Here is a 121,896-nt window from a genome sequence, read left to right as displayed (position 1 = left end):
AAACAGTACGACCACGGACAATGACTAAAGACACAAAAAGTCTGCTAAGGAACACTGAAATAGAAATTACGTCGGCAAGGACTTGTGAGATAAGGAAAAGCATCCCACCTTGTGCGAAGTATGGATGTGCGCACAAATTTTTGTGCTTATGTTTGTTAAAGAGTGACGTATATAAGGTAAAGAAAATATCGTCAAACACATCTCTATTTGTCCTTTATATTGATGCGATTTGTTTTAAATGTGTTAATAACGCCTGCAAATGAGGATATCGTATAGGTGACTATGTCACATGATTGGCGAGCAGCTCTCCTTGCCGTTGCATGTTCTTGCGAGTGATTTGGCTTGTTTAAATGGAAAGCTTGTGTCCAAGAGGAAACCATATTGCTTGTGTTAAATGCTTGTAAAAGTTAGCAGAACCTAGAACTTGGACTGCGGAAAACAAAACCACCAATTCGTCCCCAGCTTTCATGCCAGACACAAAAGGCTGATTTATTTTCGGCTTTACAAATAACGGCCGACTTTTACTCCCCCCCACCCCTCCTCCCCGAATTCCTAAAAATATAGAAAACCAGAAAACGAAGTACCCTATATAATATGTACTCGATGTTGCCTAAAAATTGGCACGAAATTGGCTTCGGCATTTGGGACGAGCTTTGTGCCTTTGGAACCTCAGTGAACTGACTCGAGTGCCAACTTTCACTCAGAAATATACACAGCACAAGCACTCTTCGAGACAATTAAAAAAATTGTTCCACTTGATTAACGAAACGTACATCAGCAATAACAACTAGGTATCATTTATTTAAATAAGTGCTTCTTCAAAGAAGTATTTTTTCTCTTTTACTGACTGCTTCGCTAAGTCACAGTAGACGAGTTGTGTGCTAATATATATATATATATATATATATATATATATATATATATATATATATATATATATATATATATTTCGGTGTTTTATGTTAACGTTAGCAGAACTTTTAGAAATATCATGTGGTATTATTTATTTGCTTGCTTGCTTATTTACTTTACATACTTTCAAGGTCCATAGGCGCTCCAGAATTAAGTGGTACATGCACAAAAAAGAATACACAGCAATGAATAAATGATTTGTTAGATGGCATGGAGAACAGTAGTCTTGAATCTCGATGCGTCTGTAATAGTGGCGACCGATGCGGGAAGGTGGTTCCAGTCATTGCACGTACGAGGAAAAAAACGAGTAATGGTACGCGTTTTTTTTAAGATGGCACGAAAACTATGTGAAGGTGATCGCTGCGGCATGAAAAGTAAGAAGCAGGCGTTAAGGTTTCCCTTTTAATAACGGGTTGGGGTGAATCTTGTGGAAAAGGCAGAGACGACTGTATGCGCGACGTACTGAGAGATCCCGTATGCTAAGGGTTTCCTTCATGAGAGTTACGTTACAATGACGAGAGTGACTAGATAGAATTACGCGGGTCGCGCGATTCTGAATGACTTCGAAGGAGAGGGTAAGTGATGCTTGAGGGGGATCCCAGATGGCCGAGGCATATTCTAATTTTGAGCGACCAAGTCTTTTGTAGAGTGTCAGCTTTAAAGATGCAGGAAGAGCGTAAAAAGTTTCTGCGCAGATAGCCTAGCGTGCGACTAGCGCTAGAGGTTATATATTCAACATGCTTGTGCCATGATAGATCGTGAGTCATACAAAGGCCGGGATACTTGCAGAAATTAACTTGACAGAGCATGGTGTTATTCAGAAAATACATGCGTGCGTCAGTGTTGTTAGTGCGACGTGAAGTGCGCATATATTTACATTTATTCACGTTTAATTTCATGTTGCATGCCTTACACCATATGAATAAATTGTTCCGGTCTTGTAGTTTAGTCGAATCGACGGGGTCACTAATCTGATGATATATCACGCAGTCATGAGCAAATAAGTTAATTGAAGACGAGTTCACGCAGTCAGGTAGGTCGTTAATATAAATTACGAAGAGCAAAGGCCCCAGGACAGATCGCTGCGGGACCCCTGATGTAACCGATGAAAAAGCAGAGGAAGCAATATTAGAAGTCACGTACTGGGTTCGATTAGAAAGAAAGTCCTTAATGCAAGCTAATACTACAGGAACAATGTTAAGCTGACCAAGTTTGAGGTTTAGTAGATCGTGCGTTACGGTATCGAAGGCCTTAGCATAGTCCAAGAAGATGCAGTCAACGTCAAATTTATTGTCAGTTGCAGCAAAAGAATCATTAGTAAAGCAAGCTAGTTGAGTTTCGCACGAGAACAATTTTCTGAAGCCATGTTTACAGGAATGAAAGAATGGATTGGGCCCCAAAAGGTCAATAAGGTGAGACTAAATGATATGTTCCAAAAGTTTGCATGGGATACTTGTCAATGAAATGAGACGGTAGTTTTCGGGAGCATGCGCATTACCTGACTTTGGGACTGGCACCACCTTTCCTTTCTTCCTTTATTCCACGCGGGAGCGAGGAATACTGCAACGACAGAGCAAAAATTTTAGAAAGAATAACAGATGAAAACGCTTCAGTGCATTTTAATATTTTGGAATTAATACTGTCTGGCCCACTGCAAACGAAATCTTTACGTTATTGATTAGCCGGCTAATACCAATCCAGTCAATTATCATGGGATCAATTACAGGGAAGTTTAAACTTGGCGCATTCGGGGAATCGGCGATTATATTAGTATTGAGGAAAGAGACAAACGCCTCATTCAAAACACTGCAATATTTATTAGGTGGAATACACATGCCATCAGGGTAAGTTAAATTTATAATGTTTGTTTTAGCGACATTAACAACACTCCAAAACTTGCGCGGGCTCGTTTGAAGAAACGAGGGCAATGTAGCACTCAAGTAGGTATTTGTAGTGTTTCTAGTCATTTGGATGTACTCTTTTTCCACTTGGCGGTACGATGACCAATGATCGGGGAAATTCGTTTGCTTGGCCCGACGGAATAACCGTTATTTTGTTGCGCAGGCGTTAAAGAGAGTTGTTGAACCGTGGCGATCGTGTGTTTGAGGGTATATTTCTTTGAGACACATAGCTGGCAACGACAAATAATAGCCTATTTTTTGAAAAGTTGCCAGTTTTCCTAACTGAGCGCTCGTCAAAACCGGCGGTGTAAGCATCTGTGAATGATTCTATTTCTGCCGTGATAGAAGCCGTATCGGCGCGCTTGTAATCACGAACTACCTTAAAGCTCTTTTTAGTAGAAACATGCGCACACAAAGTCAAATGAATAAGCAAGTGATCACTTAAACCAGGGATGTAAGTAAGTTTGGAAACTAAGTCAAGTGTAGTAGTAAAAATGAGGTCAAGAATATTAGCGGAAACTGCAGTAGTACGAGTGGGCTCGTCAACAAGTTGTGCGAGGTTGAAATCGGAACAAACATCAAGAAACTGTGCGCATTCCGAAGAACTTTTTGTAATAGTGCCATAGTGCCATTGTGACATGAGATGTTTGGAAAGTTGACATCTCCCGACAAAAAAAAAGGCAATGTGGGGCATCGCGTAACAACATTATTTAAGACGTCATGAAGTTCATCACAGAAAGAACGGGGTGCAGTTGTGGGTCTGTAACCTGCGCAAAAATTACAATCCCTATTGTCAATGGCAACACGCACGCACTTCTAAAGCTGACACGACTGGGACACTTGAGGAAGGAAATTTTTCATTCACAGCGATCCAGACACCCCCGTCGAGACGAATGTCGCGGTCATATCGATAAATAACGCATTTCTTTTCACAGTCGAAATTTCACTGCTTTGAACTTTTGCAGAAAGCCAAGTTTCGGATGAAATAACAATGTCTGCATAACATGAATCAATAATAGCTGAGAGTGCCGTTCGCCTCTTGAGCACAATGCGTGCATTGCTAAATAGAATAGGCATCATTTGCATGGCGGGCAGATAACTACGCTGACGGATTGCCAGTGGTGCTTGAAGCCGCGTTGCGATTACTAGGTAGGCGTGCCTCACGAGGGGAGTCAACTTCACAAACGGTATCAGTGGCTGCGTAGAAGATGCAGCATTTTTTCGCGATGATAAGATTGTTAAAGCGCAGTGAAAAGGGCTGGCCGCTAGGTTTTCAGTATTCAATTACTTTTTTTTTTCGTGACAACCGTGTTGATCTGCAGAAGCCTTGGCCCACAGAAATGCCAGCTGTTTTCAGCTTAGCTTTCAGAAAGAGAACTTTCTGAAAGTTTTAAAAGACGAAAACTTGATGATAGCTGGTTGTGTCGTTAGTTGCTCAAACGAACCCAGCCTGTGCACTCTGTCGATCATACCTTCGGTAACATTCAATCTTAGATGGCGCGACAGCCAATCTATAACACAGTATTCAGACTGTGCCCACGTCTCGTTAGCACTGTCACATATGCTTTAAAATAATAAGTTATCCCTTCGGGACCGATATTCCAAATAGCCTTGAGCTGAGTGCGGCACCTTCAGTTGTAACAGTTTCATGAACAAGGCGGTTAGTTTGAGCTGGGAGGCTGACGCATCTTCAATAGATCCAACAATAGATTTCAAAGTTAAAAATCTTTCTGTAAGATCTGTGACCTTTTGCGTAAGTACCTCTTGGTTTTCCTTTAACTCGGTGGAAATTTCCGTTACTTCCGTATGACGCTTGTCAAATTTAGTTGACAAGGCAGTAACGACATCAAGCAGTTCCTTGTGCAATTTGCTAGGGTCAACACTTCACATCAGGAGTGTAACAACAAATATACAGTCGTTCAAGGTATCGCAAACAACATTTGGGCGTGGGAAGAGCAAGAGACATCTCTTGCTTGAACGTTTACAATAAAGAGACGGGGCTGCATCAGTCTGCATGTGAAAGCAGAAGAGGATTTTGAGCAACATCGCCGCTACTCTCCCGTGAGAATCTACTCATTGAGCTAGTTTACTCAAAGACGTGTGCATTACTTATACTGGAAACCAATGCGTACAATGGACCAATTAACAAAATCTAACTAAGTAACTGTTGAACTTATTAATTTAGCGGACATATTGCAATGCACAAATTGAAGCCAGTGATTTCACAAGGCATATCCACTTGGAACGAATTTTGAAACAAGCGCCAATGTTGAGATGCGCTTAGTCGAACTTGCCGTAAAAATGGACGGTTGTTCGACTTGCTTTTTCTAACAAAACTCATTTGATGTATTCAAGCTCAAAAGTTACTGGAACACCAATGCATTTCGTTGAACATTTTGAGAAAGCATATCTCGAAACTGGTGTCATCCTTAGAGTTCGTTCTAAGTGGATACGACTTTAACAGTCACCGCTTACAATACGCAAATTGCGACCTGTGGCGTAAAGTAATCAGTTTAAATGTTAAGTAGCAAGCTTTGTTAATTAGTCAAATATTCACTTTCATTTCTCGTGCGAATAGTGTATATCTCTGAGAGTAACCCGACTCAAGAACTTTGCAGAATTTTGCTACATGTCACGGGTGATTTTTAAAATTTCTGTTAACAATAATATTCGGCATAGACACTTAAGACTGCTTAGGTGTACGAATGCGGAGGCATTATTCCGTTTGTAGACCTCCGAACGTTATGAACGCGCTCGTTTTATACACTCCTGACGTGGCGCCGCCTGCGCCATCACGTGTCCAATGACGCATGCACTAAGTCACACCTTCAGTCAGCCAGAACCCTGGAGCCGCGGTGGCGTCGGAGAAGCTTGCTCGTCTCGCAGCCGGGGACCCGGATTTGATTTCCACCCAGACCGAAATGTACCAAAAATGTTTTTTCAAAGCCGTTATTTACGTCGTTTACATGAACTTCCCTGATAGATTTGACGTCAGTCCGAGCATTTTCGACGTGTATTTTCTCACTGCGCTGTCGGCCATTTTTGGTACCATCTTTCGGTCACGCCGACTACGACCGATTTTCTCGTAACGGGACCATGTAACGCATAATCCTGTTAAAAATAAAACACCCCGTATATGACCTATTGGTCATATAAATGGTTGCTGTAAAATAAGCAGTACAACGACTGCGTCTCCTTATAACAATGGCCTGATCTGTGCGCATACTCGTTATCTTGATGTTGGCGCTCATGTAACTAAGAGCAGTGCTAAAGTCGCCGTCCATTAAATTTTAATCAAACACTCGGGTTTCACGCGCCGTTGTGGGACACACCGGACTGATTTTGACCACCTGTGGTTCTTTGACGTGCACCAGAATCTAAGTAAACGAGTCTTCTAGCATTCCGCCCCCACCGGAATGCGGCTGCCGCAGCAGGGATCAAACCCTCGACTTTGAGCTCCGCAGCTCAGCGCCATCGACTAAGCATTCACTGCAAATAAGCCGTAGTCGATATAACATTCTCCAATAAGGCGCGGTCTCATTTAGACTACCGTGAACTGATTTCAAATGGCGTATCCGCGGCCTTCTTCCATGTGTTTTCAGTCAGGAGAAACTCAGTAACGTTTATGCTATACAGAGAAGCGGTTGCGTCATTGCTCTTCTTGAGTGCCCAGTAAAGTGATCAGTGATACATCGTCCCCGTGCACGGAATGTCTTAGCCATTGTGGTTGAAGAATAGACATCGGCGCTTGGGCCCTATTAGAACGTTGCCGCATACCGCTAACGCGAATTCCTTTGGGTGTTAACTGTTGAAGCCTCGAGAGATTTTATTACTAGCGCTCGCAGCTGCGAATCAGCCGAGTCTTATACAGTAAAACGGCAGTGGTATGCTTTAAAGCGTTCTGTTCGTTACTAAAGGTTGTTATAGTCCAAGCTGTTTGTTCTCATGAACCCACTTCTGCTATCATCATACCTTGCTGGTGGCACTGACACGGACAGTGAAGACACACAAGAACAGACGACACTCGCTGCACTTGCAACTGCGAGTATCGTCTTTTCTTCTGTGTCTTCACTGTGTCCCTGTCAGAGCGCTGCTTCACCAGCAAGGTATGATGATTAATCACCAACTAGCCCAACTTTCCACATTGTCACTTCTGCTAGTACACAAAGAGCGGCCCTTTCAGATCATTTAGAATCTTGACCCACGCAGAAACTTATTTTGTTAATTAACTGTTGCTGCAATAGCCAATGGGAATGTTGGCAGGCTTACATAAATGGCAGCCAAACCATACAAGAGAATACTGTTTAATGGGATAAACGGACAAGTTCGGTATTGACAGTAGTAACACAAAGTCGTTAGTAAGCGCGTCCCAGTCTAGTACGGCCCAGCGGAAAAAAAGTATTTTGAGAGGATATTTTTTTATCATGGTAAAGGAAGAGATAGTTAAATTAATCCACTGACGTGTAGCATATCCGCTGGAAAAGAATATGGTATCAGGAATGTTCATTAAATATTGTCGTTTAATTAGTTGAAACAGGAATTTCAAGTGAATAATTCGATTAATTTTTTCTGTACTTTCTTTAAGCCAGCTTTGAATAAAGGAGAAGTTACAGAGGTGCATTCAGAGCAACTGAAGAAAGTACAGAGCTGCCCATACGTTGTATTATTTCAATCGTACCCATTTTATGTTGCATTGTATTTCATTTCATTTACATACCATAAGGGGCCGGTGGAGGGCCTTACATAAGATGGGGGGGGGGGCACAATCTAACTACAAGGGAATGAAAGGTAACAACACAACTACAAATGTATAGAACAAGCCAGATTATAAAGTACATAAAAAGAAAAAAGTGAGCAAAACTCAAAATAGCAAGGCATGTACGTACAAATACGATTATAGCATGCGTGTGTGTGTGCGTGTGTTCTTCAGCGCATTTTGCGGACACAGAGTAGCTGTTTCGGGTAGGGATGAAGATGGTGCAGGGCAACAAACGGCTTGTTAACTTCATTAAGGGCGTAATCGCACGAATTCATAGTATTGCTTTTTCACCTTAAGCACCGAAGTAGCGGTCTCGGTTCTTTTGGTTTTGTTACTTATACTGAAGCATGCGTTGACTCAAGGCGCTTGCTTAAAAAAAGTAGTAGTAGTAGCAGTAGTAGTAGTAGTAGTAGTAGTAGTAGTAGTAGTAGTAGTAGTAGTAGTAGTAGCAGCAGCAGCAGCAGCAGCAGCAGCAGTAGTAATAGTAGTAGTAGCAGTAGTTGTAGTGTCTCGTTTTAATGGTACAACTCTACACTGGATGATTATCCAAGAATCTAGTCGCACAAATAAATTAATTAGATCATTTTTAAATGTAAAATGAATTTAAACAGAAGTTCAATAGCCAATACAGTCGTCGTTCTTCGGGTTTGCAGTGGGACGTATCCTCTGTGAAGGATTTGCCAGGAATTAAGTGGCGTCGGAAATGTTTGAGGGGGCTTTAAAGCAACATTAAGATATCAGAAAAATTAAGCGAAAAAAATATGTTAACGTATTATTTTAACTTTCATCTTCGCTTTCCTGCCACTTTCCCGCATCCATAATGTTGCCATGTGTGCAGACCGAACAATAATTAGTAATTATGGATCGCAGAAGCATCAAAAGCCTGCAAGTCAAACACGGTCGTCCTAAAAAATAAGTCATACAATAAATATCGCGTACATAATTTCTAGGGGGGCCTAGCACGTGTCGAAACTCACTCAGTTGCCCATCGCTCCCCAACTAGATAATTAGGTAAAAGACATGTTTTCTTTTTGCCGCAAGTTAAAACGCACACAAAAGGAAGCCACATAGAAGACAACTTGCGGCAAAAAACATGTATTTTAGCAAGCACCAACTTGGCCAACAAGCAGTTCTGTTGCAAGATAACTGGGAAAGATAAACAAAATGAGCGCAATAATTTTATTCATAAAAGCGATTTTGCGACTATTTTTGCGCAGATTCAAAACACATGCTGCTCCTACACAAACGTACACAGAATATTCATGAGCCCCGAATGTCAGACACCTATGTCCTTCTTTTCTTTTTTCCTGTCGCGGAAGTCGATAAAGGCCACTAGTGCTGCACATGAGCGGAAGCTATTGCGACGTAAAAGCAGAACATCATTTATCGAAGCACGAACGCACGCGTTCTTTTGTTGAGCTCTGAGAGAGCAAAACGAGCCAAGTTTCGTCTTGGTGCTTCCAATGACAACGAGGTTGACTGATGACAACATTGTTGTATACTTTTCCGTGGGGGCCGGGTGACCTGTCACCGAGTCTCTCGCAAAGCCATCCGAGGCGCCTTCGCCGAATGCAACACGCCGGTCTCGAATCTCGCCACATGTGTTTATAGAGAGAGAGAGCTCCCTCGGCCACAGAGGCGCTCCCGGCGCACCCAGCGCGAGCAGCTCGCAACATGTGGCTTGTTTAGAAACGGAGCTTCGTCCCGGCGACGACGCAATCTCGTAAGACCGGTTTCCGCGCCGCGTTCCTCTGAGTATAACAGTGCCCCCAGTGGCAGCAGCCACAGCAGCGGGCGGTGGCTGGACGAGTCGCGGGCGCACGCAGCCGCCTCGTCTCCTCCAACTGTTGCATCTTGCCGGAGACTCGAGGAAGGCCGCTGCGAAGCGCCGGATGAAGCTGTCACCGAAGGCACGTTCCACTCGGCTGTTTTATACGGGATTCCCGGTGACAAAAGCGAGCCGACTCGGCCGCGCACGCCGCCAGAGGCACCTGTGCGCTGTCCGCAGGAGCGTGCCTGTTATCGCCGGCGGCCGTGGCGGACGGATTGTAGCGCCTGCTGCCGCTGCACAGAACGTCGCGCGCGGCGAACCGCGCGTCGACCAAGATGTCCTTGCGGTGGCGTAGCCTGGCCTCGCGCTCGCGCCTGGGATCCGGGCCGGGCGACGGGCCATGGGAGCCCGACGAGTGCGTCAAGCTGCTCGCGAGCGCGGACCTGCCGCGGCTCACCATCATCAAGCGCGAGCTGGGCCGCGCCGATTCGTCGTGGATGAAGCGCTTCTTGGAGCTGGACGGCCTGGACGCCCTGTTCGGCGCGCTGGACGCGTTCAGCGGTCACCACGAGGCGTCCTTCCAGGACGCCGTGCTGCAGCTGCACTGCGTCGAGTGCTTGCGCGCCCTGATGAACGCGCGCACGGGACTGGACCACATTGTGAGGCAGCCGCGTTACACGCGCAAGCTGGCCGAAGGTGAGTTCCTCCACCGTGCTGCGTCCTGCTGCTCGACCGCGCGAGCCTGCGGCGCGAAGCGACGGAGTGCACCCTTTAGTTTCTTTTTTTTTTTTAGAGTGCGGAGCCACGATTCATGTTCAATGGAACCATCGGTGCTCGATGACTTGCGAAACAAAACTAGGGAACCGACGCTATACGGTCCCGAAACGGTGTAGATTTCTCCGTTATCATTTTAGCACGCAGTCGACGGACGCGACCGCTGCCACGCTTTCTCGGTGCAGACTGCCCGTCCTTCGCACTCCAGCGTTTCCCACCCTGCAGCTACGGCGCTCATTACGGCTCATCAGAGACGGCGGAAGCAGCGGAACGCCCTCGCACGTGGCCAGAGCGCGGCCCCACTGTCAAGTTTCTTTGCCTACATTGCACAGCTAAACTCGCTAGATAAGTGGATATAGCGTCGCGAAAACGACGTCTCGTGCCACAATTAGACGCCAGCTCGCCGAGCGGGCAACGGCCGTGCGCGACCGGCCTCATCAGCTGATAGCGGCCTCGCCGAGCGAGCTGCGTCGCGCGCTGGCCCTCAGTGACAGCTCGGCCGCGCGCACGTCTCTTTCGCGGTCGCCGAGGGAGCCGAGCGATTTACGGCGACGCGCAGCTGCGCTCTCTCCTCTCCGAAACGCGTCGAGGCTGCGGCCAGCTGCCACAGCTGGCGGTCCACGCAGTCCGGCCCGGAGACCTTTATTTCGCGCGCGCATTCGAGCACGCGCAAGGTAGCGCGTGATGCAGTCGCGAGCTCGGTTACGCGCGGCGTCGCCTCGCAATATACGCTGCTTTGAGACGCGCCGCGCCGCGGTTCGCCCGACGAGAGCGAAGTTGCGCGCTGTGGGAATAGCGAAACGGGGACGGTGTAATTGAGCGTTTTTGTATCCTCTTAACAGAGAAGCTCCTTTCAGTACGAGGGTCATCGCTGGAGTCTCTACATGACTGCGTTACGACGTGGCAACTGCACTTCGTTTATCCGTCTCGTTGGCTCAAATCGGGGCGTTTCGCGGCAGAATACGAGGTCGCGGGAGCGAATAACACGGCCGCGACCGGACACATTGCGGTGAGAGTTGTATGCAAAGGCCAAAACTGCGACTGTCTTTGGCGCAATTAATCGGCAGACCTTCAATGCACACGTCGTTCATATATAGCGACAGTAAAGCCTTGATTTTCAATAATTTTCCTGATATTTCATGTGATGGATGTTGGAGGTATAGTTTCCAGGTTAGATTCCAACAATTAATGAAATGTTTCCTTATTTCTCCTGAGCGCTCGAGAGATGGGCTGGAGAAAGCGGTATTTGGGCGTGGCCGCTGGGACGACAAGCAACATTTGTGCGCAGGAACAACAGCAACACAAGCACGCCAGCCACATTTTATTTAACCGAATACCTTCCGTCACTGTCAGGTTACGATTACCTTGCTCAGGTAGGCACCGCGAATGCGCTCTGTTAAAGCCGTGGCTGCCTCCACCGTGAAGTGGTTCGTTTTGCAGCCTCTATAGCTGCTTATGAGGAGGCTTTAGCTCGGGGTCAGCTCCGATTCCGCCTATTGAAGCACACGCAAAAATGCTTGCTCTAGGGAACAGCTAGAGCGATTTAATTAAATTTGATGTTTCAGAGTATAAGATATAAGTGAAATTATAGCCACTGTAGCAAGCTGGATATTAACTTGGGACCTCAAAAAATTTTTTTATGGAAATTATGAAAATTCAAGGATTCAGCTAAAAAATAAAGCAGAAGCAAGAAGTTCACAAACGTATCTGCTATAAATACAGATGACGCAGTTTCGTAAACTGCATCAGTTAGAGCATCTGAAGCTGACAGATTTAATGTATGCTTTTAGAGCTCTAGTGATATGGAGAAATGGGTACAATGTTTACGAGCGTCTTGCAAATTCCTGCTTCCATAGTAGTGATATATATACACACGGACTTGTTACATCGTTCTGAATTGCCGAGAATTGTGCACTTGATGAAAACTGCTTCTAAGCATGCATATATATATATATATATATATATATATATATATATATATATATATATATATATATATATATATATATATATATATATATATATATATATATATATAGCTGGTATTTGCCGCAAACTACACACACACAACAAAGGAACGCGGTGCTCGTAGGAATTCCGAAACGGAATTTTTGCTTTTTTTTTTACATGGTGAGCGACTGCATTTTATTCTGTCAAACGTGCTTCCCGACCACACAAATTTCCGTCGAACACTTAAAAAGAAATGCACGTAGATGACTACACAGGGATTTTTTTTTTTCGTGTGTCATTGCGGCAAACAGGTCTGACAGTGAATTGGATAATTGAGTTCTTGAAATAATTGCAATTTTCAGGATCGTTAATGAAAATAAACATATCGTTTAAATTGAAGACCCATTTCCCTACAGTTAATACACTTTAACTTTTCCTTTTTAGTACAACAAACCTCATCAAAATCTGCACAGCGGCCACCGAGAAAAACGATTTATCCTTCCTCACTCATTTAGATCGGGGCTCCCGTGCTAAAGTGCAACACCAACTAGACTAGTTGGTCTCGGCTAAAGCTTGCTCCTATACTAGCTTCGCAATCCTTCTGTGCTGCTAACCAAAGTGAGGAACACAAACTTTTCCATTGTTAATGTAGAAACTCTTTCGGCCTCCTTCGTGTACGCTGCCGTTAAAGCTTATCACATCCAACTTTAACGAACGCTCACGCGTCCTCTGCACAAATGTGCAAAAGATTGGAAGTTTGTATCTGCTACGAAATTTGTTCTACAGGCTGATTCGGCACCACGTCAGTTTGTTCATAACACGTACTCCCAAAATTTGTCTGTTTTCTTATTGCGGTGTCGCCATTCTATCGACACCTGCGCCTTTGAAGGCGGGTTCGTGATGAGACATACTTAAAGTCCTTCGTTTTCGGGTAAAACCAGATAATACCCGATTTTTGCACCCCGAACGAAATTCAGTAAAATCGGGTTAAACCCGATTGCTTCTCGAATTTCGCCCTTTTGTAAAGGATAATAATAAATGGAGTTGTTACAAAACTAGTGAATGCGGCACATTTTTTTATGAGCGGATGGTGAGCGTGTCATACTATTATTCGTGGAAAGGGAAAGACGGATAAATGAAAGGCAGAGAGCTCGTTAACCACGACTGATACCGTTTGGCGCTATTAGTATATGAGTTGGGTAAACGCCTCGTTCTAGGCGTATACCCAACTCATATATATATATATACACAATTCCAGGAAAAGTTCAGTAGGTCCGGTGCATAGGTAGTTGATGAAACGAAGGGGCATACTTACGAAAATTGCATGTTTAATGTTTTAACGTTTCGGCCGTGCCACAGCCGAAACGTTAAATCATTAAACATGCAATTTTCATAAGTGTGCCCCCTTCGTTTCTTCAACAATATATATATATATATATATATATATATATATATATATATATATATATATATATATATATATATATATATATATTTCGATGTAATGCGCGATTGTCGTATTCATCTAAACGCGGCTATCAAAGAGAAAAAAAAAGCAACAAGTATTCGTTCACGCCCGCACACACTGAATATATTCTTTCACACGCACGCACGCACACACAGTGTGTGTGTGTGTGTGTGTGTGTGTGTGTGTGTGAAAGAATATATTCAGTGTGTGCGGGCGTGAACGAATACTTGTTGCTTTTTTTTTCTTTTTGATAGCCGCGTTTAGATGAATACGACAATTGCGCATTACATCACAATTCCCGCACGTCGCCTCATGCAAACAACGGTATGTGCTAGGAAGCAGATTAACGCATCGCTGACGTTGCTGCTCATTGCGAACGGTAGCTGTGACATTGAGACGATGTTTACCTAGATACTTTGCGCTCAGGTAAGTGTGACCGATTTGTATAGTTGACATTCTATTCATTCCTTTGCAAGCGAATGCATTGGGACCCAGTAAAACAGGACGACAATTGACAATGACGGCACGCCCGACCGGTCTGATATGGACACACAAATGCTCCCAATGCATATATCTGCGTTAACAAGCACTTGTAATATAAAGAAAAGCATCACACCTCTTGCGAATCATGACCTTGTGCACTACTCCTTGTATGTTTTTGTTTACTGTATTAAAGAAATGCAGAAAACAATGTAAATAACAGATCGCTAAACTCGCGTCTATTTGTTGTTTTTGTTAATGGTGGTTTCTTTAAAATGTGATAATAATGCCTGACAACAAGCAGATGTTCAGATGAGTTTGTCACATAACTTGTGCGCAGGCCTCCTGGCCATCACATGTTCGTGTGATCCATTTCTCTTGTTCATATCGAACATTTCTGTCCAAAAGAAGACGACTGCTTGCGTTAGTTGCTTTTCAAGCGTAACCAGGAAAATTTCGAGCTTTGGATTGCCGGGCAACAAAATCCCAACTTCGCTCCGGTTTCCATTTTTAAAAATAGCACCAGAGTATAACCATACATAGGATACACAAAGATACATAAAAATCTAGAAACCATAAATATACATAAAACCCGAAAACGAAGGACCCTAGACATATTCCAACGAAGTTTCTTTAGCGATGGCAGCTACAATACACGTTATAACTATGCAGGCATGATGGTTCTCGGCTCAGCTAGTTGGTTCACACTTTTCGGGAAATCAGCAGACCCTGACATCTACAGCACGGAAAGAAGACGGTACATTTCTGAACTACCAGCTGAATCTCTAACGACGTTCAAAGGTTATATATCAGGACTCTCGACGAAAACGCATGCACAAGATGCTGAAATGTATCCACGTTCGCTGTTATCCAATCTTGCTGCCAAGATATTGGCATTCCTTTGTCTGGGGGGTGATGGACGGAGCGCTGACACATATTTGACCGTTTCCACCATCTCTCGTGTCACTTAATCGCGGTTCTTAAGTATGACGCGGGCACGGCTGTCTGTAGCGTCCCTCTTTTACACAATGACCCCGCTCAGCATTCCCCACTGTAATCGTCCAAGAGGGCCCCGGTATCGTATACCAGTGCCGTCCTGAAGCCATAACGCAGCGTATACTAGCCGTTAAAGCAAGGATGCTTCTTTTACACATCTCCGAGACGAAAATTTTACTGTTGACTGGCGACAGATAGGGGCATGTTTACGGCTTCCACCACGGTTGCTCGGAGACCGTGGCGTTGTGACGCTAAGACCGAGGTCACGGTTTAGACTGCCATATGTGGACGAAGTGCAAGAGGGCCAGCGCGTTAATATAGGTTTTTTGTGTTAACGAGAGAGATAAAAACATGAAAAAAGCGACTCCTATGAGGTTTGGGGTGGTGTGCATAGGTTAAATATATTGCCCAACGTTTCAGCAGGCAAGTTGTCGTCAGTGGCCTCTCAGGGGAGTTCCTCTGACAGACATCCAATCGCAGCGGTCAATAATAATCCTGCGGTCGAACTTTATGCTCCCGCTGCAGTGTTTTAAGGCGAAAGACTTTCTAGGCTCATGGCGAAAGGCGTTATAGGCTCATGGTGAAGTTCGTGTCAGCAGACCTGACCACCGGAGTGTCCGCCGAAGCGTCACCACGCCATATGAAGACAGATTAAGTAATGAAAAATAATTGATAGTGACAGTTAGTGAATGATAATATTATAATAGAGATTGGCAGAGGTTAATAATGACTAGTAATGACTAAAATTGTTTACTAATGACTCATAATGACTACTAATGACTCCGAAACGACCAATATGTCCAACGACTGCTTGTAATGACCACAATTGATAAGAAATGGTTAGAAATGTCTAGTAATGAGTATTACTGACTAATAATGACTGAACTGACTTGTAATGACGAACGAACGTACGTACGTTATTGATCGAACGGTTAGCCTGCGTTCACAGCACTGACGGCAGCGTTTGGTCTGATAATGCCCATCTTCGTCTTCCGTGGTGAAGTTGATTGACATCTCCGCATGTAAGCCATTTGCCATACATAGCCGATGTCAGCAAACATATACCACATGTAATCCGGGCATTTACTTGTTATGCTCTCTTATGTCGCGTAAAAGGCGTAAGGGGAGGACTCTATGGGTTAGTTTTGTAAAGTGCAGTAGCGCCACGACGTTCGTGAAGAGTTCTTCTTCCACGACACGTACTTGTTCGCATTCACTTCAGTTTCGTGTCCTCGTTTTCTGGCTATTTCACGGTCTAATAAATTACATGGGCAAATGGAAAAATAAAATAAAAAAAGCGGAATGTGCAAATGACCACAGGCGCGTGCGAGACCACACGAAAGAGAAAATTCACGCATAGCGCCGAGTTAGACACAAAGCGCTGGCAGCAACGACATACGTATATTATCGCCTTGAATAGGGGCACATGTACAACTCATTGTTTACGCTATATAGTGCCCTTGAAAACAAGTTGCATTGCAGTAGCTCCAACTCCCGCTGTTTGCGCGTGCGCTCAAAAAGGCTTCAAAGGCAGCAGCAGCAGCGCTGCGTCACTTGAACGAGGCGCGGATGTTCTGGACCCGTCTGTGGCATCCGGAAATCCTTCAGTGGTACGCAATCCCGAGGAGAACGCCCCACCAATTTCCTCTCGCACGGGTCTGCGCGGACACACATTTATACGCGACGCGACCGTAATTCCACCCCGATGTCGAGTTGCATCCGCTTGCTTGCAGCGCAGCTCACGAGCGTACCACCGCTTACCTGTTTGTATACGAAAGCGGGTGAAATCGTGACCGTGGTGAATGTTAGGACAGTGATCAACCCATCTCTGCATCTCTGCTGACAGCTTAAAACAACGTTGCGCCACGGGTAAGACGATTTGATCGGTGCGCGCGTTGGTTACTTGAAGGTAACGGAAACTAAGGTTCTAAGGAAACGTAGGTGTATGAGGAGGCACGCGATGACGTATGCCTTCCTTTCACGAACTGTAGGGTCTGTACTTGGGCTATAGTTCTTGTATGGCGACATCGAAAAAGCGCCAAGGGGAAGTAACTATGATGAAATAAGGGACAAATACAAGCGTTTGTGTTTGTGTCTGGCGTTCTGTGTTTTAAGGAAAGCCAGACCTGCGTCACGTACGTACGTTTTCTTGCGAGTCCATTCACACCCCCCGAGTGCCCTGTAAAAAAAAAAAATAAAATAAGCGGTATGTTCAGGTGGTAAGCAGGCGACAACGCCGAATATGCGAGAAAAAAAAAAAAGCCTCCGATTCCCGGACGGCGCCAATTATTGCGTGTTATAAACCTTCAGCTTCGGTTAGCAGCTTAACCGACGTGCGTACATATCTCTCTCCGTGACCAAAGTAGGGCACGCCTACCATTCTTCGTTTACTTTTGTTCGTTGTTTCGCGCGGACAAAGCCTTCAGTGCAAAAGCGCGTTGACAAGGCACTCAACAATGCCCCGAAACCAAGTGCGTACAATAGACGGCTCGTCTTGCTGGACAAGCAATGAGTGCGCACGCCATCCCTTTCCCGTCCCTTTCCTTTGCTCATTCGTTGCCATGCATGCACTGCGGAATCAATGAGCAGCCAAGAGAAGGTGGGAGCGCATTTACGCTGCATTAAAGTATGTGAAGCGATGAAATACCCGCTTGTTGATCGGAAAGCAAAACTGTGTTGCTCGCTGTTGTCACCAAATGGCTGTGAGGAAATGGGAAAGTTGACAACTAAATGGGCTCATTGGCTATCATAAAGTTGTAACTAACACAGGTCGCAGCTCAAAAAAGTGATGCACAGAAAAATAAATGAACTAATAAGCAAGCATTTACACAATGCTTTAGAAAAACGGTGACGAAATCACCGTTCATTCTCATCACCGTTAAATTTATGCCGACCAGTAGAGTATATACTTCGGGCCTAGGGGTACAGCAGGGAAGTGAACGAGGCAGATAGTTATTATTAGAGTTCAGAACTAGAAAGGAAGCAGCAGCAATCGCCTTTGCAGCATTAAGGCGTAACACTGCAACACAGGCACGCACACGCTCACGCACGCAGGCCCACATTAAGTGTTTCCTGCCAGTATTTGACTCAAAAAACAAATATTCCGCAGAAGCGAAACTAAACGGCGCCGAGGTACGCTGTTTAGTCCTATGACCAGCAGCAGCATGATTCACTCGAAGTGACCGAACGGGCCAGATAAGATTTCTAGGCTCCTTAGAGATAGCTTGACATGTATAGCACAAAATCAGTTCTGTCCCCTTGCGGAGGCCTATCTTTAGAACGTGTGTGTTTTGCACGCCACACTGACACGTGATCGCGCATTCCCACAAACTGGAGTATCTGGACACTTGTTGCAGAATTGGACTAACCCTCGCCGATAGAGAACCGCGCGATCCTTTGGAAAATTTCCATTAAGTATCGAGAAAAAAATACTAATGTTGTATTTTCATGCTCTAAGTGAGAAGGCGTGAACGAATGAAATGCCCTAACGGAAAGTGGAACATTCTCAATTTCTCACCAATGCTCCTAGATTGCCTTTGCGTACTGTCCGATTTGATTTAGGTCAGATTAGCCAGGGCGTTATTCGTAACCATGCCACCACCGTAGTTAAAGAGTGACGCTGGTTAATCCTTCCAGGGGCATAGGGCCAGATTATGTGCTGTCGCCATCAGACTTGACCCGAACAATGAAGACACTTCTACAGCTTAGCAAACTCGGGCTGTAAGTAGCAAACATTGAATCCTATGGAGGGAAGAGGCGTTAAGCAACAGCACATTCAATCAGGCACCCTAACCAGAACAATTCAGCTCTTTCCGCAGATGTAGATAGATGAACTTTATTAAAAGAATAATCAGAAAAACCGCAATTGGTCGGGGCCCCTAGGCCAGCGATACGCTGACTCTTGCCATCTTCTCGGCTCTCTTTAACAGCTTGAGCTGGCCGTCGAGGGCCGAGCTGGACAGCAGTGCCTCCCACTGCTGTCTCGTGGTGTTCGTGTCTGGGTGTTCTATGTTGTGTAGTGTGCACTCCCACGTAATGTGGTGTAGGGTTGGTGTGGCCCCACACCACGGGCATTCGTCCCTGTAGGCTGTGGGGTGTATCCGATGTAATATGTGTAGGTTCGTGTAAGTGCCTGTCTGGAGCCTACGCCAGGCAGCGGCATCCTCTTTAGATTTCGATGGAGGGATGCTTTGGGTGTTTGTGTGCGAGTGTGTTCTTGCTATTATACCAAGAAGGGTTAAGTATGATGGTGACTGTACAATATATATATATATATATATATATATATATATATATATATATCCTACAAACAAGACGGAGGTACAGCCGCCACCATACCTGAATTTCTGTAGCTCATCGCGCGTGTCGTGCGTAAGTTGTGGGTTCGGTTCCCACCGGTGGCACGTTGTCTTTTCTCCCGCTTTCGTTTCCGTTTTTTTTCTTAAGAACATGAAACTTATCGCAAATTCAACCCTACTCTATACTGAATTCTACATCATATTCTACAAAAGTATCTGCAACTAAACGTTACTCGGTTTTCCTCAACTTTCCCATGTACAGTAGGGAACAAAAAATGTTCTTTTTTTTTCATTCTGAGTGGCGTAGCTCAGAGCCCAGAATGTTCCTGGTGCGTTATGTCAGGCCGCTAGCCTAGGGCAATACTCTCTTGGATATGTACTGCCATGTTATATTACTTGCAGACCGCCCATCCACCGTGTACTCAAATTGCGTATCCCAAGAATGTATCACAAGGAAACCGTATGCGTAACAAGTATGTCAAAGCGCAAGTGTGCGCTGATGAGATAAGTTTTAATGGTAGGTGGAGAGGTTAGCCGAACGACAGCGTTGGCATGCTACTGCATGTTTAATATATAACAAGATGTCAAAGGAAGACGGAAAATAAACAAATAATAAAAGCACACTCATCGCTCTCGTACAGAAACTAGAAAAAATAAAGCAGAGCCGTGAACACCATGAAATGAACGAAGTGTGAAGCGTAGTTTGTGGCAGCGTAGACAAACAGAATGTTGTCCATCTCTGATCCTTTGGCTACACCACCGAGACGGATAAAATTTTGTTGATGTAGGGTGCATTAAAGCTCCACTTTCCACTTTGTTCATCTACATTTCGTGTTCGCAAGTGGTTTTCCTCCTAATGACTCGTCAAGCACAATGCTGCTTAGCTTCCATTATCTGATGAGATACGGCAGCAGTTATGACAGGACTCTCTGGCAAGAAAATTTTAAAAGATTGAATGAATGAATGAATGAATTTAAGGTCTCGAAGCAACACAAGGGGTACGAGAAATGCAGTAGCGTGGTGCCCCAGGTTAATTTTGATCTGCCAAGAGTCCTTAAACCTAAGCCTAAAGTTCCATGCCCGACCGTTTTCGCATCCCGTTCCTTTCTGTGTGCAGTCGTCGCGACTGAGCACCGAACCCGTGACTTCGGGCTCAGCAATATATCGTCACAGCCACTAAGTCACAGCAGAAGGTGCTGTTAAGTGAACATATAGACAACGAACAGCGGTTCATCGTGGGGCTGCGCATGAAGAAATGGTCTCGAAATCGAACCCTGCTGGCCATAATTTCTTGTGATCTTTGTTCTTGTTTTCTCGTTCCTTGTTTCAAGTTTTGTCGCGTCCGAGGGATGAAAACCCCCGAAACGAGCGCGTAAAAGTGCGCTTTCCCTCTTCTTCCTGCTCCAGCTTTGGCCAGCCCCAACCGCGTGGTGCGCAAGCAGGTGCTCGAGCTCCTGTCGGCCGTGTGCGTGTACGCGCCGGGAGGCCAAGTTCTGGCGCTGGACGCTCTCGACCACCTGCGCGCCTCCACGGGCAGGCAGCACCGGTTCAGCGTGCTCGTCGACGAGCTGTCGCACCCCGAGGTGCTGCCTTACGCCGCCACTGTGCTCGCCTTCATCAACTGCGTGCTCATCAGCACCGACGAGTTCCGCGAGCGGCTGCGCCTGCGCAACCAGCTTCTCGGTGAGTACACGCTCTCAACAGGCAAAGGGTTATCTCTGACTGAGCACTTTCTTCGACACTGCGATCTCAATCTGACATAACGCGCACCAGTGTAGCGACAACCGTTGTAGCTCACTCCGAGCAGGTTTCGTTAATGGAAAGCAATTATAGTATTCTACGGTATATGCGAAAAGAACGCCGTTTTGTTGCGCCTGCAGAGAACCGGTTACGAGATGGCCGGGCAAGCGCAGTGGCCACGTGCCCGTTCAGTGTATTGCGCTGGTGCAACGTTTCTCACTTTCTACGACTCCTCATTACGGGGTCGAGCGACTGCGTCGGGCTTACCAGAGTGCCAAGGAGAGAAAGAGGGAGAGATAGAATATGGTAAAAAAGCTAAGAGGTCAGCATGAGTCGAAGTTCTGAACTGCTTCTCAACATTAGGGAAGGGAGACGGGAATGAAGAGAGAGAGAGAGATAGAGAGAGAGAGAGAGAGTGGTGTTGATGAGGCTGAAGATGACGGTGAGTGAAGAACAGCGAAGACTCTTCAAATTCACAAATTTAGGCTGCTCTCATGCAATAATTTGATTAGAGATGTTACAACGTCACGCCGAGAAGAATCCGGCCAAGGTCCCATCAGGACCTCTTCAGAAGAAGGTTCACTCATATACTTGAACAAATGTTGCACCAGTGATTGTCTTTGCGCAGCATTTGGCGGGAGAATGCACAAGACCTGTTCAATTCTCTCGAGTACCTCGCAGTCCGGACTGTCTGCACGATCAATAAAGTGTAGGTGTCGCCGAGTTTATGCCACACCTAGCCAAAATCTGTGAAGCAAGCTTGCATAACTTATTTTGATCTTGGGCGGCAATTTCATTCGTATCTATGAGTCTAGTCCGGGAAGGCGTCGATGACGGCGAGTCGGCATGCAGCGGCCAGTGTATTCTAGTAGTTTCGTACCATAGTGTGTACACTAGCATGTTAGTGTCCTGTCGAGAAAACGAGATGGACACTTGCGCGTCATCACTGTGGGCCAAATAGTTTTCGCAGTGATACACTGACAAAACCACTATATCAGTGAGGCGTTCAGCGATACCAAAGCCGTACAATGCAACATGACCTGTAACGTATTGATTTTCAAAGCGTCCTAAGAGACATCACTAGCGCAGTTTTTCCCGCCGACGCAGCCTATAGAAGTTTTACTTGAACTTGGCTTGCCTCTAGCTTCCGCATACAAGCGACTCTGCTTTCTATCGCACTATAATAAACGTAGTACAGCCATCTTTGTTCACTGTCGACGTACTCAGAAGTACGTTGCTGAAAAACCCAAGCCTGAGGTGCTAGCGAAGAAAAAAAAAAAAAAAAAACGAGATAATTGCTTTTTATAGGCGCCACACTTTGGTGCCACGTCGGCGCAATTTCTTTCCGATTCTTTTTGATCACGACGTTACCTGCTTATCTTTTATAAAATCACTGCAGCCTATGGGTCACTTTCCGCTGTTCTATACCCTGTTACTGAAAGACAGGCACTGCTCGGTATATATAGCGTCGCATATCCACGCAAGCTGTCGTACTATAGCGTCAGCGCATGCCGCGCGGAATTGTCTGTCACATGTTGGTGATACGAAAGTATATAATGGTCGTAACGCGTCCCTTTCGAAACTCGGGTTTGCCTGTGCCTCTGTGTATTGCCTTCCCAATCCAGTTTTTGCGGCGCCACTTCGTATTTTTTTTTCTTTCTTTTATGACATGGTGTCAAATGCCGGCCAAAGCAGCGCATGTCGTGGCTCTGCGAACACTGACGCACATCGAGTGTCCCTGTTTACAAGCTGTGCTCGAGATAGCGCACTTCTGGAATGCTGTGTGCGCGGCGCTCGAAGGCCTCGTGAGGCCGCTCGCTTGAGCCATGGCGGCGCCCGCTTCTGTCACAGCCGACGAACTGGACGCGCCATATGTCTTTCTATCCGAGCCCCGGCGGCACGTCTAATAGCAAAAGAAAGAAGAAAGAAGCTAAAGGAAGGGAGAAACGTATAGCAGTCATCCCAGGGACCATGCGCATCCGCGACCAAGCGCATACGTTTAAGCATTCTGTGTTACCTAGCCCGCCTGTAGCAGCCAGGTGCTGTGGCGTAAAGACTTTTCGAAAACGCGATGCGATTGTTTCGTTTATGGGAAGGCTGTATACGACTGTCGGGTGAAAAGTGTTGCGGAAACGTGATGAGAATATCGTAGCCAGTCTATGGGCCCCCCTCTCTCGCGCTCAGGGCTGGGCTTCCTGGAGCTGGTGGAACCGCTGCGTCGATCCGGCGACGACGAGTTGTTCATCCAGTGTCACGTGTTCGAGACGACCCGCGAGGCGGATGACGAGCACGCGCTAAGCCTAGGACTCACGGCCTCGGGAAACCACTACGAGGCCTTCGCTGCCGTCATGAACAAGGTGAGATCATGTTCTTTCTTAGAGTTCTCTTGTGGGAGTCCGACAAGTTTGTTACGTTACTGAGGGGCGTGTTAAATCATGACGACAATTTGGCTGAGTTGTTTACTTTGGACGATCGATACAACCGATCACAGAGATGAAAGGGTTGCAGGGTGAAGCGAGAAAGGAGAGAAGGGTAAGGGGGGCGCATTGCGCTGTGCTTTTTCTTTCTTTTTCCTTCTGTGTTCGGTTGCATTCTTTTGATGGTTTGTAAGAAGGAGCGCTGAGTTGCGGGCACGTGACCATGTTCCTGCATATATTTTATTTTTTTGAGTGAGAAAATGTTTTGCTTCTACAGGCGAGGCTAACCTTGTAACTTCCATATGCCTGATGTGGCTAGTTGATTGGCCGAGTCGCTTATAAGAGTTATAGTAAAAATAAATCTGTGTCTCCCAGAAACGGAAACAAAAAGTGTCTCGGTGCTTTAATGGGCACAGTAAGTTGTTTGAATCGCCTGTGATTTCATTCTGTGCCATGTTTGATTTCGCACTTTCGTTTGAGCACACTTTCGGCCATTTTTTCCCGTGGATCGCCTTATCTGGTCACGTGACAGTATTGCAGACGCTATGATTGTGTAGTAGGTTTAGACTGTAAGCAGTGCGCAAAGGCAAGAAGACGACCAGTGAAAAATCCCCAAGGCGGACGCTGTCTATCAACTGAAAGTTTACACCCCTTCCCCCCCTCCCCCCCTAAAAAAAGGAACGTGCTAATATTAATTTGGCCGCAAGTCAAGAAAAAGCCTTAAGGTAACATGAACAACAACAACAACACCAACAAAAAGCAATGAACTATCAATGAACACCATTTCTCGTCGTGACAGCATTATCGAAGCAAGACTGTAAATTCCAGTTGACGGACATCGCTCGCTTCTTGTGTTCTACCGTACGTACCACTCGAGTGACCGCTTTTGAGCGCTCTAGAGCACTTTGTTTACATTCGGTTGGTCGAAAGCGAACGTTTGGAACATATTCACCTTGTTCATTCAGATCGCCGTGCTACAGCTCAGAGCGCTCTGCTGCGCTCTCACCTTTGAGCTGGGAGCGCCACCTAAATCCTACAGAAACTAGATCACGTGGCTACTCCCACAGCTCTGGGAGGAGCCGAACGTTCGGCTGATGCGGGCTTTCTTCAACTTCAACCTCTAGAGGGCGTCGCGTCACTGTGAACGGAGTTAGAGCACGGTAGGAACAAGTCTAATGTACCGTTAGTCGTCCAAGTGCGTTTGCGCGTCGCTGACATTGCGTCACTTCCGACGTGCCCGTGTCATCATCTTTCCGTGAGAGTTTTGTCTCTTCAGTACATCTACCACAGCCCCGGACCTCTACAAGCCAGCGGGTTGCAAAGCTGCAGCGGGCATATTGAACTTGGACCCGCTTCCGACTCCGCGAAAGCATCCGCCTCAAAGCAGGCAGACAAGGCATACACGATGTCCTCAAAGCAACGGGTGCGTCACTCTCATAAGGGAAGCTTCAGCTCGGCAGCTTCGAAAATCGAGAGACCCGCCGTGGTTGCTCAGTGGCTATGGTGTTGGGCTGCTGAGCACGAGGTCGCGGGATCGAATCCCGGCCACGGCGGCCGCATTTCGATGGGGGCGAAATACGAAAACACCCGTGTGCTTAGATTTAGGTGCACGTTAAAGAACCCCAGGTGGTCAAAATTTCCGGAGTCCTCCACTACGGCGTGCCTCATAATCAGAAAGTGGTTTTGGCACGTAAAACCCCAAATATTATTATTATTAAAATCGAGAGCTTGATATCAAGGAAAGAGAGAAGGACAAACAAAATACGTACCATTCCTGTGCAAAGCCAATCCCAGCACCTGTCGCTCGTGGACAAGCGGAGCAGCTGGATGTCGGACGCTGCGTGTGTTTTCCGACAACTAGAAAAAAGCCTCTGTCAAGTCATTCAGTGCCGCAGCCGAAGTAGTCTCATGCATCAATCGCACGTCAATGAGGTACCCGCACGCCCAGGGAAAAGCGCGACGGAAGGTTACATCGCGAGGACAACGTCGAGGACTGCAACAGCACGGATTGACTGGGACCGAAATACTAGGATGGGGTGCGATCAATAGGGATAGGACTTAACGAGACTTCGTAAACGGCCTCTAGTTTGCGTTCTAGTGCGCCGCACTTATGTGTTTGTATTTGCGTGTGAGTTCTGTCACATTTTCTTTCCCTGTTTGTTCCGTTCCTCATCATAAATTAAGCCTGGAGTAACATTCGAAACTTGTACCTAGGCTAACTTCTTTAGTTATTGAACTACCTCTCTCAAGCCTAGAAAAGCGAGCCGTAAGCGACGCGTGGGGATACGGGCGTGTATGGAAAGCGAAGTAAAAACGCGAGGAGGGCGAAAAGCCGACGCAGGGGAGAAGTGGGCCGTGCTGTCATGTGACTGTATCGTAGCATGTGCATCCTGCAATAGCACGTGTGTGTAACACGAGAAAACAGCTTCTTCCGAGCATGTGCGCGATGACGTAATCCATTGAGCATACATCCTCAATCCTTCAGACCCATGTGGTTTGGAAGGTCGGCGGTTACACACATGTCGTGTCCGCTGACGCCCACCGGAGGAAGAGTTCTTCAAACATAATAACAGTCTGCAACTGGTTACCTGGCATGGGCCGAACGATGCCGGTACAGAAAATCAGCTAGCATTACCATACGTGCATAACCATTAGGCCCGCGCCACTCATGTGGAACTCCTCTAGCACTAAATGACAAAGCTTCTGTATAGTTATTTGTTTCGATAGTAAGCTTGTCGAGAAAAGGGACTGTATATTAACGAAGGATGAATGGACATGACTTGCACACCTTCGATCATTTCGTACAACAGTAACGTAGTTACGTGGAACTCAATTTCGGTTCTAAAAGTAACGTGATTTTGTGTGTAGTTTGCTATTAAAAACGACAGCTGGGACTCTATTACGTTAAAATCTAGTCACCGTAAGAGGGTTCAAAATATTTCCACAGCACATGCGAAACACTTCAGACTGGCGCTGAGCGAACATACTGAACGATTGTCTCATCCGTTCGCGATTATTAGGAGGGTCCCTCACCTGATTTAGGCACTGCAAACAGATAAGCGCCGTGCGCCGATCAAGCGGTGAAGGTTACACCTATTTACGCCAAAAAGGCAACTGGAAATTCCAATGAACGCTCGGCGCTCGTAACTGTAGGAAAAGAATTTCCCCAAGCTAGCATAGCAATCGTCCACCCGTACAGTTTAAAATATTTACGCCATTTGAAGCTTATTTTTCCACCTGAACAATAATCGTAATCTAGGTTGAGTGCGTTTTCTCTGCGCTCCCAATTTTCCTGTCAAGAACACTGTGTCATGCTGATACGCGTGTGCCGCTCGCGACCTGAAAGTTCCGCTTGCATAGGAAGAAAAGGCACGTAACAGAAAGAGAGGCAGAGACGAAAAGAAAGACGGTAAGCTTAGATAGAGATGAAAAGAAAGGTAGTAAATCTAACTCCCCGCCGAGAAAAAGAAATGCGACAGAGTTCATTTTACGATGGCTGTCAACGTTAATTCGGTTAGCACTGAACCAAAACACGACGTACGTGACGTGTTTCCGGCTTCCGCATTCGCTTCCACCGCATGCAACCAGTGAAAGCATAGCCTTTGAGATCTGCATTTTTATCCTGAGGGCGTCGTTGCCACCCCCTAAAGACATGTATGAGCCGTGTGCTGGAGCCGGGCTTCTCTATCGCGCTTACCTCTAGGCACGCTTCGCCATCTAGCGCCGCCGCCGCGAAGTTCGCGCGAAGTCGCCCCTTTCTGCGTGGCCTCCGAGATTTCACCGGTGGCGCTCCGGTGCACGTGAGCCGTGTACTGCAGCCAGGCTCCTCTCTCGCGCTTCTCTCTGGACACGTTCCGCCATCGAGGGGTGCGTCTGTGAAGTCCGCGTGCGGTCTCCGAAATGCGTGGCGCACCGGTGCGCCACGCATTTCAAATTTTTAAGCATTTGTTGCGCTCCTACAGATGGTTTGAAGGAAGCTAAATACAAGCTCATCCTACACTGCGAATGCAGATCGCATTAAAATTCGTAAAGCTGTAAGCAGAGCGCGGGGATGTGGGTGTGTATGGAGAATGAAGTAAAAACTAACAGGGCTGACTCTGCTCTGGGAGGGTGACGTAGAAAAATAAAGAACTAGAGAGAGAGAAACAGCATATGTACACACCGTCTCTGCCATTCACAGCGCAGGATAACAGTTAGCACTTGTCAGTGATAAAGTCGTCTGTACAGGTTTGTTGTCCGTAAGAGTCGCAACAATGCATTCGTAGCCTTTTGCTGCGATGTTTTGGGTTTGGATACGCCGGTATTTAGGAATTATGTTGTGACAATCGTCCGTCATCAACACGAGCTAGGCCAATCGCTAGCGATTGTATCTGTACGCTGTATAGAAGACGGTTATCCTACGGAGACAAGATATTCCGCAAAAAGTCAAGCGTTTACTGGAGTGTAGCGCTTCTAGCTGCGTCACGCGAGTGTCACCTACAGTGTACAATATATAGCCAGCAGAAGTGCAAACAACCTGGGGACTCGAATTAAATCGTGGAGCTCGCAGAGCTTCATCTGGATATGCGCCTCGTTGCAAGAAAATAAATGAGACGAAATAATAAAGGAGAATACCGTGACGTAAACGTTGCGCGGGCCCTCGGTTCCGATTTTTTAGAAAGGAGGATACAAATTTCGCTTCTGGTCGTTGGTCGATGCATTGCGAGAAAGCCTCTGCATCGGAGAGGGTATGGCTCGGCTCCTTCAATTAGGGCCTCGCCACATTTCGTTTGCTTCTATATTGACTACTACTGGACCTTTCATGATTTTTGCTTATGCGGTAGAACGCTTACTGAACAGCGCTTCACAGCTTTTGGTACAGACCCGCGGTGGTTGCTTATATAGTGTCGATGGTGTTGGACTGCTAAGCACGAGGTCGCGGGATCGAATATCGACCGCGGCGGCCGCATTTGGATGGGGGCGAAATGCGAAAGCACCCGTGTAGTTAGATTTATGTGCATGTTAAAGAACCCCAGGCGGTCCAAATTTCCGGAGTCCCCCATATACGGCGTGCCTTATAATCAGATCGTGACTTTGGCACGTAAAACCCCAGTATTTTGTAAAACTTTTTATGAAAGTCTCTCTGCAGAACTTAATGAATAACTCTTCAACACGCGCGCGCTCAGCTTTCGCGTGCTGACAGTGTGTCAGTGTATAAAGGATAGCACGCGCTGCGAAGTTTTCGGAGAAGAGCAAAGTAAATTTGGCTTTTTCTAACGCAAGAACTGTTGCATCTATGTAGGGCCGATCTCTAGCGGAACATTTAATTATACTTTTTTCCCCGTTTGCAAATTGAAGTGACCATGACACACGGTGCCAGGTTGAGAACGAAACGATACGGAAAACGACAGAGATGGGGACGATCTGATTGACGTGAAGCGGTAAAGGGAATCGTAAACAGCGGATTGTCACAAGAGCAGTTTGCTCGAAAAAGAGGGAAGCGCCCGAAAAGTAGCCTGCTCTATGTTGGTCCGATGTGAATTAGACGCGCCATTCGATGCTCGAAAGAAGAGAGAAAAAACTGTGCACGATGATCGCATCCGTCGTTTGTCCGCTACGCGCAATGGAATGCACCCTATACGCGATATCGTCATTCGCTATAGATTGAAAATGCTTTGGCTGTCGTATCGCTGAACTGGCGCCTCACTCTTGTTTTTCTCCCAGCTGTCTAGCTGCTAGTATAGAGGCTAAATTATGTGCAATGTCGCCGGAAAGTTGTTTTTACGAACATGGTGCCCTGAAAAAGACGGCTCTGATCTTTCAGTTCATTGGAACACTCGTCGCTGCTCACGCCTGTGATTTAAGTTTAGAGTTTTACAGGTTAGGTTTAAGTTTAGAGTTTAAATCATGTCGACCATACAAGAATATGATGGATAGCAGAGCAAATATTCCCGTCTAGAGTCGAGGTACCTAATGATAGCAAAGTTCGAAAAGTTCAACGTAATCCAAGAAGGCGGGGCGGTGTTTCTGAAGTTGCTCTTTTGCGTCATTGTCGTAGTTTTAAACTTTCGTAATGATTTCGCGGGTTGTTTAGCGAAAAATCGAGAAAGTGCATTTGAAAGAATTCAGCAATAGAGTGCGTCTAAATGTTTTGTCTGATATATGTCTGCAGCATTGCTTTGTCATGTTGCAAAGTGGTGGTAAAACAGCTCAATTTCTATTGTCAATATACAGGGTGTCTTTTTTTTTAGACAACACCTATGTTTTGTAAGAAAGCCTATGACAGTGAGACACCTGTCGTATACGAATTGTACGGCAAGGCGGAAATACTTTGCTGTTGCTTAAGTTGCTCTGAAAAAAACCTAGCTAACAAAGATTTGTTACTTAACTCTTTTATTAGTGACTTAGGGGCCGTTGTTTAAATGACGAATTGTGAAGGCAGCCACATTGGGATGCACCCACACTTTTAATGATATCAGAATCTCTTAAGAGGAAGCTTTAGCTCGGGTGCTCCTGTCTAAATACATGTAAAAGGAGAATTCATTTTTCTCGGCAACCACTGCACCCAATTTGACGAGGTTTGTTGCATTTAAAAGAAAAACTTAAAATGTAGTGACTATTGGTTGCGAATTTCCAATTTAGGTCATGAATTCTTTATTAAAAATTGGCGAAAATCTAAAATTTTCAGAAAACAAAACTATCAAGTTTAGAACTATGTAACTCATCAACAAAAATGATAATACAATTTTGTGTAATGCATCTAATAGTACATCCAAAGCGAACAAAATTGATATGTTACACATGAATCTCAAAAAATTTAATAGCATGGAAATACAGTTTTTGCAGAACCCTTATAAACAACGTAACAAATTCACGTAAGATGTAAAATGACATATCAAATTTGTCCGCTTTCAATGATCTAATGGACGCCGTTCACAGAACCGCGATATCTGTTCTTGATGCAGAGCTATCAATTTTTAAACTTCGTGCTTCTATTCCTTTCAAACTTCCGAATTTTTGAAAATTCTTCTAACAAAATTTCGGCCCTAAATCGAAATTTTCCTTCCAACAGTCACTATAATTTAACTTTCTCTCTGAAATGCAACAAATTTCATTAAAATCGGTCCAGGGGTTATCTCAGAAAAACGTCTTTGCGTTTTACACGTACTTGAATAGGCCGTGTCGGAGTTGGGCCCGAGATGAAGCTTTCTCTTAATTCGAGATATTTATCACTGACTTAGTAAATCCGCGACATGTCGAAACCGCTATCTTATCGGACCGAAACGCCCCGTGACGACAACCGCGAGGAAGTTTGAAACCGAACGTCTCGCCCAGTCACGGCAGCTATTGATACGGCGCGCATTGCTTGGCAAGCATGTGCCGCTGTGTGTCGCGCCACCGATTTGCCGCGACACGCTATCGTTCAGACTTCGCCCCACACTTCTCTGCGGGGCGTTACTGTGCGACGCGCAGCGGTATTGCCTCGTTTTGGCCTCCAACCTCCAAAAAAATGGTTATGGTATATGTGACGCCCTATAAGTTTTGCACATAAACAACTGCCCTAAAGTTAATAATAAAAAAATAATCAACACATATTTGTTCATTAGTATTTTTAGGGTAACGTAAGCAGGGGCAAATCATTTCCACCGCGCCGTAGAGCTCGTATGCGAAGACGGCACGGCAGGTGTCTTATGGTCATAGTGATTTAATAAAAAATCTGCATTGTCTAAAAATAAAAGAACACTATTCGTTTCTACCAGTAATACATTGATGCATTGACAGAAACTGCTCTTAGCTGCTCCATTATTAACCTAAGTTACGAGGAATCTGGCAACATATGTAGCAAACTTTTACCATCTTAGTTAGTACGATGAACCTTTATTTTACTTGAATGTAAAATGTTGCTTTGCAAATGGTGAACGCGTTTCAGCAACGACTGGCCTGCGATCAACGCCGTGCGAGTAATTGGTTGCGTGTGCCATGTGGCGTTGACCGCGCGCATGAACGCTGCTCAATGGCTTCTGCAGCGGATGTCAGGAGGAGAGGCTCTTATAATTGAAAATTTGAGGTACCTGCCTGGCTGAACGCCAAGCCTGCTATATGGCGTGAACGCGATGATAAGTGCAATGATATGCGCGGGAAATACACGACACTAAAGACACACATAACACAAGATACAGAATTTAAGTATCTCGTCGAGATCAGTGTGTCGCAGAAAATTTGGAGGTGCCTTCGTAGCGTGGGACGCACAAGAGCCACTATAGACCGTGTCGAAGCACGTGTTGTGATTCAAGGTGTGAACCCTGAGGTACACTTAGTGCGGGGATTAGGACGGACGTTTCAAGTGCAAAGAAGCTGCAGTTGCTGATTAAGTATGCTATGTCCTCTCGTACATTGTGCGCAAAGTACAGTGGCAGTCCTACAAGCCTAGAGCACAAGGTGCGCCAGGTATTGAATGCGCTACAACTATGGCCGCCAAGAATTAGTGAGAACGCCAGTATAACTGCACCAATTTCTGGTTTCACTGAGGTGCCATGACAGTGCTACAGAAAGGAATACAGAAAGCAAGGAAATCGGGATGTGCGCTGACTCTCAACTTATCATATTATCAGAAAGAAGCGAACATGTGCACGCACCAAAATATATAAATAAAGGAGTGAAAAACCTGACACGGGTATATTCTTTAATCATGGTCAGCAGCTTGACCCAGATCTCATGGGGGCCTTCCATATCAGAGGGTAAGGGGATAATTGCTTCAGCCAATCGCCTTTCGCTCTTACCGACAAATAACTTGACTTGCTAGTGCCCATTGAGTACCGATATTCGAATAACTGCAACGCGTAGTTGCATTCTTGATAATTTCATGGTATGCGCTTTTTCGTTTTGTTTGTATATACGCTCGCTTCTTTTCAATAAACGAAAATTCAGAGCCAGCACATGTCCCGTTTTTCTTACGCGTTGTCTTCGTTTGGGCAGCATTGCCATACCACCTCAAACATTCACCAAATGACCTACTTTTTTAATGCAGTTAATGCATAGCAACGAGAAAGTCTGAAACCAAACGGTTAGACCATGCAGACAATGCTAATTCTGCGGAGATGTTCTGTTTTGTGGGATAGAAAACCAAAATAGAAAGCAAACAGACATGCAACAGCAGACAATGCCGCTAGACGACTTCCTGTTTCACCAAACGACCTTGACAGTTGGTTTACCAATATTATTTCTTTTATCTTCGCTGCCGTCGTCTTCAAACGAGGAGGCCATAATTCAGAATGTAGGAGAACAATGAGCTGTACAATAAAGCATTGACTGAGGCAGAACAGACGTACAATGACGGGGCATAAAACAAATTGTACACAGAAACTTGCCATCTAAGGTTTGATCATACACAAGAATCTGAAGACGGTGCTCAAGAAAAAAAAAATAAAGGACTGAAGTTCTTCTAATTGCTTGCGAAAAAGATTACTACATGCTATAGAACAGATTTTCTGTGCGTAGTTCGTCCACGTGTTTTGAAAAACTCATTATACTTTGAGTTGACTGCTTACCTCAGCTGCTTTTCCTCGACAATCAAGCTTTTCCCACTTGTGCGCTTTCTCCTCCATTTCTTTCTTCAAACGGCCGGGTATGCTCGGTATGCTCAGTTCGGTCTGCACGTAAGTAAATATATATGGAGATATCTAGAGTATCGTGAGGTAGGTAGGTAGGACGCACGGACGGACGGTAGGACAGACGTGCTAACCGGGAGGTTGCCCGATTCTCTACCCTACACAGGCGAAACAGAACAGGCTATAGAAAGACGCGAGAGGGAAATAGAAAGCTTCCTCAACGCACATGCGCTATCACGCAGACAAGCAGCAGACAACCAAGACTCACCCCAGTGAAGATAGGTTCTCTTGTGTAATTGTCGGCTCCTGGCTGAGGATTCCCTTGTCCGACCACTGCTGTTTTCTTCGTCTCGGTCTTTCAGTGGCTCGTTGTCCTGTTCACATAAGTTGCTCTGTGTTTAACATCAACGGCGCTACGTAATTATTCTCGACCGCGCGACGTTTCTTTAATTTCTTTTCGCGTCTACATTAATACAGGCTTTGACTGCTCACATGAACGTTATGTGCCTATACATTGCAACGCATCATACAGGGGGTCATTATTAAGTTTTATAAAATTAAAAAAAGATATCTCCTATGACAGACATCATAATTCTTGTCGTTGAGCTGAATTATTCAATGAGGTGGATGTTACTAGCACGAGAAACGCACACACACTCAATTAAAAATGTATTAATTGCTGTTTTACGGCACATAAAGCAATTTACGAATTGTAGCCGGTGAGCTCGAAAAACGTATCCAATTGAAATGAATTTCCAGGATGACACCAGTTTCGAGATATTACTTTCCAAAGTGTGGAACGAAATACCTGCGCGTCTCAGTTACTTTTGTTCTTCAATGCATAAACGAGCGTTTTGGTAAACACGAAAGTGCAACAGTGCATTTTTAGTGTAAGTTTGATGGCGCTTATCTCCAAACTGGCGTCATCCTGGAAATTCATTCCAAGTGGATACGCCTTGCAAGCTCGCCAGCTACAACTCGCAAATTGTAATATGTGTCGTAATGTAATTGCTTCAAAAGATAATTAGTGGATTTTTGTTAAGTAGTTCAATATGTGTTTCAATTTCTCGTGCAGGTAATGTCCGCCTCTCTGAATAACCCAGCTCAGGGACTGGAATTATGTTACCTGCAACCGGATATTTTCTTAAAAATTTCATCATACTTAAGAATGATCACCCTGTATGTTATTACGATGTTGCCAGCCACGTCCAACTAAAAGCGTGAAAGCGGTTCGAAACACTGTGGGGCTCGGTGTTCGAATTCGCGCAGTTATCGCGATGCGATAGAACACTGTTCTTTTGCGTTCCGGCAATAGATGGTTTCCCAAATGGGCTTGAACAGTCCATATAGGGGAAGAAAAAACTGCAACAAAACGGCACGTTCTGCACTTTTTTGCGACAAATCACAACTTAATCGCTCAACTTAATCGCTCAACTTAATCGCTCAACTTAATCGCTCAACTTAATCGCTCAACTTAATCGCTCAACTTAATCGCTCAACTTAATCGCTCAACTTAATCGCTCAACTTAATCGCTCAACTTAATCGCTCAACTTAATCGCTCAACTTAATCGCTCAAGTTAATCGCTCAGGTCGGTCGCTCAAGTCAATCCAATAATGTAAAATAAGTAAAAAAAACATGCACACAGACACGTATACATGATTACTGCTTAAACAATCACACAGTTTCGTTTTCGTTCTACAATGTTATTAGGGGATTTTAGTCTTATGGCGCTCGCCACACAGACTGCGTCTCCTTCTAGGCAAACGTACCGCTTCAAAGCGCGCAAGAGCAATCCTCCGAGGGCCGACGAGCCAGCAATCGTGTGCCTCTGCTGACAGACGAAACGCAGACCCCGGACGCACGGATCGTGGACGTCAAGGTCAGCAGCGTTCGTGCCCTGCTCGAGAAGCTCCGCTCCGCAAACGCTACACGAGGAATGGCGAGAAGTACGAGGCGCGCCGAGGGCATTTTGACTCGGAGAAAGAAATTTTCTGCAACCTACATTGAAGCCCTGCCTAACTGAATAACCAACGGAAAAAAATTTGTTTTATTTCTTCGTCCGCTTGTGCGCTGAATTCTTGAATTAAACACACGAAGCCCAACATACCATTTTTGACACGCTGAGTTCGATGCCTGAAAATCGGGATTAAGCGCTGGAAACCGAAAGCAAAACACATAGTAGCGTATTCAATGCGCTGGACAAAGTTTTCAGTTTTGGGTTGTTCAGCGAACCAATTAATTATTAGTTATGTACTACACTAATAACTGTTGCTTGATTACCATTTAGTTAAGAGTAATCCGAATTCCCAACGTGCGTACGCTTTTTTTTTTACGTGTGCGAGCGTTGATTATGTGTCCATATTTTCGTATTTTTCTTTTTCTTCATACAGACTCACACAGGTCTCTTATACAAAAGAAGGAAGGAACATCTGTAGCAGCGTACCAGACTTTTCTATGTTGGAGCATCAATCCACTTTACCTGTAGTCTTTCTGTGTATGCCCACTTTTGTTACAACACATCACTCTTGGCGGTACAAAATGCACGACCGAGACGCAGATACAAGGCGAAATGCCACATGTCACAAATTAAAATGCATTATGCGGCTTCACGCAAACAATTGCATCTGCGATATTTTGCCGTACATTGATGTATTTTACGGGGAATCAGCGGAGTCATCTACGACAACCTAAAACGTTGTACTTGAGTGCCGTCGCATTGGTAACATGTTAGATACTGATGCATTCGTTAAAGAAAACAGGCACTCATTGACCAGAAAAATATGTGGTAGTGTCGCTAAAGCCCGCAGTCGATCCTGGGCCTCGCTGATGGCTTAAAAGTGCTTCAGCGCCGCTATAATGATGCCTGCCAAGTAGGACGTTCGTATTCATTGCCGGTTATAAGTCAGATGCTCGACAACGGAGTCTCGTTTGCACGATCCCGTCGTGAATGGGTCGATCCAGATGTCGACCTGAGCCAGCCCGACCCGACCGCGCTTAGAAGCATCTTATGAAGCGTTTTGGACGAGTCAACCCGCCTATTGCAGACCCATTGACTGCACTCGTCTCGACGCTGGCACGGTCCCGACGCGCTGGCGCTTACTTGAACCCGACGACCGGTTTTCGCTTCGGCAAGACGACTCGGCCCAACTTTATCGGGCTCATGTGAACGTAGCTTGTGAGAGGTGGGCGGGGTGCTAGAGAGATGTAGTTCATGGGAGCACACGGATGATGGTGGTGGTAGTGGTAGCGGTGGGGGTGATGAAGATGATCCAAATTTATGGCGCGTATCCATTGAGGGAGATAGGGCAAGAATCGCGCCGGCAGGAGGAGGTAGCCTAAGAGACATTTTTATTCCAAGAAGAGAAACAAAAAATCCAAAACAAAAGGAAAGAACGAGAAAACAAGAATAGTGTGCGAGCGAGCAGTCAGACTTCTGAAAGTGGCCATTATTAAATAATTTACATAACCAATTACATTTAAACGAATAGTGGACGGAGAAGTGTAAAGCTACAACAAAGAAGTTAGCGCAGTGATCGTCTTGCTTTCTAACTTATCCGTGTCCTTCACGCTGTTTTACAGCGACGATGTATATGGCTATGGCTCCGTGTATTGTTGGCACGTACCCTCCTCGTGGGTAGGTGCCGGAATTTTGAAGAAGAAACACAAGCACAGTTCAAAAGATTAGGTAAATGTTTCAGGACGCATTTCTTGTTCAATGCCTCCGTGTGGGTATGAGCCATAGTATGAGGCCATCATCACCATCACCATCATCATCATCGCAACAAACAAACCCTGGTAGCATGGCCTCTAGTGTCGAAGACCCAAATGTGCACGGCCCGCGAGGCGGCGCCAGTGGCGGGGAAGGAAGGCGAAGCGGGCCTCCGGCCGACAGCCCCTGAGCGCCGGCTTGTGTGGTCGGTGGCGGGGACGTCCCAGGTCGGCGGTTCCCGATGAGCGGCCGCCATGCACCCGGGTGATGCTGTGTCCCGGCTGTCGTCGCGCCGGGGCGTCCGCCGCGGCGGGCGACCCACCGCTGCCGCCGCGTCGCCGTACCTGTGCCAGACACGCATGCCCCGTCTTTCGTGCAGGTATATGGCAAGCCGCAGTCCATCGCCTTCCTCATGCTCCTGCGAAATCTCGAAAAGCTCGACCCCGAAGACACAGCTAGGTGAGTGACACACCACGATCCACGCAGCGTCTCGGTGTGCCGTGCCTGTGGGGTTTCGGGATGACAGATGAGCGCGCTATACAGGATAGTTTGGTGCACTCGATGCAGCACATGTGAACGGAGACGCACGTTGAAAAGGGGGAGAGCGTTTCCCCTCAGTGCTGCTTGGATTAGGTTTTCTCGTGCTGTCGCAGTAAGCATGCTTGAAATCACTCACCATGTGGCACGCGCCTTCGACAGCATGGGATTATTGGCCTTGTTTTTCGCGAGCGAAAATTGTAACGTAACGTGATTAGCCATTTGCTGCGACTACGTTTTCGTTCCTGTGCTGTGTCTGCGCCGTAGTAACAGTAAGCCTTTGATTATCACAATGTAATACGTTGAACGTCCAGATGCGGAGGCAGGACATAACGCCGCGTGCCATTTTTACTATGTAGTAGTAAAGCAGGAAAGATGTCATACTAGCCAGACGTCTTCCTCCTTCTTCAAAAACCCGCCGTGGTTGCTCAGTGGCTATGGTGTTGGGCTGCTGAGCACGAGGTCGCGGGATCGAATCCCGGCCACGGCGGCCGCATTTCGATGGGGGCGAAATGCGAAAACACCCGTGTGCTTAGATTTAGGTGCACGTTAAAGAACCCCAGGTGGTCAAAATTTCCGGAGTCCTCCACTACGGCGTGCCTCATAATCAGAAAGTGGTTTTGGCACGTAAAACCCCAAATATTATCCTTCTTCAAAACACTGCAGAAGACAGGGATGTGAGAGAGCACAATGCGAATACTTGTTTTCTGACCTATTCGTGTCCCATACGCAGTTTTACAGCGAAGCTGTATGTGGCTATGGTTCCGTATATTTTTGTTCTCCGTCAACTTAAACTATCATGATCAATGGCTTATACCCAGTAAGCAAGCAAAAAATGTAATGGCTCATATCCTCGTAAGGAAGAGGCTAAGAGAACTCAGCAAAGTGAAGGGAACAGTGCTTACATTCTTTCGGATCACGCATTAAGCATACAGAGCAGCATGTGTTTCAATAAAGAACAAAAAGAGAGGCATCCGAACCATATAATTGATGATACGGCGCTCGTTTTAGCAAATGAGTAGCACGTAGCGCTCCCCGCATATATTTCCCAGTAAAGACAACTGTTGCGCAAGCTGCCATACCGATAGCAGCTTGAGACGTGGTGAGTGAGGTCCCTAGCCGTTCGCATATAAAATTACTAGCTTTGCAACTAATTTCAATGTTGTTGCAGTAATGCTATAGGCGGCGGCGTGCTGTCAAAATTACGATTACTCCCATTCCTACCATTACTCTAAAGCCATAAACCATTGCATACCATCCTCAGCAGTTGTAGTGATGGTTTTCATCAGCTTCATTGGTCATCCACCTTCAGAGTGGAATGGCTCATGACTGTTTGGCATGAAACCTAACGAAGCAGTTCAACGCATTAAGAGCAAGTTTTAGCTCGGGAGCTCCTACTGTATATAGTAGATACACAGGAAAGAAAAAAATCGTTTTTCTCACCAAACACTGCAGCAATGTTTGTGTGATTTGTTGAATTTTAAAGTAAAATCCAGTGACTGCTGGAAACAAAACATTCTATTTATTTATTTTTTGCCAAAATTTGTAAACATTTGGAAATTCGCAAGAAGAATTCAAGTATGTAGTTTACAACCCTGTAACTCAGCAATAAACATATCACAATTATGTAAACTACCTAATAATGCATCTAAAGCGTACAAAATTTAGGTAGTTGCACCGCTCAAAAACATACCACTAATTTATGATTAGTACTTTCGCAAAACCCTCGTAAACACTATCAAATTCACGCAAGCTGTAAATCCATGTACCGTCGTTGGCCGCTTTAGATGCTCTGACAAATGAAGTTTACAGAATGGCAATATATGTTCTTGGTGCAGAACAACGGATTTCTAAACTATGTGCTTCCTTTCTTTTCTTGAAACTCGGCAATTTTCGGAATTTTTTCTTAAAGTTTCAGGTATTTTATCGAAGTTCTGCTTGCTAGAAACACTAGAATGTGACGTCCTTTCCTTTGTGCAGCGAATTTCATTTGAATAGGTTCGGCAGTTGTCTCATAAAAGCATTTCTAGATTTTACATATGTTTGAATAGGGAAACAGGAGTGTGCCCCGACCTAAATCTTCCTTCTAGAGTACTCGTTAGTCTTGTATAGAGGACATATTCCGTCGCCAGCCTGAGACTGCAGTGTCGCCTCCCTTCTGCAATGCTCACGCTCCTTATCAACAAGGCTCGCTGCTTACTTAGGCAAGTAATGCACGTCCGTAAAAATGCGCGCATGAAATGTATTGCAAGTGGAAACTAAATCCTTGCAAAAGGCAAGACTGTCACTTTGACGTCGCGTACACTGCTCAGAAGAGTGGCGCAGTTCTGTACATGATTTATACCCTTTAACCTTCTTAAACCGAATTATTTAGCATAAATTTACATCAGCGTCCGCGTTGATTTACATTAATGACAGCTGGCGAGTCGATTGGCTCACGACACGACTACGTCAGCGTTAAATTCTTTTTGACAAGAGTATTGAAAGAACCCTTCGCTAAATAGCTGTTTTTACGTGGTACGTGCAGAAAATTCCTATAGCGCGAATGTCGGGCTCCATGTTAGATATTCCAAAGTTGTGGAGGAACGAGTGCGGTGTAGAAATTTGGTCTCGCGCTGCGAGTGCCCCCAGGGCGTGGCTCATATATAGATGAGCCTGAGCGGAGGGAACGTTTTGAATGGTGTAAGTGATGCTACCTGCTATAACTTGAAAACAGCACTTGCTCTAAATTGACACAGCTTTATTTGCTCTTAGGCTCCTATTCAATTACCTTGTGCGACAGCGACATGCATGTAGTCTACTCCCTAACTATTAGCCCAGCCCAGCAGACGCAATCTTCTCATTTAGGTTCTTGATCCTAAGTGTTTATTTTGTTGCTGCAGTCGTTGCATGCTCATTGAACACACTTACACTGTAGCGTCGACATGAATGGTCTTTATCCTCCTTTCTTTTTTGAAAAGATGTCTAATCAAGCAGGAAACTGATTAAGAACGTGTGGATAGGTGGACTGCGCATGTATTCATAAACTATCGTACGTTAAAGAAGCGATATCACATTTCAACGGCTGTTTTGTCGCGAGCTTGTCAGTTGCCTTCCCAGCACACGAACATCTTCGATTAACGTGTGCGCAACGGCAAGCAATTCGAGCTGCGAACTTTTTCTCCGACAATCGTGTCATATCGCACTCTCCTCTTGTGAATCTCCGAGTTTCTCGTGCAGTCTTTGACGCTTATGATCTATTCCTCTATTTTTCCTGAAGTCCACTTGCCTTCCTTCCGCGCAGCGCAGTCTCGCCAGCATACGAAAGTAAAAGAACAAAAAAGCCGCGCACGTGCATGTGTGTGTGTGTGTGTGTGTGTGTGTGTGTGTGTGTGTGTGTGTGTGTGTGTGTGTGTGTGTGTGTGTGTGTGTGTGTGTGTGTGTGTGTGTGTGTGTGTGTGTGTGTGCGCGCGCGTGCATGTGCGTGTCCGCATGCACGCGCCACTGACGGACATAGAATGGGAACCCTGGGCATTCGCCTCTCACCTCACCCGAAACGCTAATCGGATTAACACTGATCACGGGTATATTACGGGGCTTGGTTCCCTCCTTATGAATAATTCGTATCACCGGCGCGTCGATACCGCCGATTCACGATGTAACGTTTTACCCGTCTCTGATGTCCTCCCTTGGCTTATGCGAGGCACTTTCTGCGCATTACTTGTGTCCACGTTCATCTCCCTATTCGCTCTGTTTCCTTTTTTCATACTTTTACGTTTGCTTCATTGATTGTTTGCTGCGCGAGTGGGGGCGTTACTCGCCCATGCATAAGCAACTTGGAAGGACGAAAAGCTAACCAACCAGGAAGCTCAATAGACGCGTATACTGGGAAATGTAGCATGCGCGCCGTACTTCGAGACTATTACTTCAAGGTCGTCAGAAGCGCCAGGCGAATGGAGGTTTGTGGGGGAGAAAGGAGCTGTTGAGCGAGTATTTTTTTCTTTTTTGTTGCTGGTATGTTCAACGCACTTTCACTAAGATCAGACACCTGGTGAGTCTCCAGACTGGTTAGGTAAACGCCTGTCGAGGTCAGACGGAGTTTGCACTCGGAACCTGGCGGCCGGCACACGCCATATTTGTCAAATAGAAGAAACACGGCTAAGTTCGGCTGATTGAATCCGAGAATGTTATTGCCTGAGTAAGAAGGTCACAAGACACCAGGAGTGCTTTAGGTGCCCTAAATAAGGCCTTTTAATAAATGATGCACACTTCGACAGATCGCTGTGGGAAGCATATGGACAGGCTATAAGAACAAAATAGGCGTTCATGTCATGGGCGGCAAGAAAGAGACGGCGTCTTCAAGATAACATGTTCCTGTGAATACTGCAGGAAAAATTTATGGTTGGTAGCCGGAATGAAACATTGGGCTGAATTCTGACAGGTGACAACTCTGCGAGGCTCTAAGAAAACTTTGAGCACCTGGATTGCGCTTCTTGATACGTATCAAGGTAGCACGTCTGTGAGCGGAGGTCGCGCGAAACGTTTAGACAAAAATTTGTGTGCAATGAACTCGTTACTGGATGCAATTCCGTCACTTAGTGCTCAAGTTAATGAAAGAAACATGAGTTAATGTGGGAACGATATCGGTTGGCGACCTCTTTAGTCTCTAAACCATGCGTATTTGGCAGACATTGTGCCTGTACACTTTTCAGAGGAAAGAAATCTTTGGCACCAAGTTGGAGACGCCTGAACGATGTGCGATGTTGGAAACAAATTTAGAGTGCTCAAGGGAGCGCGCAGTTAGCACCAATACTCGTCTGAATACAAACAGCTTGCACTTAGATAAGGCGGCATAATTTTTATTCAAATTGACATGTCAGAGAAGTAATGAAATGAACGTCGCAAATATAAGCGCGAGAACAAAGGGGGGCACTAGACGGAGAAGTGAAAGCATAGAAAAATGCTAAAAATTCAACGCACCTATACTTCAAAATGTGCAAGAACGCACAACTTCTTTCGTCTATTTTCAGCTGAACAAGAATGCGACGGTTTAAGCATATGACACATAACAGTAAATGAATGCAGAGAAGCTTACGATTAAAGAAAACCTTACGGAGAAGTATCATTAGGCTTTGCATGCACATAGGATCCGAATTCTGTGAGGCCGAACCAATTTTGCTATTTGTTTTACTTTAGGGAGTACTGAAGTCAGTTAAAATTTAATTCTGGGCTTTTACGTGCCTAGACCACGATCCGATTATGAGACACGCCGTGATGGTGGGGCTCCGGATAAAGTTTGATCACCTGGGATTGTTTAAGGTGCAGCTCAGTCTAAACGCACGAACTTTCTTGCGTTTCGCCTTCCAGTGAAATGAAGCCAAGATTGAACCTCCAACCTCGATCTCAGCAACTCAACGCCACAGCCACTGGGTATAGAGCAGTGGGTGCTGAATGTAGTGGTGGGTCCTGACTGCAGTGGTGGGTGTTGAATGTAGTGGTGGGTCCTGACTGCAGTGGTGGGTCCTGACTGCAGTGGTGGGTCCTGACTGCAGTGGTGGGTTCTGAATGCAGTGGTGGGTTCTGAATGCAGTGGTGGGTTCTGAATGCAGTGGTGGGTTCTGAATGCAGTGGTGGGTGCTGAAGGCACAGTGCAGTCCACTTCGTAGTGGTACGTTGAGATTCGCGCCAGTTGTGAGACTCGCGTCCCCAAACTGGTGTGAGTGCTTTAGGCAGTCGGCGTATGATTTTCTCACAGTGCATTCCGCATCCGTACCGCAGGAGACAATTATATAGAATGCGAATATATTTCATCGGAAATGTCGGGCTAGAAGCTACCAGCTAGTGTCACGATTCCTTTTAAGCGAACATGTCTTGAACACTCCAGTGCCGTGATTACAATACGTGTGCTAAAATTAATCTTCTCGTGTTGCATAAATCATATAACGCTCATTCATCGAATGACAAGATGTCAAACAAGTAACCCATTTGTCGCCATTGCACTGTTTGCCAAGAGACGTGCAGTGGTGATCACTTAAACATCTCGCGTAGTGCAATACTCGTTATGTGTATAGTAGCTAGTCGGCTTGTTCATCTCGTCTAGACTCCTTCCGTTTGTTCTGTGCCTCACTCAGTGTACGAGAAGCCGCTTACGCAAACACCAGAAAGCCGCTGTGCACGTTTATACATGGACTACCGAGCTGAGTTGCCGCGTGTATTTCCCTGCTTTTTCCAGCGCATGAGGCAACCATCTCGGGGACGCCGCTAGCTATTCCAGTCGCACGGGCACGTGCTGTCTAATACACAGTTCTTAGCTAGATTGCTGGGGATGTGCTACTGCGAACGTTTGCTGGGGCATTTATTATTTATGTAGATGTGCAGTTGCACCAGGTATACCCTCGATTGCCGAGGTATCATAGAGGGGTTTAGAAAGCCGATTAATAACTGTGAGGAACGTTGCATTAAAGGCAAAGTACTATACCGTGAGTATATACAGGCAGTGCAGCAAATAAAAGAAAGACAGTAATAAATGTACCAGAAAGAATAGCACTGTAAGAGAGACCCACAACTGTTTAACGCATAGCACACGACACACTATACAAATGTGGCCTGTAATGCCCAAAACGCGGTTCCACATCAAAGAAAATTGTGACAAAATGTTGACATTTCTGACCATGTGGAGTACACTTGTTAAAAAAAGTGCAGTGTTTTTCAGTTACGACTTATTTGCTGTACTAATTAATTACATGGTAATTGGTTCGTTAAACTATCCACAGCGAGAATTTCATTTCAGCACATCAGAAATGCAATTATGGGCTTTGCATTAGGTTTCCTACGCTTCGATCAGGCTTTTGGGGCATCAAGCTCAGCGTGGCACATATGACACATTCGGCACTACAAGGTTAAGGTTGACAGCAAGGAAAAGCTGGTACAGTGCGTTTGTGAGCTGAATAATAAATTGAATGGAATGTGCTTGACTGATTTCTTTTAAATTTATTCAATAAATGTTCATATTTAGAGTGATGGCCCGAGACATATTCCGGGAAGATGGCAGGAGCAGTAGGTCGAACTGTAGGTCTAGACATGTTCTCCGTGGGAACGAGTTCATAATTTCATTGAGTGCGATTGCGGGATTCTTCCCGACTCTTGCAACTGTTTGTTCAGGCCGCTTACTCTCTAGTGAATGCTGTACACATCATGCACGCGCGCGAAAGCTAGGTCTTAGCACAGTTTTGAAGTTTGAGCGCGAAGGTGCCGGCGGTTTAACTTGAACAAGCGAGTGATTTTACGCTCGACTTCCTCGTTTGCTCAACGTACCGCATAGAGTGTGGACCGACCGACCGACAGCCGCCCGCAATGTCGCGCTCGGCGACGGAGTCACCCGCGCCAGTCCTGGCGCAAACTATATCGCGATGGACTCGAGCCAAAAAAAAATGTGGAACGAGGAGTTGTCGCGTTCGTTGGCAGGGCGTATTGTGCACTCAGCGTAGTCACATAGCTGTCAGCGTCTGTCTTTTCGCGCCGGTCCATTAGTGGCGCCGCGGGCCATTGACAAGAGCTGCCGCGGTCGCGCGTGCGGGGAGCAACGCCTCGGGTATTCTTTTCTAACGCGTGCTCGTGTAGGAATGAAACGACAATAAAAGAAAAGATAGTTCGACTGGAGACAGTCAAACCCAAAACTTGGTTCTTCGGTGAGGTAACTTAAAGCGAGAGTGCATAGCCTGCGCGAGGTCGGAATTGTTCATTGTAGCCGATCTGCTAAATTTTGTCGCGGTGACGGCTCTTTTCCTCGTGCAACTCGAACCTCAGACACTGTATGCGAATGCAGTGACCTGCTGGTTCAAATGCTGGTGTAACACAATGCTTGACGATAGTCTTACTTGGGCATGCGGGCTGGATGTGTTAGGCACCAGCCGGGGTAGCAGTGGCTATGGCGTTGCGCTGCTGAGCTCTGCAGATCGCGGGTCCGATTGCAGCAGCGGCGGCCGCATTTCGATGGGGAGAAATGTAAGAACGATCGCGTTCGTAGACTTAGTTGCCCGTTAAAGAACCGCAGGCGGCGAAAAGGTAACCCTGAGACCTCCACTACGGCTTGCCTCACAATCAGATCGTGGTTCTGGCAAGTAAAACCTAAAACAAAATGAATTGTTTTTGACTTGTGAGGCGTACCACGAAAGCCCAAGACACACATAGAATACACGCTGGCTCCACGCTTAGGCCCATAATTATTTGAGCTTCATCAGTTTATTTAGTATGAGCAGTAATTTATTATATTTGTTAATTAACATAGGTTGTTATTTGAGGCGAGAAATAATAAGACGGGAAGAACAGAATACCGTTGGCGGCACCGTAACTGTATAATTGAGGCTGAGACCACGAAAAAAAGATTCAGCGGTGATTCAGCGGTAATGGCGGTATAAATACGTTAGCATTACGTCACACCTCTTTAAGTTCCTGCCGGCGCCTTGATTTAAACCAAGTTCACCCTGCTGGCATTACTCATGACTATTAAAGGTGGGCGTCGTGCCCATCGTTACCTCGCGGATTGTGCATGCTTGCAGTTTGTGTATCTTACATGTATAACCGTATCAATTTACTGCCGACTAATTTTTTGCGCATGTGCAAGAAAAAAAAATTAGAAATGTTTAAAAAGGCTGCCGATGTCTTGTTACACGTCACTGGCGAAGGCTGGCCCACCAGCCGATTCTCTCAACCGTTACAAAGAACGTGCTTTCACGTACGTCGTGCTTACTGTTTTGTGCTGTACCAAAGCGGTTAGTGTGCTTTTTTCGCCGCCACAATTATATATATGTGTATATATATCTGCGGCATTGTAACTGTTTCACTTTTTTAACGGACACATGCGCACCAGTACCGTGGTCTTTCGGCATTCCGAAAACGTTTGTAAGCAGGTGTACAGAAAAGCAAGCACTATTGGCATTTTTACGCGAAACGCTTGCGTGTTCATGTTATTATTATATCTGACGCATGACACCTGTCTATAGACATACAGCGGGCAAGAAATATAATAAATTGTGAATAAAGCAGGTGGCGGCCGCTATGCGACTTCAGACTGTCCCATCAGGGCATGTGGACCGGTATGTTCTCGCGGACAGGCTGCCAATGCGACACAATGCGACCCGACTGTTCATATGGTGATGTCTCGGCTATTGTCACGCAGAACAGCGTGCGCTGCGCGATGCTGCATTACATATCCTCCGGAGACTCGAAGACAGCTCAGGGACGTAATCGACCAGCCGTGGTGGTGTAGTGGCTCTTCGACAGGGCACATGCTAGGCACGAGGGCGCGGGATCGAATCGCGGCCACAGCGGCCGCATTTCGGTGGGGGCGAAATGCGTGGGCGCCCGTGTACCATGCATTGGGCGCACGTTAAAGTACCCCACGGGGTCAAAATTAATCCGGGGACCCCGCTACGGCTTGCTTCATATTCATATCGTGGCATTCGCACGTAAAACCCAATAATTTATTTTTTAAATTAAGGTACATAAACGCTTTTCAAGTCGGTTCTTATTACCTATTGATAATAAGAACCCTACCATCTGCTGGCCGCCTGGTTAGCTCAGATGCTAGAGCGGCTGCCCCGGAAAGGCGGTGGTCCCAGGTCCGAGTCCCGGACCAGGACGAATTTTTCTTAACTGCGAGGCTTTTCTTTCGAGGAACCCGTATGGCTTTCCTTTGTAGCAGTTGCTACAAACGGGTGGATGTCTGATTTTTCTCTTTATTTAATTATTTAACCTATTGGTACATTACGAACCTGAAAAGCCGACAGTACACCCTAACACAGCGGCAAAAACCGCACACCATGTGGTGGTGCCGGTCGTATATACCACTGGTACGGGTGCCAATGACAACGGTAGTAAGGGCAGCGTTCTCAAATTCTTCCCTCCTGACGGCTAGCGTTTCGAGCCGCCGACGTTGAGACGTTATGCCCCTGGTCGTACGGCGCTTCGAACTTTTCCTCGAGGAAGTGGCGCTCGAAGTATCGGTTTGCTCCCGCGTACGCGTAACGCACGGTGGTACGAGGAGCGCCACTCGCAACAAATAGTTGTTAAAAAAATAATAAAACAGCTAGAATAAAACGACCAGCGCGGCCGTTAACATACGAAACTCATTGAGACGTCTTGGCGATAGTGAACGCGGATATGCCGCAATCAACCAGTCACACTCACGATGGGTAGAAAGAGTCAACGCACACTTGCTCGTCTCGGACGGTGCCTGCGCGACGGCGCCTCACGTGCTCGAGAGAGCTGTAATACATACAACTCTGCAACGGCAATTTTACTCTCGCTGCCGTAAAGAGGAGAGTGCCAGGTAGCTTGCCGGAGAAGCTAGACCACGGGTGTGTTTGCGTAAGCGTCGAAGTGAAGAAGGGGCGGCCGGCAGTCAGTCGGCATGGGTTCGGTTGCGCGGCGTCGGCCAGGCGGCTTACCGCATCTCGGAGATTCCCGATCTCGGGGACATTTGAAACACACCTCACGGGTGCATTTCATTGGGAATGGTTCAGATAAAATTAATCAATATGCTGAATCAGCGCGACATAATGTGAACGTCTGCTGCGAAAAAAAAAGAAAAAGAAAGTCAAGGTCATTTCGCCCTGCGAAGTTCGATGACCAGTGGAGCTGTAACCGTCGTGATAAGAAAACCTGTGGTAACGACTTTATTGCACCACTTAGTGTCGCTTAGTAATAACGGTCACAATGGATGTGTGTGGTCGCTATGACGTACTCCGATCGGCATACTCGCAGCTACAGACACATTCTTTGAGAATGTCAAATTGATGCACGTACGCCGCTGGTTGGTCGGTTGGACCGGATCGGTGTGGCATAGCAAGCGAAACCTCTCCGACACGAAACGCGTAAACCAGTCCCGCTTCGGTCCTGACATATCCACACTGAAATCACCGACGAAGACCACAGGAGTATGAGGCATTGCTTACGGGTGTATGGGCCATTGATAATGAGTTTTTAACATGCTGTTCTGTATGTTGTATGCGTGATTAGAAAGTATGTAAGCACTGTTCGCTTCGCTTTGCTGCTGAGTGCTTGCATCCTCTTCCATACGGGGCTTCGAGCCATTGCATCTTTTGCTTGCTGAAAGGGGTAGGAGTGCTTACGGGGGTATGAGCCATTGATAATGATAACTTTTGTATGCGGACACAATTTATATAGTTCCCTAGTCATATACAGCTCCGCTGTAAAAATAAATCGCATTCAATCAACTTATCTGGGATGATTATTTTGTCTAATCACTTACAATTTTTATTGGAGAACTGAAGTCAATGTGTAATATAATGCACAAGAGGTCTCAGGAGGATATAAACGATGGCCACGCGAAGTTCTGAAGGTTAATGGTAACCCCCGTCGTTCATTCACGTACATCTCGCAGTCCCATACTTGTAGTTACTTTCTTCATTGGGCGCTGCCCTGCCTGGCGTTGTCGCCAGTAGGAGTTATTATCATGTAGCCTGAGAAGCTGACAATGCAATCATGGTACATTCCCTATTGATTCGAAAGCAGCACATGCCTCATTGAACGAGAAAGCCGGCGTCTGTTAAGACAAAACGGCACCTAAATTCTGATAGGCTGCGACGCACGAAGATGCGCGCCTCGACTGAGCAGAGCGGCGAAAGGGAACACTTGCTGCCTCGCCAGTTGTTGCATGAGGGGAGAGCGCATCGTCGCGACGCCACGTCATCCTCGCTCTCAGAGGCCTGTGTTATCAGCGCATTCCTTGTCCGTGGCAGCTCCTTCCTGCGTTCTAACTGCACCTCAGTAATCGCTGTAAAGAAATTAATGTATAAAAAACGGAACAAATTGGAAAGGAAAAACGTTCACGGTAGCGTGCTTCAAACCTACGACCCCACGCTCAGAAGCCGAGTGTCCTACCTACTGGGCTACGCCAGCGTCTCTTAGGTAGCAGGCCTGTGCACTCTGCTTTATGAGATAATGCTACCTGGACTGAAATTTCCATTGCCAAGCCCGGCGTGACGAAAGCGGCGATGTCAAAATCACCGCGGCTTATTCGGGAGTGTCTACATTAGATTCTATGGCAGTCGGGCAAGGACTCGGCGTGGTTGCTTAGTGGGCATGGTGCTGGGCTGCTAAGCACAAGGTTGCGGGATCGAATTCCGGCCACGGCGGCCGCTTTTCGATGTGCGCGAAATGCGAAAACACTCGTGTGCTTAGATTTAGGAGCACGTTAAAGAACCGCAGGTGGTCAAAATTTCCGGAGTCCCCCACTACGGCATGCCTCATAATCAGATCGTGGTATTGGTACGTAAGACCCCATAATTTGATTTTTTTAAAATCTGGCAAGCAAGGTAGCACGACGTCACGGATTGAACTGCACCTGTCTTGTTCTATCTAGGAGGCGTTGGTCAAGTGTCCCAACACGCTCGCTTGCCCGCAAGGAGTAGATAACTAGAAGGACCGCTCAGCGGCGTTCAATTGGACATTAATGGTTTCGCATTCACAACTCGTACGAAGCGTTTAGGTGTCCTAGGATTGTTCTTTAAAATACAAATTATCCTTAATCAAGTGTCGTCGTATCTGCCCATATCCTATATGATGAATTAATAAGTAATTACGGCACGATGCATATACGTTTTTAATAGGGTTGGGGCAAAGTCCTCTGGTTTGTATACAGGTCAGTCAACATTTACAGCAAATATTGCACTGTTGCCCGCTTTGTCAGGATATGTGGCTGAAAGGCAGTGTTACAGAAAGAATTATCTGCGCGGAACAAGACCTTCGCCACGCGTTAGCCGTTCGTTATAGTGTAGATTAGGCTGACCACAGTCTTGCTCGTTTCAAAGGGTTCACTTCATTTATTTGCGACTACGTTTATATCAGCATGTCGGTAGTAGTGACTCTTCCTTACACGCATAGTAACCGGTCGTGTTCTGAGAATCTGTTATGTAATAAAGTGTTAGAAACCTATACCTAAACTAAAAGTTAGTAAACATGAGCGAAATTTATTAAAGTAAGCTACCAACCTCGCTGAGCCTGGTCCGATTAGCGACCTACAAGTGGCAGGAATAAGTTCGAAGGTATCACCAGAGCGTGGCACCAGTGCAAACTTGGCATAACTGCTGGAATTTACACCGGAGAAGATAAACGTCGTTATTGAATATTTGAAAGACACTTCTGGTCCCGGGCGCAGTCGCCTCAAAACGTATTTTTCAAAGACTGCACGTCATTCTTTGGCATGTGCCAAATGCTTGCCTGCTCTGAGGCAAAAGAAAGGCTTCTCTGCTAATAAATAAGTGTTGTCTACCAAACTAGCTTGCCACTAACATAAACTTTAATATAGCAGCCCTACTGCGTTTTAGCAGTAGGGCTGCACCTCCGCAGATACCGTGGAGTCAGACTTCACTTGCGGAAGGGCAGATCGAATCAAATAAAATCGAATCAAGTTTTTCTTGAAATACGAGGAGGGGGGTAGTAGCAAAATGCTGCGTCAAACAGGAGTTTGTTTAGGCAATCGGCCCTTATAGTGGGTAGCAACATGAAAGGCGAAGCCCGGTAGTGACAGTAGCGGTGCGCTTGAGTGATGGCGACTCGACTTTCGCACTGCCGTGCCAGCTCGACGTTAGCGCACTAGCCGTGCAGTGCATGCGATTCGAGTGGGATGCGCGGTCGCTGAGAGCGCGCGCCGTGCGTGGCCGTGGGCAGCTGGCCGCAGCCCTCGCCATCGCAGCCACCTGGCCTGGGAGTTGCTGGAACGGTTGTCGCAGCAGCTGAGCTCCGCACCCGTGCTGCCCCTGTACAACGCGCTGGGACCCAAGCTGACCCCCACGCCGCCAGAGATTGCAGACATGGAGCGGCTGGGCAACGGCTGCCGCCACCGCAGTGGAAGCGAGGGCGACACCGAGGTCTTCGCCGAGCGCTCTCCGCCGCCACCTAAGAACAGGCTCAACATTTTCAAGTTTATCACTCAGGTAAGCACAATGAGTTTCTTATCGCTTCGCTTTGCTTTGCCGATGGGGACATGACAGTTCACGTAGAAACTGCGAGCAGTACGTCCTCGTTCTGAGCCTTCCAATGGGAGGGGGGGGGGGCATGCATGCTGCAGCTGCCGACCGTGGTATATCGCGTAGGAGTCAACGGCGAGGAAAGGAAGTGGAGGAACTGTTAAGTCGTTATCTTTAGAGCCAAGAGTACGCGGTAGCCTGCATGCGTTTTCAGGCGCCTCCACGTGCCAGCAAACCTCTCCGTTGCTGCACTGAAGACGCATGCGGTCGTCCCGAAAGTCCTGCGGGTTGTCTTCCGAGCGGTCTCCCTGTGCACGTTTCTCCTATTGGGTATCGCGTCTGGAACAGGTACAGGATGGGCGCGTAGGTGCGTGCTGGCGCTCTGCTGACGTGTGCACATGTTATGCTGCTTTTTGAAGGGTTGGAGGAAGAGCTCAGCACGTGGCGATGCGGACGCGCAGGTGTCCGGTCTCTCACGGTCCATGTCATATCGGTCCAAGTCTACTCAGCCGCGGAGGTCTTCTCAGCCGTCGCCCGTCACTCGGCAGACCGAAGAGGCGGTCGGCACCAAGCGGTCGCCCAACTCGACGCGCGTCACCAAGCGTAGCGTCGAGACCTCGTCGCCCCAGCGCTCCTCCCCGCAGCGCTCGTCACCGCGTTCGACGCAGCTAACGCGCTCCTCGGTGCTTCGCTCCTCAACCGATGGCCAGCCGCCGGTCGTCGCGGCTGCGTGCAAGACTTCGCCAGAGATCCGGCGACGGCCAGACGGCAACGAGACAGCACGCTTGCCTGCGCCTCCGGCACCCAGCGAGCCGCAGGGACTCAAGGCAGTTCAACCCGTCAATGGTGGTAAGGCCACCACCATATACTACTGTCATATACTGTCATATACTACTGTCATATATGTCATATACTACTGCTAGCTGCTGAGTGACGCGAAACGCCTCGGCAACAGCGAAGGGACCAACCACCTAGTCGCTGGAGCTTGCCTTTTCGCCGCAACGGCAAAATACGTAAACGTGTTCTGGCCTTGTGGTCTCGGTGCTGCCGGCGGTCGCGATATGTATAATCTAGAATGGCGAGAAAGAGTGTTTGAATCACTCGATATTTTTAGCATTGTACGCAATGAGGTTCAGCTGAGGAATTATCAGAACTCGTATCATCCAAGAATCAGCGTCAACTGTGTTCGTATAACAGAAATTCTACTGTATTTTCATTTTATCTCTAGCACCAACGGCAGTGAGTGGACCATCAGGTCCACCTCCTCCACCTCCGCCACCTCCACCACCACCTCCCCCGCCTCCTCCGCCGCCCCCACCACCTCCGCCGCCGCCGCCACCACCGCCACCTGCGTCACAGCCAGGAATGCAGAGCCCACACGGTGATGGTTTGACGACCACTATCACACCGTCCAAGGTGATGCAACTCAACTCAGCGCCACGTGGACCGGCCTCCCCTGGCCCTTTCCACACGCTGCCTAAACCACAGCAGAAGATGAAGACGCTCAACTGGACTAAGGTGCCGGACACCCTTGTCTGCGGTGAGCCTTTCGTTGACTGGGGTTCAGAGACCGACTCTTTCGGGGTATTCTCGGTTGCTGAACTACTGCGTCACACGTGACAACTTTCTTTTGCGTTACGCGCTCGCCTAGTTAAGGCCCTTGTGCGCGCCGCTAGGCTACTAACAACGGCTGTGAGATCAGAATAGCTGAGCGACACAGTGGGGCTAAAGTAGAGTTCACTTTATGGACCTGCAATTTCAAGGACGCCGGCGTCTTAACCGCGAGAAAAGTGCTTACAGCTTCCTTTAGACAGTGTTCTTGTCTAGGCTAATCTAAAATATTTGCTAACCACTTTGCTTGCGGGAAGACGCCGGCGACATTAAAATTTGAGGTTTGTGTTGTGCGACTGCGCAAGGTTGTCAGCTGGGAGCTAGAAATGGAGACGTACGTCAGACTGTGACGGAATGGCGGTCAGGTGACGCTTTGTCAGAGGCAGCTAAAGGGGGTCGTTTGACCACGTTGTTTCACTGGTCTGTTCCACTCGCGGAGAAAATACTACGTGTAACCAGCGTACACTTTTTTTTTGGTTTGTAACGTGGCAAGCTTGGCGGCATACGCGATAGACCTTCCCTTGGCAGATGCGGCAGCTATATCGGAAAATACTCACGATCCCGCGGCACTCCAATACGCGGCTGTTAAACTGACAAAAGAATTGCAGCCACATAAGTTTTGAAACGTAACTGCGTCTCCTGGAGCCTTGCATTGCTGTGTCATCGTTGTGCCTAGTCCTGAGCCCTGGAGTGCGCTTGAAAAGTATAACTACATGCGCATGCTGATCTATAATATACAACTCAGACAAATGTGAAATGAAGCTGATAGCTCGCATGTTGTATGTCAGTGTATTTATCCATAAGCATGGCGTGAAGAGCTATAAAAGTGAACTGAAGACATGGTAGTGTTAAGCTTTACATTTGCGCATTGTCAAGAGGCATCAGTGCAGCTTAAGTGAATGTTTTGCGTGTACGATTGATAAAAAAAAGTCATGGGTATTGGCGGATATAAAGGAGGTGATGGTGGAGGCCCGAGCCGTCATCGACATATGGCGGCACCTTAGCGCTCAACGCCCCGCCTCCCCCACCTCTCTTCTGAAGGTTGGGGATACCCTCCCCGGTCATGAGGCGGTAATTGAGAAGCCCGCTCAATCTTTGCGCTCAGAAGTGCAACAAAGGTTGCTCTGCTTGCTTTCGAATTTCAACGTCTGCGGTGCGTAGTGTTCTTTTTCATGGTAGAGACAGGTATGATTTTTGGTCCATACTGTTGCGTGCTCTGTTTTTGAGAGGACACATTCCATTTGCTTCAGGGGGCAAGAGCATCTGGAGTGATGTCACCAAGGAAGCGCAGGACGAAGACGTTGAACGGAAGCTAAACTTCAAGCAGGTGGAAGAGCTGTTCTGTCAAAAGATGGCCACCACAGCGCAGCCAAAGGTTCCACCAGACAAGAAGAAAAGGCGGGAGCCAGCGTTGGTAAGCCAGCATCGAGAATTTTAAACTATTGATTCTAAACCTGTACAATGTTTTTACATTGTGTGTTTAGTGCCCTTCCCACGTACATGATGTCTAACAACAAGATAACCAGTCCTTGTCAGCTAAATCTCGGATGAACGAAACTGGCAGAGTATGAAAATATTTCAGTATGTGAAGAAAGCAGTTTCGCACCATGTGAAATGAAGAAATTGTTGTGAGAGCAAGGGACAGTATTCTTCTGGGAATGTGCCTTAAGAGCGGGATCAAGACATGGCTAACCTAGTGCATTAAACAGTTCCGTTCGTCCTCGCATTAGATGTCTGAAACCAGAACTAGGAAGCAAAAATAAAGATTGCTTGATTATACGGACAGATAACATCATATAGAATTTAATATCACACGTGTGATCGTTAATATTATTTCTATCATTCAAGAAAATGAAAGTGCAATTCTGATGTATGTACTTTATTATCCGCGTTGCCGTTGTTTTACCAAGTGATGACAGTGTCATAATGCCTGCCCACAGCTCAGCCTTCTGGATGGGAAGAGGAGCCTCAACGTCTGCATTTTCCTCAAGCAATTCAAGTCTGGGCCTGAACAAATTGTCTCCATGATTCGCTCTTGCAAGTCTAAGGAAATCGGCTCGGAGCGCTTGCGGATGTTGCAAAAGATACTGCCAGAGCCAGACGAGGTACATAATTTTTAAATGCTGCATATACAATTGTACGCACCAATACAGCCAATATCCATTAATTCTACTCCGGGTTATCCATTTTTTTTCGCTTAATTCGATTCCCAAGGAAGGTTCCGACAGGCGCCTATAAATTTCTATTGGCCAAAGCTTTCGCTATTTCGACCCTGAAATTGGGCCTTACCGGATGGTTCGAATTGGAATGGTTGGTACGAACGCGGCCCCCGAATGGTGACCAGTCGTGACTACATCGTGGCTACAGCAGTCGTTCTTGGCAGCGCTAGGGGACAGTGAGTGCGTCGAATACAGGTCAGCTGTCGAAAAACTATTTTTGTTCTGCCATGGGAAGATTTTCATTCGACAATTCGACAACGGCAGATCAGAATTAAAGATTACCATATTTTACTCTTGTCTAACTCCCCCCCCCCTCCTCCCGCCGTCTTTGCCTGAGTGAAGATTTTCATTCGACAATTCGACAACGGCAGATCAGAATTAAAGATTACCATATTTTACTCTTGTCTAACTCCCCCCCCCCCCCCCTCCTCCCGCCGTCTTTGCCTGAGTGGTGCCGTTGGATACGAAACCACGTTTTCTGTGCTCGCGCAAAATTCTAAATGGCTACCACCATAGCCAGCGTCATTGCCATTTTCATCATAAGATGGCGACAGAAGTTCTCGCGTAGGATGGCGACGACGATACCGTGACGACGACGAACCACTGTCTGTGATCACAAAAGCTCATTCGAAAAACAAGCCGTTTTACATACTAAGCTAGCCGCAACAAATCCGTGTCAGGTGTTTTCAATAATCCCGGTGATTGCATACTTCGTAGAACGAACTAGCCGGCGTGAGCTATGATCTTGTGGGCGATTGTTGCGAAGTTGTCTTAACGCACAGTTATACATTAGAGCAATGAACCGTATGGAGGGTGACATGTTGGGGCTCATAGAGACAACACTAAAGTCCTGTGTGGGAGTGACGACGTTGTATGTTGTGTTAATAATTTTATTTTGTGAAGGTAAAGTTATCTGGGTTAGTCTTTTACTGATTGGGAGAATTGGCAGCATGCTGCATTTTTGCTCTTAAAAATTGAGTGATCGTTAGATGTCTACTTTGTGAGCTGTACTGTAGTTCCGCCGTTATTTTTTTTCCTTTGAACCAATAAAACTGGGTGCGCGCTAGATTGGGGAGGTCCTAGAATCAGGCAATTACTGCCGTATGGAACAGAGCTCTGTATGAGCGATTTTTGTTATATTTTTTAATGCGACGCTTCAGATTACTCGATGAATGTCGTCGGTCCTACTAAGGAGGAATTAATGGATGTCGACTGTACAATTACCTAGGATCACACGAATCAATGAAATGATGTACATATGCGTGTATTCTAAAGCGCTGGCAAGACCTGCGCTGGAAAATTGTCTGATACTTGCATGAGATTTGTTGGAAGAAATCTCGTAAATAGCAGTTTAGGTGTTCGCTAGCAGTGCCAGAATGTGATCACTTAGTGCCTCCTCTTTAGTTGTTTTAACGCGATGATTTGCATAAATATTTCTGCAATGGCAGGTCTGTTTTTTCACGTGAACTGCATGCGAAAATGTTGATTTGATTCCCATTTATGAAATATTGTTCAGGTGGGGTAGTTTATATTCGTGAACTCGATCAAACTGCCAACATTTTGAAATTATTTGTTTAGTCTGCTGTTGGTTCTTAATTAAGCAGAAAAGAACTTGTTTGTTAAACTAACTTAAGACCCAATGATAGCTGAAAAAAAAAACTAGAAACCGTTGCCATATCTTTTCGTTTCGCACTGTGTGTAAAGATTAACGCTTACCAACTTGTTTGGGACGTGTGAGTGTTTAAAGATGTTTGTTGTTTGTCATAGTTAGAAATCTAGAACAGTTGTGGCATTCCGTTCTTGTCGTCTTGCAGTTGAGCATGCTGCGGTCATACACGGGCGAGCGGAGCAAGCTGGGCCAAGCGGAGCAGTTCTTCCTGATGCTGGGTGACTTGCGGCTGCATGCGCTCTACGTGGATGGCATGTTGCAGATGGAGGAGTTCAGGCCCAGCGTTGAGGTGCTGAAGCCCCAGCTAGACAACTACATTGGCGTTTGCCAGGAGATACTCACCAATCGCAGCCTCAAGGAGTTCCTCAAGCTCATTCTCATCACCGGAAACTTCATCAACTCGGTAAATGAGACAGAACGTGCTTTTATGTTTGGTTTCTGTCTCGCGGCAATGCAGCTTTCAGTGTTTGTTGTGTCGTAGTATGTGCCGTTTAGTCACGTGCCCTGCTAGTACATTTTACACAAGGATGCATTCTTGGGCGATCATTTGCGGTGATACTATCATTCTCGCGTGGCGTAGTACATGGCGTGTTTGACCCTCATATTTTCACAATGCTGTGAAACGCTTACCACGTATGCTCTAAAGGCACTAAATGCTGCTTATGGTACACTAGTCCATAAGGATACTTAATGAAGTAGCATGTACCAGGAGGGCTTTGGGAGTGCGAGAACGAGATTTGAGAACATAGTGCCCCAGTCATAACCAGCATTTCTTTTTATGCTTTAAATACTTCTAAATTCCTGTGTTTCGGTGTATATTTCTATCGTACGACGCTTCGTGGGTGGATAGGAGCCGCCACTGTTGCTTAGTGGCTATGGCGTTACGCTGCTGAGCTCGAGGTCACGGGATGGAAACTGGCCGCGGTGGCCACATTTCGGTAGTGGCGAAAAACGAAAATTCTCGTGTGCTCATTATATGGACGTTAACAAGCCCCAGGTGGTCAAAATTATTCCTGAGTGCCCCACTACAGCGTGCTTCATAATCAACTGGTGGTTTTGCCACATAATGCCCTAGAATTAATTTTTATTGATTTCGCGTAGATAGGTTGGTTCCAGCAAGTCAAGTGAACATAGAACAAGGTCATCAAGATCCGGAAATATTTGTCTTCCTTAGAAAACACTACAGCTATCACACACCGAATACGCTGCTGTATTTCTCCAGCGAAATGACCTCATTAGACTGCAAGGCACTTGAGAGGCAAGCAAGTTGCATTTTTTTGACATTAAGTTAGGAACGCTAACGAAAATAGGGAATGCTGAAATTTCTTCCTACAGTAAAGTTGACCACATAACATGATTTGTGCACAACAAAGTGAAACTAAATAGCATTTCGCCACTCCAGATATACCAGAGCCTGCAAGACATTACCACTGAGAGCAAACTGAAAGAAATACAAAAAGTAAATGACTAAATGTAAATGAATGCAAAGCATAAACAACCAATTCAAGGAGATCAGAAAGTCGGCATAGGAGTTTGGTCTGGCTCACGAGGCCCAGGAAGGCTGAAGTATGGAGGAATGTGCTCCACGTCTAGTTTGCGAGAATCTTCTCTCCCATGCTATGACTGTCATCCCATGGCTACTACTGTGTCTGGGGCACAATTTAAATAAAGGTGAACTGTAACATGTCAATACGAAGACCCTGAGACATACATTGTGTAGGAATTTCAAAGCAGGGGGAGTACGGGGCTGAGAACAAGCCTCGGTTCCATTAGCTTGTGTCCTCTGTTGGAGAGCATGAACATGGTTGTACCAAATTTCGCATAGCAATGACAACGTTAACGCGTAAGACTTTTGTGCACATATCTCTCGATATACTCTGTGTGCATTTTGACGACCCTGTACGTAGAAGTGGACAGTTCATACATCGAACCTCAATGTAACGAAGACGGTAACAACGAATTATCGGATATAAAGAAGTAAATAAAGAATTTGGCTAGTCATGCTTTATTGTAATGGCGTATTCTCCTGCTATAACAAAATGGAAAATGGGTATATTACGCTGTATCGATTAGAGCGAAGCAAATTTTTGTTTGCACGTGCCTCAAGAAAATATATGGTTGTAGCAACATGGTCAAATGCAGTCGCCGACCGGTTTTTCAGACGCCTGTTTTCTCAGACCTACACAATTATTCGTGCTTCTTCGCGGCACCGCTACCAGCCCCTACCACCACTGCATATCGGCAACCGAAACTTTCGACGCCGCGTGATGTTTCTTGCATGAACCTCGCGCCATGCCGCACATATGGCGGCCATGTACAATGTCGCTGTCACGTCGATTATTCGCGAAGCCGCAACCTTGGCTGCCGACTTCCGGCCAAAGAGCGCTGGTTAAGCTTAGCGGCCCGAGCAGTGCGGTGAAAGTTTGCCGAAGGCTAGCGGAGTGGCTGGTGGCCGTCAACATGTTTACACTCGTAGGCCTTATCGGCAAAATCGAGCGGGATGTCAGACGCACAGGTTGTACTGAGGGCCGCAGTATCGCAGTTCGGATCCAAGTGCGGGTTCCCTCCATGCCCGAAGTCTGTCAGTAGTGGCACTCGGGAATAGTAACTGACTATTGCTGGGAGTACTGCTGGGAGTCATTTTTTGTACTGACCCCCAGTACTGCTGCTATTTTGAGTTCCATTTGTGTCATCTGCCTTATTTCTTGGGAATTGTTAATATGTTATTGTTTACTTGTTTTTATGACTTCTTTTTGTCTAACCCACTCCTGCAATAGCCCCATAAAGGAGCTGCGTTATGTATAAATGAATACAAAAAATAAAATGGAACATGCGGGACGTTCAAGCGCGCATTTTTATCAGTGGCTTGGTTTGGTTTGGTTTGATCGCAGTCGGCAAGCCAACGTGCCGATCCTGCGCGATAGCACCGATCGTCTTCGCGGCGGGGCAGCGCACGTGTGCAATTTATTGTCGTTCCCGTGTCTCAAGCTCCCGATGGGTCATTAAAAACCGTTGGACACTCTTTGCTGGCCCGTCGGAGGCACCCCGCTTGCATTTCTTTCGATTTTTTTGTGTTATTTGCGTGTATGCTTACAACAAATATTGGAGATAACCAAGGCACTTTCGTCAGCGACGCGACTTCGTTATAACCAGGTTAGACTCGCAAGTAGCTTTCTTTGGTTAAGGAACACACATTAGGTTTCACGAGCTGTCAGGGATGGCAAATACAAGAGATATGAATATGGCCGGTTGTTCGAACATCGACATATTGAACAAACAGAGCAGACAGATAAGACCAAGAAAAGATGTGTTGTTGTCTTCCCTTAGTTAGTGTACGTGTTGTCTTCTTTCCTTATTCCTCGCTGTCTGCACTGTTTGTTCAATATGTCGATAACAGATACTTAAGCGGACAAAAGTAACAGAATGAGCAGAACTAACGCAATGCACTGATTATTTGATTTTTCATCGTCAATCAAATACGAACTTTTGACTGGGTATATACATTTCAGTAGCCAAAGACATTAATCTTTAACGCAACCGTTCAAATAAATTAAGATTTAAACAATCAAAACATGAATAAAGGGGCCACATTATTACAGAATGTAGACAGGTTACATGTTATGTTATAAATGCTACTGATATTGTTTCACTCTTGTGTAAGAGCAGTTTCTAGGTTTAACTATTGTAGGCCACCATACAGGTAACAGAACACAGCAGTCATACTGCAGTGACCAAATTTTGTTACACGCTTCACAGCCTCTGTGCAGTTGTTAGCTATTTGTTGTTTTTCTCTATGTTAATGCCTCTACTTCAGGTAAAACCACCTTCAGGTTCTTACAGCGTAAAATGACGTACATTTCTTCCCCGCCTTCTTGAATTGCCGGCTTTTAAGAAGACAGGCATGCCACTTGCAATGTTACTCATCGTTATTTTTTTCTTTACTGTTCTTCCTTCTTCAGTTTCATGATTTCGCTCCGACACCGAATGAGACTTTGTAACTCCATTATTTAGCTCCAATTCATCATGGCTAATAATGGCAAGATTTTAACACATGTCCCGGGCCGTGCGTAAAACATGAATTTGTGATTTGCTGCAAGGGAGCCCCGGTGAAACTTAACTACCTCAACTCACTCTGCTAACGTGTCTGCACACGCAACGGTAGCCAAGTGTTTATAGCGTCGCACTTCTCAGCTTGAGGTCACGGGTGCGATCCCGGCAGCGGCAGCCGCAATTCGATCCGAGAACGAAAGGCAGAAACGCTCATGTACTTAGATTCAGGAGCAGCTTAAAGAACCTCAGGTTGTCTGTATTCATACGGCGTCCCCCACAACGGGCTGCCTCATGATCGTAGGGTGGTTATGGCACGTGAAACCCCGGAGATTAAGTAATATTTATGAATATGTGTTCACTCTAATGTCATTGTTGTGGCATTGTGTTTGTTGGTGATGTAGAAAAAAAGTAATTGTTAAGCCCCTCAAGCAAGCTTCTGTCTGGGAATGAAATATATACTGTAGCTAGTGTTTTCAAAGCAAAGAAGTGCTGTGTCCGAGAAGGCAACGTGTAATCCTATGCAATGTGTTCTATGACTGCTGCTAGATGAATATTGTTTTTTACACAGTTCAGATTACACAGATCTCTTATTGCAGGGCAGTTACGCGGGCAACGCATTCGGCTTCCGGCTGAATACGCTTCCGAAGCTGCTGGAGACACGCTCGAACAAGCCACGCATGACACTTCTTCATTTCCTAGTCGAAATCGCTGAGAAGGAGCAGGCGCAGACGCTGTCGTTCACAAAGGATCTCCGACATCTTGCCCAGTGCTCCAGGTACGTGGGTGCATTCCAGCTGGTGGCCGTGTGCTTTTAGGAACTGAAAGTTTTGGTCACTTGAGCAAATGAGCGGAGTGTGTAGAATAGAGGCAGCGATAACTTAAATAAAATATAGCTCAGTGTATTGTAAAAAAAAAAAGAACACAAGCTCAAACATATTGCAATGTATTTGTCTTGCAAGGCCCTTAAATTGCTTCCGGTCTTCAACCGTAATGGCTTTAGCCGGAACTGTCTGCCATCAGTTCCGTAATTTTCTGTTTCAATTAGCAATGCTAGCAGGTCCAGTGCGTGGGACCAGTGCGGACGCGAGCATGTACGTGTGCCCAGCGAAAACAATAACTACTGCTTTGTCATGTGTAGAACTTCGAGGCAGTCTGATATTGGACATTTATGGAGGCAAAGCACATGCTAGGTGAAAATGAGCGGTTAATCGAGGGCACGTGCACTGCTGTAACTGAAACAATGATTGATTCCTTGGAACACCTGTGGCGATTCCATAATGCGCCGAGATGGCTGTTCAAAAATTTTTTTATTACGATAACACTTGCATAGACACTCGAGGCGAATTTTCGTCGTCACCGTAATTTTCCACGTTAAGTACAAATGCGATAAATATGAGCGGCTCGCGCACCGCATAATGCGGGGTGTGAGGGCAAGCGTGCGAAGGTGAGCCTAGAAGAACGGTGCCTTGGGTCGTGCTGAAAGTGGGCGCACTTAATAAATATTGGAGGTCACGTGACCAAGCGCTCGTTAAACAAAGCACTGCTGGGCTCGAGGGCAACGGCCCTCGAGCCCAGCAACGGCAACGGCCCCTCTAGCCCGGAAGGAGGGGGGTAGGAGAGCGCGCGTTTCTTTCTCTGGTTAGACCGCGGCTGCGCATCGATGTACACGCGGATGACCGCATATGTGGCCCGCGCTCCGAATATTCGAGGTTATTTGCGGCGGGTGCCATGGATCAAGGGCGAGCCTAGATCGCTGCTGTCTTCCCGCGTGGCTAGTGTTCAAGGCTGTTAGCGCGAGAACTTTCATGCTTAGTTAGTAAGTAAATGCTTAGGGCAATTTATCGACCAATACAACTACATATTTTACTTCTGTAACTGCCCGATCCTTTGCTATCGCTATCAATGCTTCGCATTTCGAGCACAACTGCGACTTTAGTATTCTTTCTCGGCCCTTTCTATGCTTTTCTGGAAAAATTATTGAGGCGAATCATTTTGTAAACTACATTAGGATGTATAACAAACATCTTCAACAAAACCTAGGTTCTTTATCATTTAGCTTGTTTACATTCGTTCTAGTGAATGCAAGAAATGTCCTAAATGCAGCAGCCTTATTGTTTGTCACTTACAGGCTGTCCCTGGATGGCATGCGGGCAGAACTGAAACAGCTGTCTACTGGCATTGAAAAGCTCGAGAGGCATCTTCCTCAAGGCGACGCTGACTTCAAGCAACACTTCGGAGCCTTTGTCACTGTATGAACGCGTACTCTGCATGTAGCATATGACAGAACTTGCGTTCGCCTGGGATTCAATACAGGTTGACTAAAGAAAACGGAAATTTGCTCTAAGACTTCACATGTGACAAGTAGTTTTCAGATTTGCGTGTGAAATTTTATCCCCGTATTACATTCGGGTACCAAAGTTCTTAGCACGTTTAAGTCTGTTTTGGGCTTATGTAAGCAAAAATCACATATTTCGTATTCTAGTATGCAGGTAAATTGGTTAATTTCTTCAACCCTAAAATTACTTCATTCTTATAGTCAACTTACACGCGGGCTTTCTTGATAATTTTGGCAGCGCTGCGCGAATAGTGTGAACTGTGTTGCGATATCAGCTACAGTCATCTAATCCGAAGTGATTTAACACAGCAGATTATTGGACCTAGAATGTACTTTGAGAATAGATTACATGTACATCCCGTTGAGCAAGTTGCAAGCCATTGCATCCCAGACACATCTGCATAAATATTCGGAAGTAATTTGTTTTTGTTGGTATGTTGGATTGTTTTCACAAACGAGTGTAGCATAACCTTATCAATAAGAAGCCGCATCACAGGTAATTATACGGTGTGAGCGATTGGTCCGGTGGTATAAAAAGTATTTACACTTTGACTATACCCGCTGGTACTAGTTTTCGCAAATTATGTAATAAATGATGGCACATAGGTAGTCACTGTATCATCACCATGATTGCCGTTGCCTTCATCATCCTATTGTCAGTCTACTGCAAAACAGTCTCTCCCGGAGATATTTAGCTACTTATTTCTTGTGTCAACCTAGCAGATTTTCCCTAATTGCATTACTATATTTATTCTTTTATGAAACTCGACTGCGGTTTCTTTGTCTCATTATCCGTTGTCACTCTGATACACGTCTGGCTATCTGTTACAGCCTTTATATGATGTGCTGCTCGCTGTTTTTCATTTTCCCCCAACGAGTCTAGCAGTGTAGTGCTTGGCTCTGGGCTTTCAAGGGGCTAGAAACTCATTGCTCTCTGATGGACGTTCGTGCAGATGGCCAAGGCGCAGCTGAGTGAACTTTCTTCGAGCTTCGACAAAATTGGGCAACTCTCGCGGAGGCTCGCTGAGCACTTCTGCGAGGAGGAGAGTCGCTTTTCTGTCGAAGAGTGCCTGCACATCTTCAACAACTTTTGCGAAAAGGTCAAGCTGGCGCAAAAGGTAAGCCATAGTCGCTTGGCGCAATCCCTAACAGTCTCTGGAGCAGGGCAGCTTAACAGTCCTGTGTGGTTCAGTGTAGATGTTACATGTAAGCAGAGCAACACGGCAGTATCCCGAGTCTTTGACTACCCATAGAATATCGCCCACTCTCCCTTTTCTATGAGATGTAACTTTCATGAATTAGACCGAGAAAATGCCCATCCCTGCAAAGACCAACACCTTAGCTGTGAACTGCAGTTATATTTAGCAGCTCTGCACTGATGATTCTTTTTACATATTTTGCTTTATCTGCTTGCCTATCCAAAACGTTCCTGAGCACCGCTGAAAAAGACAGCACACTTGAGTGATGTATATGAACACTGTATATAAACTTATTGGTATATTCTGTGAGGAGGAGGGGGTTGAGTTGCCAGATGTCAATTTCTTTGCGGGGCTGAGAGAGGAAACGTCAATGAAATACTTAAGCGTTCTTCAAACATCGAATTTGATAAACTTGTTCGATAAACGATGCTATTTCGAGGAGGTTTCGGTTTCTGTTCCAGTGGAGGTTGCACATTTTCGAAAGACATATCAACGTTGCTTTTCATATGTCCGCTGGAAGGATGGCTGCTGGATAAAGTTCAATTCAGGATTTTGTCGTCTTTTCTGCGCTGCAGGAGAATGAAGAGCGCAGGCAGCTGGAAGAACGAGCAGAAAAGCTGAAAATCACGCGGATGGGCACGGACCAGGGCAAGCCAGGTACGTTAGCCAAAAATTGTGTTCAGTCATCGCGAAGGCTGGTTTAATAGAAGATTTTGTGCAAGAATATCGCCAAATTTTGCTGCTAGAATGACATACGTTTTGTACTACTGCAGGATTATAAGCCTGTTTGATTTTATGCAAGATCTAACGTTTAGGTTTTACATTAACAATATATTTAGGTTATAGTACAAATTTATTTTGGTTGCTCTATCGAGACCTCTGACCCCGCATCTTGACCATATGCATGGACATGCCTTCTTTTCAGAGGAGCAAAGAAAAAACTATCAACTAGTTGGGGTTAACTGTAAAGCAGGTTATAGTTGTCAGTATGCGTAAGACGAAGTTTTAGCTCTGGGAAAACATATACTTCCCTGTTAAAACACTTTTAGAAAGCAGAAATGATCTGGTTACACAAGTGCTGTCTGAGTGAACTTTGTACATACAAATGTTGGTGAAGGGTAAGTTCTGCTGACTGTTGGAAAGAATTCTATTTAGGGCCTCTAAGTTGTAATGTAAATAGCCAAAGATGAAAAAAAAGCTAAGCACAAGTTCCTTAAGTTCGCGCCAAGAATAGATATCAAAACTCCATCGTAAACTATCAGGTTGTCTGAAGCACACAATTTTGACCTTATTGGTTTACAGCTTATATGAAACTGTTACATTATTTAGCGGAAGTTCTATGAAAGTCCTACTCACAAGTTGGTGGTATAATTCGGTTCACTGCAAAATATACCAACTTTGTCAGCTTTAGATCTCCAAAAGACTCAGTTTACAGAATTGTAAAGTTGATGTTTATTGCTTAGTGACGGTTTTGTATACTTTATAATTCATTAATTAAAACCAATTTTAGATCATCGCAATTAAAAAAAGCATTCATGGTTTTAAATTGATTATCTTTCAATAACTGATAGATATATTAACTGTTTCCTTTAAATCGAACAAGCTTCATCAAAATTAATTCATTGGATGTTGAACATAAATATTTTTGTTTCCATGTCATTCGGTAGGAGCTGGTGGAATAAAGCTTTCTCCTATGAATCATACTCCGCTGATTGTCTGATGGAGAAGGATAACTTACCAGTTATCAGGATCATAATTCGGGCCGAAAACTGCGGTTTTGCATTTCTCTCAAGCTTACAGTGGTGCATTAGTGGCATCATTTTGTTAGAGTACAGAGCAGAAAGCTCAGTAGGCTACTGGCAGCTGTTTATGCATGAAGATTTTTCATTATTGCTAAGTATATAACGAAATGAAACGGAAATAAATAAATGAAGTAGCTTGCGTATTTGTACACATTACGAAGAGGTTCGAGACGGGGCGTTTGAATCGTGTATCTCATATTCAGTTGGTCAAATGAAAGGTGTGCACACATCTGATGCAATCCGTCTTGTTTACATTTTTCTGATTTCACCTGCTTTCTTTTAGACGGCATTGCCTACGTCATAATGCTGACAAACTCGCTTCACATAAACTGGAAGCAATTACCGATTTCTGATAAAATAATCTTTATTGTGACTTTCTGAACAAAATATGTAAAATTTGTGGCTGTATGCCTGTATAGAGAAGTCAAAGTCGCTGTCAGTAGCCTCTTTTTCATAATACAGAACTGAATTGCAGTGTGATCAAATGCTAATTTCGTGCCAAAGCATAAGAAATGCATAGATGCATCATATTTAATAAATATTCCTTGAATTTTCACTGTAATGGTAAAAGAATCGGGGTAAATAGTCATTAAGATGTGAAATTTGCACCGGAATTGGCCTACTATTGCTTGGATGATTTATCATTTTCTTTCCATGATCATTACCAGCTTTCTTATAGCATAACACACTTCATTCAAGCATCTAATAGCAAACCATACTGCATTTTCAAATCCTTAGGTGCAAGACATTTTCATTACGGCCCTATGCAGCCTTAAAACATAAGTATGACAACTAAAACATTACCGACCGCCCAACTTTGGTTTGCTGTCGGACCCTCTTTCCCATCTGGATAATCCAATGGAGCTTTGAAGAGGAGCAACCATTCCGCTAAGGTCTGACAGCCAGAATTTCAATTCTGGTTAACAAATTTCTTTGCAGCAATTTAGATTATATTGAGCTTTCCAGAGGTTTGGTTAGTTGCGGGGCCAATGCAATGTGGACACTTGCAGCAAGCAAGCTCGCGTGACAGCTTGAGCTAGAAAGGTAAGACTGACATCCACCACCAATGTATGAAGTCACATAATACGTAGGGTTCAAGCCTAGTTCCCTTACACTGTGCACAATTTCCCGCTTATAGCAGGACATTTCAACTGTAGGTACTCCAGTTAGAATGTATTTACAACTTAACTAAGTTGTCTAGAACTGATAAAGAACAGCCTGGAATTTGCTAGATGGATACTGCGCAACATCCGTAAAATTACATTTGCCCATTTAGGCATAAAAAGGACTTTTAACCTCTCCTTAGCAGCTCTTTTTCAAGGAGATATACTGTAATAAATCTGAGATCACTGAATTGCAGAGAAAGGAAATACTATTTGATTTATAGAGGGTCTAGGTCATTCATTAGCTGTAGAATAAATCAATTACCCCTTTAATGATGGTATATATAAATACCGGAAGGAAACTTTTATTTTCTATCTAAATGTACAAAATACATTTCAAATAAGCATAACCTACTCAACAAAGCAAAAGTATTTTGCCTTAGCTTTTTCAGCAATAAGGGCAAACACTAGGAACAAACTGGAGGTGGCCTTCACCGCAAGCCTCCAATGTTTGGAATTTCTACAGACAGTTGTTGTTATATGTGAACCGTAGGTGTACATTTCATTTACATTACGTGTGTGGCACCACTGCAGCTGGAGGTACTGCATCCGCCTATCTCCCCTGACCATAGTTTCGAAAGAAAGCGAGTCGCATGTGGAACTTCATTTGCCTCGTCCTGTGTTCTTGTTCTGAACCTGCAAATGACACTCAATGCCTGTCATTCAGTGTTGGCTAAATACATTTATCCAGGAACTTCGTACTCAATACCGAAACGCGAGAAAAAAAATTCTGGTATCTTGCCTGTAGGCAAAACTTGATATTTGCCTTTAGTGTCCCGTTAACTTGTTAATCGCTTGAAGTTTAGGCGAAATGGGTGGTTCCTGTCTTAAAATTCTGCACTCATATGCGTTTGTAATAGTTTCGATGTTTAAGTGACTCCTCCTTCTATTGAAGCAGTACACCAAAGCAACACGCCATCTGAGATGACGATGAAAACCAATGTCCATCCGAAATTGCAAAGGTGATTTCTTGAGATTGCTATTTTTTGTCTTAACTTCATTGTATTACCTCAACGCAGACTTTAATGCAAACTATGTAACTTTTCCCTCTTTTTTTGTGAACGTAAAGAAGCACAACTGTTCGACTATTCAGTCGACAGGTAGAGCTTTGTGATCAGCGAGGTTACAATTTCTAATGGATACTTAAGTTAAACACGTATCGGTAACCATTGCGGAACGCACACATGACATAGGAAATTCTTATGCCAAAAAGCACTACAGTGACAATTCAGGCTTAACTGGAATATGTAAATCTGTTTCTACGCAAGTATCAACACAGTGAGCTGCATTGCCACTTGGATGTCCAGCGCCTTGTTCTTGTTCATAGAACAAGGTGTCCCTTGTCGGTGCAAACGCCGTAACTGGCCTGGTTAGGGGCAGCGGTGGCTTGGCCAGATCTGCTCCATCTGCATTACATGTGCATTAAGTCGCAGGGCCTCTCAGTGAGGCCACAGGGGTCCAGTTTGAAGCAATATGTGGGCATAGTTTGTCCTCACCCTTTATTAACGAAACATGGGGTGGGGGGGGCGTCAGCATCAAGTTTTGTATTGTTACTGCCATCTAATGACAGGCATTTCTCGCTAGTGATGTCTGCTAACGTGTTTAATGACATTGGGCTGATGGTGCATTGCTTTTGACCCCCAGGACTCAGTTCGAGCGACTGAGCTTAATTCAAATGTTGAGGCGAAGAGATTGTGGTCAGCGGTTTCAGTGGTTAGCAGATATATGCATGCAGTCTGCCATGTCTTGTAATTAGGCTATATGGTTTGCGGCTTACCAGGTTGTGAACATTTACTCAGACGTGGTGTACATTTTTTAGCGCAGAAATTATGCTTACACTTTCAAGTATGTTAATTGCTCATCATTTCTTGCAACTAGAATCACAATTGAACCTATCGTCACCGTGTTAAGCTAAAACCACCGGATACATTAATTTTTTTATCATAAAGACAGCGAAATTTTGCACAAGTGTGTGCCCCCTTCAAGCATCGTTGCTTCGTACCTGCTCCATCATACCTAATGAACACACTTGTTAGTTTTTTGTGCAATTTGTGTAGTTAAAACTAGGGGTCAGACATTTGTCGCTGTTCCAGCCTACTGTAATTAGAGTAGCATATTTGAGGCATATTAGGTTCTCCAAGCATAATCTCACTAAACTCATGAATTTAATTTGGTGGGATAATAATTTGCAGCTCCTTAAATCAAATATTATGTCTAACTCTGTATATATAGAGGAAGGAAGAAAAACTACGCACAGAATTTCAATCTACGATGGACACTTCCTTACCTGGTAGCCAACCCTTTCGACGACTTTTTTCTAGCCACAAAACTTTTTTGGGGAAGTTTAATGTTCCACCCAACGTAGCCGCGATGTGGTAATGTATCGTTTAGGGGCAGCTAAATTGTTAGAGGAGGAGGTTGGAGGAAGCTAAATTGAAGGCCTATTCTGGCAAGCTGTGTAAGCTTTCTTAGTGAAGTGTTATGGGAGACGGCACCAAAACTGGCGTCTTCATTTGAAGACCACAAAGCACTAATTTCTTTACAAATCCAAATCGTGAGAAGCACGATAAATGCGGAGATTTCAATCCACTTACCATTAATGATGACCAAGTATTGCGTGCGGTGTCTTGGCCGTTTAACAGATATGGTTGCCAAGTGCAGTGAAAGTTTACTTAACACCAATAAAATGATCATTATTCATAGTAAATTTAATTAAATATCTATACTTAGTCTGTTTCTAGTAGTTTGGAATTAAAAAAAATTATGCGCTTAGTGGCCTTAACTAAAGTGCATGCTCTTTTTTTTGCTGTTCCCTGCAACACTGCCGTAGGGAAACTCGCACATCTTTCTGCAATATGTACGCAATTCAGCCTCCTCCGACCAAGAGGTAGCCTTCTAACTGGTGCTGTGCCACGTCATGGCTACTTTAGAGGGCATAGTAGGCATTCCTATACATCTAACTTTCGTGATAATGAAAGAGTTATCGAAGGATTCGGCTGAAAAAATTCTAGCTAGCGATAGAATGAGTGAAACCATGAAAACAGTATGTGCAATAATAGTGATGATGATAGTGATGATGATAATGATGATAATAATCATAATATGCAACTAACCAGTATTACTAAAATAGGTATTACTAGACCTTTCTTTAAAAGCGATAGCTAAAATGTCAATGCTCTACGACTGCTATAATAAAAGTTCTCAGTGGATGTTCGAGAAGGCTTCCCGAAACCGTGGAGCATCGGTCGCAGTTTACGGTATCAGTTTGTTTGGAGTCTCTGGAGCATGTGGTACTACAAGGGTTTGGCTATTGGCCACTATGTTTGAAAGATGGATGACACAGGAAAAAATATATTGTCATTTAACTAGTGTTACAGGGTGGAGTTAAGTTAGTGAATGGCTGGATAATAGAACTAATGCTTTTTGTGCCATTTTTTGACTTTACTGAAGCATTTACTAGATGGCATCTACATATTCATTATAACTACATCATTAGGCTAGAAATGTAACCTTGGGGAACAAATTAATAACGAGATTAGTAAATAATGAAAAGGATGTTAGGCATTGTTCCTAAACACGTATGAGATAATGAGATAGTGGTAATGCAATTGGATCATGCTTTCTTTTACCAAACTTTGTGCCGCTATATTGCACTACTCACCAGAGAAAGCAAGTAATCTACAAAATGATTACATTAAACGTGATCACGTTGCGTGTAGGTTTAGTAAAACAACGTTGCTAATGCCTTCCTGAAAGAGTGTTTAGTGAGAGTGCTTTGAGTGCGGTGAAAGCAATTATATTAGGCATTCATCACACATAACACGAAGCAATATTTTCTTTATTTGTTTGCCACATGAAAAAAATAAAAATAACGAATTTGTAGTTGTTGCTTTGTGCCTGGCTTAGCGAATTCTCAAGCCTTCACTGCTGCTTCTGTGTGACACTTGAAAACATGCAGCAATGATCACTTCAATCTGCTGCTGTTTTACTCCTTTTTTGCATTTGATGTTCATGTTGTTCATATTGTGAAGCTGTCTGTTGTGTCTCCCAGCAGACGCAAAGCCATCACAGTCTTTCCAGCTTCTGATGCAGCTGCTTCAAAGAAACGTATGACGCTAACAGTAACCTTTTTGGTTGGTGAAGGGTACTTCCTGCATGGCTGCACGCTCATATTGTTCCTGACGCTTGCTATGCACGATCTCTTATGCCTTGCTTACATTTTCTTCACAAATACTCACCAATCCTCACCCCACTGTCTTAGCGCCATGAAAGAAAGCAACACAAGTGCACAACGCGGCATGGGAAGTAAAAAAAGAACGCATGACTAGGAGATTGTTTGAATGACAGTAACTCAATGTAACATTGGCAGCCATTTAGAACTAAGGTTATTCTAAATAATTTGCTGTTAGATTTGTAGTTAGCACTCCGTTGCTCTCGTGAAGGAAGCGAGTTGGTTGACAAAATACAATAAGACGTGAGAGCTCCTATACAGGTACATCAATTGTCTAATTACTAGTGTTATAGGGAATTAACCAGTGCTTCCACAGTCACAATTCCAGCAGAAAAGTACAGATTGAGATGTCAAACCTTTTATACTTCACATTACAAAAGAGAGAACATGTGGGCCCTGCTCATCATTCCTCTTCAGTATTATGGCAGTCTTTCTGAATGCTTTAAACGTTCTCCACACAAAAAGTTTCTTAACATTTTTTAGTAGTACTGTACTATGGTATGATATGTCCAGATAGAACCTACCATCCACTCAGTTTTTGTGGTCAGTATTCAGGTTAGGTTGCTGGTTATGCAGCTCTAGCTCGGTCAATAATTTGCTTACGCGTGCTTGTAGAACCGAGAAGTGAATCACAACTTATTTACCAGTAAAATAACTGAATAAATTTTTTGCTGGTTATCTTTCTTTTAATTAATTAGAGTGGCCATTTACATTGACATTACACCTTTCTCTTACAAGCGAACGTTTGTCGTCAAAACTATCTACCCACATCGATTGCTTTAGAAGAGGTGCAGAAATTTGTTGAAGAAAGTTCTCTGCAATACGCAAACTCCCATCACTTGCAAGTGTGCGGAAGCCGACGACACAGACATGGACACCTGGGAGTGGCAGCGACAAAAATGCAGCAAGAAAAATTTGGCAATGAATGCGGACGTAGAGTTGTAGCTGTAATTTAAGCTTGGTTGCCTGGGGCTTGCTATTGCATGCCGCCATCTCAGACGTAAGTAAGGAGAGGAAGCGCATGGAGACAGTAGAGGAACACGGATGCAATGTTCGATGTGGAGTGTCCGGCAGAGAAGATCGGTCACCGGCCAGCGCTATCGGCTGATGTCACAACAGCAACTCCAGGCGGAGCAAGGTGTGGGACACCAAGTGGCGGTGACAGAGATTCGTACCCTGGCAGTGGCCATGGTAACTGGCTGAAAATATAACCTCTCAGCATTACTGCATTTCAGATATTTCAATCAAAATGCTTCCACAGTTGCACGTAGCTGATGGCGTATTGTAGATATATACTAATAAGGTTTGAAATATGACGTTCCAAGCATGCGTAGCAGGATAAGAGGGACGCTGTGGCATATCGTTTTAGAATAAGTTGCAGAATAATAACCTTGCGTTCTTTAGCCTGCTCTCAAATCTAAGTACATGAGTGTTCTTGCGTTCCGGTACTGTCAAAACATGGTCATCGGGATTAAAAATTGTTATTGCTTGTTTGGAGACAGGATATCATAGCCACTGAGCAACGCCTCTGAATCTTCCTACTGTTTTTTTTGACAGATGCTTGCAGGTTGTGTCTGGTATAAAATGCCGTGATTGGTCTCATTTTGACCCTGGCAATGATTTGCAGCGCAGGCAAGAGAATCATGTTTTGAATTTTATACCGAGACTCGTGTTCTTGTAAAAGCGCTGAACATGTGCCACATTGAAATAAGGATGCCCGTAGTGACCGTAGTTCATCAACACTTAAAATATAATTTTGAAATTACATTTTGATATGTCATTTTATAATGTGGACGTACGTAACGACCGTAGTTGATCAACAATTACATTGGTTGCAATGAACACGAAAGCAGTTCCAATTATTTACACAAGCTATATTTTTGTGCACAAAAAGCGCCTTCAAAGTTGCTAGCGTAATAGTAGCATGAACAATTTGCATCAACAATGCTGAGCAGCAGGTCATAACTGATTCAGGCTGACCTCTAAGCTTTTACATCATAAATCTCTCTCTGCTCAACAGAAAATCATTTTAACGACGAATAAGGCACGTATATCGAGAAAGGCTACGTGAGTTTGTGGCACTGGCTATGACCCGCAAAGGAGTGGTGTTCCCTGTGTTGGCTTATGCTTTTAATATATATATATATATATATATATATATATATATATATATATATAAACACACAAACCAGTAACAGCCATGCGATGAAAATCCGCAATGAGTTGCGGCCCTAGCAATTTGAGTGATAACACGACGGCTTCTTGTATTGATGCAAGATAAAATTATCCCTGTACCATAATTAAAAAAAAGCATTCTGATTATATGTTGGTCTCCTAAATGATTGAATATGAAAATTTCACTTATATTAAAGACTTTGAGCCAAATTATTAGATTGATTTCCACCATTTTAAGTGTAACATTGACATTCAATTACAGTCGTAGATGGGTTTAAATTCGATTGATTTTCAATAGCAGACACTTTACGGCCAGTGCACTCATCAATTTATTAAATTTCTGGTCAAAATTTCCGGAGTCCTCCACTACGGCGTGCCTCATAATCAGAAAGTGGTTTTGGCACGTAAAACCCCAAATATTATTAATTTATTAAATTTCTGTAAATCATATTTTTAGCTTTTGTCTACAAGTCACTGAGCTAACCTGAAGTTGTACGTTCCGAAATGCATAAAATGCCCAAGGGCCTCATTTAATTTGTGGCCATTTTTTAAACGGAATTATTTTGAGGGGCCGCACATACCTTAAATGCAGGTAAGTTTTCATTCATCAGCAAAGCATAATTCATTTGAATAGGTTGCCATTTAGCTGGCTCATTGTCAAGACGCCCCGCCCCGTAGAAGTAAAGAAAAATGAAGCGCTTGCTAAGGCATTTACATGTCAGTACTGCAGACTTTATGTACAAAAAGCACGTGACAAAACTGACATGTTATTGGAGTGTGCTGTTATATGGTAAAGAATGTTACAAGATTAGTTTTATTCAGGCAGAATTCGCGCGATTAGATTATTCAAGTTACTTCTTAGTTGTAAAAACGCCATGGGCTGTTAAGTAAAGCATTCTTTAAGTGCACAGAACTTGCCATGTAAACATGCTATTTTGTTTACAACCTGCCAAAACATTTATCCCGCTGGTAGTCAAGGCATGCATGCCCGAAGGTTGTAAACGACTATGACTTAGCCGCGATGGTCCAGTGGCCATGACTTCATGATTTTGAGCATGATTGTTGCTTACAGAATGTAGTGCACCCAAAAACAACAATGTGCTGAGATTTGAGGGCATGCTAAAAATTTCAATTCAACAGTATGCAGCATTAGGGTGAGCCTCATGAGGCCAAGTTGCAGATTTCGGACATTATTCACTAAAACGATCATGCAGTGCATATATATGAACAAAACGATCAAACAATCCTCCAATTAAGCAGACAGAAAATAAATTATTGAATTTGAAAATGAATCATTACTCAGAAACCAATCAATCGCTCGTCCTGATTTTTCAGATGTTTTCAGCCTGAAACTTCCCTCAAAATAATGCTGGTGCTGAGAGTTGTGTGCTCTCCCGTAAAGCTGACTGTGCTCCCCTGTCTTCGCATATACGAAGAAAATATGAAAGAATTCCTACTTTTAGCGCCACATGTCTACACTTGGCAACACAGAAGTAGTGTTTGAGGCACGGTTTGTTTGGCTTTCCATTTGCATACACATTTGAACAAACTAAATCTTGCAGGTGTAAAAAACTTAAAAGGTGATCGAGGTGTACGATTGTTAATCCTTGCCCACCGGACGGAACACACCAAGACATGCCAATAAGCTCTGACGCTCTTCAGCAATCATATTTTTGAGAAACATTGAATATACACATAAATTTCGTACGTATGAGCAAGACCATTATGCTCTGCTGACCAACTTCTCTGGCTTCTTGTTTAGAATATGATACACTCTTCTCTGTCAGTGTCCAAGCATAAGTCTGCTGGACGATGCCCAAAAGCTGGTCAAGAAGTAAAGTGCATAAAGCTGTTGCTTTAGGGCTTTGTGCTGGTTTGGTGAATGATTGCGAAATCGCATAGTTCAAGTTGGACGGACCAGTGGCCACTGATGAAAGCTCTGCGCAGTTGACTCTGCAATTTAATTGTCTGCGGTGCAACAACAATATGCGAGGCTTATTTGCGGTGGCCTATAGCAATTTAATGGTCGTGCGAGTATGGGCTGAAACAGTTCACAAGGCCGTCAGACACGAATGCTCGTACCTAAACATAGCGACGCAGTTTTGCTTCAATATGACTGGCAAAAGTGAGAGCCTGCGATGAGTCTCCTTGCAAAAGAACGGTGTCAGTCGCCTCTCAGCGGTTTTATGTGTCTCGGTTGTCTGGCAAGGCCTGGTGAAACGTGAGTTTTTGGTGAACTGAAGCGCCAGCAGAATTTTGGCTATAGTAATTACTATGTGATTAGTACAATTACTACACGAGGCATGGAACTTTTCTTGACGTATATTATGGCGAGATCGATGGTTCTATGACTGTACACAGTTTTGAGAGCGCAGTGAACTGCGCTGTCTTTTTGCATGCTGGTCATGACATATTAGTGGGCGCGTATTTGTCGTTCCTTTCTTTAGTGGAAATTGCACGTTTGTGTACGTGGGGCAAATGTACGGGTAACTGAGGTTCCTTGAGTATGCATGCAACTAGGGTGCATGCCACCATGAGTTACAGTAGAAGTTGAAAAGCTTCTTGCTTTTTTTTAGTGCTAGAAATATACCAGTGGTACGATTAGCAGTGGTACTGCTGCATATAGGGTGTAGTTGGTACATGCTAGCACATTGGGATGCATGCATCTTGCATGTCTGCGTGCTAACAAGAGGGAGCGAGTGAAAGTAGCAGGGATTTAAAAAAAAAATAGTGCGAATTGCAGGTGGTACTGTAAGTGAATTGTGAATTGCGTTATTTTTTAAAATAGTAGGCAAATTAGAGGACGTGGCATACGACTAGCATTGTGAGGCAAATAGAATCTCTTGCCCTGGCACGTATACACAAAGGCTCAAAGAAAAGCGTGCAGCTATTTGAACTTGCACCACTAACACGTCGTTTGCGTTTACGTATTCCGTAGAGCAAACCCAAATAAGTGTAGAAAATAATTCATGATCGAAAAGCAGGATTAGAAACAGACTCCGCTCAACTGACACAAAGAGAACTGAAAATATATTTGTCGGTAAAGATTCAGGAGTCATGCTGCACTAATACATGTTCACCAGTCTTTAACTTAAGTATGATGTGTCAACAAAAACTTCTTGCTGGAAGAGATCGTGAGCTAGGTGACAGAAATATATATTCAGCAATTCTTAAAGTATACTGCGTCGACAAACCTTTGGTCTCGTAACATTTTTAGCACCGTAATCTAGAACGCTCCTCTTCTCTATGCTTCACAACTGACAGTGGACAGCGGCCTCTCAACTCAGCTTGAGGCGCTCACTGCGTTTCAACGGCGCTCTAAATTTGTCTGGGTTAAAATTTTTGTAACCACGTGCCCTTGGAGTCTTCTCAAATACACTGGATTAAAGCTGTCTCTCAAGAAACTTCTCAGCGAATCTCCAAGGAGCGTTATTGAAGCTCTGTCGCTGCTTCAATTGAGGGGTGGCGCTGTGCTCTACTTGAAGTTCAACTGCGAGCCGAGGGCCGCTTCCGTATGAGGCGGCTAGTACAAATGTCGCTCGCTTCGTTCGTATGCTACGTCCTCGGAATGGTGTTATATGAGGCTGGGATTCAGGGCCAACGTTTCCACGTTCCGATAAAAATTCGTTTCCTTGTTTCTGTTCTCACAGGACACGCAAAGAAGCCGGCTGCCTCCTTTGTAGAGGAGGAGTGCATCGTCGACCGCCTGCTTGCTGAAATACGTCAGGGAAGCTTCAAGCTACGCAAGACCCCCGCTTGACGCAGCGCGTACGACGGCGGGCACAGCAGACTCAAATTTATTGCTTCAAGGTTTTAAACAAATAAACGTTATATTCTAATTGATTTGTATATTTAACTTCGATTTTTCTTTTGGTGTCAGATTTATCTAATAAATGCTACCTCAGTATTTCACTAGAGGAGAAAAAATACGTGGTACTGGAGATTAAACTGCAACATGCTTCTTTTAAGCTACTATGTGATTGCATAACTTCCCCTGCAAATTGTGTTCCAAAAGTTCAAGGCGGACATGGAAATCGCTGGAGGGGTTGTAATGACAGTGCGTCGCCGCTATGGTCACCGAAGCTGGACGGCTCTAAGGGTTCGTAGGTACTATCTATGCTTGCTCGTTTTGGGGTTCTGTAGAATCCTTCGAAATGCAGCTTTATGTTAAACGCGTTGAAACAGTGCCCTAATGCATTCTGCTGACCCCACCGGCGCGATTGTATCCAACAGAGAGCGCTCGATGATAGGTGGTGTTATAGTGAATCGGTACCCAAATGGGGGGGGGGGGGGGTGATGGCCAGATCACATGGGAAGCCTGAAATAGGCAACCGACCATTGATTATACTGTCTGGTGACAGGAGTTTATTATGTAGTTCAGAGAAATGGTCATTGACGAGGAATGGTATAGCAACATAGGGAGTGACCATGAACGCATTATTTTGCAAATGGGATATTTGGTTGGGGAAAGAACAAGGAACAAAGAATGGGCAGTTCAAATTTGAACGCTGAACAAGTAAGTATAGTCGCAGGAGTCGAGAAAGGACTTGGCAAATGGCCAAGCAAAGAGTTGCAATATAGCGAGCTAAGTGTATTGACGAAAGACATGACGAAAGAGAAGCAATGTGTTTGTTGGAAAGGAAAAAAAGGAAACCGAAAAGTTGGTGGAACAGGTACATACGGGAGAAGCGATCGATAAACGACAGAAAGCGTCGCGAGAGCACAGACAGGCAAAAAAAGGGCTGTTGCCGCAGGATGAAGTAGACAGAAAATGGGAATATACCGGGGAAAAAATGGTTGAAATAGAGGCTAAAGCAAAGATTAAAGGTGAATGTGAACGTTGGTCGTCAGAAATACCTGAGAAAAAGAATGCATCTGCTAAAATATAACAATACAAAAACATATCCTACACGAAGATGGAAGCAAACTGGAAGGGAATGCGGCATTAAATTACATAAGAAACAGCCCTATCATTTGAAGGCGATGAGGAGATGGTTTTCTAAAAAGAAGGCACCAAAGAGAACTAGATGGCAAATGAGCTGCTGCTGAAAAATTTCAACTGGAACAAAGCTGAAGAGAAAATTCCTAAGCCCACAGCCACAGGTTATACGAGGTTATCGTTAGGCTGTTTAACGAACTAGTACCAAAAAGTAAGGAATGTCTGTTGAAAGCAGTATAAAAAAAAGCTTACAAGACAGGCGAATACCAGCCAGTTCGCGACAAAGCAGAATGAATTTAACTTATAAAGGTAAGGGGGAGAAAGATAGAATTAACTCATACAGACCGTTGAAGATTACATCGGTAATATAAAAGCTAGCCATGCAGGCGATGAAATTAAAAGGGCAAGAATGGGCAGAACATAATGGCATACTGGGAGAACTTCAGTATTGCTTCAGAATAGGCAAGCCCCTGGATGATAACATATTTGTTCTTACTCAGTGTATTGAAATATCCAGGGAAGAAAGGATATCGTTATATCTGTATTTTTAGATATTGATGGAGCGTATGACGGCACGGACCCGAACATTTTGTGGGATATTCTGGAAGGGGAAGGCTTAGGCGACGATTGCACACAGCTTTGGAGGGAGATTTACCTAGAAAATACTGTTTGCGTTGAATGCGAAGGGATGAAGAGTGAGGATTAAGTTGATATCACCGACGGTCTGAGACAGGGGTGCCCTTTATGCCCGCTGTTGTTTTTGATATACAGGGTGAAGATGCAAAGCGCTCTAGAAGGAATCAATATCGAGTTCAATAGTAGAGCAGCAGCTTCTAGGTTTTTCTGCTGACTACTGGAATATGCAGTGTCGGGCTAATACCTGTGGACAGGAAGGTGAACATTTAAAATTTTAGTGTAGCGTTAAATAATCAGGTTTTGTGGTATTAAATGAAAACAGTGAATAAACTGCTTCAATACAGGGCCGGGTAAAAGAATACTAGTACGTTGGTTTATGTATAAACAAAGGCAATAAATATATGTAAGCACAGGAAAAAAATATCTAAGGGGAAGAGAAACGCAGTCATAATGAAACACAGAGCGCTATGAGGATACTATAGCTACGAGGTGCTCTGGGCATGTGGAAAGGTGTAATGGTTCCAGGACTTACATTTGAAAATGCGGTGGTTTTATTGAAGTCAGGGATACAATCAGGACTCGATGGCAACGAAAGGTCATTGGGATGCCTTGCAGTGGGCGCTCACGAGAAGACTATAAATGAAGCTGTGCAGGGTGATAACTACTGGACAAGTTTTGAAGTGAGGGAAGCTCAGAGTAAAATTGATTTCGAAGAACGACTGAGCAACATGAATGGAAGTAAATGGGTTGCGAGAGCGTTCAAATATTTGTACAGGAAAACATTGACTCACGGTGGATGAAATAAACTAGAAAGCTTACGAGCAAGTATGCGACCGGTATGGTGAACAGCATGGCAACAAAGAACGTCAAACGCGAACTCGGATTGGCCGAGACAATCTTCAGGGTGGTGGCAATGGAAAAGAAATTTACCATGAGTAGCTACCTAAGAGGTAAAAACGAAATCGGGAAAGAAACAATTTATGATAACTCAAAGGGAAGCTGTTTGCTTTTCGAAGCAAGATCAGGATGCCTTAGAACGCGTGCTTAAAAGCGAGATACACCAAGGAAGAGGAAGCATGTGCTTGCTGCGGTAAAGCCGATGGAAAATGTCTTATTGGGATGTGACGATATCTATCCGGCATTCGGTTTAGGCTCCTCTGGCTTTCTTGAAGTCCTTAGAATAAGGAATACCAGGGGCAAAGTAAACATGTCCGGAATAGAGACCAATAAAAGGCGATTGCAGGTTCAGTGGCAGAATGGTAGGGAGACCACAAACAATGGAGGTGTAGAAAAAACGGTGTCCTTCCCCTCTATGGATGACCAGCGAAGCTGTGTATGCGGGCCCCTTAATGGCGAACTGAACCTCCGCCGCGGGTCAGCCCAGCATCGCACAATCTCCGGGATCGGCCCACGCATGGGGAGTGCTTAACGCCTGCTTAACTCCCGCCGTGAGTCGGGCCGGTATTGCACTATCTTCGGGATCGGCCCACGTATGTAGAGTGCTTAACACCTCCTTCACCTCCGCCGCGGGTCGGCCCGGCTTGTACTATCTTCGAGATCGGTCCACGTATGGGGAGTGCTTAGCGCCTGCTTCACCCCAGCCACGAGTCGGGCCGGTATTGCACTATCTTCGGGTTAGGCCCACGTATGGGGAGTGCTTAACGCCTGCTTCACCTCCGCTGCGGGTCGGCCCGGTATTGCACTATCTTCGGCATCGGTCCACGTATGGGGAGTGCTTAACACCTGCTTCACTCCCGCCGCGAGTCGGGCCGGTATTGCACTATCTTCGGGATCGGCCCACGTATGGGGAATGCTTAACGCCTCCTTCACCTCCGCTGCGTGTCAGCCCGGCATTGTACAACTTCGGGATCGGCCCACGTATGGGTAGTGATTAACGCTTCCTTCACCTCCACCGCGGGTCGGCCCGGTATTGCACTGTCTTCGGGATTGGCCCACGTATGGGGAGTGCTTAACGCCTGGTTCACTCCCGCCGCGAGTCGGGCCGGTATTGCCCTATCTTCGGGATCGGCCCACGTATTTCACCTCCGCCGCGGGTCGGCCCGGTATTGCACTGTCTTCGGGATCGGCCCACGTATGGGGAGTGTTTAACGCCTCCTTCGCCTCCGCCGCGTGTCAGCCCGGCATTGTACTATCTTCGGAATCGGCCCACGTATGGGGAGTGCTTAACGCCTCCTTCACCTCCGCCGCGGGTCGGCCCGGTATTGCACTGTCTTCGGGATTGGCCCACGTATGGGGAGTGCTTAACGCCTGGTTCACTCCCGCCGCGAGTCGGGCCGGTATTGCCCTATCTTCGGGATCGGCCCACGTATTTCACCTCCGCCGCGGGTCGGCCCGGTATTGCACTGTCTTCGGGATCGGCCCACGTATGGGGAGTGTTTAACGCCTCCTTCGCCTCCGCCGCGTGTCGGCCTGGTATTGTACTATCTTCGGGATCGGCCCACGTATGGGGAGTTATTTTTTTGCTTACAACGACACGAAAGTTTCCTAGGATGGTAGAGGTACACAGCTTCGCAGTAAGACAAAGTTCCCGAATAGTTCAGAAAGTTTGGTGCTGGGAATTTTTCGAGTGTGTGTTTGTGTTTTTAAAGATAGGTGGGACATGAGGCAAAATAAGAACAAGAGCTTGGTGGCACAACCCACCACTCCGTTTCAAAGGGGATCGACGCTCACGGCATCCTCCCATCCATTCATTCATCGACTTCGATCGCTCGCTTGCTTGTTCGGAACGGGTGCTAGAGAGTTACAGTGGAGCATTTGGTGCCTCACGTTCACGGCAACCTTCGATTGTTGTCGTTAACGAAAAAGTGCCGCACAGAAGCAGCGTTGTGCCTCTTGCGTATGCTAAAGTGACGAGTTGTTTGGGAACAAAAATGTTTCCCGACATTATGACCAACGTAAGGGTATCATTTATTTGTGCCTGTGCTGTTTGTCCGCAGCGTGAATAGGACAGCAGGTGACTAAATTTTTACGGCTCCTCTTAAAAATGGTTCCAGTTCCCCCCTCCCCTGTAAAGTGCGCACCATTTGTAAGTAGAAATGTCTAAGGAGAAAACAGCTTTTGGATAAGGCCACGGTAGTCCGTTGTTAAAAAAAAAAGAGACATCCACCCAATCGTATTAATTGCTATAAGGGAAACCCATGCGGGTTCGCAGTTGAAGAAAAAGTTGTCATTGTCCGGGACTCGAACCCGGGACCACCGCCTTTCCTTGGAAGCCGCTCTACCATTATAGCTAACCAGGCTGGTTTCATTGGGAAATTATGACGCAGATCGAAGTTAAATGCCAGTGGTATCAGGTTAGCTACATTAAATACTTTCGGACGTAGTATGGCTGTTGGTACAAAAAAAGTGATTCTAGTGTTTTAGATGTTTCAAAGAAAATGTTCGAGTGTTCTTCTTTGCAAGTGCAACACGGTTCACTCGCTATGCAGTAGTAGTATCAGTAAGCTACTGTGTATTCATAAAAGCGACTGGCGGAATAAATATTTCGTATAATCGAGACAAGAGTATAGACCACGAGAATGGTGCACAAGAGGCCGCAATAGTATTCTTAGCACTGAGGCGTCGGAAGAATGGGAACTTACGGAAAGATAACGGAAGAGCGTGCATATACATTGAACACCCAATACTATATGTTTGCCTAAAAGAATTTCACGAGTGTATTTGTGGGTAATCCGTTACGCGAAGCAGTAGGCAGATGGTTTGTAATAAATTTTCATAGGAATGCGTAAGAAAAATTAGGGGTCTTAGCAACCAAGTTCTATACAATCAAGCAACCCTGCGGGAACAAGAAATCTATGACTAAAAATATTCTTTCTTTGCTCCCGATTTGATAGCTGAAACTTTGTTGTTCTCAACTATGGTGGCTCAGTAACTTAGTGTCTACTGCATTATGCCGCTTATGACGTGCTCGAATACCAGCCGCGGCTCTGATGAAGGCTGAACGCAAATGAGCTCGGTTTACTGTAAACAGCACCATGCGTTAGAAATGATTGCGGAATCTCGCGTAAGACACTCTCCATGGTTTATGTATAGATTTTGAAGGTAAAAAAATCCATAAATTGCTTATGACCCCTACAGCGACATTCGTGAATGATATGAATGAACAGCATGAGATAAGCAGCACCTAGCGAGGTTGTAAGAACCTGAAATATAACTTAAGGAATAACAATAATACTAATAGGGAGCATCTTTCTCTAGAAAAAAAGAAAGAGGCAGACAGAAAACTGGGAGAAATATAGGCTGTATGAGCAGTGCTTCCGGTGTGTCGTCGAGAAAGTTTTCCCTATTACCGACTCCGTTGTAAATCATAGCCGGGAGCCAATTACACGCGCGGCACACGGTGACCTCGCGTTTCTCCGCAGCTTGACACAGCAGGGCTTCAGGCGCGGCGCGCACTCTGCGGCCGAGGCTGCGAGGAATCGCGGCTCGTGGCGTTTATGCGCCGGCCTCCCCCGGCCCTTTACTCGCGCATCGGTTGACACGCGCGTTCTTTGGAGAGGGGTTCGCACAGACCTTTGGGGACCTCGGCGATGACGCTCGTTTGCTGGTGCTGGTGGCGGCGCCAGTACGTGGCCCTGTTTTACGAGCTTGTTTATCACCACGCGCCCTTAACCCACGGTATCTGCGAGAAGCAGCCGGCCCGCCGCTTCGATGTTGCCGCTGGAACACGGCCGACCAACTCGTGGTGTATCGAAAAAAAAGCGAGGGCTCGATTTATGCATACTTCTAAGGTTTTTCTTCTAAACTGCCATATCGTTGGCCCGAAGACATGAATTCTACGGAAGCTTTCAAGGCGAACGAAGTACCAGGATAGGGAATTTACCGACCAGTGGCCGGAAGCTACAAAGGAACTCGCACGGGCTTCCTCTGCAGCTGCGCGCTTAGCAGTCCAGTGGATGGCGAACTTCCCGTTTCATATGGTTAATGACTTTAATCCAAATTGCATGTTACGTCGTATTCGTAACTGCTCTTTAACAGGTGCCCTATTTTCAAAATTTGCCGCTTTCCGTATAGCTTAAGCCACAGATAGATGATAAAAACATGCAACATTGTTTCAAGCGTCGCCGCCGTCCTTTTCATTTCAACGCGTTACTCTACTGATAAAAAAAATAGCAGAGTAGAATTCAGCATCTACCGATTTTTAAGGGGATGCGCAGATAGTACAAGCGTCCGCACACCTTTTTTTCTACGTGAAATAAAAGTAAATTTTATTTTCGCTAAATGTAAGGTGGAACGGGTAACAGGACGCGAAACCAAAACTGCAAGGAGTTCTGCCCGTCGTGTGCCTCGTAGAAACTTAATATGAGCCCGTCTCGCGATTTTGCTGGAGAAACAGGGATGGAGCGCAACCTTGATGGGGCAATTAAACGCGCGCATTATACGCGAAGATTATACTGATGTGGGCAGAGTAACGTTGTTCGCTTCTGCTTCTTACTCACTCACGCAGGTTGATTACGCAGTTGACCTTGCTAGCTTGCTCCTTAATGGGCAAACCAGAACCTGCAAGAAAGTAGCTGATCCAGCCGCTGTTGATCGAATGGCTCCTAATGAAGAGCACGGGCCTGACATGTATTTCAGTGCCTTTGAAATAAATTTGCCAAACACCGAAGGTCAATGGAGCCCCATAAAAATGTTCCACTCAAAGTATCGAAAGATTCTCTTACCACCTTTCACGAAATTACGTCGCATTACAGACACAGCAGGAGGAAATTCCCTCCCCCAAGCCTAAAACTGAACAGGGCTCGGGCCGTTACTTTCAGGCTCTTACGGACCAGATGCTACCTCACCCTCAGAGGGCTTAGTTGGATGGACCCCAACTTCCCGCAGTTGTGCTCCAAATGCGGTCACGCATGCTGCTCCTTCGACCACATGCTCTGGCTGTGCCCGTACAACGCGGGCTCCGACCTTCAATATAAGCCCAAGTGGGGCGCCTTGCTGAAGAGCTCGGACTTCACGAACGAACTACAGGCAGTCCAGAGGGCCCGCGACATCGCGGAGAGTCACCCCCTCCGTGTCCCGTCGTGGGCGGAGCCACCAACTTGATTGGGGAGCCTTCGGTTTCCCCCAATCAAGTTCCTCAGGACACTCTAACAAAGTTCTTGTCACTGTCACTCAAGGTATCGCGAACTTGCACTGTGCACAACAGCAAGAACAGATGCGGGAACGCTGTTCTGACGTACAGAAGTGCAGCCGAGCGCCACATAAGAGGTAATGGCAAGGAGAAATCATAGTGACAGTCCGTATAATCACGATTGCGCTGCTTCTAAGACTCCCAGCCATGCTTCCCGTGCTCTAGGTAGGAATGAACGGTAGCGGCGATGGATTTGAGATCTCTGGAGGCAGCGGTATCTTAGGGTGAGTGAGTAACCTATGTCAGTGTGGAACGCAACGGTGTGAGGGTTCCGCCGAGGAGCGATAGCGATGGCCGAGCGCAACCCTTCAAGCCCGCAATCCATCAACGGAAAAGGGCTTGTCTAAGGTTGCGTTGATCGATGGTTTCTGGTGTGACTAAAATGGGCGGAAAGAGGAGGCAGGAGGCAGCTTGGGGGGGGGGGGGGGGTATAAGGACGTTTCCCATTCAACGGATCTATCAATTCAGCGCATCTGTTATTTCTGTTTGAGAAATCATGGCTGGATTAAATAAATCTCTGCGAGATATCTCTGATCAAGACGCCTAAGATTTTTCATTGTGGGCCTCACAGTGAAAAGCAACTACAGCAATAACGCGCATGCCAAGCGGAATTTCCTCAAGCAGCCATCATTATTCTGCTTTATTTTCGAGCCACGTGAAGAAAGCATTTCTAGCGAAGTCTTGCCGACCTTCCGCTCCTATCAGTTAATAAAACAAAACAAGCACAATCGTGTGCCAAAATAATTTGTCCTTACTTATCCTAAAAGAGCAGCATTTCTAGTGTAATGTTGCCTTGAGTACTCATGATGTATAACATTCCGACACCATTGTTCTGCGGCTACTGTGGCGGAGTGTCATTCATAGCTAGTTTACAATCCTGTATCCTTTGTGCTCCCATCCATCGCCCCTGTTGCAGAAAGCGTTTCTTGGTCTACTGCAGCTTTCGAAGTGCATCATCATCATCATCATCAGCCTGGTTATGCCCACTGCAGGGCAAAGGCCTCTCCCATACTTCTCCAACTACCCCAGTCATGTACTAATTGTGGTCATGTTGTCCCTGCAAACTTTTTAATCTCATCCGCCCACCTAACTTTCTACCGCCCTCTGCTACGCTTACTTTCTCTTGGGATCCATTCCGTAACTCTTAATGACCATCGGTTATCTTCCCTCCTCATTACGTGTCCTGCCCATGCCCATTTCTTTTTCTTGATTTCAACTAAGATATCATTACTCGCGTTTGTTCCCTCACCCAATCTGCTCTTTTCTTATCCCTTAACGTTACACCTATCATTCTTCTTTCCATAGCTCGTTGCGTCGTCCTCAATTTAAGTAGAACCCTTTTCGTAAGCCTCCAGGTTTCTGCCCCGTACGTCAGTACTGGTAAGACACAGCTGTTATAAACTTTTCTCTTGAGGGATAATGGCAACCTGCTGTTCACGATCTGGGAACGCCTGCCAAACGCACCCCAGCCCATTCTTATTCTTCTGATTATTTCAGTCTCATGATCCGGATCCGCAGTCACTACCTGTCCTAAGTAGATGTATTCCCTTACCACTTCCAGTGCCTCACTACCTATTGTAAACTGCTGTTCTGGCCTGGTCTGGCCTTCTGTTCTAGTCCTGGCCTGCTTATAGTCCTGGCCTTGCAGTCCTGGCGTGCACTGGCCTGCTTATGGCCTGCTTATAGTTATTTATAGTCCTGCTGTGCGTAGTCTTGTTCTGTCCTTCTAATTTCCATTTTAGTTTTGTCCAGAGTAAGGTTGGAAACAGGACGCTCGTCTGGTTTAGTTCCCTGCCTTCCGCCTCCTTGCTTTCTCTCTCTCTGCCCACAGTCAAGAACGTCTATCCTTACTCTCACACTGCATGCAATGCACGTAAAACGTGCCTGCGACTACTGCCCACAAAGGAGCCACACAAGCCAAATGTTTCTCACACTCAGCGCACGCATGTCCACGAGAGGAAACAATGAAAGTCACGAGCTTCTGTTAGCTTGGCTCTCAAGGAGGTAGCGCCATGCATCAAAATGGCAAGGAACATTGTCTTCTCCTTTCATTCGAGCTCGCTGCGTTCACCGTTTCGCTTTTATAGAGGCAACAAAGTGCACAGAGATCTGGCAGTCAGAGCGCGTTTCCTTTTTTCTTACGTCCTTTGCTTTTTATTTTCTTGGCGGATTCTTCTTACTCTTTATGATGAGGAAAAAGGGAGAAGGGGAGGGCAATAAGACGTCGTTCGGCACTAGCCATCTCAAGTGGGGGACGAATAGTTGAACGAAGAAATAGAACTTTCTTTTCTCTTTGATCTCAAAGAGCTCTCATTCTCCACACTGACATATACGGATCAGATGCCTTTGCTTCACGCCATTTAGAACCCCTTCCAATTCTAGTTTCCTGCAAATTGGCATGCCGCGTGGAAAAAAAAAGAAAAAAGAAAGCAGAGACAACAGCAAGGTTGGCAAAAACTAACAAAAACAACAGAAATGTATTAAAAAGAAAGTGGTTGTGTTAATAACAACGTGCAGAATGCGGATGCAGAAACCTGGGAAAGAAACCTCAACATGGCCACCAAGAAAAGCAACTTTTCTGTCCAAAAGTAAGATTGAAGGCATGCTTACCACTCGTCATTATTTTGTCGGATAAAGCTTCAAGAATTTTCCTTTCTGCTTTTTTTTTTCGCTCACTCTAGCCACGTCCTCCAGTTGATCGAAATGCATTGAGCAGCCGCAGCTCCTGCAATGGAATTCTAAATGGCCACCACTTTTTCTCTCGTGTACGGGCATTAATGTAACGACCGGTATGATGTATGTCCATTCTCGCACAAGATAAAGAACATGGTAGGGTATCCCCGAAACGCATTTCGTGAAATGTTTCGCAATCTTCTTTGCAGATTTTGTCCTTTTTTGCTTGGTCATTAGTTAACAAATCTGTCTGAATTCGCAAACACCTAACACGACGTTCACTCCATACCGTCTTGCGACCTTTTAAACGTTATGAGAGATATTGTGCATGTACGGGATAACTTGTGCGATCTTCTTAGCCCTGTCTTCTTACTTAGGGTTGCATTCCTTGTACTTCTGTAGTAGGCTTTCACAGGCACTGGAGAGAGACAGAGATAGAGAGGGATAGAGAGAGGGAGAGACAAGACGGAAAGGTAAGGAGGGTAATCAAGGTCTTGCTCGGGTTGTGCTATACTCTACATGTGGGCAAGGGGAAAGGCGGAACGAAAAATAAGAAAGGAGAGCCATTGTGTACGCACTCGAAGTTTAAAGTTCACTCACAGGTACTCGTATGCTCTCTCATGACGAATGTTCACTCACAAGTGCTTATCTAGTCCGGTTGTATTGAAAAAGCGTATTAGTGCTTTGGTGGCTTTTTGCATACTATAGACCTGCTGCCAGGGTCCCAGAATCTTAACTTCCGAGAACGGTCTGTCGTCAAAGCGGCTAAGACTAGCTGAGAAATATCCAGCTGCCAACGTTCGATCCTCCTGGGCCTTGGAGCTCCCCACGCATCTGTGAACTGGCCAGTATATTAGAGCGAGCGATAAAAAGTGCTCCCGAGCAACCGGTGAAACACGAACCGCACCCAATTTCCAGAAGCGAAACAAGATTCTCAACACCACGAACTGCAGTTAAGCAAATGAGCCTCGTAATGTCTTGAATGTGGATTCCGGTTTTCGCTTTCTGAATGCGAGAGGAAGGAAACAGCAACCGGTGAGATCTCGTTAGAAAAGAGGCCTTTACAGAGCGATACTGACGGAACGAAGTCCTCGTCGAAACTGCATGAAGAAATTATCGAGATCCTGGCATTGAACAAAATCTTCGGCTGGTGTTCGCGAATATACAGAGAAAATATTAAACAAGCCGTCACGAAAAATGGTCGCTATAAAACGAAGTAGCAGCACGATTTTCAGTGGCAGTATTTTATAGCGAACCAGTCGGGGCCGAGTTAAGCAGCCGGCCGCTGAGTATTTTCACCTTAAGTGGAGTTATTACAAAACCGTTGTTTCAATCAAGATATTTGCAGCGCTGAGTGAAAAAGAGTATTAGCTGATGGCGAACTGAAAAGAACTCAGAAACCTTGCAAATTGATCTGCCCAGAATAATTTTCAGAGAGCCATTCAAGTTCCATTTTGCTGGTATTCGGAGTTTCAGGAAAGGTTCTAAAGCGCGCCAGCTTACCGATGGCGACTGAATTAAAGATCCTTTAGAAGATACTACCGCCCTCCTCCATGACACCCCTACAGCGCTATACATGAGAAGTTAGATATCAGTCTTGTGGTCTACCAGAGTAAGCCTGCTTTTTGCGTGAGTACATTACCAAGAAAGTCGTCGTTTTGCGCTTTCTTCGTGCTTTTATATTTTGTCTTACAGAACACCAGAATCCGAGATTTCTTCTTTTTTGTTGCCGTTAAAAGAAAAAAAGAGAAAGAGAAAAGAAGAAACACGCACGAGTTTAATCCAGACCAACGCTTGCTTTTAGCTTGAAACCCTTTTAGCTTGAGACCCCCGCAATTGCTTCAGTGATGCTTTCTGTTGCACGCGCGCCTTTCCGCGAGTTGTTCGTCAGTCATTGTTAATTTGAACATCCTCCCGAAGCAGAATCTTGGTATTGCGCTTTTCCGAACACATCTAAGTTAAGTGACTGCGCATTAAGAGCACCTAGCTGCGTCTCCTCAAGATATCTTTAGTGGCAAGGGAACGCAATGGCCCTTCAGAACCGGGTGCAATGCGTACCTTTCATCGCTGCCTTTTGCTTTATATACTTTTTCCGAGACACGACTTCTCGATCCCCAAGAGTACCCGTTTTGGAATCCCGCTGGGAGCTCTCCTACCCCTATTCGCAGAGAACCCCCGTCCTTCTTACGTGCTAGTGATTTTCGAACCGTTCCAAATGAATCTCGGTGCGCGGCACGTAAGGAACTGAATCAAGTGTCGTGCGACTCGGCAGAGCCGACTTCCGCTTCCAACACGCACGGCATCATGCAGCAGCCTCTGCGTACTTCCTGGCAGTGACGCCGAAGTACAGAATGGAGTGCGACTATGCGCTCGACAAATATTGCATAGCGCCGGTGAAAGGACGTTGCGACACGGCAGCATTTTCAGGGGTGATGCACAAAACTATTAGGGCAGAGGTTTCGGCGAGTTGGTCGTGGTCTTTATTCCGTCTCTGTCCTTCCTTTCCTACATTCGTGCGCTACCCACAACTAAGCCGACGACTAGAGCAAATTATTGGTAGATGACAGCGGATACACTGAAGAGACCCACAGAAATGAAATAGCCCAATGACTATATATACAGGGTGTTTCAGCGAGCAATTTCAAACATTTTTTGAAGTTCCCTGTGGCAGATATCGCAATTTTTGTTCATGGGGTGGTCAAATCAAAGCGGTGGACAATACTTGCACAAAAAATTGAGACGCGAAACCAACTAATTAATAAAAATTCAGTAACTAGGTTTTTAGCTAATTACATAATGTACCATATTGCAAATTACAAATTATATCCGTGGAGTTCGCAAGGCCGATCCACTTGGAACGAATTTTCAAGTTGACACCTGTTTCGCGATATATAGATTCCCGAACTTTGCGGAGAAATGCATTGGTGTTGCAGTTAATTTGTTAACAAAACGTTGTTTCATGCACTGAAGCACACAAGTTGCTGAAACACCAATGCATTTCTCCGCAAAGTTCGGGAATTTATATCTCGAAACTGGTGTCGCTCTGAGAATTTGTTCCAAGTGGATCCGCCTTGCGAAGTCCACTGCTAGAATTTGTAAATTGCAATATGGGTCATAAGATAATAAGCCAGAAAGTTAATTAGTGAAATATTGCTAATTAGTTGATTTTGCATTCCAATTTTTGGTGCAAGTAGTGTCCGTCGCTTCGAGTAGACGGTGTTTGGATCGGACTGCTGGTACGATCTGTTGGGAACTCGGCGCTGACGCCCGTGGTTGTACCTGGGTCGCAAGCCCCAAGGGTAGCGTTGGCCTGGCGGCCTGGGGTACAACTGGAAGCATCCGAAGGTCCCGGCAAAGCATGAGTCGACTGGTAACAACAAAACAACTGGTTTATTTTAACATCGCAAAGAGTTGGCGGTCAGGTTGACCGAAGTAGAGAGACGGGAGAGCACTTTACTCAACAGAAGAAATCGGAGCCCTCTCTTTTTGCGTCCGGGGGCAGCTGTTTTTATACTCTCGCAGTTGAGGGCAAGAAGGAACCCCTCAAAAGACGAGCACGTGAATGTACAATGGGCTAATGGTGACGCACACTGTCGTAGCGATGCCGTAGCACCATGACGAGCACGATCTCGTAGCACCCTGTCGAGCACGATCTCGTAGCACCCTGTTGTAGCGCTGCCGGTCGGGCACAATGACTGTAATGAGAGGATGGTCCCTGCTTTGGCATCGCCTGTTTCGGGCACAATGACTGGAATGCGAGGATGATCCCTATGCGGTCGCATCGCCGCAGTCGCGCCTGGAAACACCTGGCGATGAGCGTTGCGGCGACGACGATCGGGCCAAAAATGTCTGCCGCCCCGCCGCAGTCGCGCCGGCAAAACCACGTGTCGCAGGCGAATCGCAACAGACCGCCCCGCCGGGGGAAGGAGATCCCGATGGACAGGGGACTGCATCCGCTGTCCGGAGGGATGTCGCTCGATGATGCTCCTAACCGAAGTCGGGCGTCCCTCGACGTTTCTTGAGCGCAGCGCACAGAGAAGGCCTCGTTCTCTCGTTCAGGTTCGCACGGGACACTGCAAAGTGACTTCGGGAGAGTTCACATTTTTGTTCTCGTTCCCGGCAAGCGTTAGAACTACGCTGAAACTCAACCGCTCAGTCAGCAAGCACGGCACAACCCTCACTAAGCCCTGCCAGGCTCTTTCCCCTTTTTATACCACTGCCTAGTTCCTTACAGTAGTCTAGCATCACTCAGAACGCGTCCACAAATTGAAAAATTGCACTAGAAAGCATATCATCACTTTGAAACACTAAACAAAAGCAATATGTTAAAAAAAATCCTGCCTCAGGAAGAAAAACATCAGTAACAAACAATTTTGAGGCTGATTCCTACGTTAGGGGCTTCGACTTAAGCCATCGGCGTTACCGTTGAGACTCCCCTTTTTGTAACGCACCTCAAAGGAATATTGTTGTAAAGCGAGGCTCCAGCGCAGGAGGCGGCCATTTTTGGGAGAGATGGTCTGCAGCCATTGGAGAGGGCAGTGATCCGTCTCAATGATAAACCTCGAGCCGGCTAGATAGCATGACAATTTCTGAACGGCCCACACGAGACACGCACACTCTTTCTCGGTGGCGCTATACGCCTGCTCACGACTGGACAGCTTACGACTAGCATACAGGACGGGGTGTTCTACTTCTCCATTTTCCCGTTGGCACAGTACAACGCCCATGCCTCGCTCACTAGTATCGCATTGAACAACGAACCCTTTTGTATAGTCTGGCGATCGTAGCACAGGCTGGCTTGTTAGGGCACTCTTTAGGGCGCTAAAAGCTCTTTCCTTTGTCTCGTCCCAGACGACTGTTTGAGGCTCTGTTTTTCTTAGAGCATCCGTTAGGGGAGCCGCGATATCAGAGTACCTAGGGATGTACCTCTGATAGTAGCCGGCGACACCCAAGAACGACCGAATATCGGTCTTGGTGCGCGGTTGCGGAAAGTCTCGCACAGCGGCCACTTTTATTTCAGAGGGGCGGCGACGACCCTGACCAATCACGTGACCGAGGTAGACAACCTCGGCCTGTGCTAACTGGCACTTAGGAGCCTTTACTGTCAAGCCTGCTTCACGCAGGCGAGTTAGCACTGCCCGCAAGTGTGTCATATGCTCAGACCAGGATGCGGAGAATATCGCTACGTCGTCTAGATACGGTAAAGCGAATTCTTGCTGTCCCCGCAACACTTTATCCATGAGACTTGAAAAACAGTATGGCGCGTTCTTCAAACCAAAACTCAACACTTTAGGACGGAATGTTCCCATTGGTGAAATGAACGCCGCATACCTACTAGCCTCTTCTGTAAGTGGAACCTGCCAATAACCCCTGACAAGATCTAGGGTGGAAATAAACTGAGCGCTACTAACTTTCTCAAGGCGCTCCTCGATGTTAGGGATCGGATAAATTTGATCCTTAGTGATGGAATTAAGCCTGCGGTAGTCGACGCAAGGACGAGGTTCCTTGCCCGGTACCTCAACTAAAATCAAAGGGGAGGTATAATCACTCTCACCTGCCTCAATAACACCGAGCTGTAGCATTTTCTTTACCTCAGCCTCCATAATATCGCTCTGGCGGGGTGACACCCGATACGCCTTGGATCGTACTGGCTCTGTGGAGGTAAGTTCTATATCATGAGTAAGTACAGAAGTCCTACCAGGCCTCTCAGAGAACAGACCTTGAAACTCTTGTAATAGCTGGTGTAGTTCGGTTTTCTGCTCGGGCGACAGCGGTGCTTTACTGATAAGGTCACTAATGACTTGACCGGTGTCTTCCCTGTTCGTCACTGAGCCTAGTCCCGGAAGCTCGACCGGAAGCTCTTCAGGAACGTTTACCATCATGCACACCACTGCTTCCCTTTGTCTATAAGGTTTGAGCAGATTACAGTGGTAAACTTGCTGTGCTTTCCGCTTTCCTGGCAGACTTACCACGTAGTTACCGTCCGACAGTTTCTGAACAATTCGCGCTGGGCCCTCCCACTGCACGTCTAGTTTGTTGTTTAGCGATGTGCGCAATATCATGACCTCATCGCCAACCTCAAAACGACGGGCCCTGGCTGTCCGATCATAATAAACCTTGGCCCTCTGCTGGGCCTTTGTCATTGCTTCACCTGACAACTCCTGTGCCCTTCTTAAGCGTTCGAGGAGCTTAAGCACGTACTCCACCACGACTGGGTCGTCGCCCCTACCTTCCCACGATTCTCGAAGCATGCGAAGCGGAGATCGAAGCGAGCGACCGTACACCAGTTCAGCTGGCGAAAACCCCGTAGCCGCATGCGGCGCGGTCCTTAAAGCAAACATCACCCCAGGCAGACACAGCTCCCAGTCAGTTCGATGTTCAAAACACAACGCTCTCAACACGCGCTTCATGACGGAGTGGAGCTTCTCAACGGAATTCGACTGTGGGTGGTACACTGAGCTGTGTAACAGCTTTACCCCACACCTTTCGAGAAAAGTTGTCGTCAAAGCGCTTGTAAACACTGCGCCCTGATCTGATTGGATTTCCGCAGGGAAACCAACTCGCGCAAATATGGACAGTAGTGCATTAACTATCTCAACTGAGCTGAGTTCTTTAAGCGGCACTGCTTCAGGGAACTTTGTCGCTGGGCAGATCACAGTCAAAATGTGTCTGTACCCCGTGGCTGTTACCGGCAGAGGTCCCACAGTATCAATAACGAGCCGTCTAAAAGGCTCCGTAATGATAGGTACCAATTTCAACGGCGCCCTCGATTTGTCCCCTGGTTTGCCCACCCGCTGACAAGTGTCACATGTCCTCACGAAATGGTCTGCGTCCCGAAAACACCCTGGCCAATAGTACTCTTGCAAGAGACGGTCCTTAGTTTTCTTAACTCCTAGGTGTCCGGACCACGAACCCCCGTGTGACAAGCGCAACAGATCCTGACGATAGCATTGAGGCACGACCAGCTGATCGAACTCCACTCCTCTGCAGTCTACATACTTCCGGTACAGGACTCCACCTCTTTCCACAAAACGCGCATTTTTCCTGGCGATACCTTCCTTAACATTGCAGCGTATGTTTTCCAGGCTGCCATCCTTTTTTTGCTCGGCTAACAAAGCCGACCGGCTGACTTTTAGCAACCTATCAAGTCCGTCTGACGTAGGCGCGATGAGCAAATCAGTAGATAGCTCTTCTAACTTTCCCGCGTCGGGCGTTTCCTCTCCAGTATCTGGCGCCTTTAACGTTACAGACTCAAGTTTATTCAGTTCGGGCGTGCTCGGAATATCAGCTTGCTGCGCCTCTGACCCTTTTTCGTTGTTTGATAACGTCGGCCCCGCAACTACCGCCTTTGCAGCGAGCTCCCGAACCTTCGATCTGGTTAAGGCCTGAACACTAGCTTCACCAAACAAAAGCCCCTTCTCGCGCAGGAGGTGATCGGACCTGTTTGAAAATAGGTACGGGTACTGGGGTGGCAGCATAGATGACACTGCCGCCTCTGTCTCAAGCGCTCCGAAAGGTCCTTCAATAAGCACCTTTGCTACTGGCAGACACACGCTATGAGCTTCCACGGCTTGCTTGATCCACGCGCACTCGCCCGTGAACATATGGGGTTCTACATAAGACGGGTGAACTACATCCATCGTAGCTGCGGAATCTCGAAGCACTCGGCACTCTTTCCCGTTCACGAGGAGGTCTCGCATGTAAGGCTCGAGAAGCTTCATGTTCTCGTCAGTGCTGCCTATTGAAAAAAACACAACTTTTGGTGTTGTTTCCGGACACTGCGCCGAAAAGTGACCCGGCTTCTGGCACGTATAACACAAGCGCGCTCGCCTCATCTCGAACCGCTTTCTGCGTTTGGCTGCCGCCGTCTCTTTACGTTCGGTCGCACTGCTTTCGCTCGCATCCGCACTACGCGTGTCCCCCTTTGCTCTCATGGGTGTGAACTTCGGCCTCTCAAACTTTGAGCCAAATTCACCCTTTTGACCGTCCTTAGCTCCGCGAGCCCGACGCGTCACAAACTCCTCGGCTAGCTCAGCGGCTTTAGCCACCGTACAAACGTCTGGCCTATCCAAGACCCAGTATCGCACGTTCTCCGGTAACCGACTATAAAACTGTTCTAGCCCGAAACACTGCAGAACTTTATCGTGGTCACCGAACGCTTTCTCTTCTTTGAGCCACTCCTGCATGTTCGACATAAGCCTATACGTAAACTCTGTATATGACTCACTTCTGCCTTTCTCATTTTCCCGAAACTTCCGACGGAACGCCTCCGCAGACAGCCGGTACTTTTTTAGCAGACTCGATTTTACTTTGTCGAAATCCTCTGCTTCCTCTCTATCCAAGCGAGCGACTACGTCGGCCGCCTCGCCGGGTAACAAAGTGAGCAAGCGCTGTGGCCACGTTTCCCGAGAGAACCCCTGCTTCTCGCACGTTCGCTCAAAGTTAACCAGGAACAAACCAATGTCCTCTCCAAGCTTAAACGGCCGCATCAGGTCAGTCATTTTGAACAATACGCGTTCTCCTGCACCGTGTGCCTGACTTCCATTACGAGCGCGTTCCATCTCTACCTCAAGACGCTTTATTTCCAAAGCGTGTTGACGGTCACGCTCTTCTTTTTCTTTCTGCTCTTTAAGTTCGCGCTCCTGTTTCTCTTTTTGCTCTTTAAGTTCGCGCTCCTGTTTCTCTTTTTGCTCTTTAAGTTCGCGCTCCTGTCTTTTTGACCTCTCCTCAATAGTCTCAAGGCATTCCGACAGCTCGTCATCCTCAGCCTCTAACTCAAGAATAGTCCTTAGCAGTTCAGGTTTTCTGAGTTTGTCTGAGACATCCAGACCCAACTCTCTTGCAAGCTCTAACAATTTCGGTTTGCGCAACGACTTCAAATCCATGGCTGCTCTGAATGCTGCTTTCTCTACTGCTTACTATTGTCTTGCCGCAAACTAACCCGGCAGCAACGACAACCACAATTACCAGCTCTGTTTCTGACACTAACAAAAGCCTGGCAAAGCTCAGAAGAAGAAAGTCCCGCACTCACCAAACCTCGCAGGCAGGAATTCCGCGCAGTCGTTCCGCTGCAGGCAACCAGTCGTCACACAGGGCTCGTTGCACTGCTCCCGGATGGTCGTTGAGCTGCTCAGCATACAGTCAACTGCATCTCTTCGCTGCTGGCCTCCGTTGTCGCGATCTCACCGCTGGCAGACAGTTGTTTGAAGTCGGAGGCGATCTCACCGCTGCCAACCAGATGTTTGGATCGGACTGCTGGTACGATCTGTTGGGAACTCGGCGCTGACGCCCGTGGTTGTACCTGGGTCGCAAGCCCCAAGGGTAGCGTTGGCCTGGCGGCCTGGGGTACAACTGGAAGCATCCGAAGGTCCCGGCAAAGCATGAGTCGACTGGTAACAACAAAACAACTGGTTTATTTTAACATCGCAAAGAGTTGGCGGTCAGGTTGACCGAAGTAGAGAGACGGGAGAGCACTTTACTCAACAGAAGAAATCGGAGCCCTCTCTTTTTGCGTCCGGGGGCAGCTGTTTTTATACTCTCGCAGTTGAGGGCAAGAAGGAACCCCTCAAAAGACGAGCACGTGAATGTACAATGGGCTAATGGTGACGCACACTGTCGTAGCGATGCCGTAGCACCATGACGAGCACGATCTCGTAGCACCCTGTCGAGCACGATCTCGTAGCACCCTGTTGTAGCGCTGCCGGTCGGGCACAATGACTGTAATGAGAGGATGGTCCCTGCTTTGGCATCGCCTGTTTCGGGCACAATGACTGGAATGCGAGGATGATCCCTATGCGGTCGCATCGCCGCAGTCGCGCCTGGAAACACCTGGCGATGAGCGTTGCGGCGACGACGATCGGGCCAAAAATGTCTGCCGCCTCGCCGCAGTCGCGCCGGCAAAACCACGTGTCGCAGGCGAATCGCAACAACGGGCTCATAAACTAGAATTGAGCTATCTGCCCCATGCAACCTTCAAAAAATTTTGCAAGTGTTCGCTGAAACACCCTGTATATATAAAAAAGAAAGAACTGAGTGTAAGGTAACCGAACGGGAGGATGCGCTTTGTCACATAGAAACGAGCAGAATTATTGATTTATGACTGTCACGTGATGCCACCAACAACCAACAAAAGGTTCGATCGGGGGCTTCCTGACTCTCGTGCACCCCACACCTTCGTCTCCCGTTATGTCGTAAGAAGCACTTTTGCGACTGTACGGTATGCCGCTTGGTTGTCTCTGCGACAACGGCACATCAGAGGTCCGTTCGATTCACCTGAATTTCCTGAACGAGTCAAAAAACTAGACCGATTCTTTAACAGTGTCGCGTGAGCGTCGAATGACCGGGCAGTTAACGCCTTATAACGACGCAATGAGACGCACTCGGCAAGAGAAACAGAGAAAAAAAAACATAGAAGAGAGGGAAGGCAGGGAAGTTAACCAGGCGCACGTCCGCTTCTCTACCTTGCACTAGGGGAAGCCGTGAAGGGTAAGAGAGGCCATTAAGAGATCAACAAGTTCTTACTGTTCTGGTCGCTTCACTCCGTTAGAAGGCCCTCACCGGTCGGCTAGTCGACGCTCGTGCGGTACATTATAATGGCACCTTGCTGTAGAACTGGAGCCTGATGGAAACTTCCAAACGATCGCCACAGGCAGGAGAGAAGATGTATCGAGGTGAAAAATAAAAGAGAGCGAGAGGGATAAAAGAAAGGCAGGGGGGTTAGGTTGCATTGAGCCCGGTTGCGTAGCCAACCGGGATCACGCTCTCGTTCAATCTCCACTATCGTCATGCCATTGTCGTCACGTTCTGCCATCGTCAATCCTCTGTGTAGGTTTTTAGGAGCCAAATAAACCGTGGGTTAGTACTGGTGACTGCCGTGGAGGCTTTGTAGTAAAATTTTAAAGTTCGTCACATATCACAAAACTTGCAAGGAACCTTCCTAGAGCGGGTGGGCGCCGCTGCAGTCGGTGGAGAAGATTTTTTCAATGTTTCTAATGGCCTTCGTATCACCATATGCACATTTACATGACTTCAGTGAAGCCCGCAGCATCAGCTAAAAACTGCGTTTGGAAGTGCTTGCTGACTTCAAGGAGTTCCCTATCAACACACGCTGTTCTTGACGCATGCCTACAGGAAGTTTGCAGAAATGTGATAACAACTCTATTTTTTGTCCTGCACTAAGTTCTAGTGGAGAGAGGACGGAAAAGGAAGGGCGATTTACCTAAAGGTTGTCAATATCCGGGTTTGATTACATTTTCTGGAATGACGACTGACCGATCCAGACCGACTGGTGTCTGGAATGACTTCCAGGCTTCTCTACATGCAGTCTTTATCATTCCAGGTCTCCAAACCGTCATCGTTGTGATTTTTCGCTATGCCATCGTCGTCATGCCATCGTTGCCGTCACCCTGTCGTGGCACACACTTGCAGCACATTTAAATGGGTCTCTCAGCAGCTTTACAGTACGATGCTATCGCTTCACTTTGACAGTCATCCACCGATGGCTTCTGCACAATTTGTTGCTGACGCATTAACAACTAACTAACTAACTAACTAACTAACTAACTAACTAACTAACTAACTAACTAACTAACTAACTAACTAACTAACTAACTAACTAACTAACTAACTAACTAACTAACTAACTAACTAACTAACTAACTAACTAACTAACTAACTAACTAACCAAATGCGGCGCCGCTGTGCTCTATGTTTCGCACAACATAAGCTCAGGGAATCCTCTCCCTGAACCATCACTGTGTGAGAAGTAGAGTCAAGGCCATACTCGCCTCAAGCGAGGGTGTTTGAACCTAGTCGGTGCAAACGGGAAGAGAAAGACCTTAAAGGGGTCCTGAACCACCTCTCGGGCTTGGTAAACAAACACAGTCCTGGGATAGCATAAGCTGGGACGCTATGGCGTAAACCTGCTCCAAACTGTTTCTATTCCATTTCTGCAATCAGCCTTCCACTCCTCAACGTTTTCTCGCCCCCCCCCCCCTTTCGTCTTTCTGTCAGGAAAACCTTGACAACTCCCCATGTGATATGATTTGTACACACTGATTGTGCATGATTAGACCGAGAGAAAAAAAAAAGAAAGAGAAACCATTAATTTTCGGTTCTACGCCTTTCACGATTAGCCTTCCCCGACTGGTTAAAATGTTCTAGGGCTTCGCCCACTTCGTCTGCGTGTCATGCGACGTCACAATGCCACGAAAACTCACAACGTCAAAGTGACGTGTACGCATTAATGATGTAATCATGTGCCGAATAAAACTGAACTTTTTTCGGAATAGCCGCAGACTGCCACGTTCTGAAAGGAATAGAAAACGACTTCCTATCGATCACTGTGGCACTCGTTGCTTGGATGTGCCAGGAAGAATGGATTTTGTTTGAGCATAATAAAACTTTTTACGAGGCAGTATAACGCTGTCGGGCCATTTCGCCACGTATACGACATCACTCTGCCAACTCTTGTTCGCAGAGTATCCGTTTTAGCAGCATTTTTAACCTTCCGTTGCACGCCACCGCCGATTTTCGACCAGCCACCGCAAGCTAAGCAAGGGCAAGCTGGCCAATCGCAGACGCCGTCACCACCCTTCACTTCCATTTATCTACTTACACTACACTAGCTCGGCTCCACCGAATCCCTCTCCACGTCTGCGTGCTTCTCGCCTCTTGTCAGCCAATTAGATTAAAGAGACCAACAAACCTGTCAATGTAGGCAATGCTATTCGCTTTAGAAGCAAACAAACGGGACCTCTGTATAAATGAGGAGAGTGCTTGTTCGAGAATGAGGTTTGAGAAACGCTGCAGGTCACCGCCCGATCCTTGCGTCGGCGGTTACGTAAATTTGACGTCTGGAGAATGGAATAAAAACAGACTGGAATAATTTTACGATATAGGGTCCAGCTGTGAACGTCTCAGCAAGATTTTGCAGCCGTACGTGGCGCGTGGAGCTCGCAAGCGGAGCGCTGCGTCAACTTCTTCTCAAACGTTCTCTTTTCAAGCAGAAGCCTTCTCCTCACTCTTATCGGGTAGCTATATTTATTTATTTATTTATTTATTTATTTATTTATTTATTTATTTATTTGTTCATACTGCTGCGCAATAAGCGCTATAGCAGGAGTGGATTAACAGAGGAAAATTGTACAGAAAAAAGTACGATAAAATGATTAGGGTGATGTGCCATTCATCTTGGGTGGCAGATACAAAACTTCGGGGTGAGCATGAGTGAATAGACACAGGTGAGGAATTACAGTAAGGAATTCCATGCCCAGGTAAGATTTACCCAGGTAAGGAATTCCAGTAAAGAATTCTCTACCCAGGTAAGTAATTCCACGCGGCCCGGCCTCGTGCTCTCTCCGGTGGCGTGCGAGGCAGGGGAGTCAGGCGAGGGAGGAGGGGTGTTCGTCACCGGTGGCTGCTGGGGTGCCTCGATGTCCTCCTCGCCCATTGCTCCATACAGAGTGGAGACAACCGCGGCGTCTACTAATGCGTTGGCCACGCGAATCGAGGACCCTGCAGTAGACGCTTTTGGCGGACGCCGTAGACACTCGTTGCCAGCGCTCGTGTGTCTTGTGTGCGATTTGGCACTACTTCACTGGGCTTGCCTCAGCTCCACTGGTCTCTACTGTTTGCGATAGCAGAGCCACACGTATTTTTTTCGCAAGACACAGTAATGGCTCACTCATTGGATAACGATGTGTACAGTGATAAATTCATGATTATGGGATGGTTAATTTCATGTCAACGTCAATTTATTGTGAGTCACACTGTACACGCATATTTTAGGCATATACTTAGACGTACAAGGCGCACAGTTGAGTCGACAATCACAGTACTTTGTACGTCAGCAGTCCTGTCCGGTTCGTGTCCGCGCGGCGACGTACGTCTAATTATGCATCAGTGACAAGCGGAATTTTTCACTGTCTGGCGAAAGGTGGATGCTTCTCCAAGCTACACGCTAACGTTTCGCAAGGGAAGCTTCGAACATTGAGCAATACTTACAGTGCTCAGTTCTCAGGGTTAGCAATCATTGCATCGAAAAAGAAAGGCAATTAAACATTGTGCACCAGCGCTGTATCAGTTTGCCGCTAAACTTTTACGCCGAACGGCCAACGTCAGTCAGCGTGCTTGGGGCCAAGCAGCCGGTCTAGGCCGGTTATATATTGCGCAGTAGAGATGGCGCGTTCGCGCGAAGAACGGGCAGCTGTTATCGTTCGCTTGCGCAAACAGTTTGTTCTGTCTCAGACGCACACATGCACGTGAACACACGGATGGATGAAGAATTCGGTCAGTCGTTATGTGCGTCAGTACAAAAGTGGAACTTTCGACGCTGCGACGACGCCGTTGCTGCAAAGCAAAGCGCCCACCGGCGGTAGGAAACCCAACCGAGTCATGCAATAACGGCTTCATCGAAGTGGTGCAATGTGGAGCCGAGTGCTGCTTTGGACGATGCTGAGCAGTAGCGTGCTTGTACCTGCATTTAGAACGAGCCAGGCGAGGATAAAACGGCATGAACATTCGCAGCTGATTTGTTCCTCGTCTCGCACGGAATGCGTAGTCACGCTTTTCCTCATGGAAATCGGAATCGCGGCCACATGCGTCACGTAGAATCCTCGAATCCCTTAGTGTCAATTTCTGCTGTATATTACGCGAATAACTTAGCAACCTGAGTGCGAAACAGTGTTCGAGCCTGGGCCGAGTTAGTAAAAGGCGCAGTAACGCGAGTTTTAGTTCTTAATGCACGTCGGGGATACATCGTCGTGTCGGTCCCGGTTGCACATTTTGTCGCGATGAAACTTTTACGTTCGCGATTTCTCTACTCTGTTTCTCATGTACTAATCTCGTTTACTGTATCTCATGTAACACTTTATCTAGGTTGCAATAAACGAAGCGTTTTACAGCTCAATTGAAGACCGCTTAGGTGGCACATTTATCAACTAAGTGATTTCTTCGGAGGACATGGATAGATTGCGGACACATGCAGCCTTCTCCGACGCGACATCCGGAGGAAAGTACTCCAAGGCAATAGTTTCACTCATGTCCTGGCCCGAAAGCACTGTACGCGTACGCTACATCCAGCGAGCGGACACCCGCGGTTGTCTCCGTCAAGTGCGCAGTTCCTTGCTCCAAAGTTTCCGAGCGCGCCAAGGAGCACGAAGCTCCCGTAACATCCCGAGCCGAGTCGACACCCTTATGAAAATGAACCATGAGTTTCCGTAGAGGACGTGATGTGTTCCTAAGGTGACATCAGACATTCATAAGAAATGCATCGTCTAATGTTTTTTGGCATCACAAGTACATCAGAGACTCAAATGACAATGCACCTTAGGATTTCTGATGAGAGGAGTGTACAGCTTTTTTGTGTTATTGCTAATGTCAAAGTACATCATATATGAATGTGTACGATGCCAAGTCGTGAAAAATTCTTTGTAACCCGACAGCATTAAATGGCTCATGAGCCGCAAAATCCAGCATTGTCGGCGTGAGCACTCGATGTACAAAGAGGTTACAAACTCTCAACCTTTCATGGGAGTCGAACACACTACCTTTGGCGGCAATTAAGGCTACGAACCCAATACCTTTGGTGTTGATTAAGGCACCGTTAATTAAGACAGTTATTGAAGATCTGGTTAATTAATGCACTCGAACGCACGTACGACTCTTAGTGGAAGACGAAGCCTGTTATTTATATGTTAATTAAGGCGCAGCTAATTATTATGTTGTTAATTAAGACACTCGTACCCACGACCCTTGGTGCTTATGAAGGCGCTGTTAATTAACGCGCAGTCAAGATGCAGTTATTTGAGGCACTCGAACCCACGACCTTTGTTAATGATGACGATGCTAATTAAGGTACAGTTAATTACGATCTAGGAATTAAGTCACTCGAACACATTACCTTGTGTGGGAATCGAACCCACGACCATTGTTGTTAATGAAGGCGATATTAATTGAGGTAATGTTAATTAAGATATAGGCAATTAACTACCTCGAACCCACGATCTTATGTGTTAATGAAGGCAGTGTTAATTAAGGCACAGTGTTGCGTTTCGCCTGCGACACGTGGTTTTGCCGGCGCGACTGCGGCGGGGCGGCAGACATTTTGGCCCGATCGTCGTCGCCGCAACACTCATCGCCAGGTGTTTCCAGGCGCGACTGCGGCGATGCGACCGCCTAGGGATCATCCTCGCATTCCAGTCATTGTGCCCGAAACAGGCGATGCCAAAGCAGGGATCTCATTCCAGTCATTGTGCCCGAAACAGGCGATGCCAAAGCAGGGATCTCGTTCCAGTCATTGTGCCCGAAACAGGCGATGCCAAAGCAGGGACCATCCTCTCATTACAGTCATTGTGTCCGACCGGCAGCGCCACGACAGGGTGCTACGAGATCGTGCTCGACATGGTGCTACGGCATCGCTACGACAGTGTGCGTCACCATTAGCCCATTGTACATTCACGTGCTCGTCTTTTGAGGGGTTCCTTCTTGCCCTCAACTGCGAGAGTATAAAAACAGCTGCCCCCGGACGCCAAAAGGAGGGCTCCGATTTCTTCTGTTGAGTGAAGTGCTCTCCCGTCTCTCTACTACGGTCAAACCTGACCGCCAACTCTTTGCGATGTTAAAATAAACAAGTTGTTTCGTTGTTACCAGTCGACTCATGCTTTGCCGGGACCTTCGGATGCTTCCAGTTGTACCCCAGGCCGCCAGGCCAACGCTACCCTTGGGGCTTGCGACCCAGGTACAACCACGGGCGTCAGCGCCGAGTTCCCAACAGATCGTACCAGAAGTCCGATCCAAACAACAGTTATGATACAGTTATTTGAGGCACTCGAACCCACGGCCTTTGTTAATGAAGATGGTGCTAATTAAGGCACAGTTAATTAAGATCTAGCAATTAAGTCACTCGCACCCAGTACCTTGGGTGCGAATCCAACCCACGACCTTTGTTGGTAATGAAGACGATGTTAATTAAGGTACTGTTAATTAATATAGTCAGTTAAGGCACTCGATCCCACGGCGTTTGTTGTTAAAGGTTATGTTAATTAGGCATATTCAATTAATATATAGTTACTGAAAGCACTCGAACCCATGATCTTGTGTAGGAGTTGTGCCCACGAACTTTGTCGTTAATGAAGGCGATGCTAATTAATGTACACTTAATTAGGATATAGTTGATGAAAGCACTCGGACACATGACTATTGGTGGGAGTCCAATCCGTGACCATTGGTGTTAATGATGACGATGTTAAGTAATGAACCGTGTATTACCATACAGTTAATTAAGACACTCGGACCCTTGGCCTTTGGTTGAAGTGGTTCCGATTCATCGTTAGGGACAGTCTAAGAGACAAAAATGATGAAAACGATATAACACAGCGTGAGCGCCGAGTACTCAGGAAACGCTTCCGATATATCAGGGCTAGGCACAAAACAACGATGACATTTTCTTTCCTTTTTAAAGAGCACTGTAAGATGGTGTTACCCCGTTATCACATTTGGTAAACAGTGCAATCCTATAGCGTATGCCTTGTTCTGAGCAGTTTGATTTCTCGGATGTGTTACTAGTCTTTAAGTGGCAAACCGACAATTGTGCAGATTGACATGATCATGACATGGAAAACTGCGCGTAAAAAATTATGGGGTTTTACGTGCGAAAACCACTTTCTGATTATGAGGCACGCCGTAGTGGAGGACTCTGGAAATTTCGACCACCTGGGTTTCTTTAACGTGCACCTAAATCTAAGTACACGGGTGTTTTCGCATGTCGCCCTCATTGAAATGCGGCCGCCGAGGCCGGAATTCGATCCCGCGACCTCGTGCTCAGCAGCCAAACACCATAGCCACTGACCAACCACGACGGGTAAAAAGAAAAAAAAAGAAAAAAGAACTGCGCGTAAGCGTCAGCGTCTATTTGCTGGAACGCACTGTAGTACTTGGTTGAAAGCACATCGTACGCCAGCGCACATTTCTGGCATATACCACATAGGACAAATGCACGCTACCGAGACATGTGGGTTTTTCGAGGAATCTTCGTGGATAGCACGATCAACACAGAAGGCACGAGCGACAGGAGTGCAACCCGCGCACATTAAACGCACTAACACGAAAGCAAGATACGGACGACAGGGGCGTAAGCTGCGCCACACGAGCAGATTTGATGCTTTCCGACTGACACTGTTGCAACTGGCACTAAAACATCTCACACTGCACATGTGTCCCTCGGAGATCACGTCAACGATGTCTGAGGCCATATAGTTGATGTTAACGACAGCAGGAAGTTATTTAAATTGAAGTGATGGCGCAGGTAGCACGGGGAGCAGCGAAATGCGTAATTCACGGGTTTTATGAGAGGTAACCGAAGCGAAAATCGTTCGAATAACGTCACCGCAACGGCTTTCTATAGGGTTAAGATTTTCAGATCTCGAAGGCCATGCTTTTGCTGGCTGCAGATAGCAGAAGCGATTCAAATTGAAAATGCGTTATAGAATTTCTTTCTATCCCAAACTATAGCTTACAATATAGACTTATCTGCGGTTCTGTTTGTCTTGCAACAGCTATGCGCAATTAGGCAGCCGCACAAATCCTCAGATGACGCTAGCCGAGGCATTGGCCGGCCCCAACCGACCTGTTGGTGGCGCCACCCACCATCCCGTTTCCAATCCAATCCAATCCAATCAGCCTGTCGCTCTGTTTACGAGTCGGTCGGGCGTGCGAGCTCCAACGATGTGCTTGTTTGATCGTGTGTTTTTGTGTTTGCTGTAACGAAATATGGCTTAGTTCGCGTGCGCATAAGTGCCACAGACAGCTTGTGTCTCGCTGCAAACTCGCCGTGTGCGTGGCGCGCCAGCCAAATGTGGACCAACGATGTTCATGCCGTGGAGTGCGTTCCCTTTGTCTCTGGTTGTCGTGGAAAGTTGGGTGGACGTCGCGAAGAAATAATGCGTATTGTTAGCGTGCCACTGCTCCTCCACTATGCACCGGTATGTCTGCTGGGAGTAACATCGAAGCATCGGCAACTTGGAGGGCGCTTTTCGACCGCGTCGTGCCATTCAAAAGGTGAGTAACCGTCCTTGCTAACTACACACGTGTTGTGCGTGCTTCTCGGTGTGGGCATAGGGTGCATTGCGAACGTAGGAAAGAGAACTCCCACGACAACAGTGAAACCTATGCCGATGCTTGCTGGGTGTCAGAGTTTAGTTGCGCGAATTTATTGCCATAATGCGGAATTGAAAATCTTGATAAGCGTTTTCTTCTGATGAGAAAGATTAAGTTCGGAAATAATCGTGTTCATCATGCGCGCTTGTGCGTGAGCTCCCGCATTTCTGCTGAAGTCGCATAATAACGACTCGTCTACCTCTTGACCGATTCTCACTGCAATGACGTTTCCTCGCTTATAAATGATTCGACGTTGTAGATAATCTCTGCTTACAAAGTTTTCGATTTAGGAGTAGTATTAGGAGAAAAAAAATGTAAGCAATCACAGCGTGCTACTGGTACAGGTTTGTTTTGAAGCGGTGTTGCCATAACTTTGACGTAACTAAACATTACAAGGGATAGTTACTTAATGTCATGAAAGTAACTCTAGAATCGTTATGTAAACAAACATTCATGTAATGCGCTGCTGCTGCTGCTGCCTGTGAAATTTTGCCTTGTTGAAGGGGTCCCCGTTATCGTGACATTCATCAGTGACTTCGACTTTGTGCTCTGTTGCCACCCTGCACCAGTGCAGGCATTGTTTTCGTGACTGTTTTTACATGCTCCTTGCATGTGTTCACGATGTGATTGTCTTATTCTGCCACAGCTATAAGTTAACACAGAATTCTCTTTGTAGTGGTGAAGCCGTGACCCACAGCAGTGTCCACATAACCCGTGGCCATGGCTGCAGCAGCACGGCATGTAATCTGGATGGACATATCAGGTATGCTTTAAGTGTACGTGTTCACAAAAGTGGGCTTCGGTATCATTAGTGGATAAGTGTATCGACATATTACCTAATGAATCTTGCTAAATAGGCTAAATATTTATGCAACTTTATTCCACTTGCTGCTTATTTGTGTTTGAAGACAGTATGCACACGTAATCTTGTTCTGTTAAAACTACACCTCGCATGTCCTGACGTTTAGTATTTTTCTCGCATCAATTGCTTGGCTGCAAGTCCATTTTATTTTTGCCTATTACGCAGTATGTTTCTTTTTTATTTTGGTTTTATTTGTTTGGAACTGTTTCTTATGCTGTAGCATATATTTCCCTGTTTTCCTTTCTGCTTATGATACATGTGCTGTTTTTGTCCATGTAAGAATTCGAAGTGTAGTGTGCCATATATGTCACAGGTCTAAGCACGCAGTGTGCATACCATTGTTTAACATTGATATTTACAATTATGTCTGTTTTGTTCTCAGAATAGCTGTCACTGGCAAATACACATTTGATGAACTCGAATTTCTTGAAATGAAATAGGGAGGCCAGTATTCATTGTGCTGCAGTTACTTAAGTAGTGAGGTCTTTTCTGGTAAGCTTTCTATTTTTTCTCTCACTTTCTTCGTATTCATTTCTTTGCAAGCTGCCCCTATTTATGCTGGTAGGCATTGTAGCAGTTGTGAGTGTCTACTGCAGCAATGTCACAGCTAGTTTGCACACACTACAGGATACCAACAGATACCCATCACTGTTTTTGTGCATTTCTGAGAACCAGCTGTGTCCACTCGGCAAAACTTGTAGTGTCTATTTGAATTTGCCAATCAGTTCGTGTAACTTTTCAGGACAAAATTTACGCAGCGAGGGAAGGGAGACCACGCAGCATGACCTTGGCTAACAACTGACTGTTTAAGTTGTTGGAAGGACTAACAAAATTAGCACTCGTTGTGCACTTGTGTTGTGCACCAGTTAATTTGAGGGATGGCAGAAGTTGTAATACAAAGGCATAAAATCATGATAAATGGTGTTTGCATAAGAAGAAGTAAGTGAATAGGCACACACTAATTTCTATCCCTTGTAATCTACAAAGGATGCCTTTCTTCATGCATTGATAATGGGAGCTGGCTCACACTTATTGCTATTTATGTGGTGTGCCTGACTGATTTCTCTTGCCAATTTTCATCCATGGGTGAAAACAGATAAACAATCCTAATCTGGTCTGAAGCCCCATTGCGGATATGTGTGGCCAAGTCGGACGAGCATACTGGTCTTTTGAATGAAATATGGTGATCTCATAGGTACATATTTAGGCACCAGCCAGTCAGCGCTATGTACATTTGACCACATGTGAAAGGAATACAGTACAGTGCCTCTGACACGTACTGGACAAATTTGGTGCCACCTTTAACCAAGCAACCCTCGCTTGCCTCCTTGCCTTTCTAGATTCAATTTTCAATTCAATCAGTTCATGTAACTTTTCAGGACAAAATTTGCGCAGCGAGGGACGGGATACCACACAACATGACTGTTGTGCATATGCTGCCTAATTTATTTTTGCTGGAAATATATGTGCATTGCAGTCCACAAGTGAATTGACAAAGGCACCCAGGCATTGGAGGCTTGCTTAGTTAAAGATACCCAAAATTTGTTTCGTATCTCTGAGGGTCAATGTAGGCTATTCTTTTGATCACGTGCATATTTGGTCCAATGTACATTGGGCGCGCTGACTAGCCGGTGCCTCAGCATGCGCCTAGGAGAGCACCATAATTCACTCAAAGGACCAGTGTGCTCGTCCCATTTGACCATGCATTGACACGACAAGCTGTGCACTAGATTTAGATTGTTTATCTGTTTGATACAACAAAACAACAACGATTGATACCACAAAATCAGTGAGGAATACCACATCGAAAAATGGGACGTGTGTCAGTCAACGCTCATTATGATTGCATGACAAAGAGGAATACTCAATAATGACGTGGGATAGCAACCACCATGCTTATTTATTAAATTATTTTTATGCAAGCTTGTTTATCATGCTTCTACGGATTTGTTTTTCAACTTGTGCCCTCCCTCTGAAAGCAGCACTCGGGTTTAAGTGATAAAAAACACCAGACATGGTGGGGTGTATTTCTTGAATGGGATGTATGCCATCATTCAGGAGGCCAACACATGCATGACATAGTAGGCTTGGAATGTATGAGAACTGTGCCCGTAGCTGATGCAAATATTCTGTAACGACTGGCACTTGGATGTCTCTGGGATGCATTGGGTTGCCTGTGCACAAACACTCCTACGCTTATTTCCAAGCCAAGTAATTAGTGAGATTTTCTCATTCACGCTAGCAATCCACAGACACTGCTGTCCTTTGTCAAGTGGAAACCGATATAGCTGAAGTAGTTCACGAAATGTACACACGCCACAGCTGATCCACGTTGCACGTTTTTACAGCCAAGAGCAATTTCTGCTGACTGTAGTTACAGCTCCACCCAAAGTCCACACAGTGGTTCCTCAACAACTTTGTGTGAACCGACCCCACATAAATTTTTCGCAGAACTAACTATAAGATCTCCAGATCGTTCTGCAGCAAGTGATACAGCGTGTATTTCTGTGGTTGATTGCCAAGTTTTGTTAATTTTCTGTCCTTTCTACCATGCAGGGTACACGTGCACTTACTTCAAGATGACGACACTCCACCTCAAGAACAGCCTCTCCTCAGTGATAAGTAGCGAGATTAAATGAAAGGAAAATATCACATCCGTAACCAGACTGATACTGTGTTTTCCTTCCATTTAACCTCCTTCTGCATTTAAGGAAGCATTGATATGCCCAATAAATGTTTTTGTTAAATATCTTTCTTTGAGTAATGTCTAACATGCAGCATATGTTGGGCCCATGTACATGTTGTCAAAAGTGCTGCATCTTCGCTGGACATACATACATGCATACAGGCTGCATATATCAAGCACCAAAGACAGTCACGCACAGGTAACATATTTAAATAAGGTCTGACTGCCATTGCGACACATGAGAAAATGTTACCACACGTGGTGGCCAATTTTGTTATAGGAGTAATATGAGCACCAGCAGTCTAATGTATAAGCTCATTAGAGATTCATTAGGAAGACGTGAGAAAGTCACAAGAAAACTGCTTTGGAGCGCACATTAGGAACACATTTCATGCTCACAAGAAAAACACTCGTCAAGAATTCTACAGAAAGACGGTGGCCAATATGTTTTAGAATGACATTAGGAATACATCAGAAAATTCCAAAGAAACTCATCAGAAAGTCTAATGGCTGTGATGTCAAAACTCGTCAGACTTTCTTGTGAAACTCATCTCATATTTTCATAAGGGCATGACGCGAAACGAAAGAAGCAACACGATTCAAAACAAGATGCGACGCGCAGATACTCGGCAATCTTGAAAGGTCGGTGAAGCCCGACGACGTAGCGGCCCCGTGCGCCATCGGACCACTTCTGTCACGTGCTTTCCCCCGGCTAAAAAGCTTTCTCAAGTTCCACCGGTTCTTATTTGCTTACTTTTTCCAAGAGCAAGAGACTGAGGCTGTCTGTGCCCGCTGAGCGGCGGCAGCAGCAGCAGTTCACGAATTCGAAAGAGATCCAAGTCTGACTGGCTAAAAGCTTCTTTCCTTGTTCTTACCAAACGGGGATGACTGGGGAAGAGAGAACTGAGCAAGTATGCGAGGTGGCAAGTGAGACGAAGTGTATAATGGGAGGGTATAGAAGTTCCGCGGTAGCGAAGAAGAGAAATCACGTAGGAAAACAGATGTAATCGGAGAGTTCGCGAGACAAAGGCACCGACTGCGATACGGGAAGTAGCTGAAAAAGCATTTTCCAATCAAGAGATTTCTTAAAGACACTCGGGAAAAACCTTTTTAGCCGTCTTGAAGAAGAAAGGTAAAATAAGAAAAATGAGGTACTCCTCTTTCTTGCAGATCTCTTGCCGTTGCTGCTTATCATTGCTTTTTTTTCTTATTCTGCTCCTTTGACATTAAAACAGAAGAAAGACTGCATTATAGTTAGCCAGAAGCAGCAAAGACAAAGCGAGCGTATTATGAATTATTTCGAAGAAAAGCCCTGTGAGAACTGAAGAATGATGCACTTTCTGTTTCGCTCAGAAGGGTGCCACGAAACAGAATATTTTGATATTAGGCCCTATTTGAGAATATAAGTATATATAGGGGAGTGCAATAATGTCGATTCTGTAGGCGTCTCGCAGCACACGAGAAAGTATCGTTAGCGCAATATGACGTTTTTACTAGTCGGCACAGGACTTATTTCACAGAAAATGACATTCATTTTTGTTGTTCTTGCTTTTGTCGTTTGTAAATTTTGACAATTTATCTAGATTGGTTTTCAAATTTTTTTGCCTGTATATTTGACGTTGTGCCGCTGCCAAGTGCTGACTTCAGGGCCTGCGGACCTCGTCAAGCTGGTAAGAAGCAGTTTTTCTCACAATACTTTTATTTGCATGTGTGTACAAGATGTATGAGCGTATATGTATAAGTGTACAAGATGACGACTAAAAAAAGAACAGCTGTTATTTTCTTTTGCAATGGTTCTTTGTCAGTTCTAACGCTGAAAAGTGCTGTAGGGAAGAACCCCGGATCAATTTTCCTTATCGGGGTTTTCTATCACAGATCTAAATTTAAGTACAGTAACGTTTCTGTATCCCGATGCTATCAGAACGCGGCCGCCACCCTCAGGAACTTTGGTCGTGCATCATGAGGAGCTTGACGTCAAATAGATCTTTTGCACAATGGCGACAATCCTGTACACACATTGGGTTACTACCACGTACTACTGTGAGGTGTTGCGTTCACCAGGGTAGCGTACCTCACCGCCGCCGATCAGTTGTTGTGACGCCTGTTTATCGAAGCTCGACCGACGTTATTATTGGGTAGCGTGGCATTGTCGGCGGGCTACAGGCATCCGGTAGACCATGGCGATCAGACAGGGACGAGACGATTTTCTAGTGCGAAACTTGCATGGTTTATTCAATGGTTGGTAAAAGGTAAGAAGAAGAGAATGAAGTGAAAAGTACATTGCGGGGCCCCTTAAATAGGCCCCCTAAAATTGTAGGCGGGATCTTGCCCAGGTCAACGTCACGTGACCCGCACTGCGTCGCGTTTTGGATGGGTGGCTGGTCCCACTTTCTTCGGTGAGCCTAGACGGGCTCGCCTCCGCAGGTGGCACTCAGCAGGTTCTACTTTCGGTGGGCCTTTCTTCTAGGCGACGTTGGTTCTCGGAAAGTGCTGACAGTTCGTGGAAGGGGCCCCTCTTTGAGTCGCACCGTTTGTGAAAAAGGGTTCTCCCGCACACACGCAAAGGGGCCTGTGAACACTGCGGGGCATCCGCCCGACCGGCATCCACTCGAGGCAACCATAGGAAATTAGGAGTCCATTCTTCGTTTCAATGAGGCATAGTGGTCGAGCATCCTTTTTGCCGGGATGCTACACGCCAACCGTAACAGAGGGCTAAATGTGCCAGGGAGCGCAGGATGCGCGTGAAGAGGCTGCGGGCAGTGCGCGTTCTGCTGCATATCTCATCGAGTTTGCTGCGATGTTCCGACCTGAAAATACACTGCGTTCACCGCATAACATGGCCCTGCGTGCGCAAGTTTCGTTCCCGCAATGGGATAGGTGTAATATCTCGGCATGCTCCCTCGCTTGCCCTACGAAGGCGTCGTTGACTACTGCGAAGCGGAAGCAGCGACGGGGAGAAGCGCAGCATGCTGCAATATTTTGTGCGCTTGAGTAGCAAGGGAGTAGCACGGCCGGAGTGACCTCTCAAACGTCACAGTATTTGGTAATTAACGCTGTCCAGTTGGCTTGTCGCACCCACCATTGCCTAGTATGTTGTCTTTGGCTGTCCGTGGCCTACGCGGCTATAGACGAATGGCCCGTCTCATTACGACACTGCTTTAGCTCATGGCTGTGAAAAAATGCATTACGTACTTGCAATGTGCGCGTTGTATACATTCCTTTAAATATATTTTCTGATTGATGTATCAAAACTGCTGCACCTAGCTGTCACAATTCGCATGAAATACTGATGAACGGTCCGTACGCACGCGAAGCGGCCGAGTTCAGAGGCCAAACCACTACATTGAACGCGGTATCAAAGTTTGCTCGCCTATGTATACCTTATGGCCGGAACTGCACGCGCAAGCGCACTGTTTGCATAGTGGAAGGTAACTGCAGGCTGGCGTTTCAAACTTCTGCGGAGGAAAAAAAGAAAGAAAGCAAGGCACGTAGAACCACGCGGTGGGGACGGATGACCTGCTGCCTGCCTGTGTCCATCCCTCAAAATGGCGGCCAAAAACCAGCGCCGCCTGATTAAAGCACCGAGTTGCCGGCTTTATATGCAAGTCCCCTGTAATTCAGACGTGGATGACGAAACTTGTTCTATATATATATATATATATACCCGCACTCTGGATTTGCACACTGCTGGTACGTCATTATAACCATAATCGCATGATGAGACGGTCGCCTAGATGACGGCATTTCAAGAACAATACTATTCCTGTTTGGTAATACTGACGCTAGTTTTCAGATGTGGTATCAAACATCCCCACATTAATTTATGATAACAATCTGTAAAAGATTAATCCTATGTTTAGCCAAGACTGTCGCTTATAGTTGTTCTCGTTACCTTAGGGTAAGCGAGGCAAGTCTGATACTGTATTTGGCTTTTTCGTATATGCGCTTTCACTATGTGCTGGCCACAATATTCGCTTGAAAATTAAAGAACTGCTCAGAATGGGCCACGTCTCCCACGCGGAAGCTGATATGCAAAGTAGGTCCCAGCTGAACACGCGCTTTATTTACTTTATCTCTTCCCTGCTTGCGGTGCGCTGATTAAGTGCAAGATTTGTGAGGATGTCCACAGACTGTGAAAACGAAGCGAGCGGAATAAATAATACAGATAGCAAGAAACAGCGGCACTGGAGGAACGGGAAAAATGTTTTTTTTAACCAGTGCATACAATAATTCTACAAAAGTTAAACGTCCCTGACAAAAATTTGCATTAACCGAGACTTGCAGCACCGCAGTTAAGCCAAAAAGTGTTCTGACGCGTCGAGTTTGATTCAGCCTCTTGTTTCAGGAGTGGCACTGCAGCTGTATCCTTCTGAATAAAATAGTGAATCGGCAAGAAGCTAAGCCTTAAACTGAGACTGAAGCTGTTTCAAAAAGCCGGTGCTTCTTCCAGCTTGGTTGGAAACGTTTTCGTGGATCTACTCAAGCATGCGTGCAGTTAGGTCTTCTTGCCTCATTAGCTCGAAAGGGTATCGCTTTTATCCCCTAGTCTTTCATGTTTTTTTTGTGTTCATTCTCGTGTATTGCAAGATTTCGCGCTGTTGCATTTCTTTGTCTTGCTGCACGAAATTTCTATTTGATTGTCTGAGGCGACGCAGGAACTAACGATTAACCATCTCCTCGGAAGTCGAACAGGGCTTCACATTGCGCCATCAACCTCGGAGGCCACGGCCGTGATTCGGGAATTCAAAAGGTGGCGGTAGATTCGGAGATTTATCATCGGCCTGCCAGCCAGAAAAGTAATATGTGGGAGAAAATAGACTGAAAGCAAATTTTGTTTTTTTTTCAAAAATCGCATTCGAGGCATTGGAAAAGTACCTTACACACAGCATAGCGTAGTGAAGATGACTGCAGACGAGAACCAGTTGAGGTGGTGCTATGATAATTCTCACTTTCCGGTCATTAAACATGCTGTCTGGTCATTTAGATAGATAGATAGATAGATAGATAGATAGATAGATAGATACATAGATAGATAGATAGATAGATAGATAGATAGATAGATAGATAGATAGATAGATAGATAGATAGATAGATAGATATTAGTCACTTGGTTAGCCCATTCTGTAAAGCGACTGCTTCGGCCAGAATGTGTTTGTGGGCCCCCTGCCCGGCCGCGTATTTCCACTTGCTAGTAGGTACAGCGGGGCGTTGCACTTACGGAGACGACGGCCGTTTGCGCGCATGCGCGAGTAAGAGCGGGTGAGAGAGAGGAAATGTGGGGACTTTTGCTCCTTGAATATGCGACTCTGCCTAGGCACAATGAAGGAGTTTCTTGGCGCGTGTTGTATGCGCTTGTCCCTAGGCGCGCCGGCAGAAGTCGCGGGCCGCGGTAGTGCTGAACCTAGCATTGCAAGTTGGCGGCTCGACGCAATTATATTTATTCAATCGTGTTGTTTGCTAATTAAAACAACGTGTCACTATTTGCATTATTGGCGGCGCCTCCAGGACACCAAAGCGGCAAGGGGGACATCAAAGCTAGAAGCCGGACTGGCCCGTGGGTTGGGGCTCGCAGAGGCCTGCGCGTGCCAGGAGAGTATAAGATCGGCTGTCCGCAATAGCGGACAGCCGATCTATCGCGGACAGCCAATTGTTTTATGCGAACACCCCCTGGCACGCTTCGGCCTCCGTGGCCCCAACCAACGGGCCGCTCTGCTTCCAGCTTTGATCCCCCCCGCTACCGCTTGGGTGCCCCGGAGATCCTGCGCCGCCTGCTTTATTATAACCTCAGGTGCTCTCCTGAGGCCTCCGTTTGCCGGTTACGTGTGCCGTCCGGGAGCAGTGCTTGTAAAAAATGCAATCTATCGTCGCGACTAACAAAGTGACCCGCGACTTATACAACACCAGTCATAACCTTGCCCCTTCAGAGACAGTGATCACCAAATGGGGCACCCGTGCCCACTGCCTCACCGCGCGGGCAGTCAGGCGGCGGAGCGTAAACATACTCGACCCCCCTCCGCCATGCCGTCACGCCTAGGGACAAACGCACGCTACAAGCGCAAAGAAATTTCTCCACCGTAGTGCTTAGGCAGAGTCACATATTCAAGGAGCAAAGGCCCCCAGATTTTCTCTCTCGCACCCGCTCTTACTCGCGCCTGAACAGAGACGTCGAGCGCCGTCAAAAACGCCACGCCCCGCTGTACCTACTAGAAATTGTAAAAACGCTGCCCCGGCACAGGAACAGTGGGTACGATAAAGACGGCGTACAGTACACGACAACGCAGACGCCGTACAATACATGACTACGCAGACGCCGTCTATCAAGTGAAAGGTTGCACAGTGACGGAGAAAGGAAGAAGGCCCAAAAACATTCGGCACATGCTCACGGGACGGCAGTTCATGGGAAGGCAGAAGAGCAACACTTGGTCATCGTTCTGTCCTTCCAGCGGGGAAGTTTTCTTCAAATGCGAAACCCAGGCGTGCATGGGTCTTCTTCTGTAGTAGCTACTCTATGATAAGGTGCCACTTTTTCTCTCATAAGCAAACGCCAGTTTTATTACAACCACATAAACGTGAATGGTAGCACCGGTGAACACCCGAGAAAACGACCAGCAGCCGTTATAGTTGCGTTCTCCTGCCGCACTCTGCAGCCAGGCGCACAGAAAAGAAGCTTTGAAGACAAGGATAAATGAGGTAACAGAACGGTAGCAGAGTGACAAGAACAGGCGCGCTTGGTGGCTCCGCAGCCACTTGACAAGACTGTGCACGTTTACGTAGCATATGCAGTGCAAAAGCCACGCCGGATGTGTGCTCGCTGTCTGAAGAAGCACAAATGCACGTTGTGCTCCTGCTACACGGCGGCCCAGTAGCCCCGTAGAGTGGTGAAAAATGACTACCAAAAATGTGCTACAATGCCAGAAACACGTGCTTCTGTAAGGTAGCTTTCAAACGAAAGAATATCTGGGATCAAAGAGGATGGCGAGGAAGGCGAATAAAAAAAAAGAGAGAAAAGAATGAAAGACGATGGTGCGTCGGAGTCAAAAACAAATTACAGGTTGAAAAAGATAAGAAAATAGAGAAAACAAGAAGAAATAAGAGAAAAAGATACCCCAAATAACAAGGCATTCAAGGGATAGGTGGGAGGAGTCACTGAAGTAGCGGAGAAGCGAAATTCGCAGACTATGGAACGCCTGTCGCCTATAGCCGCGTCTCTTGAAGCATAATTTATGAACGCTTTTGGTGTAGTCAAACGGGTGCCTTCTAGAGTATACACGTGGGCGTGTGTCATGAGCACAACGCCGCTTTCTGCATTTTCCTAGGAGGCAGAAGGCGTGGGGAAGGCGATAAGAGGCTGTTCTCATGTCCGCTTATACCAAAGCTGCTCTCTGGGCCCACAGTGGCGAATGCATATTCTTGTAGTCGCTTCTCTTTAACGCTTGTTCTTCTTCTCCTTTATTTTTTTTTCAGTACTCAAGCACCGTCTTGGCGGCACATGTGCGTGTACTTCTAGCTCGGAGAGCACGTTGTTTACGTTTGTTTAACTGGGGCATTTGCACGCTCTTTTTCTTCTGTTTCTCGTGCTTATGGAAGGGTTCCAACAGTCAGGAAGGAAACCAGCGTGATAACACAGCGGGGATCACTCGAACGGGAATACAAACAGAGGTGATGCGTGCCAAATAAATTTAACACGTAACTTTAGCAAGTAAGTAAAGAAAGAACGAAAGGAAAAGCGGAGGTAAACAACCGACAGAAGCGAAATGTCAACCCCGCTCACTGGCCCTTGGAAGCAACGAAAGTTGCTCCTTGCTTCAACGCTCGAACTGATATGCGTGCAATCTCTATGCATGTACGAGGGGACGTTTCCACCTAGACTGCTCTTTTCTTTCTTTTACTTTTTCGTGCGCTTGGTGACTCATTTCCTTTTTGTGCCCCCGCACCACAACATTGCAAACAAACAAAAACCGTCCAGTGACACAGCAAGCTAAAATGAACAACCAATCTCTGCATGTAAAAAGGAAAAAAAAAGAAGAAGAAAAAAGGTGAGAGCCATTTTCTGGCTTCAGCTGTAGTCTTCGTTGTTCTCTGCGAATGTTTGTGCGGTTTTTGTTTAAATCAGTTTATTTACTTACCTTTTGAAGGATAGCTAGTACGCTGCAGCCTTTCGACCAGTGGAACAAGCTCATAAGACGGCTCCGGGTTCGGCTTTGTGCCTGTATCCTTCCTCTATTCCATTCCGCGCGGTTGGACAGCAGAAATGCAATCTTCGTGGTAATCGTGACTAAGGCCCGGCGAGCTCGAAGTCGTGTGCGAGAGCTACCCAATCCGCACCAACACGTGCTACGTAATGTGCCCTTTTCTACGACAATGTAGTTGTTTGTTTGCCAAGAATTTTGCATATCTTGGTCGTTTTCGTTTTTAATAGCGCTTTATTTTACTTCCTGTAGCTTAGAGGTTGAGAGAATGTATAGGGTTATTCATACTACCCACCAATACCGTGTTTTACAAAATGACCTGTACAAAGCAAATGAGTGATGCAACAAGTTGGCGCATGCTCACTAGCTTAAAAAAAGAAATCTGTTCATATGCGTTTTTTGAGGAAAAGAACAACTCATGACTTCGGTTACTCTCTGAACCCAACCAGTTCCGGAGCACAAAGATCTCGGACTTTATTTCGCACCTGTTATTTCTTGGAGCCTCACATTTATCATAATGCAACTAAAGCATGGCGCGTTCTAGGTTTCCTGTGCAGAAATGCAAGAAAGTTGCCAGTTGAGATAACGGTGTCATTGCAGAAATAAAATGTCCGATCTGTTCTGAATTATGCTTGTTCTGTGTGGGATCCGTGGCCATCATGTGAGGTAACAAAGAATTCAAAGCATAGTCGTTCGTCTTGTTTGTTCAAATTATACCAGGAATTTCAGCGTTTCAAGAGCAAAAGAAAGTCTCGGTTGGGAACCACTACAGCAACGCAGGGAATATCTTAGAGTGAAACCTTTTCACAACATATTCCACTTCCGAACAGGTATAGACCCCGGGAAATATTTCTCCAAGCCTAATTACGTTTCACAATGGATGGTCCATGAAAGTAAGATTAAAGAAATAGCCTGCAAAACTGAAGCGCTTAAAATGTCATTTTTTCCCCCAGAACCATAAGCCAGTGGAATAAGTTAGCATCGCATGTCGCAAGGATGCTCTCAAACGAGGTATTTTAAAATTCAATAAGCCCAACAAAGTAAGATAGTGCTTTCTCTTCTTTGTGTGTGCATATGTGCGAGTAAGAAAGTGTCCCGGGTACATGTTTTGTTTTACCTGCGTTCTTTATTGGTTCTTTGTTAGCTAACCCCCCCCCCCCTCCCGCTGTATTACATACGGGCGCTGTGGGTATTGTAATAAATAAATAAATAAATAAATAAATAAATAAATAAATAAATAAATAAATAAACGAAGTTGCTATTGGCTGCTGGGAGAACTAAAGCTTCGTTTGGCAAAATTTCTGGGTCATACGTAATATATTCTGTACGGCTTAAGACTTGCGAAGAAAAAGAAACGTGAGGCCATATGCATGCAATCGTAAACAAAGCGAGCTATTGTTTTCTGCCTCGACGATTGGCAGACTCTCCGTAAAGCTACCTGAAACGCGGCCAACACGCGAGTACAGAACACACGCCTGAAAATTGACTCGTCTTACGTTTCTTCAATGTGCTACCTTTCTGTTGCTCCCTGTTTTATTTGCAGTTCAATGGCGGTTCCCTCGCATGTAGTACGCCAGAATTAAATTAAATTATGTGGTTTTACGTGCCAAAACCACTTTCTGATTATGAGGCACGCCGTAGTGGGGGACTCCGGAAATTTCGACCACCTGGGGTTCTTTAACGTGCACCTAAGTGCACCTAACGTGCACCTAAAGTACACGGGTGTTCTCGCATTTCGCCCGCATCGAAATGCGGCCGCCGTGGCCGGGATTCGATCCCGCGATCCCGTGCTCAGCAACCCAACACCACAGCCACTGAGCAACCACGGCGGGTACGCCAGAATGAAACATTCGCAGGAAGAAACAAGGAAAAATGACATCCACATTGATTTGTTTGAAAGTGCGATGCGAAATGAATCCGGCCGACCTTTATAGGTTGGTGCGAGGGAGACATCTGCTGTCGCTGGCAACGTAACTGTTTCGTCCACGGTTGAGAGAGAGAGAGACAAAAGAAGAGAGAGAGAGAGAGAAGTCTTAAGAGGAACGGCAGGGACGTTAACCAGGCTGAGCTCGGTTGGCTACCCTGCACTGGGGAATGCGGACCGAAAGATGAGACCAAGGAGAGAAGTTCACAGTGTGCACGGATGCACACGCAATGAAGGGTCCCCCGTTCAGTTCATCACAAGTGTTCAGACAGGCTGGTGCGTCTCAAGAACCGCATCAGTGCTTTTGTGGCTTTGTATGTCGCAGACGCACGAAGCCATGGTGCTACGATCGTATTTTATTTAAGAGGCCTGTCGTCTGAGTGCCCTAAAGCTGTACGAAAGGCAAGCGTCTCATCTTCGTATGATGGGCAGTCACGCTGGAGTTGTATTATCGTTTATCCTAGGCCACATGTGTTGAAATGGACGCTGTCCGCTATTTGAGTGAGGTATGAATAGGCGTTCTTAAAAACAAACAAAAAATCAATTCGCAGGGGGTCACAGTAACGTTTCTTTCCCGTCGAGCGGAAAACCACCACGCCGAAAAGCACGACGCTGCTTAAATACGACGATCTGTTGGGAGCGCGCTCATTCAGTATGAAATGACCGTTGCGGGATAGTCACGTTAGCTGGTGATTTCATAATAATCGCCATAATCGTCATCATGGTAATCTTTCTTTTTTTTGTCCATTGCAGGACGAAGGCCTCTCCTATCAATATCCAATTACCTCTGTCTTTTGCAATCAACCACTACTTATGTGTCTTCGGATCCACTAATTTCATCACCTAGTTCTGTGTAGTCTTTGACTGCTCTTCTCTTGGCAGCCAATCAATAACACTAATAGACCACCGGTTGTCTAACCTACACATTATAAGGCCACGGCCTGTGAATGGATGTT

The 121,896-nt window shown here is 46.0% G+C and overlaps 1 protein-coding gene across 13 annotated transcripts; it reads left to right on the top strand.

The window, feature by feature from the left end:
• The first annotated feature begins 9,211 nt into the window (after window positions 1–9,211).
• LOC142578939 (inverted formin-2-like) lies at window positions 9,212–77,568 on the top strand. Of its 13 annotated transcripts, none has more exons than XM_075688655.1 (17): window positions 9,212–10,039; window positions 20,717–20,992; window positions 23,234–23,406; window positions 37,144–37,223; window positions 50,998–51,238; window positions 51,691–52,120; window positions 52,500–52,811; window positions 54,133–54,296; window positions 54,823–54,987; window positions 56,916–57,173; window positions 61,417–61,595; window positions 62,949–63,069; window positions 64,109–64,273; window positions 64,930–65,011; window positions 68,218–68,281; window positions 71,374–71,426; window positions 77,376–77,568. In XM_075688655.1, the coding sequence occupies exons 1-17, from the start codon at window positions 9,679–9,681 to the stop codon at window positions 77,483–77,485; spliced, it is 3,234 nt and encodes a 1,077-aa protein (XP_075544770.1). In that variant the 5' UTR covers window positions 9,212–9,678; the 3' UTR covers window positions 77,486–77,568. The 13 variants fall into 13 exon arrangements, with proteins under 13 accessions (XP_075544770.1, XP_075544768.1, XP_075544769.1 ...); XM_075688653.1 differs by having other exon boundaries at window positions 71,371–71,426; XM_075688654.1 differs by having other exon boundaries at window positions 68,215–68,281.
• The last annotated feature ends 44,328 nt before the right edge of the window (window positions 77,569–121,896 follow it).

The sequence above is a fragment of the Dermacentor variabilis genome, chromosome 4, assembly GCF_050947875.1.
Source record: "Dermacentor variabilis isolate Ectoservices chromosome 4, ASM5094787v1, whole genome shotgun sequence".
In the NCBI taxonomy this organism is placed as follows: domain Eukaryota; kingdom Metazoa; phylum Arthropoda; class Arachnida; order Ixodida; family Ixodidae; genus Dermacentor; species Dermacentor variabilis.
Note: the sequence above shows the minus strand (reverse complement) of the source record. Positions and strands in the feature narration are given on the sequence as shown.

What these genes read in the sequence shown, in the direction of transcription:
- LOC142578939 (XM_075688652.1), top strand. Translation starts at nt 9,679, where the DNA reads ATGTCCTTGCGGTGGCGTAGCCTGGCCTCGCGCTCGCGCCTGGGATCC. An exon ending in CACGCGCAAGCTGGCCGAAG is followed by an intron (nt 10,040 to 20,716) that starts GTGAGTTCCTCC and finishes TTCCTGCTCCAG; the next exon opens with CTTTGGCCAGCCCCAACCGC. An exon ending in AGTTCAACCCGTCAATGGTG is followed by an intron (nt 52,121 to 52,499) that starts GTAAGGCCACCA and finishes TTTTATCTCTAG; the next exon opens with CACCAACGGCAGTGAGTGGA.